Below are 144,179 nucleotides of genomic sequence, written 5' to 3' on the forward strand. Positions count from 1 at the left end.
GGCTGCAGATAATGGATGGATGGATGGATGGATGGTGAGTAAAAGTAGATAACACAAAAGAGAGAAAAAAAAATCTGTGAAAAAGGGTGCAGTACAGAGTCAGCCACCAGGGGGCAGGAGAGTATAAGTGCACATATCTTTGACCTACACACTGATTCAGTCACTTCCACACACTATCTCTCTCTCTGACTCACACACACCCTCACACTGACTCACACACTCACTTTCTCATGTACAGCACACCCTCCTCAACTACACACACACACACACACACACACACACAGAGGTATTAAAACAGAACATTACTATTCTCGCACTCAGATGAAGCATGATGCGTTTACTGGGTGAAGATGCAATTTAAAAACTAAATGCATTAAGAAAGGAAGAAGAGAACGAAAGAGAGACTTTCTATGAGCTGGACTTGATCTCTGCAAAGTCAGCACTTTTCCCACAGTATTACCAGCTGTGCTCTTGGATCTGGGCCTTGTGATTCCCAAATCTGCTTTTCCTCCATCATTTAGGTGCCAAGGATTTTATGCTCCTTTTTGAAAAATTGGCTGAAGCAATGCCACTGGGTAAAGAGCTGTATCCTTCCAAAAAGGTACTCACTTTAACTATATATCATAAAACAGGCTTTCATCAATCGCTTTATCTATAAATCTATCAAAACTGTGTGTAGATCTGAGTATTTATCCTGCTTTCTTTTTCGTCTCCGCTGGCCCCTGTTGATCGCAGGTGGATCCTAAATCACTGCTATCTGACTGCTTTGGAAACCTTCCCATCTTGACTTCCGTTTTTTGTTGATGTTTTAGGCCTCTGGCTACTCGACATCACTGGTGCGCTTCGTACGCGCTCATTTGCTAAAAAACAGTAAAATATGGATTCCAGTTTCCAGCCCAAAGCCACTTCCCGACTTGAGTCCGAAGCCAGGCACTCTGAAAGACTTTCTCTGTGTCTCTTTCAAACATCTGTTTGAGTTTTACTGCCATTCTCCGGGTTTTGGCCTCGCTTGCTGCTGAAACAGGAAGCTTGACGTCTCCCGTCTCTCTTCAGGTGCCACGTTAATGGGAAATTCCACACACTGTGGCGACTGGCCCATGTACTCTCATGGCTTGAGGGTCATAGATCTGGCAGTCCACCTGAGTGACCTGAATAACTGAATATTTCAGGGCAAATATATATATCTTGGTTTAGGCACAAAAGGATCAGTTATATCAAGGGCAAGTACATAGTAGACAAAAATGTCCCAGCTATAAGCAGCCATATTTAAAGGTGACATATTACAGCCCTTTCCCACAAGTTGACACAGTTCCCTGAGGTCTTAATGAGATGTCTAGGACATACTTTGGTCAAAAAAACTACAAGGATAAAGCAGCACAGCTCTCTTCTCATCCTGTCTAAACAGCCCTGTTCAAAACAGTCGATTTGAGGAACGGCCTGTTCCTTTAAATGATAATGAGACACTGCTCACCCCACCCCCGTCTTCCGCTGGCCAATCAGGTAGCACTTTCTTTCAGAATATTCATTCGCAAAGGCAGTTCTCAAGCCATGAGTTGAGATATTCAGATGAGGGGGCGGGGTTATTCTAATAAGCTCCCCTTGTGACATAGAAAGTGGAGCCAAATCTGAACGGCTTGTTGAAGGACATGTTTTCTGAAATAGGCAGCCCAAAAGAAACTGCCTGTGCGTCTTATTTCAGAGTTTGTAGGTTGGTAGGCTCCAGATATCATCAGGCTCATCATTTTTTTTCCCAGATGAAAGTTAGAAGTCAGGGCCATTAATCTGAGATAGAATTCAGCCCACATGACCAAGGTACACTAACATACAACAAAGGGACGAATAGTAGTAGTAGTAGTGCAAAAACCTCTCAATTGTTCAGGCTTTAGCTCAGATCCTTTGGGTTAATGCGTAGTTTCGGATTCTGATTCAGCCATTTTCCTCTGACCTCCCTTATCAACAAAACGTTTCCACCCACAGAACTGTCGCTCACTCAGTGTTTTTTGTTTTTCTCGCCATGCTGTGTAAACGCTAGAGATTGTTGTGTGTAAAAACGCACACCAGCACCATTTCGCACCGTTCAACTCTTGCATATGCACGACTCAGTTTATCTAATAAACATGAAAAAATATATCAAGAATGACGAGTATTTGTATACATGACATTAGTTTGAGTCACTGCTATATCGTATTTATCACTACGTTCACACTGCAGGCTGAAGTGACTCAAATCCGATTTTTTTGCCCATATGTGACCTGTATCCGATCTTTTATTGACAATATGAACGACACAGATCTGATTTTTTCAAATCCGACCCAGGCCGTTTGGATACGTGGTCCTAATTCTGATTCCTATCCGATCTTTTCATATGCAACTTCAGTCTGAACCACCAGGTCGCATTCATCCGACTTACACGTCATCAACAAGCCACAAACGTCACTATTCTGTGCTGAAGTAGGCGGCGGGTCTCTCAAAAAAAAGTTATAAAAACATGGCGCATGACACGTTCCTTTGAACGGGGGTTGCAGTCACTACCCCGCAGAACGCCTGAGCCAAAACCCTTGCCCTCTTCCTTCTCAACCTCCTCCTTAACATCAGGCTATTGTGCATGTTCTGGCTCTGTCGCAACAACAACTGCATCATCGCCAGGTACTCCATGCTGGCTACTGTCATACACAGGAAACTTTAGGTTACTTCCGTAAACACCGGCCATGCTCACTGCGTGTGACGTCGTCGTATCCTGCAATGCGCATGCGGAACACTTTTAGGTCGCTTTTTGTTCATACTGAGGATCACATACAAGTCGCATATATTTGTTAATGTGAACGACCTCACAAAAAAATTGGATTTCACAAAAAAATCGGAATTGAGCATTAAGCCTTGCAGTGTGAACGTAGCGCATGTCTCAGTAAGAAAGGTTGGAATTGGTGTCTGTTTCCATGAGTGTTTTTACACTTAAGAGCAAAAGCCTCTGGAATATGGGTGGGTAAATAAATAAATAAATAAATTGACTTCTATTTTACAGTTTATATGAAACAATTTATGATGTTTTTATTTTCAAAATTAAAAATAAGGGGCGGCACGGTGGTGTAGTGGTTAGCGCTGTCGCCTCACAGCAAGAAGGTCCTGGGTTTGAGCCCTGGGGCCGGCGAGGGCCTTTCTGTGCGGAGTTTGCATGTTCTCCCCGTGTCCGCGTGGGTTTCCTCCGGGTGCTCCGGTTTCCCCCACAGTCCAAAGACATGCAGGTTAGGTTAACTGGTGACTCTAAATTGACCGTAGGTGTGAATGTGAGTGTGAATGGTTGTCTGTGTCTATGTGTCAGCCCTGTGATGACCTGGCGACTTGTCCAGGGTGTACCCCGCCTTTCGCCCGTAGTCAGCTGGGATAGGCTCCAGCTTGCCTGCGACCCTGTAGAAGGATAAAGCGGCTAGAGATGATGAGATGATTAAAAATAAGGTATTTAAAACAAATAAGCAGGCACACCCTAGACCCGAACCCTAACATTCCGACCAATCCTCTCTACTCCCCAAAATAATTTTGACCAATCCTGTTCACGCCTACAGTTATTTTTTTTGTTTTACCTGTCTGTGATACACTCACTGGCTACTTTAATATGAACTTCTTGTTGATTCTAAGATTCCTGTTCTTGGCTGCAGGATTGGAACCCGATGTGTTCTTCTGCTGTTGCATGCTGAGATGCTTTTCTGCTCACCACGGTTGTAAAGAGTTGCTATGAGTTACTATATCCTTCCTGGCAAAAAAGCTCAAATCAGTCTGGCCATTTTCCTCTGACCTCTCTTATCAACAAGGCGTTTGTTTCCATCCACAGAACTGTCACTCACTCACTCAGTGTTTTTCGCACCGTTCTGTCAGTGTAAACTCCAGAGACTGTTGTGTGTGAAATCCCCAGGAGATCAGCAGTTTCTGAAATACTCAAACCAGTCCATCTGGCTCAAACCGACACCCATGCCACAGTGAAAGAAAGTCACACTTTGAGATCACAATTTTTCCCCATTCGGATGTTTGAACATTGTGAACATTAACCGAAGCTCTTGATTTGTATCTGCATGATTTCACGCATCGTGCTGCTGTCGAGGGATCGGCTGATTAGAGAACTGCATCAAACAGCAGGTGTTTGTTATGGGTGGTCCTAATAAAGTGGCTGGTGTGCGTATTTTCTAACTTAGGAAATAAAAATCGATGAATGAATAAATGAAGGTACTAAACCCTTCATACAGCACCGCCTGAGCACCAAAAACGCTCCCAGGTTAACAACTGGCCTTTTTTTTTTGTCCTGAGAGCTTCATATCTGATCACATGAAAGTAAAACCACCCACTCTTGCGGCTTTTTTTTTTGGTTGAGTCCCTTGGGATCCCAGTCCGGATGTATATCTCTAGTGGGTAGCATTGCCGTCTCACTGCTCCAGGGTCAGAGTTTCGATCCTGATCTTGGGTTACTGTCTGTGTTGAGTTTTATATGTTCTGCATCTGTGTGGTTTTCCTTCAGGGTGTCCGATTTCTTCCCACCTCCCAAAAATGTGTTGGAATATGGTGGACTTAAAATTCACAGACATTCGTTACTTCTTAAATGTGAACGATGTGGTCTGTGATCCTAAAATGTTTCCGATTTAAACGTCTTTTCATAAGTGGGAAAGCAGAATGTGAAAGCTTTCTAGTTTGGCAGGAGAATAATTATGGATTAGGTTTAAGCTTAAACAATAAGGTGTGCGGTTACGCATTATCAATTTAAGCAAGCCCAATTTAAGTTAGACACATGGCAGTGATTAAAAAGCCACAGTTAGACGTCTACTGAGTCACATCAGACTCCATGAAAAGTCAGCTATAATCAGCTGCCACGCTGACGATGCCGGCACATATTTAATCTTGTTGAAGCTTATTCATCTTCAGTCTAAATGGTAATTTGGTTTAGCAATAAACGTCAGGAATATTGGCTTTGCAGTTATAAGAGTTTGGTAAATGAACTCTGTAAAATAAGTAGACCACTAATGGTATTTGTGCAGAAAGTAGTTCATTAACTCTACACACACTTATTAGTTCTGACAGAAATCAGAAAATCCATTCATCACACCATATACGAAATTATATTATATAGAAACGAGTGTTTTACTGGGGATTACACCATACACATATTTCATACGAGCTACATCCGGGACATGGAGATTCAAAACTGTGGCTTGTGACAAAACCGATGAACTGTTGTTTTGATAAATTTAGGTACGTTTTGTTTGTGAATGTGTCTATATAATAAAAAGAAAAATCACAAGATATGAAGTTTATCTTCTCGTGTTGAAAAACTTGTATTTTTCATATGAAATACGTCACGGATCTGAGTGACATATTTAAATAATATTGGTTGGTGTTGAGTGGTGTATCAGATACAGTGGGGCAAAAAAGTATTTAGTCAGCCACCAATTGTGCAAGTTCTCCCACTTAAAAAAAAATGAAAGAGGCCTGTAATTTTCATGATAGGTACACTTCAACTATGAGAGACAGAATGGGGGGAAAGAATCCAGGAAATCACATTGTAGGATTTTTAATGAATTAATTGGTAAATTCCTCCGTAAAATAAGTATTTGGTCACCTACAAACAAGCAAGATTTCTGGCTCTCACAGACCTGTAACAACTTCTTTAAGAGGCTCCTCTGTCCTCCACTCGTTACCTGTATTAATGGCACCTGTTTGAACTCGTTATCAATATAAAAGACACCTGTCCACAACCTCAAACAGTCACACACCAAACTCCACTATGGCCAAGACCAAAGAGCTGTCAAAGGACACCAGAAACAAAATTGTAGACCTGCACCAGGCTGGGAAGACTGAATCTGCAATAGGTAAGCAGCTTGGTGTGAAGAAATCAACTGTGGGAGCAATTATTAGAAAATGGAAGACATACAAGACCACTGATAATCTCCCTCGATCTGGGGCTCCACGCAAGATCTCACCCCGTGGAGTCAAAATGATCACAAGAACGGTGAGCAAAAATCCCAGAACCACACGGGGGGACCTAGTGAATGATCTGCAGAGAGCTGGGACCAAAGTAACAAAGGCTACCATCAGTAACACACTACGCCGCCAGGGACTCAAATCCTGCAGTGCCAGCCATGTCCCCCTGCTTAAGCCAGTACATGTCCAGGCCCGTCTGAAGTTTGCTAGAGAGCATTTGGATGATCCAGAAGAGGATTGGGAGAATGTCATATGGTCAGATGAAACCAAAATAGAACTTTTTGGTAAAAACTCAACTTGTCGTGTTTGGAGGAGAAAGAATGCTGAGTTGCATCCAAAGAACACCATACCTACTGTGAAGCATGGGGGTGGAAACATCATGCTTTGGGGCTGTTTTTCTGCAAAGGGACCAGGACAACTGATCCGTGTAAAGGAAAGAATGAATGGGGCCATGTATCGTGAGATTTTGAGTGAAAACCTCCTTCCATCAGCAAGGGCATTGAAGATGAAACGTGGCTGGGTCTTTCAGCATGACAATGATCCCAAACACACCACCCGGGCAACGAAGGAGTGGCTTCGTAAGAAGCATTTCAAGGTCCTGGAGTGGCCTAGCCAGTCTCCAGATCTCAACCCCATAGAAAATCTTTGGAGGGAGTTGAAAGTCTGTGTTGCCCAGCGACAGCCCCAAAACATCACTGCTCTAGAGGAGATCTGCATGGAGGAATGGGCCAAAATACCAGCAACAGTGTGTGAAAACCTTGTGAAGACTTACAGAAAAATGTTTGACCTCTGTCATTGCCAACAAAGGGTATATAACAAAGTATTGAGATGAACTTTTGTTATTGACCAAATACTTATTTTCCACCATAATTCGCAAATAAATTCTTTAAAAATCAGACAATGTGATTTTCTGGATTTTTTTTCTCATTTTGTCTCTCATAGTTGAAGTGTACCTATGATGAAAATTACAGGCCTCTCTCATCTTTTTAAGTGGGAGAACTTGCACAATTGGTGACTGACTAAATACTTTTTTGCCCCACTGTATATTCCATTCACCTAGCATGATACTGAACGAGTCGAAGACGAGTGCGAAATGGAATATATCTGATATACCATGGACAAATAGCCAGCCTGTGTTATTACGATTATACATACACGCTCTCTTATCATCATTCTTGAAGGCCAACGCTAGCTTACCCGTGACCTGTGACTATCAAGAGCAAGTAGCACAGGCTAACGACCGAGAGACTAAGATTTCTGTCTCCAGACTCTTCTTCCATGCACACTCGCCACAGTATTTTTCACTCATACTTACAGTGGTGCTTGAAAGTTTGTGAACCCTTTAGAATTTTCTATATTTCTGCATAAATATGATCTACTGTAAAACATCATCAGATTTTCACACAAGTCCTAAAAGTAGATAAAGAGAACCCAGTTAAACAAATGAGACAAAAATATTATACTTGGTAATTTATTTATTGAGGAAAATGATCCAATATTACATATCCGTGAGTGGCAAAAGTATGTGAGCCTTTGCTTTCAGTATCTGGTGTGACCCCCTTGTGCAGCAATAACTGCAACTAAACGTTTCCGGTAACTGTTGAGTCCTGCACACCGGTTTGGAGAAATTTTAGCCCATTCCTCTCTACAGAACAGCTTCAACTCTGGGATGTTGGTGGGTTTCCTCATATGAACTGCTTGCTACAGGTCCTTCCACAACATTTCCATTGGATTAAGGTCAGGACTTTGACTTGGCCATTCCAAAACATTAACTTTATTCTTCTTTAACCATTCTTTGGTAGAACAACTTGTGTGCTTAGGGTCGTTGTCTTGCTGCATGACCCACCATCTCTTGAGATTCAGTTCATGGACAGATGTCCTGACATTTTCCTTTAGAATTCGCTGGTATAATTCAGAATTCATTGTTCCATCAATGATGGCAAGCCGTTCTGCCCCAGATGCAGCCAAACAGGCCCAAAACATGATACTACCACCACCATGTTTCACAGATGGGATAAGGTTCTTATGCTGGAATGCAGTGTTTTCCTTTCTCCAAACTAACACTTCTCATTTAAACCAAAAAGTTCTATTTTGGTCTCATCCATCCACAAAACATTTTTCCAATAGCCTTCTGGCTTGTCCATGTGATCTTTAGCAAACTCCAGATGAGCAGCAAAGTTCTTTTTAGAGAGCACTGACTTTTTCCTTGCAACACTGCCATGCACATCACTGTTGTTCAGTGTTCTCCTGATGGTGGACTCATGAACATTAACATTAGTCAATGTGAGAGGCCTTCAGTTGCTTAGAAGTTACCCTGGGGTCCTTTGTGACCTCGCTGACTATTACATGCCTTGCTCTTGGAGTGATCTTTGTTGGTCGACCACTCCTGGGGAGGGTAACAATGGTCTTGAATTTCCTCCATTTGTACACAATCTGTCTGACTGTGGATTGGTGGAGTCCAAACTCTTTAGAGATGGTTTTGTAAACTTTTCCAGCCTGATGAGCATCAACAACGCTTTTTCTCAGATCCTCAGAAATCTCCTTTGTTTGTGCCATGATACACTTCCACAAACATGTGTTGTGAGGATCAGACTTTGATAGAGCCCTGTTCTTTAAATAAAACAGGGTGCCCACTCACACCTGATTGTCATCCCATTGATTGAAAACACCTGACTCTAATTTCACCTTCAAATTAACTGCTAATCCTAGAGGTTCACATACTTTTGCCACTCACAGATATGTAATATTGGATCATTTTCCTCAATAAATAAATGACCAAGTATAATATTTTTGTCTCATTTGTTTAACTGGGTTCTCTTTATCTACTTTTAGGACTTGTGTGAAAATCTGATGATGTTTTAGGTCATATTTATGCAGAAATATAGAAAATTCTAAAGGGTTCACAAACTTTCAAGCACCACTGTAAGTATTCATTTCCCTCTGTAATTTACTGAGTTACTTTTAAAATCAAAATCAACAACTACACACAATGGAGTTTTCTCTCAAAATCTTCCATATTTAATGAAGCAAACCTGGTGGACATGTTTGTTTACAAATTGTTAGTTGCTCACTAGCGCTGAAGTTTTACATCTCTGATGTGTGACGTCATGTTGTCTTGACAACCATACGATATCATAAACCATATTCGACGCGCATTCTTCATTGGGTAGAGTGACGCAATACACGTAGGATAAGCGATATGCTAACAATATCGCATGCTACCAAACCAAATGAATGAAACCCGCGACAAGGGAATAGAACATGTGTTTTTATTCCATGGAAAAAGTGTCCTGTATGTACAATATTTCCCTCGGACGACGTCACTCCCAGTGTTTTCCCGCTGACTAGACAAAATAGCAAACCGGTTCAAAATTAAAATTCTTTTCATTAACTTTTTGTTGTGATGTGTCCATAAAGAGCATTGCACGGTGGTGTGAAGATATGAAGTTTATGTTGAAAATATTTTCACTCTTTCGCGTCGCTCACTTGTGATATATCCATTCACCACTCAAAGATGGCAAATGGGAACCAACATAGTCACTGGATGCTGGACTAGGTGAGCTCCATACTAGATCTAAAACATCCACTGAGTGGCGCAGGCCTCGAGTCCTACTCGGACCTCCTTGTGGTGTCACCTGGATTAAAATCAACAGGAGAGGACAACTGCGGGTACCTGGCACAATATAACCAGGTCGTTCCGGCCAGATGGGGCTCGTCAGCCATGGTAGGCAACCTGTCTAGGAAAAGGCCACTCTGATATAAAACCTACGAACCGAGGACCTCGCTGTCACTGTCCCAGCTTGCTAGGCCATGGCAGATGAATCCCGGGTGTAAAGGATGGGGCCAGTTTTGCGCACACTCTACTTCACCTACAAAACTCCATTGCGCAGGCTGAAGGATGCGTCCACGTCCACGACCACCAGCTCTCGCACCTGCCGATCCCGTATCAGCCTCGTCAGCCATGAACGTGCCTGCAGTCGACGTGGACCATCACCTTCTTAATCTTTGTTCACGAAGCCAAGCCAGAGAGAGACTCGAAGATAAACTTCATATCTTCGCGTAATCATGTAGCATCCATACAACACAAACCTACATAATAGTGCAATAATGTGGCATAGAAGAAAATATGGCAGAATAAACGAAGAGTCAATCGGTCTACACAGACACAGTCCTGTGTATTGAATAGTAATGGGAGTTACCTTGAGGAAAATCACACACTCAAGGTCTGATTCCTAGTTTCGGATGACTTGCTGAGCAAAAACACTGCTTTCGGAAAGAAAGTAATTACACAGCGTGTGGTGCGAGTTCGACTAACAGCGAGTACAAAATGGAAATCCGTAACCTCCATCTTTTTAATCGTGTCCAATGTACTAGCAGATTTTGCTACCAGAAAAAAACTTGTGGAATTGTATTCACTATTTGTAGCTTTAAATGCAAAAGGAACACGTAGAACATGCCTTCAGCCAACAAAGCTGTGCATGTTGAATGAGACGGTGATTTTTTCTCTGAAGGCTGTCTGTTCACACATAATACTAACTTCGCCAGGGGCTAATACTTTTAAGCTAGGTGACAGGCCAAGGCTGTTCAGACTTACCTGGGTGTGTGTGGGTATGTGTGACTCACCTGTGTGCGGAGGGAATCTGATCCAGAAAGACAAAGGGGCGGAGCATTGCCTGTGGGCCCCAGGTGCATTGTGGGGGCTGTTCACAGGGTGTCAGGAAGCAGCTCGCTCACACTTCTTTTCTATCTCTAGGTCCTTTTTGAACTACGATGCGTCACAATGAAGGGACACACAATTCATCCGCCAAGCATTTCTGTATACACGATACACCTCTGTCTCTCATAAGCACTTTGTACAGTATAAATAATGATAAAATTACAGTATTAAAGTTTACTGCAGGAACAAAAATCCAGGACTAAGATCTGTTTGTTTGTTTTTTTTAAATTTCATTAATTCATATTTACGGTTCATAAATCTCAGAACCATTGACGTTTTACACACCAGAACTTGTAGTACGGTATGTATAATAGTTTTCTTTTCTTTAAACTTCAGCTTAATTTGTATATTTAATATTTTCGTGTCAAGAATAAAACACTTGGGGAAATTCTGTTGCCACTCAGGAGGCCATTATTTTCCAATAAAAGCACATCCCAAAATACAGTGGACGTAAAAAGTGTACACACCCTGTTAAAATGATCGTTTTTTTTCCTCTCTCTCATTATCTCAAGCCGCTTTATCCTGTTCTACAGGGTCGCAGGCAAGCTGGAGCCTATCCCAGCTGACTACGGGCGAAAGGCGGGGTACACCCTGGACAAGTCGCCAGGTCATCACAGGGCTGACACATAGACACAGACAACCATTCACACTCACATTCACACCTACGCTCAATTTAGAGTCACCAGTTAACCTAACCTGCATGTCTTTGGACTGTGGGGGAAACCGGAGCACCCGAAGGAAACCCACGCGGACACGGGGAGAACATGCAAACTCCGCACAGAAAGGCCCTCGCCGGCCACGGGGCTCGAACCCAGGACCTTCTTGCTGTGAGGCGACAGCGCTAACCACTACACCACCGTGCCGCCCTGATCGTTTTTTCTGCTGTAAAAAAATGAGACCACGATAAATAATTTCAAAACTTTTCCCACCTTTAATGTGACCTATAACCTGTACAATTCAGTTGAAAAACAAAAAATAAAAAGCGTATAATAAGCTGGTTGGATAAGTGTGCACACCCTTAAACTAATACTTTGTTGAAGCACCTTCTGATTTAATTACAGCGTTCAGTCTTTTAGGGTCGGAGTCTATCAGCCTGCCACATCTAGACTTGGCAATATTTGCCCACTCTTCCTTGCAAAAGCGCTTCAAATCTGTCAGATTGCGAGGGCGTCTCTTGTGCACAGCCCTCTTCAGGGCACCCCACAGATTTTCAATTGGATTTAGGTCTGGGCTCTGGCTGGGCAGTTCCAAAACTTTTTTGGGGTCATTGTCGTGCTGAAAGATGAAATTCCTCTTCATCTTCAGCTTTCTAGCAGACACCTGAAGGTTTTGGGCCAAAATTGACTGGTATTTAAAACTGTTCATAATTCCCTCCACCTTGACTAAAGCCCCCGTTCCAGCTGAAGAAAAACAACCCCAAAACATGATGCTGCCACCACCATGCTTCACCGTGGGTATGGGGTTCTTTTGGTGATGTGCAGTGTTGCTTTTGCACCAAACATACCTTTTGGACTTGTGGCCAAAAAGTTCAACCTTGGTTTCATCAGACCATAACACATTTTCCCACATGCTTTTGGGAGACTTGATGTATTTTTTTGCAAAAATGTAGCCAGGCCTGGATGTTTTTCTTTGACCCTACCCCATAGTCCAGACATATGGAGAATACGGGAGATTACATGTAGTACACGACCAATACTTGCCAGAAATTCCTGCAGCTCCTTCAGTGTTGCTGTAGGCCTCGTCTTTTCACCAATTTTGGAGGGACGTCCAGTTCTCGGTAATGTCACTGTTGTCCCATATTTTCTCCACTTCTTGATGACTGTCTTCACTGTGCTCCATGGTATATCTAATGCTGTGGAAATGTTTTTGTACCCTTCTCCTGACTGATACCTTTCAACAATGAGATCCCTTTGATGCTTTGTAAGCTCTCTGTGAACCCTGGCTTTTGCTGGAGGATGCAACTGAGTAAATGTCTGAACTTTATTCGGGGTTAATCAGAGTCATTTTAGTTGATGGCAGGTGTGAACCCAAAAAGACTGAATGCTGTAATTAAATCAAAAGGTGCGTCAACAAAGCATTAGTTTAAGGGTGTGCACACTTACGCAACCAGCTTATTGTACGTTTTTTATTTTTTATATTTTTCAATTGAATTGTACACATCATCATCATCAGATTTTCCCACTTGACACGTGGATGGTCATGGGGCTTGCAACTTAATAAGATGGTTATATTTGTATAAGTTGCATTTTTGTCCATGCATGTTTTTATCAATTGTCTTTTTTCAATGTTCCATATTTTCTCCATTTTACCCCAATTTCGCCTTTTATCGAATAGGACCTGTTTAAGGAGGGAAGTATTGTCCATTCTACATAGATGACCAATATAGTGGAGATGTTGAATATGGCAAAATTCTTCAATTCGTTGGCTCTGGGTCATCTCATGGAGACGGGAGTTAGAGATTTTAAAGGCCCAGTCCACTTCTTCTATAGTAGGATCTGTGTTCTTCCTGGCAAACCCGCCAGCAACCATTTTCCTAAGAAAACTGTTCCAAATAACGTCCAGTCTCTTGGCCTCTGCTGATGAGAGTTGCCATGCTTGGACACTATATAGTAATCTGCTCCGTACGCACGCGTTTAATATCTTTATATGTGTAGAAAGATATATCTTGCAGTCCGTCAGAAATTGTTTCAGTTCATTCCATTTTTCAAAGGCCGAAGAATTGCTGGTGTTTGTTATCATGTGTCCAAGATAGCGAAATTGTCTTACGTTTTTCAGTGGAATCCCATCTACCATAATAAGGGTCTTCTGGTCTTTCAAACTCTCACTGACATGAAAAGCCATGGTCTCAGTTTTTTTGTATGACATACATAGGCCGTATCGCTTGAAAGTATTATTGTAGATCTCAAGTATTTCTTGAAGCTCACTTATGCTTTTGGAGAAAATATCATCATCAGCATATAGAAGTTCTGTAACTCTGATCGTGCCGTATGCCTTTCCAATATGTAGACCACGTGGAGACGCCTCGTTTGGTATAACAATCTATTTTTGCTCCAGACTCCGGAAACTTTTTAGAGATCTCATACTTAGTGCAACACATCACAAAGTCCATATAGATGTTAAACAGGCTAGGGCTTTCAAGTGCCCCTTGTCTACATCCGACAAATGTATCGAAGAAGTTCCCTGTGTTCTTAATGCAGGCTTTAGTACCTGTATATAAGGCTTTTAGGATTGATACAAGTTTGCAACACCTTAGGCGAATTTCAAGTACTAGGCAGCTTTGAGATCTATAAAGCATGCGAAAAGTGGTTTTCGTTCTTGTTCTAGTATGTGTCTGACAATGAAAATGGCATCACGTGTAGATCTATTTTTTCTAAATCCAAACTGTGTTGGCATTATGATGGCTTCATAGACTGTTCTTATTCTTTCCACAATGACCATAGAAACAAGCTTAGACAGAGTGGCAATGATGGATAGGCCACGGTAATTCTCTGCCAGGAGTCTCGATCCCTTCTTATAAAGGCATGTTATGGAAGATAACAACCATGTACAGGGAACTCTTGCATGATTCCAAATCATGCCCAGCAGTATAACCAAATATACTAAAAGCTTCTGGGAATTAGAGTATTTTACGTGTTCACCAGTGATTCCATCAGTCCCTTGGCATTTGCCATTTTTAAACACTGAAAGGCATTTCTTTACCTCGGCAGCTTCTGGTGCCTTTTCATCAGTTGAATTTAGGTCTTCTGGAGGCAAAATATGCTGGTATTCCTCGGGATGAAATAGTTCTGGTTGCATTTTGAAATCTCTCTTACCCAAGTGGTGGGTAAAGTGTTCCTCAAGCTTTTGGGGTTGGATCAGCTGCTGTTTTGACTGTTGAAGTGCTTTATAACTTTTAGCTAGTCTGAATTCTTCAGTATTCCTCTGTTCACTTGTATAGTTAACGCTGCCTGCTTTATCCCTAAAATAGGCATTTTTCAGTTTCATTTGGCATTTCCTTACTTGAGTGGAAAGCTCTTTTCTTTCAGTGGTATTAGATGACTTTCTTCTTTTTTCAAGAAGTTCAAGAAAAGCTTCATTTGCCCAGGGCTTATTTTCTGCCTTATTTTTTAATTTTGGGATCGTCACTTCTGATGCAGTAAGGATGGAGTTCACAACACTTTCCTCCAAGGCATCAATATCTTCAGGTGGTAGATGTTGCTTTAGAATTATATCAAGGTTTTCAGAGTAGATATTTCTCACTTCTTCTGAATCTCTGAGTGCTCTGATATTAATAAAGTCACAGGACTTGCCTGGCTTCTTGTTGAATATTTTTCTTTTCTTTTCTTCTTGGTTGGGAACAGGGCGTCCAAGACCACAACTCGGTGGTCTGATTCGAAAACATCGCTGGAGGCCGGATAAACGCGACAATTCTTTGCAGCTCTTTTGATGTACCAGTCACCGATAATGTAGTCAAGCCTTCTCAAGTATCCAAGATTTGATTTGAAGGACCATCGATGTTCAGCTGATTTTGTTGCAAATATGGTGTTCAAACAGTGGCGGCTGCTGGTTTTTAAAACAGGGGAAGCCCATTTTACGCATTCATCGTAAAACCTGTAGGCCGGATATCAAAGCATAGAAAGGTGTGCCCCATTAGCATAGTGAACTAGACAACCCTACCTAGTGGCAGAAAGTATTTTTGCTTGTACATTTCATGTTATAGTCTGGCTTGCCAGGCTAGTGCCTCATATACTTAATCAAAAATATCAAACATCCAAAAATCACTGGCTATTCAACGAAGAGCCTTGAACATCATACCCTGATATGCAACACAGAGTCTTTAACACAACACCCAGCTGTGCAACACATCCTTGAACATCTTCTGCAACACAGTCTGGAAATTCATAACCAGGTAGGCTATGCAACACACAGAACCTTGAATATTATACCCAGGTATAACCTATAACACAGAGCCCACCATTCTCTTAACATTACTGAAGAATATACACACTTCAGATTCATGAACATTATATGATGCACACTATTTATACACAAATTCTGCCCTCCGCTCCTTTTCCAGAAAATGGTCTGTGACCCTGTCATACTAGCTGGTTGTGCTTTCCAGAGACTTCACCAATTTCTGTTAGCAGCTAGCACTGCAGATCCCAATAAGGCTCAAGCTTGCCTACAACCAGATTGAACTACAAATGAAATAAACGAGTGAATTCGCGAATGATCAAACTGATAGAATGGATGAAAGTTAACGGAGCACAACGAGTAATATTTACATTTATTTACAGAGTAATGTACAGAGACATCAATGAGAAGAAACGTTTATATGAAAAGAAAGTCGGACAGCACTTTGGCACACGACTACACTTTCTCGACATCCGCTGGGAACTGACTGATCATACTTCCGTGTTCCTCGCCGACGCCGAAGTACAGAGCCCGCCCTCCTCATGTCTTTCAAACACTACCTCCAATAATCCTTCATCAGCCCGGCTTCTTGTCCCTCCCACTGTCTCGTTTAGTCCCAGAGAAGCCCGGCTTCCCTGGAAGTGACGATTTTGTCGATTTTAACCAATAACAACTAGCCGAAATTGGCTGTTCAGAGCCCTCTCATAGACTGCAACGGATACCCGGCTGCCAGCCATAGAGCCCATTGAAATAAGAAAGGTTACAGCCAGTGTTGCCAGATTGGGCGGTTTTAAGTGCATTTTGGCTGGAAAACGTCAGCAGTATCTGGCAATGCTGGTTACAGCCTGGCAGCAAAGGTGATTCTCGTAGCGAACTGCAAGTTCGTCAGACATCACTCAAATAAGTTACAGGATAGTTATGAACGTAAATACAATCTTGGGCATATATTATGTTATGCAAGTTATTGTTTTAATGAGAATTCAACGTCGTAGATGCCGCAGTTTGGGGAGAGAATTTTAGGGGAAGCTCGGCTTCCCTTGTTGTCTCTGAGAAATCGCCCGTGTTCAAAATATATAAATTGTTGGTCTCTGCGACTTCTATCAGTTTAGTTCCATTGAAGCTTGTTGGTACTTCATTATTTGGACCAATGCATTTCCAGTTTTCAGGCTGACAATCAGTACCGGGCGGCATGGTGGTGTAGTGGTTAGCGCTGTCGCCTCACAGCAAGAAGGTCCAGGTTCGAGCCCCGTGGCCGGCGAGGGCCTTTCTGTGCAGAGTTTGCATGTTCTCCCCGTGTCCACGTGGGTTTCCTCCGGGTGCTCCGGTTTCCCCCACAGTCCAAAGACATGCAGGTTAGGTTAACTGGTGACTCTAAATTGTCCGTAGGTGTGAATGTGAGTGTGAATGGTTGTCTGTGTCTATGTGTCAGCCCTGTGATGACCTGGCGACTTGTCCAGGGTGTACCCTGCCTTTCGCCCGTAGTCAGCTGGGATAGGCTCCAGCTTGCCTGCGACCCTGTAGAACAGGATAAAGTGGCTAGAGATAATGAGATGAGATGAGACAATCAGTACCTATAGTTGCATTGAAATCCCCACATACAAGGAGTTTAAAAGAGGGGTGCGATGTCTTAGCATTATTAACTACTTTAGACAAGGTATTGTAGAATACTTACTTAGTGGATGAGCTGTACTCTTCTGTTGGAGAGTAGCATGATATTATGGTGAGTTTAGTCCCATATAGGGAGACTCTAGCCAATAGCATTCTTCCTTCCACGTGGTGTTCTACGTCTATGAGTTTCACATGAAGGGCTATCACTATCGCTACGCCTGCCTGTGCCTTTTTCTTAAGCCCACTATAGATGACTTGCCAATCTTTCAAAACGTGATCTTTGAAAATGATTTCTCCCTGGCCTGAAAGGCGGACTTCCTGCATGCAGCATATGTCATGTTTTAAGGTTCGGCGAGTTTGCTCTCACATTTATTGAACCAACGTGGACATGATGGTAATTGTTGGATTTCATTTCGACTCCGATACTGTAGGACCGAGGTGGAACAGTGATCTTAATTGAGGTTATTAGTAAATGATTCTAGACAAATGGTAGTAAGACGTTCTAATAAATTGTATATACACTATACCATATATGTCTTAGCAAAAGGATAAAAGGACTTTCTACCTTTTTATTCAAAGCTCTATTTTCAAAAAATTGTACGCTTTTAACTAAGTTGAAAGAGGCTACTTCACAACCTAGCGCCAGTGACTCCGTTAGCTCACTCAGTCGCAAAACTGAGCTCCCCAGAGTGTACCTGTCCTAGTGACGGAGGTGGAGTATGGCTGGAGTGTCATTGGCGTTTAGACACGTTATAGGTCACATTAAAGGTGGGAAAAGTTTTGAAATTATTTATCGTGGTCTCTCTTTTTTTTTACATCAGAAAAACCGATCATTTTAACAGGGTGTGTACACTTTTTTTTTTTACATCCACTGTATTTTGTTCTCTTATACAACAATTCACCAATGTCAGTGCCAATGATGAGACAAATTTTTATCTGTTTATATTTATTGGAGAAGTTCATCCCTGTGTCCAAAATCACTCACTTGGTCACTACTCCCTACTCACTATATAGTGAGTTCATAAAAAAACAAAGACTTTCAGACACTACTCTGTCACGCCGTTATTTACGTCATTATTGCCACACAATTAAACGTGCCAGATCGCTAGCCGTGCTTTCTACCATAATGGCGTAATGTTTACGACGTTAAAAACAATTAAACAAAATTCAGAAATACTCAGCATATCATCAAAAGTCAAACGAAAACTAATGGCCCTTTTCCACTACCCTTTTTCAGCTCACTTCAGCCCGACACGGCTTGCGTTTCGACTACCAAAAAACAGCACGACTCGGCTCGCTTCAGCCCTGCTTAGCCCCTAAAACTCGCACCGTTTTGGAGTGGGGCTGAAGCGAGCCAAACCGAGCCGAGTGAGGCTGGGGGCGTGAGCAGACACTCCCCTGTGCACTGATTGGTGAGGAGGAGTGTCCTCACATGCCCACACACGCCCCGCGAGCACGCTGGGATCTGTAAACACCGCAAACCCGGAAGAAGAAGAATTACGAAAATTTCTGAAGCCTTATGCGCCTCGCCTCATCTATACGCTCTTGCCAGTATCTGTTGGCGTTGTCGGTGACAACAAGCCACAGCACCAAGACCAGCAACACTAACGACTCCATGTCCTCCATGTTTATTGTTTACTATTCGGGTTGTGAGACTACCGCTTAAAAGCTCACTGATGTCACTGTTTGCACTGCTTAACGACATCACGTGACGTCCACCCAATGTGTCCACCCACTTCCAGCCAGCACGGTTCAGCGTGGTTGTAGTCGAAATGCAACTCCAACAGCCCCGCTCAGCTCGACTCAGCCCGACTCAGCACGGCACGGCTCAGCTGCGTTTGTAGTGGAAAAGCGGCATTATTTACATTTATGCATAATATTCTCTCATTACTGCACTGGTTGCTCCTCTCAGTCATCTGCCTTTTTTTCCCTCTCTCAATGCAACAGCAATGCATGATGGTATACTGTATATTGCTTGGTTAGTGACCATCGGTTGTACACTACTTTTCATGATGTATTGTGGGATACTTTGAGTGCACTATATAGGGTGCAATAATTCTGACTATACATTCAGACAGCACTACAAAATGGCAACCTCTCTATATAATCCAGAGAGAGTGATTTTGGACACAGGGCAACTTTTATTTTATCTCTCACATTATATGATATTTATTTTGATGGTTCAGCTTGGGGCGGCACGGTGGTGTAGTGGTTAGCGCTGTCGCCTCACAGCAAGAAGGTCCTGAGTTCGAGCCCCGGGGCCGGCGAGGGCCTTTCTGTGTGGAGTTTGCATGTTGTCCGCGTGGGTTTCCTCCGGGTGCTCCGGTTTCCCCCACAGTCCAAAGACATGCAGGTTAGGTTAACTGGTAACTCTAAATTGACCATAGGTGTGAATGTGAGTGTGAATGGTTGTCTGTGTCTATGTGTCAGCCCTGTGATGACCTGGCGACTTGTCCAGGGTGTACCCCGCCTTTCGCCCGTAGTCAGCTGGGATAGGCTCCAGCTTGCCTGCGACCCTGTAGAACAGGATAAAGCGGCTAGAGATAATGAGACGAGATGGTTCAGCTCGATCAACTACCATTTACAGGCTGCTTCACAATCAGGGTATATTGTTGGGGTCCTCAACAGTCAAAGAAAAAAACCCAAAAACCTTGGATTTTTGTGTTTCTTTGCTACCAAAAATGACCTTATGAGATAGAAATGAACTGAGCAGAATTTCAGAGCTACAGGTTGTATACTGGGCGTGTTACTTGTAGTGCATTTCTAAAACTGACCACCCTAGTCCACAAGAGTAAGGGCTACAAAGTGAAAAACTGTTGAACTGTACATGATTTATGTGAAGGACAAATTTTCAAGTCCTGTCCAGCGATGTTTGTACACGGTGGTGACTGTAATAACAGCTGAAGTGGGGACCATAATCCTTGCGGTTTTCCAGAGAGGACGCTTTTTGATGGACTCACATTTCAACCACATGTGAAGCTCCGCTGCAAAAGTGTCTCAAATCTGTTTCAAGTCCGTTTTTTCTTTATTGTGCAACAAGAAAGTTGTCTGCTTTAAAAGAGAAATATTTTCTTAAAAAAATAATTGACAAGGGGATACAATTTTTTTTGTATGCAGTCTGATTCCTGTAGCCTGTAGGGTTCCCCCCCCCCCCTTTTTTTTTTAAACTCTTTGTATGTCCTATAGTTCCATGTGTGTTCCCTATGTTGTTTCAAAGTCTTGGTGTCTTCAGTATTGTTCTGCGGTGTAGAAAATGGTAATTAAAAACAAAACCCACACATAAAAATCACTGTACTTATACAAAATCATAGAAACACTATACATCCCTTAAGGATTTAATTTGCGCTTTTGAAAGTCTACCACTTCCCTTGGTTCATTGCGCAGCTTATGTTCATTCTTTGCTCATGCACTGCAGTCTTTGGTTATTGTCTTTTTGTTGTACTGTACAGCCAAAAACAAAACAATAAAAAAACCACAAACCCACATTTACCACCTCATCATATGGATAAAGGATCCCGTCGGAGGCATTTCGTTTACAAAAAAAAGTAACTTCCACTTTATCTTTCTATTGTGAACGAAAGTATAAAAAGTATACATCCCAAAGTAAAATCTAGTGCTAAAAAAAAATTTCATTCTTAATTTATTTCTCATCTCATTATCTCTAGCCGCTTTATCCTGTCCTCCAGGGTCGCAGGCAAGCTGGAGCCTATCCCAGCTGACTACGGGCGAAAGGCGGGGTACACCCTGGACAAGTCGCCAGGTCATCACAGGGCTGACACACAGACAACCATTCACACTCACGGTCAATTTAGAGTCACCAGTTAACCTAACCTGCATGTCTTTGGACTGTGGGGGAAACCGGAGCACCCGGAGGAAACCCACACAGACACGGGGAGAACATGCAAACTCCGCACAGAAAGGCCCTCGCCGGCCACGGGGCTCGAACCCGGACCTTCTTGCTGCGAGGCGAAAGCGCTAACCACTACACCACCGTGCCGCCTGAATTTATTTCTGAATAACTAAAGTAGAATTAAATGAAATGAGCACAAAGTCAAAACTGAGCCTACATTTGACTCATCTCATCTCATTATCTCTAGCCGCTTTATCCTGTTCTACAGGGTCGCAGGCAAGCTGGAGCCTATCCCAGCTGACTACGGGCGAAAGGCGGGGTACACCCTGGACAAGTCGCCAGGTCATCACAGGGCTGACACATAGACACAGACAACCATTCACACTCACATTCACACCTACGGTCAATTTAGAGTCACCAGTCAACCTAACCTGCATGTCTTTGGACTGTGGGGGAAACCGGAGCACCCGGAGGAAACCCACGCGGACACGGGGAGAACATGCAAACTCCGCACAGAAAGGCCCTCGCCGGCCACGGGGCTCGAACCCGGACCTTCTTGCTGTGAGGCAACAGCGCTAACCGCTACACCACCGTGCCGCCCCATTTGACTCATATTTATAAGAAATTAAGAGACATTACTGCTGTAGGCAGAGCTGGTGTGTCCCTGTAAAATAAGGGGGATATCTCAAGTTGTACGAGTAGATTTTGAAAAAACAGAGCATTTTTATTTTTTGCAAATTCGATAAATAACTTTATACAAAACGTCCGACAAAATCATTTCCACTTAGAATGTAAACAAACGGGTGAAATATCAGTAGCAATTGTGAAAAATGCTATAATTCTTGAAAAATAATTAAAAAAAAAAAAAAGATAGGTTCTTGATCTCAAATACTTTTATTCTTCATTTCACTGCTTTTTTTTTGTATTTAAGGTTTTGTTTTCGAGTAGAGTTTTTATTTCATCCTCAGTTGGTTCAGCAACACACTCCGCTATTTTGCTTTTCTCCACTCATGGTATATGAGCTGATATCCTAGAAGTAGAGTAGCCAATCATATCCATATCCAGTGAATGTGGATAGAATAAATATCTATATCTATATCTATATATATATATATATATATATATATATATACACACATACACACACACACAGGACCAAGTTGGTATTATTCACAAGGACAACTACGATTATGAAACAGCTCTTACATGGAAAAGGTTCGATTAAGAAAGTTTATTCCATTATAAACAGAGTCATATGGAACACTGTACACGGTTACACATCAATCATGCTGGAAAGTGGTAGGAAGCCGTATACGAGCTGCATGGGGATTAGTTTCTAAGGAAGAAGACACGTTTTTAGGTCTACACTCTCGGTCCTGATCACTTCACCAGACTCCGTCAACTACAATGTCAGCACTTTCAAACAGCATGTTCGCACCTCATTCCAAATTCCTTGTCCTGATTTACAAACCGGCCCTGTTCACTACATTACAAAAGGACCTGGAAATGTGTCCAGGCTTGAGTAGAAACCTATTCTCACGGTGTATCGGGGTCATTGTTATTGTCCTGGGTGTGGCTCACTCCTTTTCTTTCTAATTAACGATGTCTTAAGATTTACAACTCACTTTTCTCTCTCCTGAAGGAGAAGAATTAAAATGGAGGATGAGAGAGGCAGGAAATAAACAGTATCGGTCTCTGAGATTGACTGATGGGAGATGACCTTCGGATGACCTTGCTGTCTGTTCCACCCCAACGATCCCACCCGACACAAACCCCTCTCAAACACACACACACCGACCCTGAACAGATCAGAAACTCCTCGTGCCTTTTTTGTGTGTGTGTCTTTCAGACAAGTGCTGTGGCTCATCATGGCACTTTCTTACAAAAATAAATAATTCCAATGCGTTCGTGTGCTTTTTCCACACGTGATTATTAAAATGTCATTACATCACAGTGCGTCAATGTTATACCCTGGAATTTCACATTTTGAACTCGTGTGAATAATATCTGATGATAAAGTGAAAGTAAATGAAGCAAGCAATCACATGCAATAATTACAAATAATCACATGTGAAAGTGAACAAATCATCTGTAAAATCCACAATCGCGTGAAAATGGAGGTGTAAAAATGAATGTCAATATGAATAAATAATTGAAAAACATGTTAAAATAATCAAGTCATAAAAATACATATGAAATAAACAAATGGGAACTAAATTAACCAAGTTTAAAACCATCACATGAAATGCACGACACATTCATGAAGAAAAATCACGTCAAAATGAACAATTCAGGTAAAAATCATGTAAAGAAAAACTTTTAAAAAAAAAAAAGGGGGGGGGTTATACAGGGAGGAAAAAGCTACTATAGTATTTCCAATTAGTATAAATATGCAGGTGATTATAGAAAATTGCGTGTGCTGACTGGTCGAGATATTTGGACTATTATGGATATGATAATCACCTCGAGCAACTCGGCAAAATGGCAGCCAATCGCTTCATCACCGTAAATAGGGAAGAATTACACATTACGAAAGAAAATGCTGTTCCTGAAAGTACTAAAGATGCTACGAAGTTCTCTCTAAAACTATTCAAAAGTAAGGAGGAATTGAGATTTATTTTATCAATTTCAAAACAGGGGCGGCACAATGGTGTAGTGGTTAGCGCTGTCGCCTCACAGCAAGAAGGTCCGGGTTCGAGCCCCGTGGCCGGCGAGGGCCTTTCTGTGCGGAGTTTGCATGTTCTCCCCGTGTCCGCGTGGGTTTCCTCCGGGTGCTCCGGTTTCCCCCACAGTCCGAAGACATGCAGGTTAGGTTAACTGGTGACTCTAAATTGACCGTAGGTGTGAATGTGAGCATGAATGGTTGTCTGTGTCTGTGTGTCAGCCCTGTGATGACCTGGCGACTTGTCCAGGGTGTACCCCGCCTTTCGCCCGTAGTCAGCTGGGATAGGCTCCAGCTTGCCTGCGACCCTGTAGAACAGGATAAAGCGGCTAGAGATAATGAGATGAGAATTTCAAAACAAAAAAGTATTACGTGAGTCAGTATAGATGAGTGACACGAGTCCTTTATTACATTTACATGCTGCATTTGAAGTCTGAAATAAATTTATGATTTTTAAAAAAATAAAATAAACCACCTGCGTATTTATACTTAATTATCCGCCTTAGACTCAGTAAATAATAACCTCGACTTCATCTCAGTTATTCTTGTTAATTATTTTATCCACATTCACTGGATATGAGCAATTGTGTGTTCTGATTGGCTACTCTACTACTAGGCTATCAGTGTTTATCCTAGTGAGGAAAAAACACCATGACAGAGAGCATCAAGTATTTTATCAAATATTTAAAAGAAATGGAAATAGCTAAAAGAATATTAGTGGTTTTTTTTTTTTTTGCAGTCCGGTTTCCATCAAATCCTGCGCTCTGATTGGCTGGCGAGCAGGTCCGTATCCTACGATACAGACCCCAGTTACGGACCTCTGGCGACTCGCTCGTTCACAACAAACATAGTAGCAATTTGTCAACATTTATTTCTGCATTTCTCAGGAGAATAGCATTAATTTTACATCATGGACAGCGATAATGACAATCTTCACAGCGAAAGCAAGTTTTACTAACCTGATGAAGAAATAAAACATTTCAGGAGAAAGCTAAAAACCTGTAACTGTTGCTAACGCTGAGCAAAAACATGGCTGAATCCTGAAGGACTCAATTTTGTACAAATAGGAGATTACATAGGTGGCAAAATGTAGGGTTTTTTTTTTCCTGCCATGGAAGTGCACTTGTATACCAAGGAGGAAGCAATTTGCATTACAGCCGTGAATGAGGATTCAAAATGCCGGCTCACCTCAGCTTGGTTTTCCCTTTCGGGCGCTCTCGTTTTCTATTAGAATTTGGTAAAGAAAAAAATAAATATATTATTTACCAGCTTAAGGTCGGTCCGTATGGTGAAATACCGTAACCTCGGCCTTAAATACTGACCTTGGCCTAGAGGGACTCTGTCAGTACTTTCAAGACCTCGGTCATGGTATTTCACTATATGGACCTCCCAGCTAGTAAATAACATGTGTCTTTCCCTCCCAAAATATCTCCTGTTCTGCACTCCAGCCCAGTTGGTGGCAGTAATGCACCTTGAAGTTGGTTTGCCAGCCACCCCAAAAAAAAAAAACTAAAGAAAAACAAAATGGCAGGGCGTGTTGATGAACCAAACAAAACCTCTAAAAATACAAAATAAATTTTATATATACATTTTTTTCCTCCCCCCCAAGAATTATTATAGCATTTTTCACAAATTGCTACCGACATTTCACTGGTTTGTTTACATTCTAAGTGGAAATGATTTTGTCAGACATTTTGTGTAAGTTTTTATTTATCAAATTTGTAAAAAATTTAAATAAGAATGCTCCGTTTCTCAAAATCCAGTGAATGTGGATAAAGTAAAAGAGCTATTCCACTCAATCTCATCGTACATGGCTTATAGCCGACTCGGCGCTACACATCTCATCGGCTATCAGCTCATGTACTACTTGATTTCATGGAATAACTTAAAATCATACCATCACAACAAACCAAATATAAAATTAAAACCCATTCAGTCATCTTGTCCAATTGGCAGATCCTTTCTACCAAAATTAATAGAAGCCAATAGAATACAAGTTTAAAGCCTGAAACTGGTTACAAAATATCTAGAAATAGGTTTAATGTATATTCAATGTATTTCAATCTAACAGAAAATGGATAAATAGAGCATTATCTGTGGCATTTGTTTTTGCAGTGTACACGCGAAAATGTATCAAGAAACCATGTGACACCCTCGTTGATGTGATGTGACTTTTCACATGCAAGAATGATTTACTGTCGATGTTTAAAGCCATTCAACACGAAGCGGTTTGTTAAAGACAAATGTGACGGATCCTTCTGATTTCTTCCTGAAGAAATGATTTCTTCAACATAAACATGGTGGTTGGAAAGTATTTTCGCCACAACCGTTCTTCTCTACAGCATATAATGAGGAGCAAACCACTAACTGTAACTTTAGTCAAAATAAAGAAATGACACGTTTCCTAAAATGGCTGTGCATGGGAGAAATTAAAGTATGAACATACTCTTTACCGAAATAGACGCATTTGTTGCAGGGGATCTGTTGAAACTTTTCAATTGAAACCACAACGTTGTGCAACGTGAGGGGTTATTTTTGTGTAGTATTTTTATTTTTTTACTTAAAAAAACCCCCCAAATCTACAGCATTTCGAACAGGAAAACTTTGTAAAAGTCCAACAGTTACCTTTTAAAGGTGCCCTTCCACAAAAAACGTTTAATACTGGCTCTTTTTGAAATACCATAGTTCACTCCGAGTTGCATATGCATGCTGCATGTGAAAATGTAATTCTACTCCCATTCCCTGTATTAGCTTATGAAAGAAAATAGTCGGAAAAACGAGCAAATCTGAAAAAGCCCTACGAACTTGCGTCACTTCGAAAATTAGTATTCATGGCCTCGCCCACCTTAGCTTGCGACCGCCCACGGGAAGGAAGTTCAGATTTAAGCGCGAGGAGAGATAGCAGAGCCCATCTCGTCAGTAGCTAACGAAGAGGACCTAACAGCAAGTTGAAAACATGGCTGAACAAGTTCGTGCCTGTGTTATTTGTGGCAGTAACACATCAATGTTGCATTTCTTGCCCAAGATAGAAGAGCTGAAGAAGAAATGGTTGGAATTTATCTTTGGAACACCACCAGCGAAGTATAATGCAGCGTTAGTACTGTGTTCTGATCATTTCAACCACAGTGACTTTTCAAACTTCGGTGCCTTCAATAGTGGTTTTGCTTCGAGGTTGTTTTTAATACCTGGATCTGTACCATCAAGACGATCGACCGCCAGCTCACAAGCTGTAAGTAAAACATGAACTTTTTGTTCGAAGGTTTTTGTTACAAAATAGCATGTTCATATTCTCCATGTTAGCATGCATGACATGGTCACAAGCTAGGCAGGGATGAGAGTTTTCCACTTTTCGGCGGATTTCCGCTTTTTCTGAGTAAAAAAAAAAAAAAGACCTTTTTATATTATGCCAAATCCGTTGAGAATTGTTTTTTTTTTAAATTAATTTCGGGGGGTGGGGTATGTTCCTTCATGCTGTTCAAACTTTATTAACTCCAACGATGTTTACACATTATTTGTAAGTCGCCATCTTTAGTCTCGTTTAAATCTCGTTGAATGTGATGTAAAATTCGTGTTATCTACATTGTTATTGGTCAAAATGTCGATGTCGAGACCATAATAGCCAATCAAAACAGTTTTTACAAAGACACCCACATCCGCTTGTTCTGACCCACTGGAGGTAGCGTCACAGTGCTGTTAGCCAATCAGAGGTAACACGTTTACATGTCATGAATATTAATGAGTAAGAGCTGAAATCCTGTCGTTCTCCCGCCACCCACTCCTCCACCAAACTTGAACAGCCTGAAACAGGAGAACCACAGCATTTTTTTCACCAAAACCGGCTCTCAGGGCATTCATTCATACTAGAGACCACCGCACAATTAATGAAAAAAAACGATGCAATGAGACCTTTAATGATTGCCTGCCTCTGTTTATAGTCATGAACCAAAGTACTCAACTTCATTACTTTCGTCAGAGTACAGATCCCACTGGTCAAATGTTACTCCGATACAAGTGAAAGTTGTCCAGTCAAATTTTTACTCAAGTACTTGCTTTTAAAAATACTTAAGTATTATAAGTACATTTTCTGTCAACGCATTTTTGTATTATTGCCACACTTACAAAACCTAATGCCTCTGAAGCAACCGACTGGATTTACAAAATGAACGCATGCTGTGCCATCATGGTGGTTTAATGTTAAGCTAGCTAGTCAGTGAAACTCCACCTGACATGCTAGCAAACTCTTTTCAAACTCAAAATCATATTGGTTAGCTAAATTTACTAGAAAAGAAAGATTTCTACATTGTTTACTTGGCGAGATTATGCTAAAACACTTCTGAAAGCACTTCAGATAAGTTATTCACATTAGCATAACTCCGTGTTTACATGCTAACTGTGTCCAAGTTAACTAGCTGTGTGTTAACGTTAGCCGTGGACAAGGCGATGGCAACTTGGCGGGCAAATCCATAGAAAGTCATTTGACTAACCAGACTGCATAGCTATTGCAACATTATCGCGAGCTCTAAAAGCACGGACAACTTTGTTGCAACCTTTCTCTTGGAATAAAAATGTTTATATGCTTCAGTGTGCTTCTGCAGGTTGGACGGCGAGTTTTTGTAGGCCGTGATGTGGTTTGTTTTCGACAAAGCAAACATTTAAAAACAAAATGAATCTTTAATCCTTTCAGAAAACTGAAACATGGGTTCATGGGCCATGGGTGCCTGTGTTCCACCGAAGAACCGCCTCCTTCCATTCTGCAACCAACTGATCGTGTTCAAATAATGCTGATGAGAAATCACTGAACTTGATTTTATACAGTCTATAGACGTGACCCTAATGATTACTGATGGACTGACTCAGTGTCACCTGCGAAAAAACCAATCACGTTTTAGAAAAGAAAAATATCCACTTTCAAAGCTGCTTCATCGTCACGAGTAACAAGGACCTTGATAGAAATGGAGTGAAAAGTACGATATTTGTCTTTCAAATGTAGTGAAGTTAAAAAGTAAAAAAAAAAAAAACCCAGATACTCAATTGTACTTGCAGTACTCAAGTAAATGTACTTCGTTACTGTTCACCTCTGACTAAGGCTACATCCACACGACAACGGCAACAAGTTTTTTTTTTTTTTTTAATATCGCGTCCACATGGGCAACAGATCAGTAAAATACCAGGTTCATATGGCAACGCAACGCTTGCTGAAAACGATGCAATACACATGCCACACCTCTACGTGCGCTGTAAGACGGTCCCATCGGAGACACCAGAACAATTGAGGTATTTCACCCACGTGACCAAGTCACGTGACGTAGCCATTTTGGACGGCACGCTTAAGTCCTTCAGTGCAAAGCAGTATGAGATGTTGGAGACCTTTGCACATTTTAACAAGAAAGTAAGCTGTGATTCGTGTTAAATTGGATCTGTCTTATCACAAACACTGTACCCAGCCTTGGTATGGAGCCCTGTTTATTTCTGTGTCCCGTTTCTTTCTAGCCTCTTATTGCGTTTTATGTCTGATGTCTGCTACATGCAACCCTAGACAAATTAACACTGCCTTGTTTCACTGCTCAGATGGGTTAACAAACACTGACCCATTTACTTTTTGCTATACATTTTATCAAAATTGCGTTAACTGATAAACTAACCTGAAATGAAATGATCACTGCAAAGTCTGGAGTACTCTGTTGGCTCCCAATCCTGTCTCTTCACAGCTGCAATCCATTTGGCCCTCTTGTCTGGGTCAGTAGGAAACCGGTAGTGATGTGTCGGTCGCAAACAATCCGGTTCAAAGAGCCGGCTCTTTGAAGTGAACGACAGGAGCCGGCTCTTCGGTGGGAGCCAAGTTGGGGAGCCAAATTAGTTTTTTGTCCTTAGGTGCCTCAGAGAGAGAGACTTTCACAAAAAAAGTTGCTGTCCGATTGCGTCTTTGTGTTGTCTATTACCATTCAAAGGAAAAAAAGTAGCATGGTGTACGCCTACTTTTTTTTGGTTGGGGGGGTTGATGTCATTCACAGCTGCGAAAATACGAAAATTGGTGTAATGCTTAAAGCTGTGGAGCACAGGGGAGAGGAGTCTGTGAGGCACCTGAGGAGGGGAAAATCAGCTGTGTATTTTATATTGGTAATATAACAGTTTTGCATTATGTTTGTGAGAAAATAATTTATTAATTGGTAAGTAAGTTTTATTTCTATAGCTAGAACATTGTTACACTGCTATACTTTACAAAGGCTACAAAAACTAAAAAATAAAATGGAAAACATCCTATTGATAAAATATAAATAATAATGTAATTAACTAACTAGTTAATTGCAGCAATTAAATCAAAAATAAAGTCTCAGGAGCCGTTTGGGAGCCGAAAGAGCTGGCTCCTTATAGTAAGAAGAGCCAAAAGAGCCGGCTCCCGAAAAAGAGCCGAAATTCCCATCACTAGAAACCGGTAAAAGGAGCGTCCTGCACGCTGTCCCTGTCTGTTGTGGCAGCCCACAGCACAACAAGCAAACACCATGGTTATTTATAGAGTGCTTACTGACAAATGAATCTATTCTAGGTGTCTGTAACACGTTTTTTTTCAAGCTGGTTCTCCCTCTCTGTCTGCAGCGTTAGTGTGTAGCTTGACGTTCAAAATGGCGTACACCGGGGCGTCACGTGACCCTGTGACATCAGGTGAAATACCTCAATAGAAGTAGACGCATGCGCATAAACCCCTTCTTCTGTAGCATTAGCCACAAAGTTTTGATTATTAATCAGTAGCGTAAAACGAAAGACGCTGAAAGAGGAATGAATGGGGGTAGATGGAAGCTGGTACGCCAACATTCTGATATCCTCCAGAATTCTTTAATGGTCCGGAATAAATTGAATGCTACACGTTGATGGATTACTTTGTTCTTCTACGCCCTTTTTGAGGAATGTATTGTCGGACTTAAACCAACATCTGAAGAGGTGAGATGGCTCCTTTTTTTTCCCTATTTTTGCTGGCGGGATTGTTTTTGGAAAGCAGTGAAAATATTTTATAAGCACGTTTCATGAACCAAGTTATAGGATTTGTTGACAACTCGCATCGAGTTCGTTACACTTCTACCCGGCATGAAGCACTGACAGTCATGTGGTTGTGACATCATCGTAAACAAATCCGTTCTACTCATCCAGACGACTTCGCAACGGCGCCATTGCCAGATTTTTCCACTCTGGAACCCGTTCTCAAAAGATTTCGTTTTGGGGCACCCAAAACGCCGGTGCCGTGTGGACGCCAGGCCGAAACGATAAACAATTTTATCAGATTCACCTGAATCCGTTGCCGTGTGGACAGGGCCTAAGTAATACTCAATTTAAAAGTGATTGTTTCATGCGACACCTTTTAACTACTGACACCGATTCTGAACTGATGAGGCATCTGTTTTTAACTTGAAGTGGAAAATTAGTGCATACTTCGCTGTCCAGTCATCTTTAAAACATTGTTTCCTTTGCTGACTTTTTTTTTTTTAAACCAAGTTATGTTGTCGGTTCACTAATCAGATCAGAAAATGTAAAAGTAAAAAAAAAAAAAAATCTATGAAAGTCTGTGGATCTACTACAGAAGCTAAAGTGAGTCATTTGTTGAAAACTCAACTCGGATCATTTGATCTGCTGAAACACTTTGCCTGGGCTACACACAGACCATGGTCTAACCTCAGCTCATCTAATCGACATTACAGACTCCCCCCACATGATTAACATGTAATAATGCATTTCATCATGTTATTCCCTGAACTTGCACGTGATCTCAAGGAAACAAGACATCATGTGATTGATATCATGTGAAAAATGAGTCATACTCAACAAATAATTGGTGAAAAATAATTGAATCATGTGGAAAAAAATCTGATGAAAAATTAATGAATGAAGCACAGGAGGAAGTGAAAGAATGATTAAATGTGGCATGTAAAAATAAATTAATTGTGAAAAAAAAATCACATGGAAATAAATTAATTTGGAAATAAATGCGGGAGACAAAATTGCATGCAAAATGAAATAGGCCATGTTCTGTGTAAAAAAAAAATAAATGAATCATGTGAAAAATGAATCATGTAAAAATAGAAGAAAAAAATCATTTGGAAACAAAAATTGAGAGGAAAAAAAAAAAAGAATTGTACATGAAATTAAATGAAGCCTGCCCCCCCCAAAAAAAAAAAGTACATAAAAACAGATCAATCATTTTCATATGAATAATTTCTGTGTTATTAACACAGAACATAGCCTATTTAATTTCACATGCGATTTTTTTTGTCTCCTACATAACGTGAAATGAATCGTGAAAAATGAATGTAAATAAATTAATCTGGAAATAAAAGTAATTATTTGAGAGGAAAAAAAATGTGAAATTAAATGAAGCCTGTGTCAAAAAAAAAGATGAATCATTCATATGAATCATTTCTTATGTTTTTTTTACACAGAACATAGCCCATTTCATTTCACATGCAAATTTATTATGTGGGAGACAAAAAATTGCATGTGAAATGAAATGGTTTGTTCTGTGTTAATAGTAATAGCATGAAAAGAAATTATTCATCTGAAAATGATTAATCTGTTTTTATTTCTGGACACGGGCTTCATTTAATTTCATGTGTAATTGTTTGTTTTTCTCTCAAATTACTTTATTTCCAAATGATTCATTTATTTTTACTTGATTCATTTCTTTTCACATTATGATTATGTGAGAGACAAATCACAATGCGAAAAGAAATGAATCATGTGAAAAATAACCAAGTTATTTGGAAATAAAGTAATTATTTGAGAGAAAAACAAACGATTACACATGAAATTAAATGAAGCCCGTGTCCAGAAATAAAAACAGATTAATCATTTTCAGATGAATAATTTCTTTTCATGTTATTACTATTAACACAAACCATTTCATTCCACATACAATGTCTCCCACATAATAAATGTGAAAAGAAATGAATCGTGAAAAATTTACTATGTAAAATTAAACTAAATCTGGAAATAAAGTAATTTGAGAGAAAAATAATAATAACTGCACGTGAAATTAAATGAAGCCCATGTCCAAAAAAAAAAAAAAAAGCCACATGTAAAAAAATCATTCATGCATTCTGATCCCCTTCATGTAAAGTTCTTGTAACTTTTCTATAAAAGGATTCAGAGGCCAAATTTAAGCGACATGTTCACTTTATCTTCAAAGCACCTTTCTAAAGACCAGAGATATCCAAGAATAACCACACAAACACCACGAGGCCTTGAAGATGAGCTCTTTTAGCCAGAGAGATAACCGATCCTCCTCTGCTTGTTTAGATGTCTCGTCCCAAACCCGCTCAGCCTGGGGGGGGGGTTTGGGAGTGTGTGTGTGTGTGTGTGTGTGTCGGTTTTGCTGGTACAGTTTAGACTTCTGCTGCCAATGATAATGACAATGCATTTTCTATTTTTCCTGAAGGAAGGAGCCACCTCCTTGTGCCAGCAGTTCTCCCTCTCTCTCTCTTTCCCTCACACACACACACACCAATGCATATGCAAGACTAACTCTGACAGGCAGTGTGTCTTTGAGGTGAAGGGCAAATGCTCTGGCAGCTACAACCAGATGAGTGATGGAGAACGCATAGAGTGACACACACACTGGGAGGAGCTGCCAAATTAATCAGACCGGCTTGGGGAAATAAGAGGATTGGGCAATGAATCAGCCTTCAGGATCAAAGATGCACAAGATGATCATGTTTAAATGCCAAACAACTGAAAACCCAATTATTTTATACATCCCAGGACTATCCAAAGCTTCAAATATGTAAAAGGGAGGTTTTGATATCGAGAAAAAAAAAAAAAAAAAAAAGCATGACGTTATTCATTAGACACACGTCATGTCAAACCCTGAGAGCTGAACTAACACCTTGTGTTGACATCAAATCACTGAAGGACAGTTTGCTGACATGGAACATTTTATTTTGTTCTGTAGATTTCAGTCGCTGCTAGAAACAAACTTCTCGTACCAAGTTATGTTCATGATGTTATTGCATTTCTTTAATAAAGCATAAAGAGCAATATCAATGAGCGTGGTCTTTTATCATGAATTACACCAAGGAATGTATAGACGCTGAGAAACCCCCAACAGTGCTCAGTGCTCGCTGAAATGAAGTGCTCTCGATTAAAGATCACGTTCAACAGAACGTTAATCGTTAACATAAAACTCGGCACAATGAGTTCATTACAAACAGACCAGATGCTGTAGTTCCTCCCCTTAGTGTTTTCAGAGCAGTTTAATTAGCATCAATAAATCGACTGCTCATCAGCATGATGACCTACGCTAGATGTATTGTATGTTACAGGGCATCGGATTTTGGTACGAGAGCATTTTGACTGAGTAAATGAACACCGTAACGCCTCGGTCTTGCATAGTCGGAATCACTTCATGGTAGACGCCAGAAGATAATTTTGGGGTCAACCGGCACACGTTCTGGGCTCTTCCACTGGAATATGAGAGAGCCGGGGAGCTATCTGGACAACCAGAAGGGTGTGGCTTCCATCCCTGGAAAGTTTGGTCATGTTGAAAATTGGCGAGGGTCAAGTGCTAGATGAATTCATCCATCCATTGCAATCGTGAAGGCATCTGTAAGCATCCTTGATGCACACGAGCCTTACATGGGCTACCAGGGGTTACCATAGCATTCTGTCACAACCACTGACCTCAAAATGTTCATGGAACAACGTTCTGCAGAAAGTGAAAAGTTTCCCCAGGGGTCACGGCTTATTTTTTCGTCTTGCCGTGGGTATACACTGCCATCATTGACGCATGACCTTATGGCACTATAGGTCGCAGCTGCCATTGGTTTACTGGCGTCTTCCTTGGCTTCATTTGCATATTTACTCCACCCAAATTTATCACCTCCAAAATCTGCCACGGTAAGCCCCAGCCACAGTTTTCACGGCTCAAACAGTTACATGTGACTTTAGCGCAATAGTACTGGTATCGCCGCATCCCTAACCTCTACCTGAAGAGATTGATGCGGCAGCGCTTTAGTCTCTCAGCACCTCGTACATCCTGCTCAAACAGATCAGCTTCCAAAGCTTCACCTTCCTGCTAATACCATTTCATATCAACACCATCGTCTCACAGATTGCCAAGCTGTACATCTGCACAGCATTCTAGAACTGCAAGTCTAACGTTTGCACAAATGTCTCCACTAGTTTTACATCGGACAATGTTTATTTTTTTTTTTAAAAAGTGACCGAGAAAAATTCTGGCTCTTTTGTTTGAGGAGCGCCAAGCAACCCGATTATCATTTGTGTCCGAGACTGTTGAATTCTCTCTCTCCTATTAAAATCCACTGGCACATTGAGACATGGCAAATATTTCAACAACCATGTTTAATGTGTTTCAGGATGAAATGCAATAAAAGTAAAACTCATTTATCCAGTGCCCCCTCTTCCTCCTGTCAGACAGGATAACACCCTCAATATCCCATGCGTACATTCTACTCCGCTATTAGCCAGACTGTTGCTCTCCTCCACCTACCGTTTCTTTAACTATACAAACGTGTGTCTTTCAGAAGACAAAAACAGCCATTTAACATTCCAGGTTACCAAGGAATAACGGAACTCCGTTGAAGAGGATGGAGGAGGAAACAGCATCAGAAGTTTGAACCAAAGACTAGCTGCTTATAAAGGAAACCTATAACCTGAAACACATGACATGACATAGGTTTAAGCCCCAGGCCCACAACACTGATAACTACAACTACGCCTGAGTTTAGTTCCAGTCTGGAGCAGTCATCGCTTGATCCTGACACTCAGGGAAATAAATGCATGCAATTTAGGAATAGTCATGGAAGTTTTTTCCAAGTTGGAGCACATTATTCCAGGTCAAACCGTACAGCTTGGGCTTCAAAACAACCCATGCACACACTCCGACAGTTGATGCAATACAGATAGATCATGGATTACGGAAATATAATTTTAAAAAAAGGATACAAAATATGGGAGTGGTTACAGATTTTAATACAGATGCTAATAATTTACGGGTTGGTCACGGATGTTTCAGTATATTACAGACTGGTTACCGATTTCATACGGATGATGGATCACGGATTAAAAAAAAAAAAATTAAGAACTCTAAAACAAATATTTGGCCTGCCGAAGTTCATCATTAAAATACCTTACTTGCATTTATATGTTTACTTTATTATTAATTTACTATTGATATTTCATGGAAAATCGCATATCCGTGAATAAAAGATTCGTGCTTTGAATTATATGTTTTTTTTTTTTCCCGTGAATCCGTATTCCGTGACTTCATGATGCAACAAGGATGCACAAAGATGCCTGAGGGAAAATAGCATGTGCTCAGACAACAGCAGCACATGTAAACAATTACCTGATTGGTCAGATGTTTTATATCGGATCGGGTCCAGGGGGGAGAAAAAAAAAATTAAATAAAATAAAAAAGAAGCTCCCAATACAGATCAACCCAGGTCTGGGCTATAGGTATTATCGGTCTGATGTGAGCATCAACCACAAACTGCAGGGGACTGATTTACTTATTAGTTATTGGTATTGACCCATCCCACGTGACGTCACGACAAACACGGCCGCCATTTTGGACATGAACTACCAGTAGTCTACCACAGCCAACAACGAGGAACGACGGCGAAGCATCGAAAGGAATATAGCCATCAAAAGAAAGTTTTTACTTTCAGCAAGACTTCCATCATGCCATTATATTGTTGTGCACCTGGATGTAGTAACCATCAACACACAAGGCAAGATTTATCATTTTATCGGATCCCGAAAGATGCTGACCGACGGAGAAGATGGATAGCAGCCATTAACAGGAAAGACTGGCAGCCCTCGGCATACCAACGCTTGTGTAGTGACCACTTTGTTGGAGGTAAGACGAATAAAATTAGCCAGAAAAGGCATTACATTGCTGTTAACATTTTGTGGCGGCGAGTGTGTAACCAAATAGGTTAAAATAACCCATTGTAACCTCTTTGTTCTTCTGTAGTAGCTATTAGCTAACGACATTAGCTAACGTTGTGTTCCTTTGCTGTCGGTAGACTGTAGGACAGATCAGAGGTAATGTCCTACAAATAAGTGTTCAAAACAAGAGGAACATGTATTTGTCTCTTAAATCCAGGCCGTTCCCTGTAATCTGTAACAACGGTTGGAGAAAGTAATGGCAAATAGTGAGTGCACAAACCATAGAAGGTAAACTGTACACAGCGCCAGGGCAGTGTGATGGCATGTCTACTTTTAGATTGTGTTAGCTTATCAATGAACACACTCGTCACTCGACAAGTTTCACGTCTTTACGACGGATACTTAAATGTGTGTTAGGTATTATTGTTGCATAGGTATACAGATCATGTGGGCCGAAGTCAGGTAAAGATGAGGGCTTCGTGTACTTCCGAACGTCAGTGAACAATCCTGGTGGAAGCAGGTAAACGTCGTTCTCCAAGCCTGCTAACCTCAATTTTTGCAAATACCTCTCCCTCTGCTCACCCTGTAAATGCCCTACGTCGCTGGATAGTGAAGGTGTTTTCTGCATCTCGTTCCTTTTTCTTTTATGTTTTTCGTTTGTCGTCTTCCTCGCATTCAAACCGATTCGAACCGAAGTCCACTTCATGTCCAAAATGGCGGTCGCGTTTACGAAGGTCACGTGAGTGGGAAGGGTCAATAGTCGGACCGGGCCTTTACACTGAACGTTTGCGACGTGTTTAGGGTTTCTGGGACTAATTGATTGGTCTGTGGTGGACTAACCTCACAGGGGCACACTGCTATTGCTAGTTACAATGGAGTCCAAATGAGGAGCGCCGAGAGCCAGATAAAAAAAAAAAAAAAGTACTAAAGCCCTGCCGCATCGCTCTTTAGGTAGAGATGAAGTGAAGGTTTAAATCCTGTGTGAGCAGGTACTCGAGCAGCATCGTGGATCATGGAGGAACCTGTGAACGATGAAATACGTTTTACAAAACAAATGTCAAGTTAAATCACACGTTAATTACTGTATAAAGATTAACATACAAGCCATTCAAGGTAGATTGTTACCTCACAGGAATTTTTTTTTTTTTTACACCAAGACAACACTAGTAACCTCAACAAGCATCATTTTTATAATCCCCCTCAACCCACCACCCAACAATCCCACAGACAGCGACTCCATTTTATGACTATAGATTATATTATACAACCGGCATCCAATAAAAGCCCTTGTATTTTAACCTCACAAGAATAGGACACATTAAATTTAAAAGGGACTTGTTCAACCTTCAACCGAATCCTTACAAGCAAATAGATCAAGCCACGTTGGCAGCTTGCAGCAGCCGAGGCAGTAAAAGTAACCGGAGAACGAGGCAGGAGCGTGTCGTCAGGCTGAGATGCGTTTGTGCGTTGCTAAGGATGGAAGAAGCAGTGCATCAGTTGCTGGTAGCGAGCCAGTCATCACGAGGGAAAGTGGCCTCTGATTGATGGATCTGCAGAAGAACAGCAGCACAGTTATCCAACGTGCTATAAATAAGATGTTAACGGCTAGCAATGATCCCGGCCAAGAAGTGACTTTTACATTAACATATTTAATCACCGTGGCAGATTAAACAAAGACAGGATTGAAGCAGCCGCTTAAGTGTCCCTAATGTAATTTACTGTCGTAAACTCACCCCAGTAACGGATATTCATGCCGTTGTTTATGAAGTTTGTTCCAAATTTTAAAAGGGCCTTTGCTTTTTTTTTTTTTTAATGTAATCCTCAAGACCATTCCAAGGCTACCTTAATACAGAAGCAGCTCCTATACATTGGAGCAATTTCTACTAAAATAACCTCGCTACATAGCTTACATCATAAGAATGTAGCAAGTGCCTAAGCTACATTAGCTTACCGATTAGCTATGTACATTAACGTAAGCCGTTTCTTGGCCAACATCATCGCTAGCCGTTAATATCTTTTATAGCATGGTGAATAACTGTGCTATTCATACGCAGATCCATCAATCAGAGGATCGAAGCGGCCGCTTTAGTGTCCCTAATATAATTTACTGTTGTAAACTCACCCTGGTAACTGATATTTATGAGGATGTTTATGAAGTTCGTTCCAAACTTTGAAGGCTCTGATTCATTTTTCAATAGCTTTTTATTTAACATAATGCTTTTACAGTGACATAAGTGATCCGCGACTCCTTCCCCTTCAAGATGGGAATGGCGGCTTTTGCTTTTACACACAGTCAATCCATTACACGGAAGTCGAAACATGTTACAGTTCCCAAGGCACATCTTAAGTCGCAAATTTTTGGGGTGGATAGGGTGTGTTTTTTTTCCTTTTAAATAAACCTCAAGACCATTTATAAAAAAAAAAAGTAGTACCATTCTGAGGCCACTTTTAATACAGAAGTAACTGTTAACACATGGGAATGTTTTCTACTAAAATAGCCTACTTAAGCTGCGTAATTGTAGTCTTGAGGATGTAGTGAATGCCACTGAGAAGCTAGCAGCCCTGAGCTACATTAGCTTACCACCATTAAGAGTACACAACAAGAAAAAAAAACGTTTTTAAAAAAACTGGCCTGCTATCAATTCATAGAATATTAGCATTTTTTTTTTTTTTTAATACAGACAAATGCTTTGTCCCTTTCCAGAAATGCCCCTAAATGAACCACTGGACATCCAGATACAAAAAAAGCCACAAAATCAATTAATGCAATAAAGATAAAAGTATATGTAAATATATATATTCATATTTATAAATTTCTAACTGTATTTACAAGGAAGTCATTTGAACCAAATGACTTTACTACTGTAACAATCCATTTGTTAGAATACTTTTTGACTGTCCTGTAAATGAAGGACGCTTTCTGAAGGAATTGTCTCCCCAGGTGTGTGAGGGTGGTGAACAAATATCCTTGTTCGTTTGAAATGAAATATCCAATGCGTGTAACATTCAACATTTACGCCCCAATTCCTTTTTTTTTATTCCAGATGACGGACATGGACCCACTAACAAGAAAAAACAAACAAACAAAACAGAGTCTATCCATGTTGATGCTCCGATTTGTCCCAAGTGCCCTATAGAGTGGGTCTGTGAATGATTAGTTAATGCTTTGAAGGAAGTCTTAAAAATGAGCCACGTCCTAAACCGTCCTCATCCACTGTGTAGTGCACATTGTCTTTCAGCGTTATCTTCTACAGTCCACGAGTGAAGTCCAGCTTAGAAGAAGTGAAGAGTGCTCAGCGTTTTTTGAAGGCCACTACACGGTTAGGATTTGGGGGGAATTTTGGCAAGCAGGGTTCGTCAGCGCTGGGCTCGTGGGAAAACACAGAGTCCTCACCGGAGGAACAGGTGGAGCTGCGGGTGTCTGGAAAACTGGGAGAGTACTGGTCCAGACTGATTGACAGGTCCAGATATTCCTGGACAGAAAGAGCAGAAATGGTCCAATTAAAAAAAAAAAAAAGGAACTGAAGATAACTCAAACCACTCTTTACAACCGTGGTGAGCAGAAAAGCATCACCCAAGACCACATTTTATCAGCCTGCTTTCTTATTTGCCTGTCTGTCTGATGTGTGGCTGCAGTCAGGGTGGGAAAGGGACTAGAACTACTGTCATTTCTTTCTTCTTTCATTTGTTCGATGCTACAGCTGGATGGGGGAAGGCTGCATGTACAGAGCAGTGGATGTATCAATAATTCAACACTCAACTCTCACTTTTAATACAATTTAAGATTTTAAATGACAGAAAACGAACAGGTGATGGTACAGCAGTGAAGTCTCACCTGATTCGACGTCATCGAGAGAGTGCGATCCAGGTCTTCCACGAGCTGTTTGAAGGTAGGTCTCTGAGACGGCGCAGCATGCCAGCAGTCCCTCATCATCATGTATCTAAAGAGAGAATGACAGAAATGGAGAGGGAGTCAAAACACACAAATCTCCAAAGCAATAGAGGGCTACCGCATGACGTCACCGCGCCGCGAGATTTTGTTAGGCGCCATATTGGAAGACCAAGTACATGCACTCACAATATAAAACAAAGAACGAGCGAGAGTAAAGTGACATGATGGATGATAATTCGGGTTATGTGAGTACATTACCAGCTGCAGAAAGGGCACGGTATGTGGAGAAACTGGCTGTGATTGATGGGTTTGACCCATATGATAAAACTCGGGGCAAGGGAGAATGGAAACATAAGGAGGACCGGACACCAATTCTGCCATCTGTTTGCTACCCAGACATTGTAAACTATTTGTTGTTTACACCCAGTGCCTACACTGCTGATGACTTGAAAGCCTACAAAGGGCTACAGGCTTACAATTATGTTGTTAGTGGCTTGGTTCGTGATATTACAGCTGTTATTAAGAATAACCTACACATAGTTATAGCCAAGGTAATTTTGTTGATATCTTTTAATAATATATCTTTTCAGTTGAAAAATTAATACTTTTTGTTACTATTAAGGTATCCATAATTTAGGTTAATTTATCCAAATTATACATATGTATTTATGATATATGCCTACACAACTATGCTTTATTTATATAATAGCAGGGAGAGCAAGCCCCAAACCATCCTAAATTATTATTATTATTATTAAATTGTAGAAGTCTGGGAGGCTTGCTCCTCATACAGTTATCAACTTGAGGCCAATTTAGCATGTTTTAAATCTGAATTTCTTGCGTTTGCTTACCTCAAAGTGTCCGCAGATCATGCACAGACTTATCCATTATATCCACAGTTTTTTGCCAAGTCTCACACAGGTTTCTTTCAAGTCTACTGTTGGGCCAATAAATCATAAATAAAACAGCTCAGATTTGTTTGTTTAAGTCGTTTGCCACTCCACTTTATTCTGGTGGGTTCACATACCGCTGCCGTTATTATCCCCTAATCACGAGTTTGTTGGTCTTCCAAAATGGCGCAGGGTCTGTTTACTTCCGGTTTCAGGTGATGTCAGTGAAATCCCTCTATACTTCAACACATTTCAGTCATTATAAATATAAACTCTCACAGCTCGTGGGTGCATGTGGAGGGGCGGTCCATGCGGTGGCCCTCCTTCAGCAGTTTGAACAGCTCCTCGACAGGGACACCGGGATATGGAGAACCACCCAGAGTAAAGATCTCCCAGAGCAGTACCCCAAAAGACCACCTAGAGCAAAGAAAAGGAGACGGTACATCATTTTCACCATTATTCTGCTAGATAAGTGGTGCATACTGAATAGCAACAAAACTCCAAAGTGGTGTTTGACTTACACATCACTCTGGTGGGTGTAGATTCGGTCAAACAGCGCCTCTGGAGCCATCCACTTTACTGGCAAACGGCCCTGCAGTGAGCAAAAGCCAGTCATTTCTTCGAGCATGGATCAATAATGATAAAGTTTATTTCTGCATTCTGATTCAACTCATCAGCTGATTACAAAGTCAAGAGAAGTAAAAATTTGTAGTGGATTTGAAGCATATCCAGAGTATTAGGACTTGAGAACCAGTGCTGCAAGTAAGCCATTTTTCTACAAGAACAAATAGCAAATGTCTCGACAGTAACATGAGCGATTCTCATCTCATCTCATTATCTCTAGCCGCTTTATCCTTCTACAGGGTCGCAGGCAAGCTGGAGCCTATCCCAGCTGACTACGGGCGAAAGGCGGGGTACACCCTGGACAAGTCGCCAGGTCATCACAGGGCTGACACATAGACACAGACAACCATTCACACCTACGGTCAATTTAGAGTCACCAGTTAACCTAACCTGCATGTCTTTGGACTGTGGGGGAAACCGGAGCACCCAGAGGAAACCCACGCAGACACGGGGAGAACATGCAAACTCCACACAGAAAGGCCCTCGCCGGCCCCGGGGCTCGAACCCAGGACCTTCTTGCTGTGAGGCGACAGCGCTACCCACTACACCACCGTGCCGCCAACATGAGCGATTATCTGGGAAAATCCATCATGTGTTTCAATCTTGAGGCTGAATTCTGGCACACAGTCAAAAAAAAAAAAAAAGTGCTTTCTGCCTATAAAAATAAATTAACACTTCAACTTTAAGCCACCACAAATCTTTCCTCAAAACATGGAAGCGTTTTTATTTACTTTCTAAGCTTGCCTTGGCCATCCTCCTGAAAACATGTTGGGTGAAGAGGCAGTTTAACAAACCAGGATTAGCATCATCCTAAAGATGTCTAAAATCTTGCTAGTGCCATGTGATTTCCTCGCACAGTGAACATATCACTTTCCTCAAGTCCCTGGATAGCCAAAATGCAGGGGGGAAAAAAAAAAACCCCGTTTGGTCTGTAACTAGATACCAGCTATCAAAATATCTAGGATACGCAAACACAACAGCGGGAATGAAAATCATTAAATGCAATTTTCTCCCTTTTCAATTTTAGACTCTAGAATTTAGACTAAAATTGTGGGGGTGGGGGAGTGTTTGCCAGTCAAAACAAACCCTGCCTGGCAGCACTTTTTATACCGATATGTTGATCATGGTAATATTTCTCAATCAGCTGTCAGGTTATAGTCCTATGAAAATCCATGACCTTGAGTTTGACATTTCAAAGTCATTCAAGGTCAAAGGTCATGGCAGCAACTGAAAGCCCATATGGGACTTCTTATATGTTGATAATGGTAAATATCTGGTTATCATTAACCATTTTAAAGTTATAGCCCTTTGAAAACCCATGACCTTCAGTTTGACCTTTCAAGGTCACAGATCATGGTGGCAAATGAAAACCCATATGGCACTTCCTACAAGTTGATAATGGTAAAATATCTGTCTACCATCAACCGTTTTCAAGTTACACCCCTCTGAAAACCCGTGACCTTGAGTTTGGCCTTTCAAGGTCAAAGATCATGGTGCCAAATGAAAGGCCATATGGGAGTTCCTACAGGCTCATAATAGTAAAGATCTGTCTATTGGCAACCGTTTGAGTAAAATGGAAAATGTTATTTTGACCGAAAGGTTGACCTTTCCGGTGACCTTGACCCGATTACCCCCAAAATTTAATCAGGTAATCTACAGACCATTGCCCACCTACCCTGAAAATCTGAAGTCAAATTGGTGCAACCGTCTAGATGCTAGATTGTTAACAGACACACAAACAAACCACACTGATTACAATACCTTGCCCTGATCACTCCGTCGTGGGCAAGGTAAAAACAAAAACTGAAACATCTAAGGAGTAGTAGTTCATGGAGGAGATTGGGAAGCTAATGGACAGACTGGTTTAAGCAGAAAGGAAGGCTAATAACTCAAGCAACCACTCTTTACAACTATGGTGGGCAGAAAAGCATCTCAAAACACACAGCATGCCAAACTGTGTGGCAGCCCACTTTGGGTTCTACTCTTGTCAGCCAAGAAATGGAATCTGAAGCTATAGTACACACAGGCTTACTGAAACAGCTGATGATTATGTATGATACGGACAAAGCGTTTTACTGGGAAATACACCACTTGTATTTTTCATACGAGCTACATCTGGGAAATGGAAAACCAAAACTGACAAATCCCTAAATGTTACTTGTGAGGAAATCAATGAATTGGTTTGATAAATTTGGGTACTTTGTTTGTGAATGTGTCTATATAATAATAATAATAAAAAAAAAATCAAACGTTGGCTTGAAGATATGAAGTTTATCTTGTGTTGAAAAATTCACATTTTTCATATTTCACTCTGATGAGACCGTGTTTTCACACTGACTACCGTATTTTCTGGACTATAGAGCGCACCTGTATATAAAGCCGCATCCGCTCTATTTTTAAAAAAAAAAAAAAAAAAAGATATACAAGCCGCACCGGGCTATAAGCCGCAGATATCTATGTTGAAAAATTAGATATTTACTGCATGTACAGAACGATTTTGTACTGTAAATGTACATGTATGTACCTGAACAGATTCTTTCCGAACAGTGCCTTTTAACATGGCAGCAACTTTGTTGATTAAAATGGAACAGAACCAAGAGAAAATAACCGGTATTTATTTACCTTCATTTCTCCTGTGTTTGAAACCACAAGTCACTTTAATCATCTTCGCTGGATTTGAAAATAATTACCAGTTAGTAATTTGTCGTGCGTGTTCTATCTGCTAAAGATCTGCTAATTCTTCTTTGCATTGATTTTTCGTCTAATCTATCTTATTTTTGATTCTACTTCCGGTTAGAGCGCCCCTAGCGGTGGAAGAAAAATCCACAGAATAGCCGCACCTTTGTATAAGCCGCATGGTTCAAAACCTAGGAAAAAAGTAGCGGCTTATAGTCCAGAAAATACGGTAGATGCGTGTTGTCAAAATGGCAAACCAGTCCAAAATTAATTCTTTTGATTAACTTGCGTATTTTTTTTTTGTAGAGGTGTCCATATAATAAAGAACATTACATGGTGGTGCAAAGATATGAAGTCTATCTTCTCGTGTTGAAAATATTTTCATGCGTTCGCTTTGCTCACTCGTGAATATGTTCACCACTCGAAGATCAACACTCTTTGCACAACTGTGTATTATTCTATCCACATTCACTGGATATGAACGATCGCACGTTCTGATTTGCTACTCTAGTACTAAGCCGTCATATACCGCGAGTAGAGAAAAACAAATGGTGGAGCATCTTACTGAACCAACTGAGGACGAAATAAAAACTCTACTCAACAACCCCCCCCGCAAAAAAAAAAATATGGAATAAAAGTTTTTGATGGCAAGAACATCTTTATTTTCAAGAATTGTTGCTGCATTTTTCACAAATTGCTACTGTCATTTCGCCAGTTTGTTTACATTCTAAGCAGAATGTATTTCATCAGACGGTTTGTACAACGTTTTTACCGAATTTGCAAAAAATAAAAATGCTCCGTTTCTCAAAATCCAGTGAATGTTGATAGAAAACCATGATTCCACTCAATCTCGTCGTACATGGATTATAGCCAACTTGGTGCTGCGTGCCTCGTCGGCCATCAGCTCACGTATGACTCAATTTCATGGAATAACTCAATTCCCAGGCTTCCGCACATGGGCAGAATATGGAAAGTGCATGTTTGACTATGAATGCATGACTCACATTGGTGGTTTTCTTGTAGTAATCAATATGGTGGATGTCTCTGGCCAAGCCAAAGTCTGCTATCTTCATTACATTGTCCTCGGTCACAAGAACATTACGTGCCGCCAGGTCTCTGTGGATACACTGAAAACACACGCATACTAATATAATAGCGTAAGGACAGGAAAGAGAGGAGTTAATGGGACAGAGTTAATGGGACTTGTACCTTTTTGGATGCTAAGTACTCCATACCACGTGCCACCTGGTAGGCACAGGACACCAGGTCTTTGATGGACACTGTCTCAACAGGTACCTGGTCTGGGTTGTAGCAGTATTCCATACCAGGAGGCCGACGGGCCCTCAGGTACTCGCGCAGGTTCCCTTTTGAGGCATACTCTACAATCACGTAAAGAGGACCTAAAAAGAACATTTACACGTGAAAGTCTGAATTAGAAATATCTGACTCCATCAAAGCACATGGCTCAGGCTGATACGAGACTCAAGGCACCAATATCCTCTACATGGGTAAGAAGAGGGCACTATTTTAGAATCTACCATTGAGGATTTAATTATGAAGATAAACAAACCACATTACTCATGTAACAAGATGCATTCAAAGAAAATGGCAAAAATAAATAATCACAAGGTCCAGCTCAATTCAGTAAACAGACAATCCCCTCTTTGACGCATGCGGGGGTGAGTCACTCATCATTTGGATCATGAAATTAAAATGCCCGATAGAGCTCTCTTTCCATCTCTCTCACCATCTTGTGTACAGGCTCCCAGCAGGTTGATTATGTTTTTGTGCTTGCCAATTATTTTCATCATCTCCATTTCAGAGATAAGATCTGACAGATCCTTCTCTGTGGCATCAGCTGTAAAAAAAAAAAAAAAAAAAAAAAAAAAAAAAAAAAAAATTGTTAATGCTAGACTCTCTCATTTTAATGTGACTGGTCATGCAACATCAAATCTCAGAGGGACACACAATTTAGTAACACTGAGAGTTATGGACAAGATAATAAAAACAGATAATCAATTCTACCAGAGATGCCAACCTTGGCAACAAAAATCTTAGCAGTCCGAGCGGGGGGGGGGGGGGGGGGGGGATGTTACCACAAAAAGCAAAGTATACTTTGTGCCAAGAACACAGTCAGGGATGAGTCTCATGTGATGCTACTTATGCAGCTCCACCTTTTTTCTTACCAACTGAATAGACCACAGTACCATCTTCATGTTTTTTACTAGCTCACAAGACCAAGGACTGAATTCACAGGCCAGGGTTCACCAAGACTTCAGGTTTCTCCCATATCTTTGCCACAATGGGGTCAAGTTGGAACGTAAACTGGGGATGCAAGTGTCTCTTATTCTGTAGTATTTTCAAAAACTAGCTGTAGCACTCCTTTAGAACCATAAATTAATTGAATTCACACACAGCTCACAGAGGAGTACTATATTATGATGCCGCACAACAAAGATCCACATGAGCTGCACTGACTTTCGCCTTCCCAACTCTCCACTAAGCCTGTTGTATCAACGCCTTTGTAAAACCCCACCTCTCTTCCCCAGGGCATTGTGCCAACAGCAGGTCATCTGAACACGATGTGGTATAAAGCTAGCTGAAAGTGACTGGAATGAGATATTCTAATACATGAGGATTAGGGACGATATCCAAAAGTGGGAGGAGGACAAATTCCCCTAAACATCAATCCTCTCACAGCAGTTTATCAGTAGATGCCTTTACGCTGCCACCAATACAATTTCATTTGCAATGTACAGGGATGTCTTCAGCTCTGGATGCAGGAAGCAGTAACTAATGAGAGTGTCCTGAGGTCTGGCCATAATCAAGATAAAAATGTAAATAAGGCGGGGGGGGGGGGGGGGGGGTGTCTGGTATATTGCTTACATAGCAGGTATTCATTTAATTTAAAAAAAAAAAAAAAAAGCTCACATTTGAGCATCTTTACAGCCACTTTGGTAACACGGTTGGGTTTGTCTTTGTCCATCCCCAGAACCTCTCCCATAACCACTTGGCCGAAGCAGCCTTCACCCAAAGGCTTCCCCAGGACCAGTCTAAAAGATACACACACACACACACACGAGAGAGAGACCCAAGTTACATCATGCTCCAGTAATCATGCAATCTGAATTTTATTTGCTTGGATTTCTCATAAAACAGGATCAGGTCCCAGACAGAATATGCATCAGTTAGAGAGATCGCTAATCCTTCAGAGTAGTTCAAGTGCTAATTTCTAGACTCTGGGGTTTCTGTGATGTGAGAACCTGGTCTAGCAGCAGGCCCAACAGATGCAAGTTTTAAAAATCAGTCTAAGCAGAATTATTCTATCCACATTCACTGGATATGAGCAACCACGCGCTCTGATTGGCTACTCTACTACCAGGTTATCAGCTCATATAATGTGAGTAGAGAAAAACAAAATGGTGGAGCGTGTTGCTGAGCCAAACGAGGATGAAATAATTCTACTCGAAAACAACCCCCCCCCAAAAAGACAAAAAAAAAAGGAATAAAAATGATCGTAAGAGTATCCATTTTTTCAAGAATTATTGCATTTTTCACAAATTGCTACTGTCATTTTGCCAGTTTGTTTACATTCTAAGCAGAAATGATTGTCAGATGTTTTGTATAATTTATCAAATTTGCAAAAAATAAAAATGCTACATTTCTCAAAAACCAGTGACTGGATATAATAAAACAAACAGTTATTCCACTCACTTAATCTCATTGTACATGGCTTATAGACAACTTGGTGCTACGCGCCTCGTCAGCTATCAGCTCATGTACGACTCGACTTCGTGGAATAACAACTTCATTATATCAATTATACATTTCATCCATATTGGGGTACATTTTAGCCTTGGAGACTCTTGGACGAAGCAGAGCATACAGTTCAGTTGACTCCCCAAAGCAGTTTCATTGGGTGTATCTACTCCGAGCTCATCTACACACTGCTCAAATTTTATTCATGGTCACATTTTTGAAATACATTTTCTAAAGTCTAAACTAAAAATATTTATTTTTTAAAAAGCCTTTAGACTATTTGACGAGAATGATGGCATGTAACCGTAAGTGCTTGCATGTGTGCACGCGAGTTACTTGTCTCGAGGCAGCTCCCAGCGTGGGTCTTGAGGCAGTTCATATTCCGATACTCCAGACAGCATGGGGGAGCCACTTGAGGAGAGACGTGATGGTCTGACCAGCATCACCCCAGAGTGCATGGACGAGCTCGAGTCCACAGACACCTGCACAGAGAAACTTACACCTTACTCTCCATTCACTGGTACAGCAGACGGTGTGAACATGTTTGTGTGCATCTATATGTACGGGTTTTTTTTTTTTAAAAACACACTTCGCCCGGGACGGAGTCCACCAGGGGGGCAAGGTATTGTTTTGGTGGGGTTTCTGTGTTTTTGTTTTGTTAGCAACATTACGGAAAAATGACTGGACCAATCTTCATGAAACTTTCAGGATAGATGGGCATTGGTCTCAAATAGAACCTCCAACATTTTGAGGGTCATCCAGTCAAGGTCACCAAAAAGGTCGAAATCTCTCCCCCGATATCTTCCTTCATATTTATTATATTTACTTCAAACCAATTCCAAAGTGTTCATCTTTCAATTTTGCTTCCATTGATATGCTACATAATGGGGTCTCATTTTTCTTAGTAGTCGGGAGAGTCAAGTGTTGGGGGAGGGGTGGATGGGTGTAAAGGTCATTGCTAAAATTAGCATGTTTTAGATTATAACTCAAACAGAGAGAGATGTTTATCATCAACATATATAGGACAAACGTAGCGTCTAGACCAGGGGTGTCCAAACTGATCCATAAAGGGCCTTGTGGCTGCAGGTTTTCATTCCAGCCATGCAGCAGCACACCTGACTTGGCTCAATCAATCAACTGAACTGTCTTCACACAGTCAAATACCTGCAGCCACACCCACCCTTGATTAAAGGGTGGGTGTGTCAGTTGATTGAATGAGCTAAATCAGGTGTGCTGCCGCATGGCTGGAATGAAAACCTGCAGCCACACGGCCCTTTATGGATCAGTTTGGACACCCCTGGTCTAGACGGTTACACCGATTGACTTCAAATTTTCAGGGTAGGTGGGCAATGGTCTGTAGATTACCTGATTAAATTTTGGGGGTAATCGGGTCAAGGTGAACGTCAAGGTCAACCTTTCGGTCAAAATAATATTTTCCATTATAACTCAAAACCGGTTGCTGGTCGACAGATGTTTACTATTATGAGCAGATAGGAACTCCCACATGGCCTTTCATTTGGCACAATGATCTTTGACCTTGAAAGGTCAAGCTCAAGGTCATGGATTTTCAGAGGGCTGTAACTTAAATGGTTGATGGTAGACATCTTTACCATTATCAACTTCTAGAAAGTGCCATATGGGCTTTCATTTGGCACCATGACCTTTCACCTTGAAATGTCAAACTCAAGGTCATGGATTTTCATAGGACTATAACCTGACAGCTGATGATTGAGAAATATTACCATGATCAACATATCGGTATAAACGTATCACTCTTTTTGATGAAATAGCACAAATACGTTTTCTAAATAGCAGCTATAAACAAATATATGGACATTTACAGCACAGCCTTTTAAATTCTTAAATCTGATTAGTCAGATGGTGTTGATTAACGTTCTATAACAGCAGCTCTGACAGTAGTTCCTGCTGTAATTCAATGACGCTGATATATTGAGGATTTCTGTGAGATGTTTATTTAAGATTTATGGAAGAAGTCTCCACAGTCAGCACTTTGTCACAGTCAGTCAGTATTGGAAAAGCAGGTTCATTAATAAATAAAATATTGTAACATTGGTAGATTGTAGTATAAGAGGAATATAACAGTTCATGTGCCATTATTGTTAACCAATCAACTTCTGAGTGTTCGTGGGTTCCGGGTGTTTCGTCAGACTGCATCCGGTTCTTAATTACCTTCTTATTAGAGCACACAGTGTGTTTTATTCCTTACTTATTTCAACAGCACTGCAGCGGTCAGTCAGTCAGTCAGTCATGCAAGCATTCAATCATTTGGTTGCTAGAATATTTTTAAGATGTCCTTAATTTTCAAAAATTATGCAGAAATATAGTTTTCATTTTAAAAAAAAAAAAAAGGGGGGGTTCATGGGACATTATACACACACACAGGTGTTGCATAACATTTGTAATATAATTAAGTATATTGAGTATGTGTAAAGTAGATCAAACCCCCTATCTACTTTCTGTTACCTGTCTGCGCAGTGGGATGCTCTTGGCCAACTTGTGCACGGCCATCTGGCTGTTGAAGTCGCTCTTCTTGGCTGAGCTGTGCATCTTGACCAGCACAGCGATCACGATCATCACACAGATGAGAAAGAATCCTACGCAGTAGATCAGCACCTCCAGGTAGGTCTGGTTGGGCAGCGGGGTTGGGGGCAAGGCTGCTCAGGAGAGACGCGTCATGCACAGGTGGCACAAAAAAGGCGAGATAGTAAAACCCATGGGTGATGGGGGAGCAGGGAAGATGACATGCGCTTTATCCTTAAACATATCCTAATCACAATTTAACACGCACCGATCATGCCTTCACACATGCCCACCCAAAAAAAAAAAAAAAACACACACAAACAAATGTAGAGCAAACACTGACACATGGCACAGAGCACAAACTCCTATTGTAGTGCCATAATCACGTCTTTCAAGCATCAGGTTTCAGACTGCATTCTTCTGCTTATGTGCTGGGAGACAGAACGAAACTACTGCTTGTGACATTTGGCAGCCTTCACCCACTAAAACGTCCTGTATTATCAGTCACATAAGACTCGCAAGCTGCGACACAGGCAGTACATGACTTCGCTGAAGATGGCAGTTTGATTTAAAGTGAGCAGGCTCTCGTAAAATAAACTGCGTTCGTTTGCATGTGTTGGCTGAGTGGCTCTGTTCTAGCCCAGATGGTACATGTCAACAGTGCATAATTGGAGAGCTAGGTCATGGGGTAATGTTACAAGATAAATCTGAATGATAAAGCTGTTTCTTAATCTAAGGAAGCAATTTTCTCTCGAGTTGGATGCATGTACCAGGGGTGGGGGTGGGTACAACGAACAATAAAAGATTCATAGATGTGTTGTAGAAATGTATCTGGAATAATATTTTTTTTTGAACAAAATACATTAAATGACTTGTCAAATAGCAACTTGAAGGTTTTCTGAATGTACCTCGTCTGTATACACTTTTCTAAATCTAAGGAAAGCGTGTCCAAAAGAACAGTGACAAGAGACGTATGCAAAAGCACGGTTCATGCTGAACACCACCATACACACACTTTCCAAGAGGCCAGTGTTAACGCTCTGACAAGCAACTTGATAAACCAAAATCCACTCCAAGCCCTGGAGGGACTTGGTTTATCAAAGCAAACCCAAAGAGCATGCCAGGAATTCATTTCATTAGAAGAAATGAGCTCGGCAAAAGTGCACTCTTTGGAAGCCTTGTCAATTTTTTCGCCCAACACCGATGTTAATATGAAACAGATATATTAATTAGCGAAGTAAAGAAAAGCAAGAGTTAAAAAAGGAAAAAAAAAAAACGAATGCCCGCAGCCATGTCAAATCAGTACTTCAAGCCCACATGTCTACAATTTCCCTTAAATATGTTGATTAAACAGCTAAAACAACTTGCTGTAAACTAGATGCTTCAATTATAGTATTCAGTAAAAGATTAAAACAAGCCTCGTAAGTGGAGGTAATTAGGAACAGCATTCTACACAATTTTGTTGATTGTGAGGTGTTTGACTTGGCTCTCTCCTTCCATTTTAAGCAAGAGGGAAAAGAAAAGAAAAAAAGAGGTGGTTCACCTTCCTTCCATACATCATGAAGGAGTAGATGAACCACACAGAGGAAGTAGCTTCCACGCAGGACAGAATCTTTTCAGCCACAGCGACCACTAGGGATATTGACTAAAAGTTGTGGATTTAGCCAAATAATAAATAAAATATATATATATATATATATATATATATATATATATATATATATATATATATATATATATATATATATATATATATATATATATATATATAAAGTTTACTTTTGGTTGACCACATGGTAAAACCAACCCTGCATCTACACAAAATTTCATAATTACAGCCATACAGTAATCAGAATGCTCCAGAATAGCACTAGACCGGATGCAAACAAAATCACAGTAATTTATTGCATTGTGTCTTTAGCAGATTCTGTTTACAACACCAATGATGGCTTGTGGTTGTAGCCTGCCAATTGCAACAAATCCTGAATGCGTATTTAATTACAGGCCGTTATGGTGCGATTGGAGCGGCGTGGCTGAACGTGACCCTTTGTGCGAGAGGGAAAAACCGAAAAATAAGGCACCAAAAGAACCGTAGATACCTTCATAGACAGTCAACCATGCAGAGTGATGGGAATGGCCGATAGAGTTGCCAGCCAAGCACGTGTACACCCCAGCGTCCTCTAAAGACACATTCTTGAGCTGCAGCACCTCCATCTCCTTATCCGTGGTGTTGACGCCTGCCGTCTAAAGACAAGAATCAGAGGATGAGGCAGGAGAGCACCGGAAATAAACCCAGAGGAGACAGATGGAGAGAGAGAGAGATTTATGACATAGGAGAACATAAGAGGTTTTTTAAGCACCCAGAAGGAAAAAGATGGATTGATCATGGAAGATAAAAAGGTCCGCATGGCTATCAACCATTATTTAGAGAAGAATCAACGGCTGTTCTTGCAGCTCCAGCGATGACCCTGCTGATAAACTGATGATTAGATCTTTGGTTAGTAGAAGAGCACTCCACCTGCCAAGGAAACCCACACCTGGGGATGAGGAATCAATTGGAGGATGAGGGTGGCCATTCACCAACCTCACCGTCCTACAGTCCATCTCTACATGCACGAGATGGGCCACATGGAACTCTACCCAGCAGAGAAGGAACTCACAAAGAGCTGGACTAATGAAAAGACCGGTAGTGGCAAAATAAAACTGAAGAGAAAAGGAAAGAGGAGAAAGGTAAAATAGAAAAAAAAAAACCCGCTGAGAAAGAGACATGAAGCAAAGATACAGAGGTGTGCATCAGAACTGGGATCCTGTGGGAGCTAACAAAAAAGGTAGCAGGAGCGGTTTTACTGTCATGCTAGCAAATGTGAATACAAATCACACTGGACCAAAGAGAGACCACGTTCATTAACAAGAGCATACTGGATGCTTTACAGTGTTCACTCATTGATCCTTAATTGAGGATTTGCACGTGACGTCACGAGGTCACGTGATTTGTTTATCCGCCATTTTGGACGGCAAGGTCATGCATAGAACTTAGACGGACCTGTTCTAATTATCAAGTGTGTGGGAGTAGATCTTTCGAGAATGGTTATATCTTGTTCAGCATTTGGTTGTACCAATAGACAGGGCCAAAAGGAGGGCCTGTCATTTTATAGATTCCCCGCAGACGAGGAGAGACGCGCAAAATGGGTGTCCGCTGTGCGAAGAGAAAACTGGAACCCCAGTTCTACCAGCCGAATTTGTAGTGAACACTTCATATCAGGTAGGTGTAATCTTCTAATTCAATACTCCTAGTACATCTGTTAAGTTGATTTTTGGATTGAATGATAGCTGCATACTTAGAAATTAGACAGTCTCTAACGTTTAAAATGGCTATGCCTAGCCCTACTACCCTGGCCTCGTCTATGACAATGTTTTATCTTTTTGGCTCATATATGCCTTTGAAAGGCCAATCCATAGTAGGGATGGCAAAAACTAAAAAAAAATCTTGACCGACCACCGAGCCTCATTAGCCGGTTAAAGTCGGTTAACCTAGGAGTTTAAACAGGGATGCAAACAGCGGATGCCGTTTCACGGCTGAATCACGCAGATCCGATTTTTTTCTTTAGCGGGGCGTTGGAGTGTCTGAATAATTTCATCAGAGTAAATTCTGTATTAAAATTACTAAATAAGCGATAAAACGTCCTGCATAGTCTCTATGATAAACATCTTAATGCCACTTACCCGTGAGGTTATCAAGTAGACATTCTTCTTCGGTACCTTCCAGAGGTATAGTTGAGATATCCATCCCGCAACAAAATATTTATAAGCTTCCAGGCTCTTGTAAGCTTTGAGGGCTTTGCCAGTGTAACACAATTCACGATTAACGAGAAAATTGTAAATGTCGTGGTAGGCCAGATCGGGCAAATCGCCGGCACTGCAGCTCCGAATTTCCCTGAACAAGGATTGCGGCAAGTTGTACGGATCTGCAATCCCCAACCTGGAACACTTTTCCACGCAACGCTGCCTCACGTCACCTTCAAGATGCTGAACAAACTTAGACAAGTAATCGCGTGATGTAGATGGGGTATTTTCCGAATTTTCTTGGGGATTACTCCCTGGATCCATTACGCTCGCGCAAGGTAAACAATCCTGAAGCCGTCCAATATGGCGGAGTAAACATGGACGGGTCACGTGACTGCACATCCTCTATACTTTATTCTGGTTAACCTTGCTTCAGTTTAAAAATGACTTAACTGTTTATATTTTGGAAAATAGAACCAACTGAAAATGCCGTGAGCAAAGAAGGGGAGGGGTTCAATGAGTGACTGAGATTGGCCAATATTTTTGTAGGAGTGTGGTCAGGACTGGTCTGAATTCCATTTGGAGCATGGATGGCTGGTCAGAATTCCCATGGGACTGAGAAGGATTAGGCAGATTTCATATGAAAGCGAGAGCCATTGGTCTAGAATTCCTTCAGAAACCACCAGAACCTCCTAAGGGAATGCGAGATGGGTCAGAGTTTTGATTTGGTGGGCAGGATTGGACAGAACTCCTGGAGGAGTGGGTAGGATTGGCCAGAATTCCAATGGGATTGGGCAGGACCGGGCAGAATTTGTTCAGGAAAAGGCAGGACAGTCAGAACTCCTATGGGATCGGGCAAAATTCATTCAGGAAAAGGCAGGATTTGTCAGAATTCCTATGGATTGGGCAGGACTGGTCAAATTTCCTATGGGATTGGTCATAATTCCTTTGGGAAGCAAGTGGCATTGTTCAGAATTCAGGCAGGAGTGGGATTAAAAATGATCCCCTACACACCTCCAGACAGATAAAGGAGACAAGAAGAGAAAGAAAAGCATGAAAAGACTCAGACAAGTCAGTTAAGCTGCTGAGAGAAGGAAAAAAACGAAACCCCCCCCCCCCCAAAAAAAAAAAAACCAACCACACATGCCTGATAAAGGCGAAAACATGCCTGGTCTCTCAGCTCACTGGAAAAGGCTTTGAAGGCCAGGCAAGCGAAACTAATTTGACAGAGTAAGAAATGTACCCTTATTAGGAGGGCACAGGGTAATCGTGAGGTAGAGAGGAGAAAAGGAACGAGTCCAACGTGAAGGCTCAATCACTTCCAGTTGGCTCTGCTGGGTTTTTCCATGGCGTCAACAATAGTCCAGGGCACCAAGGGGGGGGGGGGGGGGGGGGGGGGGGAGAGCAGGAGGAGGAGAGAGGAGAGAGAGATGTCTTAGGGTTGTTTTCTAACTGCCTGTTCGCTTCTTTCTTTGTTTATCCATCTGTATTTCTGCTTTTTATCTCCCCAGGGCTCCTGTAAGTGGTGCGTTACCTGTGGAGGTGTGTTTAGTGACGGTGAGCCATGCTGACTGGTTGGCTTGGCCTATATAATTGGACACTTTACAAATATACTCCCCACTCTCCTCCTCCGTCACGTTGTACAGCGTCAGAACCTGTGTGTCCGAGCTGTTGACCCCAGAGTGCTGCGGAGGTCAAAAAGAGGTCAGAGGTCAAAGTGAGGTTGCCTAAGGGGACAGAGTACAGCTGACACGCCACGAGTTGCCATGGTGACTAAAAGGAGGATGCAAGGGCCATTTCCACTGGCAAAGTGAATGACTGTTTGCCAAGGACATGGTTTATGGGGGGAATTTTCACCTCACAAGGTTACTTGGCAAAAAGTGGCAATGGAAAGCAACAGGTCAAAACCAAAACACGTGACAGTAGCTTGCTGAGTAGTAAAGATATTCATGACTGGTTACTGAAGGCATTACTTAAGATAAATTCTGATTAAAAAAAGAAAAAATATATATGATAGTTGTATTTCACTATGACATAGCGATGCGATGCTATGCTACATTCATGGACACCTTTACTTTGCATTTTTATCTAAAAGCATGCTGTTACACTTTCTTCTAATATTAGACACGAGGACCAGGTTATGAAGAACCTTACTGCTGAAGTGTACAACATGGCTGATGGTTACCTTTAAGACTTTGACGTAGGGCAGACCATCTTCTCCCACTTTGCTGCCATTGACCTCAATGTGTTTGAGCCATTGGATGTGTGGCTGTGGGTCACTAAAGACTTTGCACTCGAACTCCACATCGCTACCCACCACTGCCGTACGATTAGCAGGCAGGCCGGCTTGGAGAATAGGCCTGTGAGGTGAACGCTCTGAAACATGCACACGAAAAGAGAAAAACTGAGACGCTGAACTCATTAGTAAGGCTGTGAATCTCCTTCCTCCCTACAACATGATACACATAATACTTCTCGGGCAACTTGAGAACTTTTGTGACTCGGTAGTTAAAGCTGGGCTGTGGGAGTGTAGGAGGAAACGACCACGAAGAATACTTCGCTAATTAAATTCCCTGCTATGTTTAGCCATACATTACACTAATTGCTTATCCTACGATGATAATCTACATAGTCTACTGGGACGCCATCATGCAAAAATGTCCAGACTGTAACTGTAGGGAGCTGAACAAAAGTTGCAGAGCACAGCTTGTGCTGAAGGAGGGGCAGCTAATGAAGCGCTGCGTCTGGAGCAACTTCGTGCCAGCATGGGATAAGGGCGCCTGTTTTCACTCTCGCTGAGCACGGTGGCGCCGCGGATTAGTCTCGAAGCACAACCCGGGTGCTTATAGAAATGTCACCAAATTATAAGGGAAGGGGCGTGCGAGGGATTTCGAATGTTTGCATGCGTGTCTGTCTGTACGTGAGGTTTTATTCGTGATCCCACTTGAACACAAGTCTGCACTGGGCTGTGGCTTTGATTTATTAACCGCTTGCTGTGTGTCTAAAATATCTGTAGCATCGTACTAATTTATTCCAAATGCTCTGACTTCATCGTGCGACCGCATTTCCAGCTTTCGCACACACAGTCGGCTTAATAAACACTTTCCAGTGCCTCATCAATAAAGAAGTGCCTGTTCTTGACACCTACATGGCGTTTGCACCAGTACATCCATTTACTTCAGTACAACAGTCTTCCCCATTAATGGTATTGAGCCAACATAAAATTACCCACATTTGCATTTGATTAAAGCCAGTTAATGTAATGTGTACATTCTCAACCATTTCTTTGGAACCGCTTTATAATTTCGCTGCAGCTTTAAATGGACAAGTGGTTCAGGGATTTAAAGCTGTGCACAGGATTTAACAAGATTAAACAAGTCCAGTAGAACAAGAGCATAATTACAAACACATTGTGAGTACTTACTTGCTGCAGGATTAATTATGTAACCCCCCCCCCAAAAAAAAGGAAAAGAAAGCATGTAAGCTCACCAACGACGTCCAGCTGATAGGTATGGTTGATACTGCCGTACTTATTTTCCACCACGCAGGTGTAGTTGCCTTTGTCTGAAGGCACCACTGCGTCCATTATGATCACCCACAAGCTCTCTCGCACCTGTGTGTTAAGAAAGCCATTTATTTCTTCTCGGTCACAGCTTATTATTTGCAACTTTAATCTCCGTGCACAATTTAAGACGTTCACAGACACCGAGACAAAAGGAAAAAAAAGAAAGAAAAAAAAAAACCTTTGCATATCCTTGTGTGCGTCATTTATATTCAAGGTTTCAAAACCATGACCAAATCCAGAACAATTTCAAATCTCGACTTGAAAGGAAGAGAGATTTAACACCAGGGTTTCCAGGACGGTTGTTTTCACATTACTAGAAATCAGCAGCAGAGATACCGCAAATGATACAACATGACAAACGGACAGGAACAACCCAAATATGTTTAACAGGATGATATTTGGCAGTAGACTTTACAGTCAGTGCAACATCGCATGTGTAAACTACACTACAGCGAAAAACGAGTTCCACAGACACAGAACCATATTCAAACCCAAGGAAGCATTTATTTCAGATATCGTTACAGCACATACACCCATTGGCCACTTTAATGGGAACACCTGTATCCCTGCTCATTCATGCAATCATCCAAATCAACAAATCATGTGGCACCAGCACAATGCAAGCAGGTCAGGAGCTTCAGGTAATGTTCATATCAAACATCAAAATGGAGGGGGGAGGGAAAAAAAAACAAACAAACAAAAAAAACCCCACCACTTTCAGTGACTGACCATAACATGGTTGGTTGGGCCAGACAAACTGGTTTGCTCATTTCAAAAACGACTGATCTGCCGGTATTTTCACGCACAACAGTCTCTAGAGTTTACATAGAATCCTGCAAAATAATAATAATAAAAAATGAAAAATAAAAATATCCCCCCACATCCAGTGAGCAGCAGTTGAGAGCGAAACACCTTCTTGATGATGGTCTGACCTGATCAGAAGGCAACTTCAACTCAAAACCACTAGTGAGCTTAAAAGCATCCCAAAGGACACAAAACATGGCAGAACCTGGTCTTCTGCCTCAAGGGTTGATGTGGGATGCTTTTCTGATCACCACGTTTGTAAAGAATGAGTTACTGTGGACTTCCTTTCAGCTCAAAACCAGTGCACATGCCACATGACTGACTGACCAACTGCATTATTGAGCAGGGCTAGAGTTATTTATTAAAAAGTGGCCGGCGAGTGTATAACGTCTTAATCGTTCTACTAGCCAGCGATCAGATCTGCAGACCGAAAGAGAGTTTATGACTTTCTGTTCTCGTTACCGAGTTCTTATTAGGGAGAAGGACAAAGGGTGATTTGGAGGGTTCTGTTTAAATGGGAGTTATAGCTGTTCCAGCTGCAGGCTCCCAGATGTGGTCTACTACACAAACACACGCACACATGGTCTGCCTAACTTCCTCTCAACATATGCTTAATGTAATTGGACAATGAAGCTGGACTCTTGTTAAAACCAGAAGGGAAAAAAAAAAAAAAGGGAGGAAACTGGGAGAAAGGGGGTGGGGGTTTCTTCATAAAAGCCGACTGCCCCTGAACTCAAATGTCTTCAAAGCTGGATGTACACATGGTTGTGGTTGCAAGAGATGAAAACGTCTGCACACATCTATTATGGTATATGCTGCAGTTGTACATAAATACGTGCGTCAACATCAAGGAGTGTGTGAGAGAAGTTGAGCATTTCTCTGTACGTGTGTGAGCGAGAGATGGACTGTGGCAGGCTGAAACACTCTCCAGATGGTAAAGTGTGTATGGTGTGGGGCTGAGCGAGAGAGGAGGAAGAGGCCTAATGCCTCCCAGCTGGGGAACACCTCAATGAGAAACACAGGCACGCCAAGTCGCTATAATGCAGCACCACCGTCAAGCCAGGCTTCTGATCGGTCTAAACAGAGCAGCAGCCACCGTAAATGTTCCTGATTAAAACGAGAGCCGTTCTCGCTCCAACTCTACCCAGTGGAAAACATGACTAATGTCTGACTGACTATTTTATATGCGACTTTAATAAAACTGTGTGGGTTCTTTGTTGTTCGTTCAATATTGTGGCTTTTAATACTAAACAGTGAAATGGTGCAATTTTCAGGGACATTTCAGAGTTGTCCTTTACACTGAATTACGGGTCACGCCAAAAAAGAAATAAACTTCAGTTTATTTCTCAACACAACCCGATTCTGTAGCATTTGTGCTCAGGAGGCTACTGCAGAGAATAAAGCGCCACCATTCTTCCTTATTTACAGTGACCAGTGAGCATAGGCGTCGTACCACACAACCTCACACACACGCATGAGTGAAATCTAAGAGTGAATTTTAAGACTTGTAGTAGAAAGGAACAAATGTGTCCTAAAAACAGATGATGCAGTGAATAATAAATGCCAGAAAAAGAAGAGTGAGTCATGGCTGGTGATTCAGTGCACATCAAGAGCTGTTCTTATCTTCCAATTTCACTTTTGTGATTTCCTTCTGCTACTGGTAGAAGACCAGTAGACTTGCTTTTAACTTTGAGACACGCCAAGTTTTAGGCACACTAATATGATCACACTTACGATAAAGATTACTTGCTACAGAACTTAAGAGTTTCCTAAACGTATATAAACATTCCTCTGCCTCAAAGAGAAATGTCCTTAATGAAATGTATAAGCAGTAATTATAATAAAGAAATTAGAAAATGAGCCCAAGAGCAGACAAATTAACCCCTTGGCAAGCGGCGGCAACAAAAATAAATAAATTTTTTAAAAAAAGGGGTAATTTTGGAAAGTTTAATACCCAAAAAATTATTACAGACCACGATTACAAAAGAAAAATCAGTCCTTAAAGTGATTAACCAGGAAATTTTGAAATTACAGAGTTATGAAATGGCCTCATTATACAACCCCGATTCCAAAAAAGTTGGGACAAAGTACAAATTGTAAATAAAAACAGAATGCAATGATGTGGAAGTTTCAAAATTCCATATTTTATTCAGAATAGAACACAGATGACATATCAAATGTTTAAACTGAGAAAATGTATCATTTAAAGAGAAAAATTAGGTGATTTTAAATTTCATGACAAAAAAGTTGGGACAAGGCCATGTTTCCCACTGTGAGACATCCCCTTTTCTCTTTACAAGAGTCTGTAAACGTCTGGGGACTGAGGAGACAAGTTGCTCAAGTTTAGGGATAGGAATGTTAACCCATTCTTGACTATTGTAGGATTCTAGTTGCTCAACTGTCTTAGGTCTTTTTTGTCATATCTTCTGTTTTATGATGCGCCAAATGTTTTCTATGGGTGAAAGATCTGGACTGCAGGCTGGCCAGTTCAGTACCCGGACCCTTCTTCTACGCAGCCATGATGCTGTAATTGATGCAGTATGTGGTTTGGCATTGTCATGTTGGAAAATGCAAGGTCTTCCCTGAAAGAGACGTCGTCTGGATGGGAGCATATGTTGCTCTAGAACCTGGATATACCTTTCAGCATTGATGGTGTCTTTCCAGATGTGTAAGCTGCCCATGCCACACGCACTAATGCAACCCCATACCATCAGAGATGCAGGCTTCTGAACTGAGCGCTGATGATAACTTGGGTCGTCCTTCTCCTCTTTAGTCCGAATGACACGGCGTCCCTGATTTCCATAAAGAACTTCAAATTTTGATTCGTCTGACCACAGAACAGTTTTCCAATTTGCCACAGTCCATTTTAAATGAGCCTTGGCCCAGAGAAGACGTCTGCGCTTCTGGATCATGTTTAGATATAGCTTCTCCTTTGAACTATAGAGTTTTAGCTGGCAACGGCGGATGGCACGGTGAATTGTGTTCACAGATAATGTTCTCTGGAAATATTCCTGAGCCCATTTTGTGATTTCCAATACAGAAGCATGCCTGTATGTCATGCAGTGCCGTCTAAGGGCCCGAAGATCACGGGCACCCAGTATGGTTTTCCGGCCTTGACCCTTACGCACAGAGATTCTTCCAGATTCTCTGAATCTTTTGATGATATTATGCACTGTAGATGATGATATGTTCAAACTCTTTGCAATTTTACACTGTCGAACTCCTTTCTGATATTGCTCCACTATTTGTCGGCGCAGAATTAGGGGGATTGGTGATCCTCTTCCCATCTTTACTTCTGAGAGCCGCTGCCACTCCAAGATGCTCTTTTTATACCCAGTCATGTTAATGACCTATTGCCAATTGACCTAATGAGTTGCAATTTGGTCCTCCAGCTGTTCCTTTTTTGTACCTTTAGCTTTTCCAGCCTCTTATTGCCCCTGTCCCAACTTTTTTGAGATGTGTTGCTGTCATGAAATTTCAAAATGTCTCACTTTCGACATTTGATATGTTGTCTATGTTCTATTGTGAATACAATATCAGTTTTTGAGATTTGTAAATTATTGCATTCTGTTTTTATTTACAATTTGTACTTTGTCCCAACTTTTTTGGAATCGGGGTTGTACATTAATACAAGATGGTCAAGACAAAAAATTAAGCTGACTTTTTTTTAAAAACCTAGAAGTTGTAACATCAGTCCATCGGGCCATTTCTCTGGATGCAGCCAGATACCTGGATGTATTAGGAGACAAAAACAAGGTTGGCGCTGAGCGACGTAGGATTCTGCACGCCTTCCTCATTCTGTCCTGGATCCAAGATGTTTGGCCGAGTGGCTTCATCAAGTAAAGCGAGAAAACTTTACTCCAAATTGTACAGCAAGCGTTTTACAGAAGATTGTTTTGTGGAGGACTTGTACGAGGGGGAAGGGAAGGGGGAAAAAAAAAATCACTGGGAAGAAGTGAGACACGAGGCAGAAACTACAACTGAAGCCAGACGCAACCCTAACTGTTTTTCACCACAAAACACTGACACCATACCATGCCACACATCAAACAAATGGAAGATAAGCAGGTAAATTTTTTTTTTTTTTTTAAGCGAGCCTGCCTTTCAATTTAATAAAATCAGTGAAATTTATCAGGCAACATATCAGGCCATTCTGTGGCTGGGAAGTTATTTAATTTGAGGGGATTCCCGAGCAAATAACGTGCATGAGATCGCTCGCTTCATGCAGTCAAGCAGACAGAGGAAGTCCGTGTGCGCATGAGCAGGTTTACCTTTGACCGTGCACTGATAGTTCCATCATTCTGTCGCTAAACGAACAGCTGATCATACCGAGGTGCTCGCTCACCACCGATATTTATTAGTTTGGTCCTGCATTTCCTTTCCTTGGCAACAATGTCTTTTCCTCCCTTTCCGTTACTGTAGTCAGTCTTTCACGTTTCATTCGCACACTCACGTCCTCCGTTTTTCTTTCCCATCTCAAATTTGTATCCCACAATGCCTTGCGCAAACGGGGAAAGCCCACCATGTGATGCATGACGTAGTGTTTTGGATTGGGTCATGGTGAAGCAGGAAAAAATAGCGGAGAATTTAGGGCCAACATGGCCTCAAATTCATTAATTGTTCCATTAAAAAAAAAAAAACTAATACAATTGGAAGTCTGTGATTCAAATTCAGTAGCTCAGTCCACTAAACAAAAATAATCGTGTGTCGGGGAAAATTCTTTTTATAACCTACACTTAAAATCTGAAAGGCAGTCTACCTTTAAATAAACAGGCAATAAACAGTGCCACTACTTTATTTTGATTCCTGTTCTAATCCTGCATTGCCATCATTTTTGTGGAGGAATGCAAACAAATTGACCTAGAAGTCATGCTGGACCACAATATTATACTATAGTCTAGTACAGCGTGCACTTGTACACCTCCGCTGTGCTTGCGGAAAATGACATCACACACGATGGAGTTGTGGCTGCCTCTCTGACCAAAAAAAAAAAAAAAAAGTCCCATCTACTTTCATCACTTTACTGGTTATATCATGAAGAACAAATTCAACATGCAGCTTTCTCTCTTTTTTTTATATAAAGGACGGACATAAAGACTGACTTTTAGCTCAATTTGTTTATTTGAGAGATATTTACTTTAAGAGTCCACTTTGTCTTCAATGCAAGCAGGTGAATGAAAGAAATATAGCCAAGCCTATTGTTGTCCAAGTGCAGAGTAAACCTGAAGCTTCCAGGTCAGACATGTTACAGAGGTCTGCCCTGAAGCCCTGCATATTAAAAAAAAATAAATAAATAAAAGAAAAACCTCATTGTGTGTGGGGACAGGTGTTACCTTTCAACCAGCACTGGTGCGCAACTTCAACTTTAAAATAAAAACATTCACAGATACACTTTCAGATGATTTTAAAGACGAATTTGACATGATGACACCAATGTTCTCACCTTAAATCCTCCTATTCGCTGGTCCTTCTTAAACTCCTTGCCGTTCTTCAGCCACTTGAGCGTGGGTGTCGGGTTACCGATGGCTGGGCAGCGGAATCGGACAGTCCTGCTGGCTGGAACTGCGTGGAGCTTCTTCTCCATCTTATCAGGCTGAGCCCACTCTGGAGCCCTTGCTGAAAAATGAAAAAGCGGCGAGTTATGAAGACGTGAAACCAAAAGAAAACTTTACAGCCACCTGAGGCATATTCAGTGTAGTCATACATCACACTTTGGAATGTGCCGTTTTGGAAGAATAATCAAAAATCAATCAACGACAAGGTGAGGGGATGAAGCCGAGCTACCACTTCAAAGTTGATTATTTGCGAATAACAATGTGTTTTACTATCTGACCAATCAGAAGAGAGAACTCTACAGTGGGGTGGAATGGATAGTAAGGCTACACCCACACGACAATGGCAACGAGATTTTATTTTTAAAAAAAATATCGCGTCCACATGGGCAATGGATCAGTAAAATATCAGGTCCATATGGCAACGCAACGCTTGCTGAAAACGATGCAATACACATGCCACACCTCTAGGGGCGCTGTAAGACGGTCCCATCGGAGACACCAGAACAATAGAAGTAGACGCATGCGCATAAACCCCTTCTTCTACCCGGTGTGAAGCACTGTCAGGAACAAACACAACAAGAAGATGGCTGCGACTACGCGAGGAAATCATGCCTTCTGTGTGTACAAATTAGTTTTATATAACTTAACCCTTTGGTGACTGACCCCTTGAAAATGGTTCCTCCAGGAACGATGACGTTTCAGTTGTCAAGACAACGGAAAAACTAAAATACAAGAGCATTTGTTTTGTGCACAAGAGCATTGTGACGTATCTTTCTGTTTTTGTATTTTAGTTTTTCCGTTGTCTTGACAACTGAAACGTCATCGTTCCTGGAGGAACCATTTTCAAGGGGTCAGTCACCAAAGGGTTAATTTTCTTATTGTGTGTGAACATTTTGAAAAGCATTTTTATATAATTTATATAACTTTTTATATTGTGTGTGAACATTTTGAAAAGCAGTCTTATCCAATAAAAAAAAAAAAAGAAATTCAAGAAATGGTTCAGTTACTTGTTTATTTAAAAGAAAAGCTGTATACAAAAGTGAATGCAATGCAGTGGTTCATACAAAACAGCGAGAGTGCTGCTTGTTCTAGTCATGTGGTTGTGACGTCATCGTAAACAAATCCGTTCTACTCATCCAGACGACTTCGCAACGGCGCCGTTGCCAGATTTTTCCACTCTGGAACCCGTTCTCAAAAAATATCGTTTTGGGGCACCCAAAACGCCGGTGCCGTGTGGACGCCAGGCCAAAACGATAAACAATTTTATCAGATTCACCTGAATCCGTTGCCATGTGGACAGGGCCTAAATTCAATATAGTCAATATACAAACCAATAGCCAATATATTCTCTCTAGCAGTAACAGCACAGGATGCAAGATGTCTAACGATCATCCCTCAGCACATTAAGACTAATCCACCAAATGGAAGGAAATCCTATCAACCCATAGCTCGAGCCTAAAGTGCATTCCACAGAACTGCTATAGCAGTTGAGGTGAAATGTCCTACTGGAGTACTTCAGGACGACTAAAAGGACCAGTCCACAAGTTTCCACAATTACACCATTACTTGCCTGAGTGAAAAATACTTCATGCGAAGAGCTTTGCAAACGGTGTAGATGCATGTCCCAGGCTCACTAAATCAGCTTGAGTTCATTCGTATTACAGTGTAGATATTTATGAGTCTACAGAGATAACAGGTACACTCACGCAATAGCTCTTGGCTGTTAGAGAATAACTTCTGGCTGCTGGACTGCTTCGTTTCTTCTGAAGAAGACTCATCATCGTCATCATCTTCAGATGAAGTCAGAGCATCTAAGAGAAGGAGAGAAAAAAAAAAAAAAAACTCAGCAAATGAGGTACCACAATCTGGCTGTTTTTTCTTTTATCTGGAAAACTTACATGTGATATTGACGTTAAAATATTCTGTGTGGTTGCCTGCAGGGCCTCGGGCGAAGCAGCCATAAAGGCCCGAGTCGGTTAGTTCCACTCTCTCGATCTCCAGCTGAGCGCTGCGTAGATGAGTGTGTTCCCCATCAGCGAGGGGAATTTGGTCCTTGGTCCAACTCACCTCCTGTGGCTCGTCTTTACTCCTACACTCTAGCTCCAGCTTCTCTCCCTCGTACAGGGTGTACACAGTGGTTTCCAACAGGGCAACTGCACACCCACCACACAAGTCGAAAGATAAAATGGTCAAGTTCGAGGACAGGCTAAAAAGTCAGCGTGACAGGAAAACTATTCCCTAATTGTCACTTTAGGGCCAAACAGTTCTGAACAAATCACTGTGATGGAATTTTCACACGAGTATGAGTTCAAGCCACTTGGGTCATTTTTTAAGCCAAGTTAGCTAGATGTAAAAATTTCACAAACTCCTGCCAATGGACGCACGACAATCATACGAAAGTACATTCTGTTTATTGGCATAGGAGACACGAGTGTGTAATCCACTAATCAGCTACTGTTGTAAAACGTTATATTAACTTTAGCAAACAAGACAACTATCAAATGCAAATAAAATCTTGCTGGCCAGAACTACACAAAACAACTGTTTTTGGCAGCCCTGCACAGCACCACCTTTCCTTGCACTTTTCTTTCTTTCCGTTTATCACATACACTAAGTACTGACAGGCTACAAGATTTTAAGGAAAAGTCCATCTCTTTCTAAGAAAGAACAACAATTAGGTGATTTGAGGTTTTGCTTCCACTAGTTTGTCTTATACATGTGACCCTCCATTACAAAACCAGTCAGACACGATTTTGAGATACATTGTGTGGGCTAAAATAGTCAAATCTTAGATTTTGGCATAATATTGGAGTACAATATCTAGACTTTCATGTTTTGAAAAAGCCTTTTGCAGAAATTCTTAGCTACTAACCTTTAAAGCATGCTTTTATTGAGATGTATTTAAATCCTGGTAGAAATTTGTTAAAAAAAAAAAAATTGAGAAAACCCCTTCATATCTGGTATGAAAACACAGTGGAGATTTCTCACTCACTACATTCAGTATTCATTTTGGCACAAGTTCAACAAGTAGCCAATGAAATAAACAGACTCGTCTTTGTGTAAACAAAATCTGTATGACAGGATTTAATCTCCTTGTTGCTATGTATGATCTCCAAGAAGGCAGGCTTCTGATTGGTTGCACTGCTCCTCTGCATACACACTTCACAACACAGTCCATTTCCTGTAAGAACTATGGCGGGAGAAACCGCAAAGCTCTAAAATCCATCCATTATCTGTAACCGCTTATCCTGTGCAGGGTCATGGGCAAGCTGGAGCCTCTCTCAGCTGACTATGGCTACGTTTACATTACGTCGAATCAGCGGATCATCAGATTAACGTTCTTAAAACGATTCGCGTTTACACTAAAACCGTTAGCCGTGCACACAGCAACGCGGATACGCTCGGCTCCGCAGGCATCCTGCGCTCCAAATCACTCCGCCCTGAACAGCGAGTGCCCTCTGGAGGGTGCGCACTCCGGCCCTGCGCAGCTCACACAGCGCGCGAGTGAAGTGCACAAGCCACGATTTGGGACTGAGCCGCTGTGTGTGTGATCCCAGCGCATATCACTTACCACTTGCAAGTGGAAGGATGGCAAGCCTAAAGACAATCATAACTACACAATGGGCAGTATTTGCATCAGTATTTGCAGTATTTTCATACTTTTATACTCTTTAATGAAAGGTGATACAAGGCAGAAGTCCGCGCTGTTTTTCAGCAGTCGCGTCACATGACCAACGCCAGCGAATCAGGAAGGTGGATGTCACAGTGACGTTGTCCAATGAGACGCCAGCTAGAGCTCAGCACAGCGTATCCGCGTATTTTGAATGTTTACACAGCACCGGAGCTGACACGATCTGGATTGAATACGTGGACGCTGGCGGATTCCCGTTTCCAGGCGGTTTAATGTAAACGGACAGTGCATCCGTGAAGAAAATGAGACAGATACGGTCTAGTGTAAACGTAGCCTATGGGTGAGAGAAGTTGCCAGATCATCGCAGGGCTGACACACAGACAACCAACCATTCACACTCACATTCACACCTACGGTCAATTTAGGTGGTGTTTACATTAGACCGTATCCGTCTCGTTTTCGTCGCGGATGCACTGTCCATGCACATTAAAACGCCGGGAAACGACTCCACAGGCGGAACAACTTGAATCCGCCAGGGCCCACGTATTCAACCCAGTTCGTATCTGATCCGGTGCTGTGTAAACATTGAGGAACGAGGAAACGCTGTGCTGAGCTCTAGCCGACGTCGCCATTGGACAACGTCACTGTGACATCCACCTTCCTGATTCGCTGGTGTTGGGATCACACACAGTGCGCTTCACTCTCGCTCTCTGTGAGCTGCGCAGGGCCGGAGCGCGCACCCTCCAGAGGGCACTCGCTGTTCAGGGCGGAGTGATTTGGAGCGCAGGAGGAAGCGCTGAGCCGCACTGAGGTTTATTTACACATTTCAACTTATTTATCTCTTTCAGGCGCTTAAACTCAGTGAGAACATGATCATCACAGCCAGGTGTGTTTATCTGCTGGAGAAGGTGTTCGCTTGCCATCCTTCCACTTGCAAGTGGTGAGTGACTTGCGCATGCCCGATATGCACTGGGATCATGTGACGTGCCGTCTAATTAGTCATGTGATTAGCGTATCCGTGTATTGGTGTTGCTGTGTGCATGCGAATCGTGTATTGGCGTTGCTGTGTGCACGCGAATCGTTTTAAAAACGTTAATCTGATGAGCCGCTGATACGGTCTAATGTAAACACCACCTTAGAGCCACCAATTAGCCTAACCTGCATGTCTTTGGACTGTGGGGGAAACCAGAGCACCCGGACGAAACCGATGCAGACACTGGTGCCCCTTTTCCACCAAAGCAGTTCCAGGGCTGGTTCGGGGCCAGTGCTTAGTTTGGAACCGGGTTTTCTGTTTCCACTGACAAAGAACTGGCTCTGGGGCCAGAAAAAACGGTTCCAGGCCAGCACCAACTCTCTGCTGGGCAGAGGAAAGAACCGCTTACGTCAGCAGGGGGGGAGGGAGGAGTTGTTAAGACCAACAACAATAAGACCGCGAAAGATCGCCATTTTTAAGCCACGAGAGGCAGCAGCTGTACAAATGCGAAGTCATCCATTATTATTATTGTTGTTGCTGCTTCTTCCGTGTTGTTTTTGCTTCGATATTCGCGCCAAGGTTTATGCAAGCGTAGCGATTTAACTGACGTATACAGCGACGTAACTGACGTGGCTTCCCTTAGCACCGCGAGCTATGGAAAAGCAAACTGGTTCTCAGCTGGCTCGCAAATTGAAGGAGTTGTGAACCAGCACCAGCACTGGCCCCGAACCAGCCCTGGAACTGATTTGGTGGAAAAGGGGTATGGGAGAACATGCAAACTCCACACAGAAAGCCCCCCCCCCCGTCAACCACTGGGCTTGAACCCAGAACCTTCTTGCTGTGAGGCGACAGTGCTACCCACTACACCACCGTGCCGCCCTAAATCATTAGGATTAAAAGTTGAGATTTAGTCATGGATGTCTTCACACAACCCTGGGAAGAGGGTATTACAAGTGATCTCAACATCAACGAAGATGAATTCAAGGTTGACTGACAGCTCCGCCCCCCAAAAAAAAGCTGATTTTGAGCTCATCATAAACAATTCTACATGCTGCGAATTTGTTGTTGATGCCGTTGAAGTTAACCAAGCCAAGAAGGCGGCTTCAAAATTTCAGGGCAGTCCCATTTTTATACATCTTGTCGGCGGTTACCATGGAAGGGGCATCAAACATGATGGGAATCACCATAAAATGTTAGTCTTACAGAAGCCTAACATTACACTGTTGCGTTTATATGCACTTGGTGGACAATGCACAGCACTGAAGGCACAAAATAGTAAGGAACCATAAACCAGGACAAGAAGCTTCTGTCCCATTCAATTCCAAGACTGACAAAGACCTGACATGTAGTTAATGTGTACAGACAGATAGGCCTTTTTCATGCCCTTTTATTTTTAAATTGAAAAGCATGGGTCGTCATGCTGAATGCCTACATCAGCTGCACATGATGGACTAGAGTACGTTTAATTAAACATACCCAATATCTTATTATATTGATTTCCTACAGCTCAATTAACTCATTTTTTCCACCCCCAGCTGCACATGCCAGATCAGGCTTCATGGAAAACCATACCATAATTTTTTTTTTTGTTTTTGTATCCAAAGAAATGATCCAGGTGATCATCTAGTCAACAGTATCTCTACAAAACACATCAAGTGCTTGTTCCTGAGCCCTACAAGGACATAACATGCCCTAAAGCTGATGTGCTGCCTCCAGATGGGTCAGAGGATGAAGAGATACAAGTGCAGGTAGATAAAAGACGGACAGAGTCGAAGTAATTGATTTTGGCAAGGATGTACGTGTTCGCAGAAGTGGGAAGACCATGTGCGCACCCCAAATTTCATTTTTAATACTTTTTTTTTTTTTAAATACGTGTTGCAAAGATGCTTATGTAGTAAACTTTACAAGCACATTTCTAGGTCAAAGCTGACTACTTCAAATGTCCATATCTCAGTGATCAACTGGTCAAATATCTTCATCTATGCATCATTGGAAAGCTTTTTTTTTTAATGGCCTTTCATGAAAACACAACTCAATTTTGAAATATGTACCCATATGATTGGTTTTGTACTGTAAGGTCATATACACACACAAGAAATGTCCAGAGTGTCTTTTCTCCTTTTTCATAATAAATTTTTCCTCCAATAATCACCACCATCTTGTGCATTTTGTATTAATGTGCATGTATATGGAATTCTCAAGATGACAAGTTGATCTAAAACAGGGTTTGGAGATCAACGTCAATGTACTGATAATCATTGCTACCTCTACTCTAAAGGAAATCTAATACATTTTTTTTTTTGGTTCTCCACATCTTCCCAACCTCTCATCAAACCCCAAACTGTTGAGTTTCCTGCCTCCAGAACGTCAGCCTGCTAAAGACTTTACTCAAAGCTCTGATCCCGCACAATCAAATCTCAGCTTGAATTAGTCAACGGCCAATTGTCAGGTCAATCATAAGCAGGAGCCCAAATTGAATTTTGGGCTGGAAGTGTGTGAGGAGGGGATTATCATGGCCACCTGAGCCCCTGTTGCTTCTAATGGCAAGAGGAAGGAAGAGGACTGAGATTTTCTGCTTTTCATGTGGATGGTAAACACAACGCTGATCTTCCAACTGGTTAGCTCGACAATCTGCCTTCTGGGGGTGTGGTTGGTCAGGCAAACGGTTCTTGCTGGGGTACCTGGCAGGAGGTCTTCTGGTTCGATGCTCCTTATAAAAGTCGAGCTTGTAAAATAGAGTCACATGCTAATTGTTCCTGCTTGAATCACAATAGACCAAGGTGAGATTTCAGAACAGAACGAATGCCAAATGGTTTTGTATTGAAATGCTAATTTTAATACTTTTTTTTTCTTTAATTCAGTTGTGGTGCCTTCAGGTTTTCTGTATGTAGGTAATGAATTAAAAAAAAAAAAAAAAAAGGGCTCGGGCTTGCATCGAGACTTAACATTACTTCAAAATACAAAGCAACGCAAACTAGGTTAATAGGATAGTCATGATGAAAGAGTTGCAGAGCTTGAAATGTTGCCGAGCTTGTACTTTTTCAACATGTGTCAGGTTGAGTCCGATGAAAGAGGACGTCACGCCTACAAATCCAGAATTCCCTACTGGCTAGTGACAATACAGCCGTCCTGCCCCCTCAGTCAGTACTATTAATGCTGCAAACAAAGCATGCAAAGGGTGAGTGCAAGCAAAGCAAAGCAAAGCAGACAGACAGAAAGAGCGAGAGAAAAGTCTGGAGGCCTGTAGCAGCAGGTTCTCAGGCAAAGTAACCATGGTGACCCCAGTAAGGCCCAGTTAAGGTATTTCCTGCTTGTTGAACAGACTACTAATCCTGACAGGAACAGAAGGGTTATGGGGGCTCAACTTCACCCTGGAAAAACACCAAAGACGGACAAAAAACAGAGATGGTCAGGAACTGGAGCTGAATAACAGATAAAGATTATGTCGTGCTGACTTTGTAACTCGTAGCCCTTTTTTTTTTTTTTTTAAATGTTCCTTCCATCCCTCTTTCCTTTTAATTACCCATTTTACTCCCTCCCTTCAGTTGATAAGCCTCTGTCAACATTCATGCTATTACTTCAGGTCACAGGGAGGCCATAAAAGAGTTGCTGTAAAAAGCTGTGTCACTTTGAAGTGCTGCACAAGTCAGCAACTGTGGTTTAGTTCTCCATTTTGCCTCCCTACACACACACCAAATGCCTGCAGCCACAAATTCCTCTCACCATACACATTTCCATCACAGTGCCACAATGAGCATCTCACATCTGACCTCTTTATTAGGGTCAATTGCCAAGCGCTCAAGAAATGCCCCACAGCATCATCATTAGCTGTGTGCGCGCAATAACCGAAGTCGCACAAACCCTCGCAAGACAGATTTTCGTATTCGCCCATCCTGACAGAGACACACGGGCATTTAATTGAGTCAGGAAACCGTACAGCCGACTGCTGACCTCTGCTCCAAATCGACACAAATTAACCCATACGAGCAGGCGGCCGACTAAGTGGGTGTTAACGGATACGCTTCCTTCCTGGGTATCAACACAAATATAATAAAGCAAGAAACAAAACAATATGAAACAAGGTAATATTGGACAAGCGTCAGAGGACAGATGCTGTCAACTTTACTATACCAATTAAACCAATAAAGGAAAGGAGATTGGATAAACTCGCTGCGCTGCTCACTCTGCGGTTTCGACAATTACTGTGTCCTGAATCCAAGCTCTAAAAATAACAGAATACTGCACTGTCACGGAAAAGGCGACTTTTTTTTTTTAAATAAAAGATTCTTCTCTTCTCTATCAAAAGCTGAAACCTTTCCAAGCTGCACATCATCTCCCTGACTTAGGTGATCCTTCAGATTCCACGATGGGATTAAGTCGGATCAAAGACCATACGTTCAGGGTGAGGGAGAGAGAGGAAAAAAAAAAAAAAAAAAAAAAAGCTCAGTAGGAGCGGGCGCTGTCCTCATTCCCACTTCTAGCATCTTCAACTGACCGACTCGCGTGCATAATATTTATTTTTAAAAAAAATAATTAAAAAAAGGGGGATATCCAGTCACAACAGGAAGGTTTTCCTTGTATTTTTTGTAAATGAGCAAAAACTGATGCACCAGCTGGATCGGAGAGCCCTCGGCATTCGATTGGTGTCCAAATAGGAAGCAATAGAACAAAGAAAACGAGCAGTGGGATTTCCTTTAGGAAGCTGCACTTGTGGTTGAATGACGGCGGGAGGAAAACAGGACTGGACACATGTTAAAATGAGGCAGAGAGGTCTCTTGAACCCAGTGATGGACTGGGCCAGATTAAGTACTGGTTTACAAAGTAAGGGTAGTATCTCACTGGGCTGCGACAGCCTGCAACTAGTAGTTGGAGACACAACAATTGCGACAAAATGTGAATTTTCACTTGGAATCACACTGTCAAGTCAAGTTTATTTATAAAGCACTTTAAAATACAACAGAGGCAGCTGACCAAAGTGCTGGACAAGCAGGTAAAAAGACTTGAGGACACCATAAAACACAAAGACAACGTAACTTGAGGACACCATACACACAGAGAGATGACAACATGACCATGACAACTAAGGACCAATAATACAAGTCAGTGCAATCCTAAAACAAAAATCATGTAATAAAATTGATATTTGCATATTTTAATCGCAATTGTCTCTCCAACTAGTCACAGGCTGTCGCAGCCCAGTGAGATACACTCGCACTTCCTGTTGCACGGAAACTGACTTGAGAAGGGTTCGTGACGGCTTTGCGACACCAGCGACGCATTTGCGGCTATTTCGAAAGAAACTGTCTCGCACAAATTTTTTGAACATATTAAAAATTCCAGCGATGAAAGAGCGACACTTTGTGACTCATGCGGGGAAATTGAGAAGCCCCGCGAATGTTTCAAGACATTTTTGAAACTCTCGCGAATGACGTTCGCAATGTGGCGCAAGCTGTCGCAGCCCAGTGAGATACCGGCTTAAGGGTGTGAATCGCCCTCTTAGAGGATACGATACAAAAAGTTCAATTCACTACTGATTCGAAGCATGTCTGATCCAAAATGAGTCGGTTCCATTAAACAGAATTAAACCAGCATCGATGTGTTATAGTTCTGACTGCATACAAGACTGATGAAACAAATTTTGAATCAGATTTTTTTTTTCACCGTCCTCAATAGCACGTCATGAAAGAAGAATCAAAGCATATGAATTTCATTAGCAAATCTAAAATCATCTCTACAGGTCTCTTCTCATCGTGAGGCAATAAGCAAATGGGGGAGAGTGCTCGCCCAGCCCCCGCTCACACACCGCTCTCACGTGGTCCTCCATCAAGCCATAGATGCTAATGACATTTGTTCACAATGGCTGTAGTTCTACAAACAATCACAACCCGAGCACGCACCAGCACACACACACACCAGAGTGAAAAGGGGAGTGGGGGTGAGATCAGCCTGTCCCGCTGAATCACACCTATTGTTCCCCCAGTCTCCACCCGTCCCCATCTCCACAGAGGTTGAGCAAGTGTGTGTATGAGAGAGAGAGAGAGAGAGAGAGAGAGAGAGAGAGAGAGAGAAGGATAACTCCAAATAAAGGGAGAATAGTGGAAAGGAATGTAAGCAGGTCACTATGCACAAATATGGATGAGCCACACACAAAACGTTCCACACATCACTGCCAAAACAGGCATCAGTTCACCATGCTGCACGGCAACCTTCAACTAATTAAGTGCTTTCCTTCCAAATACCTTATTTATTAATAATTTTTTTTATGTCCAGGGGCCAATCAGCCTTTAATAAGCTATGACCTGTTGCTCCAAAGATATTCATGCTGCATTCAACTTCACTCGAAAGACAGCGCTTGGAATCCTACGGTTTTCAACCGCCGCACATTTTGAATTACAAAGTAAGGGAAAAACATGGACGTCTCCATGAAAGCACGGCTCCTGAACTAGCAACAAGTTTGCAAGCGGATGTTAGTGATAAGTGCTTGCTTTAAACGCAGGGCTGGGCAATGTTGTGACAATATATTGACATGATGATAAATTACAATAAATATAATGGACTTTGGGCGGCACGGTGGTGTAGTGGTTAGCGCTGTCGCCTCACAGCAAGAAGGTCCTGGGTTCGAGCCCCGGGGCCGGCGAGGGCCTTTCTGTGCGGAGTTTGCATGTTCTCCCCGTGTCCGCGTGGGTTTCCTCCGGGCGCTCCGGTTTCCCCCACAGTCCAAAGACATGCAGGTTAGGTTAACTGGTGACTCTAAATTGACCGTAGGTGTGAATGTGAGTGTGAATGGTTGTCTGTGTCTATGTGTCAGCCCTGTGATGACCTGGCGACTTGTCCAGGGTGTACCCCGCCTTTCGCCCATAGTCAGCTGGGATAGGCTCCAGCTTGCCTGCGACCCTGTAGAAGGATAAAGCGGCTAGAGATAATGAGATGAGATAATGGACTTTTTGGTGCGATTTCTTTAAATAATTATAAACTCACTGGAAGCAGCTGGAAAAACAAAGAAAAATTGATATTTTTTTCTTTGTTTCCTCATTTCCCCCCTCTGGATTTGTTTTACATTCATTGTTTTGCTATTTTTTTTTTTTAATAAATATGAATGCTGGGGGGAGTTGGGGGGGGTTCCATAAAAATCAATTAATAGTGCAGCCATTAAACAATTAAATTGTATTGTCAAATATGAAGTTCTCAAAGCAACAAAGTGTATCGTTAGTGTTACAGTTTTAACCAACTAATTAATGTCCGCTAGGTAACTAACTTTAAATTTAAAGATGAACACCGACCTTAAATCAAATTTAACTCAATCATTGCAGTCTGTTTTACACAAGCACTGCTGCTTGCAGGTATTGGGGTGTGGAGTGCTTTCACGCACTAGTAAATACTTCTAATGTTTTTCTCATCTCATTATCTCTAGCCGCTTTATCCTGTTCTACAGGGTCGCAGGCAAGCTGGAGCCTATCCCAGCTGACTACGGGCGAAAGGCGGGGTACACCCTGGACAAGTCGCCAGGTCATCACAGGGCTGACACATAGACACAGACAACCATTCACACTCTCATTCACACCTATGGTCAATTTAGAGTCACCAGTTAACCTAACCTGCATGTCTTTGGACTGTGGGGGAAACCGGAGCACCCGGAGGAAACCCACGCAGACACGGGGAGAACATGCAAACTCCGCACAGAAAGGCCCTCGCCGGCCACGGACCTCGAACCTGGACCTTCTTGCTGTGAGGCAACAGCGCTAACCACTACACCACCGTACCGCCCTCCTGCTTCTTAGGAGACTCAACCCCGAGGTTGAGATCTGATAAGTGGCACCTTACCGATTGCTGACTGTGTGAGCAGCCATGTTGATCTAGCGTCATGTGTTAAAACAGGGATGAACACCCCTTCCTAACTTTCAGTGTAGTAATACCAAGCTGAGTTGCGTTCATTTTTGTTTCATTTTCCCCCCTCTCGTCAGAGGTCGGAAATTCAGATTTGAACGGTGCAATAATCAAATTAGGAAAAGGAGCAAAACTTGTGTCAAAGCACACATCTCATTACTATTTCACAATTCTACTGTTCTTCCTTCAGGAAACTCAGTTTAAACTAGCATCGACAAAATTATGCCCGGAATACCTTGTACAGGAATGTTGGAAGGGAGTCGAGAACAAAAACGTGGATGTTCTGGGATGTTTAGGAAACACTGACTTGCGCTTTAAAGCTTGTTGGCCTACCACACATACAATAAACAGATTGCAACTGTTGAAAAGCTACGATTTATTACCTTTATCAAAACAAAAATGCAGTCTAGTCATTGGTTCAAATCACTGTTGCCACAATGGAAGCGCAAACATGCCATAAGCCCAGCAGCGACTAATCCTTCCACTCTTCTCTGCTTGACCTTTGATTGACCCCCCAAGTCTCAGAAGGAGCAATAGGAGACAGATCCTCAGCATGGCTCTGTGCTGTTGAGATGCAGTGAGGCCCTGTGTACATTCACTGCACTGCAAGGTTTACGCAAAGTGACTATGAATCCTTCATGTGCACACGGACACCAAACATCCTCTCCAAATGTAAACACTTTCATATAAGCACAAGATTCAACATCAAATTAAAAAAAGAAATCCAATTAAACTTAAATGATTCTTGTAAATTCAAAGCAGGAAGTGAATTCTTTGAATATGGACATGATGAAAGGAATAAATGGCTTTTCTGGATATTTTCAAAACAGAAAACCCAAAAGGAAATGAAACGCACAGCCTGCTAGGATTACAACTTGCTGATTGCTTTAAGATGGTATTTGAGCGGCACTTGCTGAGGTCCCAAGTGTTTGGTTTCGTTTGTTTTTTCCTGGGGAGGAGGTGGACAAACCGCACAAATGCCGGCGCGTCAGGCTACTTGTCGACAGCTGAAACTATCATTCACTCCACAGGAAACGAGTGTGTGTGTGTGTGTGGGGGGAGAGGAGCGGGAAGAGACTGCCATTTACCGTGACGAGAGGAAGAAGGGAGGAAAAGGGGCAGAAGGCCCCCCGAGCACGCCTGACCATTTGGTGATGGAGTGGCAGAGAAGGTTAACTTCTTTCTCTCTTCCACTCCTCCTTCCTCCTGTCATTTTTGAATCCGTGAAGGTGCTACTCATGCCCCTTTTCCACCAAAGCAGTTCCAGGGCTGGTTCGGGGCCAGTGCTTAGTTTGGAACCAGGTTTTCTGTTTCCACTGACAAAGAACTGGCTCTGGGGCCAGAAAAACTGGTTCCAGGCTAGCACCAACTCTCTGCTGGGCCAGAGGAAAAAATCGCTTACGTCAGCGCAGGGGGGGAGGAGTTGTTAAGACTAACAAGACCGCGAAAGATCGCCATTTTTAAGCGACGAGAAGCAGCAGCTGTACAAACTTGAAGTCATCCATTATTATTATTATTATTATTGTTGCTGCTGCTTTTTCCGTGTTTTTGCTTCGATATTCGCACCAAGGTTTATGCAAACGTAGTGACGTAACTGACGTATACAGCGACGTAACTGACGTGGCTTCCCTTAGCACCGTGAGCTATGGAAAAGCAAACTGGTTCTCAGCTGGCTCGCAAGTTGAACGAGTTGTGAACCAGCACCGGCCCTGAACCAGCCCTGGAACTGATTTGGTGGAAAAGGGGTATCAGTGTGCCTCTTAGACAAGATGCCATAAACACGCAAGAACCTCGCTCAATTTTTTTTTTTTTTGGTTGACTGACCCAGCATCAACTCTACCTTGACTTCCTGAAATGTCCTCCGTGTGTTTAGATCAGACCTGGGCATTTTCCGGCCCGCGGGCCGCATCCGGCCCTTTGGTTCATTCTGACCGGCCCGCGTAAGGTTAATTAGAAATTACAAAACGTATTTCCTAATTTTACCTCATGCATGGACTGAATGTGCATTGCTTTTATTTTGAAGTTGTGTTCAACAAAAACGCAACGCGCGTGACATGAACATGACATGAAATCCCACGAAACCTAATCCCGCGATAACTACTTCCGTAATTTGTCCAGACCAACCACAAACTTGTACGTCATCCTTCAAACGGTCCAGCCAATCACATAGTGTGACGTCACCAGCAGGCGCCGGAGCCCGAGCCGATCTGTAGATCTGATACCTACACCGAATGGACTGATGATCATCTGTCAGCTGTGCTTCGCATCTCCACCTCAGACATTCAACCTGACTTTGATGCACTCGTTAAAGACCAGAGACTAGATTTCTCTCACTGAACAAATAAAAAACACCAAATGAGGTGATTAGACTACAAATGTGGACATCATTATTATAATATGATGTATCTTGCTTGATATTTGGAGTAGAAAGACAATATTTTAATGTCTTTGTGTTTTGGGGTGAATGTGACTGAAAAAAAAAAACGGTACAAACGTTCACATTTTGTTAACCATTGTTTTGGGAAATTTGATTGAATAAATGACATTTTTGTAAGGCAACCTCGTTTTTTCCATACTCTTACCAGTCTTAGCAGCTTGTAAAAACTGATATTTATTGCTTTATATAAAGAAATACAATTAATATTATGCAGAATTTAGTTCAGCCTTATGGTCCGGCCCTCCACAAAATTTTCTGTTTCTCATGTGGCCCTATGGAAAAAATAATTGCCCACCCCTGGTTTAGATGATATATCTAGGCCTTGCTTATTCATATAGCAGAGTGAAAACTGGGCTCTCTTTCCCAGAAAGATGATCTCCACTGTGGAATACCACCACAGGGTGGAGTGCTCGCTGTCTCCTCTCCTCCTTTAAAATAAAATAAAAAAAATTGCAGTAATTTATAGCTTTCTTGGTAGTCGAGTCTTCCCTTGACAACATTATACCTTTTCATTACAAAAGGAGTATAGAGACACAAAAAGGCGAGGGGGAAGAGATATTTTTGCGCACCTGGAGGCTAGAGATGGCAACAACTACACGCCCCAGTATACTGGCTCACTCCCAAACCTGGTTTATTTAAAGCCAGACAGAAGAGGTAGTGAGACGGTCAGACAGATAGATAGAGTTAGACACAGAGAGAAATACAGCACTTCTATCATAATATGGTAATAGTAACGTGTGGTGTTTGTCTTGCCCCAGGCCACACTGGTTTTCCCAAACAGAAGTGCAAAGGTGGAGCACGTTTAAACCTGCGAGCGAGACAGCAGCACTCAGCACCATGGAATGTTGCCAAGAGACACATTTTTCAGGATTTCATTTCATGGTGTGTGCTCACTCTTCTCTCCCCCCCCCCCCCCCCCCTTTCTCTCCTCTAGCACCATCTGTGAGTGAAGTTTGGTGCTTAAGGGTTCCACACAAGTCTTCATACTTTGTTTTGGAAAAGCACAAACACAAGAATCATGCTCTTTGTACCAGTGAATGAATACTACACATGAATTTCTGCAAGTAGGGTTATTTGACTCGCTAGTACACGAATTATGCTCTTCGAACTTGAAAATGACACGAACTTGCATCGGCGACTTTCTAACACACAAATTACGCTCTAAGCCTAAACAGATTACTCGATACGAACTTCAACTACTGGCTCACGATGGACAAATTATGCAATTTGAACCTGAAAAAGAGTACTAGATGTGAACAAGTTCGTGGCTTCCTATTTGACTCGCGAACAAATTATGCTCTTTGAACTTAAAAGTCATAACCTAATAGTTAGAGAATCAACTTTAGGACCAAAAGGTTGCCGGTTCAATTCCTTTGACTAGCAGGACTGGCTGAAGTGCCCTTGAGCAAGGCACCTAACCCCCAACTGCTCCCCAGGTTGCTCTGGGTACGTCGGACACCACTCTGGATAAGAGCGTCTGCTACATGCCTGTAATGTAATGTAATGTAATGAAAATGCATACTGGGTGTGAACTTCCATTGGTGACCCTTCATTTGATTTGCTAGCACATGATTCTTTGAACCCAAAAGCATTAGATATGAACTTCCACTAGTGGCTCACTATTCAAATGACTATATGAAATCACTTATTTGTAGCTCTTGAAACCTAAAAACTGTATTAGATGTGAATTTCTTCTTCTGACTCGCTATTCATCATTCTACGACTTCCTAAAACAGGAATTAGGCTGTTGGAAGCCAAGAGTATTAGATGTGAAGTTCTAATCATGGCTTGCTATTCGACAGACATTCTACCCGTGTCCAAAATCGCTCCCTACTCACTATATAGTGGGGATGCCATTTTGTAGTGCTGTCCAAAACCTTAGTGAGGATTATTTACATCCTATATAGTGCATTCAAAGTATCCCACAATGCATCATGAAAAGTAGTGTACAACGATGATCACTAACCAAAGCAATATATCCCATCATGCATTCCGGTCGCGCTGAAAGAAATCAAATTAAAAGTCTTAAATTTGATTTCATAAAAGGCAGTGGCAAAGAAGAAAGTATTCAGCCTTGATTTAAAAGAACTGAAAGATGCAGGTAATTTGTATTGATTAAGGTGGGAAATACACTCAGTATAATATGCATCACAAAAATACATGCGTGTATTTATTTTGAAAACCCACCAGCTGACTGATCTGGCACATTTTAATTGTGCGACAGTAATGACGTAAATGCCAGTATGACAGACTAGTATCTGAAAGCGTTTTTGTTTTGTTTTTTCATTTTACCAAGGAGCTCGCTATATAGTCCTCTATATAGTAATTCCCTATATAGGGAGTAGTGAATGAGTGAGCGATTTCAGACAAAGGGTATGTGCATGACTGCTTTTTTACAGCCAGCTAGAAAGCCAGATTACTAACCACAACTTGGCAGTTTGCTGAAAATGCACCAATCTTGTAAAGACTTTTCCCAAAGTGGCCGAAACATGTCGGAAATCCATAGCTTAGTTCTGCCAACCATTCTGAAAACCTTCCAAACCAAAAGTTTAAATAAGGCTTTAGTCTGTCATTTCGACTTTAGCGTGGTCATTTACTTCAACTGCTCGTTTGACTGTGGATAGCTTCAGCGAAGAACAGCAAAAGTTGCAAGAACACTAAGCAAACGTGACAAAAGTAGAGCATGTGTATAGGAGGTTAAGAAAAAGTTTCTCACCTTGCTCCGGGCTGGCCGGCCTGGTGTGGCCCTGCAGAGGGTGGGTTAGAAGAACCGAGAACAGCAGCAGCATGACCTTCATTGTGTTCATCATGCTCCTCTACAGTAGAGCTCGTTGCCTGGTGCAGCTCTCCATGCACACAGCTAGGACATCAGGTCTAACACGTACACAACACACAAAACACATAATTACACACCACCTATAGGAGAACTGTATTTTAACTCAAGCAGCTCAATGGCAGACAAGTCATTTTTTTTTTAATGTACTCCATGAGTGAAAAAGAAAAGTCCCTCTGCCTGCACAAATATCCACTTTGCCAGCTTCTCAGACCGGGCCAGAAGCCAAGAAAACAACAAGCCTCGAATTCCAGTAAAATCCAAAACCGCTCTTTCGGAAACAGTGATGTTGCTTTGACTGTGCAGTGGAGAACTTCATGCAGAGCAGAGTGACTGAGCATTTACAACATGATAAAACTAGCGTCTCACCTTCACTCTGGCAAAAACAAACTCTTGCTGCGCCGCTATAGAACAGCACGTCCCTAAAAACCACTCAAGGATTCCAGCCTTGCTTGTTTGCACTCTGATTCGCTGACATTAACGCGATAAGAAAGAGATCCGGATATTTTTCTAATTAAAATCTTTCACTTGCCGCCACTGCGGAACCTGAAGGTTTTTTTTTTTTAAATCTAAAGTTAAAACAAAAGTAGGCTGCATTTTAAGTAAGGAGTGAAAGACTTGGGGACAGGTTGTTATTGGAAAATGATCAACAGCACAGAGCAGAGTTACTGTGGCACAGTGGTTAGCACTGTTCTGGGTTCGAGCCCAGCCTTTCTGTGTGGAGTTTGCACATTCTCCTCGTGTCTGCGTGAGTTTCCTCCACTGTCCAAAGACATGTGGTTAGGTTAACATGGGGCGACTTTAGGCTGAGGTGCCCTTGAGCGAGGCACCTGACCCCCAACTGTTCCCCGGGCACTGTTAGCATGGCTGCCCACTGCTCTGGGTACGCGTGTGTGCTCAGTGTTCACGGCTTCAGATGGGTTAAATGCAGAGAGGAATTTCACAAGTGTATGCATGATGAATAACGCTCTTCTTCTGAAGCTGGTGATTTGGAAAACAGCAGCACGCCTTGAAGTGTTTTCAATTTGTCAAAGATCACAGCAAACTACTGTTATTATAATTATCCATTTATAGTTACATTTAATGTTGTGGAATTTCCCTTGAAACAAGTTAGTTCCTCTTATCACATACATTTTTACAGCTGCTATAAAAAGTCTTGCCCCCTCTAGCCTCTCTTTTTCTCTCTCCATCATGATGTGACATGGAATTTGTAAAGCACCAACTTCTCGGTCCTGAAGACTTTTGTCAGAAAACTTATAGGAACAAAGCTCCGAAACTTCAGATTCCTTCCACAAATGAGTGTCTTGCAGAAAACTTCGCTGTAACAATAATACCCACATTACACAAAACATCAGCAATAGACCCCTTTCACATGACGTCACCGCGCCGCGATTTTTTGTTAGGCGCCATATTGGAAGACCAAGTACATGCACTCACAATATAAAACAAAAGTACGAGCGAGAGTAAAAGTGACATGATGGATGATAATTCTGGTTATGTGAGTACATTACCAGCTGCAGAAAGGGCACGGTATGTGGAGAAACTGGCTGTGATTGATGGGTTTGACCCATATGATAAGACTCGGGGCAAGGGAGAATGGAAACATAAGGAGGACTGGACACCAATTCTGCCATCTGTTTGCTACCCAGACATTGTAAACTATTTGTTGTTTACACCCAGTGCCTACACTTAGTGCTTGAACTATGCAGATATTTTTGGGGGGCCCCTTTTTTTCCCTTGGGGGTGTGTGTTTGCGCTGGTCTCGGAGCGCGGATCTCCAAACACGAGAAGCCTATCTTACGCACATATCACGTGGACTCCACACACGCATCGCGTCTGAAGTCATAACTCATCAGGGGAAATCGTGTCCGCATTGGCATGTTCAAAAAACAACCTCGCGTCAACAATGATACCACACGCAAGAGAAAAAAAAAAGTCAGGCTACTCAACAACCAACCTGGCAGCAGCGAGCAAGCCCCAAACCATCCTAAATTATCTCATCTCATCTTATTATCTCTAGCCGCTTTATCCTGTTCTACAGGGTCGCAGGCGAGCTGGAGCCCATCCCAGCTGACTACAGGCGAAAGGCGGGGTACACCCTGGACAAGTCGCCAGGTCATCACAGGGCTGACACATAGACACAGACAACCATCCACACTCACATTCACACCTACGGTCAATTTAGAGTCACCAGTTAACCTAACCTGCATGTCTTTGGACTGTGGGGGAAACCGGAGCACCCGGAAGAAACCCACGCGGACACGGGGAGAACATGCAAACTCTGCACAGAAAGGCCCTCGCCGGCCACAGGGCTCGAACCCGGACCTTCTTGCTGTGAGGCGACAACGCTAACCACTACACCACCGTGCCGCCCCATCCTAAATTATTATTATTATTAAATTGTAGAAGTCTGGGAGGCTTGCTCCTCATACAGTTATCAACTTGGGGCCACTTTAGCATGTTTTAAATCTGAATTTCTTGCGTTTGCTTACCTCAAAGTGTCCACAGATCATGCACAGACTTATCCATTATATCCACAGTTTTTTGCCAAGTCTCACACAGGTTTCTTTCAAGTCTACTGTTGGGCCAATAAATCATAAATAAAACAGCTCAGATTTGTTTGTTTAAGTCGTTTGCCACTCCGCTTTATTCTGGTGGGTTCACATACCGCTGCCGTTATTATCCCCTTATCACGAGTTTGTTGGTCTTCCAAAATGGCGCAGGGTCTGTTTACTTCCGGTTTCGGGTGACGTCAGTGAAAGGGGTCTATACAAGTCCCGGTGAATTAGCTGTTACTATAGAAACGATAATGTACTACAACGCGCATGTATTGAAACTATTCCAGAGCTGACAGACAAGTAATCAACACCTTCCAACCAATCAGAACAGAGTATTTTATATATGTTACAAGTTAAAGCAACAGTACCACTTCACATTCCACTATGATCAGTGATGGGAATAACGGCGTTACAAATAAACGGCGTTACTAACGGCGTTACTTTTTTTAGTAACGAGTAATCTAACTAATTACTTTTTACATCGTTATAACGCCGTTCCCGTTACTTACAATAAAATACTATGCGTTACTTTATTAAAGCCGTTCTCATCTGGCACGCTGCTCGCTCAGCCTTTCTTTCTTCTGCTTTAGTGTGGGGTAGGGAGACGCGAGACAACGGCACAGTAAGCCAATCAGAGTAGATTTGGACAACATACGTAGGTAGGCTCCGCCTACTGCACTACTGCGCACACTTTCAATCAGAAGACACAGCGATGGCGAGCGGTCAGCCCAGCACTGCGCTTTCACATTGGAAATACAGCCATTACTTTTCATTACTTGAAATAAAAGGCAAGAGTGTTTACGTGCAATGCACATTATGTCGAGGAACAAAGCATTTGTCCTCGTCAGTGGCCAGTAATTAGTAACAATTTTAATAACTACAAAAATATATTACATTTGATAGATGTCTTATCTCACATTGTCCCACAAAAATATTAATATAGTGTAGATAACATTACTAATTGGTTCTGTTAAGTGTCCATTTCAGTCATTAAACACATTTAACATTCACTTTTATTATGATTACACTAATTTAATTTGATTTTTTTTTTGAGGGGGAACAAAATGTAACGGAATAATTACTTTCTCTGGTAATTAGTTACTTTTATGACAAAGTAACTCCGTTAGTAACTCAGTTACTTTTTGGGAAAAGTAACTAGTAACTATAATTACTTTTTGAAAGTAACGTGCCCAACACTGACTATGATAGATTTAAATAATAAATAATAAACCTCAAAAGCACTTTGTCTGAAGGAGGGAGAAAAGATGAACATTCCAGTGGATATATCAGACTACAATTTCCCATGAGCTGACTGAAAACAATGGAGAGCCCTAAGACAGACAGACAAAGACATCCATGCTAGAGCACATCTCATGCCCGCATGAACCCATCACACCATTTGTCCTATTGATTGCCGGAGCTCATTCACCAAATGTTCCACACTCTTATACAAACACGATTAGTTTAGAGGAAGGAACGGGGAGGGGTTGATTGGTTCTGTGCGAAGAACTGATCGCACTTTCAGGCAGCTGAAAATCTCATGGTGCCCTTTAAGCAATGCCAAGTTACTCTCGATACAAAAACTCCAATTTTGTATGCGGTAAAAGTCGTTTGTCTGTTAATCACTGCCTTGGACTTTATGCAAATCCCCCCCGGGGCCAGGCATTTCGTCACCTTTCCAGCTGCTCTTCACCAGGACAGTGAACAAATGCTACAACTGCAGAAGAATGAAGGAAAAATATTGGCACCCTGCTGGGATTGCCAATGTTCCCCCTGTGAGACTGAGGGTCAAACAACTGAACGCAGGAACCTGGAGAGGAGGAGACCGGGTGGAGGGATGGTCCCTACAGGAAAATGTGTGTGTAAATCAGAAGACTGAGCTTCCTTTCCAGCAGCTCTTGTCCACTGCCAGATACTCGGAAGTGAGAAGAGTTTATGGCCAGTCACGTTCGCACCATCTCAGCCAAATACACACACATGATGGACAAGCAGTAGTTTAACATTCAAGTCTGATGCGTGTTGAAAAATGTGTGTATGTAAATATCATCTTCTGTTCCTGAAGTTTAACTTCAGATAGACTCGCTTCCCCCCCCCAAAAAAAAAGGATTCTCTCTGTGCTTCAAAACAGACCAAAGGCTCAAAAATGCAGACATAAATATTTAAAACTACACACGAGCCTCTCAAAGCTTTCAGACCTAAATATTTACAAAGTGTGCAGCTATACGCTGATTAGACAGAGAACCTAATCATTCTACACAAGCAAAAAGACAACCTGACAGGAATGTAGCAAAGAAAACAGCAGAGAAAATAGAACAAACAGCGCTGAAAGCACTGTAGCTTCCCCCCCAGAAACCTGTTGGTTATTTCTCATTTCTTTACTTGGACAGTTCCCATACACTCCCTTATCTTGGAACACATTTGTACCTTCTAATATAGTGGCAACAATTATTCAACTATCTCATATTTCAAAAATGTTGCTGAGTTCTTGGCCACCATGCGTAGAAAACTGAAAGAAAAAAAAAAAGATCTAAACAAACGCAGCTCGAGTTTCCTGGTACCCCGTGTAAACAAACAAGTGGCAACTCACGCAAGCTGTGGAACAGACCTAGCCATTCATTAAAGCACATGCTGAAGCAGGAGTGGAGCGGAAGAGTGAAAAGCAGAGTGGTTGGACCCCTAATTAAACGGAGCCCAGGATGTTGTCTCGCTGTGATCGGCAGAGGGGAACGGGGCCAAGGCGCACACACCCTCATTATCGCTGCCTGCTAGCCGAGCGGAACGTTTTCCAAAGTGTCCGGCAGCAGTAAAGTCGAGGCGACTGCGCTTGTGGTGTAACGCTGGAAATGTTTTCGACTTTCGCTTTCCTTCCATCTCGTGCCCCTGTGCATAACTGCTGTGCTTGAAAAGCAACGTGTACTATTCAAATAAGTTATTCTGCCACATCTGTATCTGGGTGCATCGCAGCACTGAGCACACTGACATGCATTTCATTTGTTTAATATCCAAACTTCAGGTTCAGCCCAGAGGCCACACAAAGTGTCAGCTATTTATGTGCTGGTGGGGAGGAGGGTTAAAAAAAAAAAAAAAAAAAAAAAAAAAAGGCAAGCTCCAGGACTGTTCTGGAAGGTGGACATATTTTTAAAAGGTTGCTGGCTGCTGCTTTTTCAGGCAGCTCCAGAAATTAGAGGGTGGCTCGTTCCTGTCCCACACTACCACACACTCAGTTGTGCAGTTCCACCCATAAGAATATCCGGTGGGAATACTGCTTTCATCCTCACAACGTCAGAGTAGAAGATCTTGACCGATACAGCCATGGGCTACATGCACCAAGTGGCACGATTCCAGTCAGTTAGTCCAACACCACACAACAGCTGATCATACTCGGAGGAAAGTGCGAACATTAAAAGAACAGTGACTTCAACCAGCTAGTACAGCAAACGCTAGAAAAGGAGGTCCTTCCCACCCAGAGAGAAATGCGATCTTGGACTCCCAGCCAAATCCTAACCTTAGGTTCCCGATAATAAGCAACAAATTGCTTGCATCACTGGTAGTTTTTCTTCATTACATATTCTTCCTCAGAGAAAAGCTCAATTCCCCCCCACCAAACTGCTCCTCCTGCTGCATCACATGGCAGTGTAACACACTTGGAGGAAAGATTCTACAGATACTACAAGCTCACAGACACCTACGAATGACTTGTGTTTGCTGTGATTGATAGTGGACAGAGTGCAAGTACGCCATCCCTATGCAACAAGCATGGGTAAATTTTGCTCCACTGCCACCAGGCCACTTAGACTACGTTCAGACTGCACCCTGAAACGACCCATATCCGATTTTTTTGCCCATATGCGACCTGTATCCGATTTGTTATTGACAATCTGAACAACACAGATCTGATTTTTTTCACATGCGACCCAGGCCGCTTGGATATGTGGTCCTAATTCCGATGCATATCCGTTATTTTCACATGCGACTGCAGTCTGACCGGACAGGTCGCATTCATGCAACCTACACATCATTAACAAGAGACAAACGTCACTATTCTGCATTGGCTAATCCCGCCTCTTTGGTGGAAACTTGAAGAGTGCGCTTTTTTTTTGTTTACGTATTACGTAGATGTGCTTATTACGTGTCAATTTGCGCATGCGGGACACTTTTGGGTCGTTTTCCGTTCATATTGGAGATCGCATACAAGTCTCATATAATTGGTAATGTGAACGGCCTAACAAAAAAATCGGATTTCACAACAAATCGGATATGGGTCGTTTCAGGTTGCAGTCTGAACGTAGTGTTAATCTCCTGACAATAGGGCAAATGCTTTTCTGTTGCACCACTCGGAAGCCTCTATTGAAGTATTTCACCCACGTGACATTTTGGATGTCACGGCTCGAATCAGTTTGAATGCGAGGAAGGCGACAAACGAAAAACATAAAAGAAAAAGGAGCGAGATGCAGAAAACACCTTCACTATCCAGCGACGTAGGGCATTTACAGGGCGAGCAGAGGGAGAGGTATTTGCAAAAATTGAGGTTAGCAGGCTTAGAGAACGACGTTTACCTGCTTCCACCAGGATTGTTCACTGACGTACGGAAGTACACGAAGCCCTCGTCTTTACCTGACTTCGGCCCACATGATCTGTATACCTATGTCGTTAAAAACCCATCGCCATACACAGGTATTGATCTGAAAGCGTACGAGTTTGGATACCTACAAATATTTTGTGTCAGGCTGGGTAACATGCCTACATCAGCGGGTCGTCCCTGGAGCCGGTGGTCGCCCTCTTATTACAGCTAAGGTTTGTTCACATTTTCATTTACTTTCGGTCCTCAGGATAAACAAAATGTCATTGAAATAACTTCTTAGTCTGTTGAGACATGGCCCGTTATAAATTTGCCGTTACCAGGCAATGACCAAGAACTGTATTATTAGGGTCGGTGTAGTTGTAGCAGTGTATAAGCAACTAGCTGTTAGCACTAGCTAATGTCAACAACATCATAGCTGGTATGTTACTGTAGCAATGTTTACGTTCAGTCATTTGGATTACTGTTAAAACCTTTCAGTCTCAAGTTTTTCCTTTACTGGATTTACTAGTTTACTGAGCTAGCGCGCGCCAGCCAGCCTGCCGGCCGGCCGGCGCGTGCTAGCAAGCCTGCCGGCCGGCGCACTAGCTCAGTATACTAGTAAATCCAGTAAAGGAAAAACTTAAGACTGAAAGGTTTTAACAGTCATCCGAATGACTGAACGTAAACATTGCTACAGTAACATACCAGCTACTGTTGTTGACATTAGCTAGCTTGACGTTCAAAATGGCGGACACCGGGGCGTCACGTGACCCTGTGACGTCAGGTGAAATACCTCAATAGATTCTCTCCAGTAAGGGCCGATACTGGACGGGCTGATACTATCCATTGGATTAGCAAAGCAAGCTAACAGTACTAGTTATGTATACTCCCCAGGAGCATCAGTGATCTCTGGCACTTCCTTCAAAGCTTTATTTTTTTCTATCTAAGGTCTTTCTACACATTTTTGTGCATCAAACAATAAATGTGAACTAAATACAGGTTAGATCTTAATTTTGGAGTAGGAAACTGAAGAGACATTGGACCAGTCCAATTAGGAACATCAGGAACCACTCGCAACGTAATCAGATTTCTAACTACATGGCATATCCAATTTGCACAGAATTGTGAACGCCCAAATAAAATGCCACGCTGTCACGATCACGGACCCCTGAATTAGAACAGATTTATAGGATTACCTTCTTCCAGTAACTCTTAGAGGTGTTCAGGAATGGACAGCGTTTAGGGGATGTATAGTATCGTGCTATTTCACATTCATTACCTCACATAAACCCACCGCGCATTGGCTGAGTGCGCCCAGACTAAACCCAACTATTAACCATGTGCTGTACAAGGATCTGTGCTAATCACTGAACCACTATCCCTATAAATCCCCTTTATCTGTCAGTCTCTCTCCCTCCTTGCTCTGGCTGATGCACATGTCTCCAATTGCTTTTGGAGGAAAATGCTGCTGTTCAAGCAAGACCTTGTTCCTTAGAACAACTCAGGAGGACAAATTCTTCCTCCAAATAAACGACCCACGGTCTAGCTGTCTGGTGAGTTTCGCAGAAAGCCCTATAACTGATTAACAGACGTCTACCGCCAGTTCCTCTACAATAAACAAGCTGCTATATGTGAGAGAATGCGACTTTATATAAATAAAGTTGCAGGGAAGCTAAACATTGATCTTACAAGAAAGCAATCAAATGTTAAAAAGTATGAGGAACAGCTACATACTTCACCAAAACGTTTCCCAACTATGTGTAAAGCTTGTATAAGGCTGATGTTACTCATTCTGCACTTGAACAAATCTAAACATCACTTCATTCCGTGAAAAACACTCGTGGGCGTGCGGTTAAAGGAAAACCACAATGTTTATTTTTTTCCAATCACTGCATGTCCAGAAGTATTAACCCTCTGATAAGAATTTGCTTTAAATAAATTCAAGTAAAGAATGGCACTTCATACTTTTTATCCGTTTATAGTTACATTCAACGTTGTGGAATAAACCGTCTTTCCTTCACCAGCTTCTCTTTTATCCTTGATTAGTTTTCAAAAGAGAAAACTTCATCCATTGGTAGCTACTGCATCCCACAGCAAGTGCACGAATGAGAAAATTAATTCGAGGATGGCGCACTAGAGAAAACCTTTATTCCTGGATTAAAAAGTGTCCCACTACGTAGCTGATCGTCTTTGAAAACAAGACAAGCCAATCAAAAATGAAGTTAGCTCGACTCGATTAAGAGTTTACAAGAAGCTAGAGTGAAACCAACTCTAATCTGAGCTACAGTTGTCGTCAAAATGCACGTCGTGGCGAGTACAACCGTGCTGCAAGACGAGCTGCTATGCCGTCTGAAATCCACCCTCCAGCTGAATATCTGCTATGAATGCAAACAAAGAAGGTGGCCATGATTGATAGCATTTAATTATATACACCGCCGCTGTCCTAATTCTTCTTTGAAAAGACAGTGCAGCTAGACTTCTCAATAAGCCTTTCCAGGTCAAGAGCACAGTTTCACTGCACTGCCTCTGAACTTCTGACCTGCTTTGAAGGTGCCGCCGAAGAAACATTGACCAAATCCTGTAGGACCAGCTAGTGCAGCAATCTGCCCTCCAATTTCACTAATTGATGTAATTATGGCCTTAAACGGCTGTGTTTTTACAAGGTTAGCGCCAGTTCTCCATTTCAAAAGGTCAAGGGGGAAAAATATATATTTATTTATTTTGCCAAAAGAACTGAATACCATTAAAATACAAGATATTAAAATCTAATGGAGAGGAAAAGGGAAAAAAAAAAAAAAAAAAAACACCTTTGGCAACTATACTGGACTCTAGTGGTTCTTCATGGTTAACTGGTCAGTGTACATTAGTTTTATACTTAAGCGCATGCTGTCATTGGAAAATAATCAACAATAAGTTTTAAAAGGAATGTTTTCCTCCTTTTCAAGCACAACAACTTGCCAATAATCATCACTCATGACATCATACTTTTAATTTATAACTACGTTTCAAGTTGTGAAACTCTGCAAAACAAGTTAGTTCAGAGTATCACGTTCATTATCATAGCTAATAATCAAACATTCGCTTGACACTCCTCTCTCAAGGTTAAGAAGGAAGTGGCTATTCTTAAGACGAGTTGTAAGAATAAGATTTTCCCTATTCTTACGACATGAGCGCAAGTTCCAGTAGCGCATGTGCAAAGCGCTATCAACAGATGGAAAAAATGGCTGAAGAAATAAGCAGCTCGGCACAAGAGAAGGCTGCGTGGTGTAAAGTCAACCTGTTATGTCTTATTAAAAAAAAAAATTTTAAATGTCATTATGAAAAATACTGACGTTAGGCACCAAAATAAAATGGATAAGGAATTTTTTTTTCCCTTATGTAGTTGCCATGTACCTTTACAGTGTAGGGCCACTGAAGTAGCAAATAACTTCTATTTTATTTGCCTATTTTTATTGAAACGGGTAATTGTCATATACATACGATGGCTAACGATAAATTTTTTTTACGCCCAATGCCGCAAGTATAATTCTTACGACGAGGTGCAAGAATGGCCATAACTTACCAGAGTTATGGCAACTCGGCCATAACTCTGGTAAAATGCAACTGAATTGAATGCAATTGCAATACGTGTATTACCAACATATCACAAAAGAATCCTGTCAAGTTTTGTGAAATTCCTCCAAAAATTGAGAGGAGTTGATTTCAGAAGGTGAGTACCCTTCCCAGGATGGACAGACAGACATCGCCATGACAATCCCCCTTCAGGCCTTTTGGCCAGCGGGGGATTTAAAAAAAATTATTATTTTTTTAATTAAAAGACAGCTTGCTATACAGAGTTGCAGAGAAACCTCTTGAAGACTTTCATGTGGCGGAAAACCTGCTGTTATAAAGCTCTGACGCTGGAGACTCCTTCCATAAATGTTTGGCTTAAATCTCTCCTCGCAAAAAACTTCACTTTTCAAACTAAATGTAGGTTGGCTAAGTTCTGAGTAGGGAACTGAAGAGACATTGGACCGGTCCAATAAAGATCAGGACCCACTCACAACTTAATCAGGACTTGTCACTGTACGGCATCATATCCAATTTGCACAGAATCACGAACACACAAATAAAATGTCATGCTGTCACTATCACGGACCTCCGAATTAGTGAACAGATTTATAGGATTACCTTCTTCCAGTGACTCTTAGAAGACACCCTAAGCAAGACCTTGTTCCTTAGAACATCTCAGGACAAATTCTTCCTCCAAGTCATCTCAGGACAAGTGCATTAATATAATCAGAATATGAATTACAGTCGGAACTCCTGCCAAAAGTTTCTGCTACAGAAAATAAAATCAACACCTTCCGCCCAATCCGAACCGAGAGTTCGACAGTACTGCGGTATGAAATGCTAATAGCGACATTTTGACGCACTCTGCTTTTCAGTCCTGCTTTGCATTAGATTCCAATCAAGTCTGCACATGCTGTCGAGGGCATTCAAGCTGCTTTGCTTCCCAGGCATGAGGTGGAAATTGACCATGAACGCTTTTACTGCGAATTTCAATGGACACTCACTGGCAGCCAAAGTTTTTCAGGATGCTGAATTGGAAATGGGGGAAGGGGAGAGGAGGGTGAACGTGTGTGTGCTGTAGTGAGGGGGTATGTGTGGGTACATATGGCCGTTTAAAATTGCAGAGCCTTCAACAGAACAAACCAAGATGAACGCAAATGAATTACAGGTTGGATTCTGTGACATGTGGAAGTGTACAAGTCTCTGCAGGCCTTCAAAGAAACACAGAGGTGTCTCTGTAGCGGTCATGAATAAAACCACAGACGAGAAGTTCCCAGAAATACAAACCAGTCCAGTTTGACGACGTTTAGTTGGTCTGTCCATATTGTATATAAATTCAACCCGGGTGTTAAAAGAGCTCTAATTATCTGGATGGGGATATCACTATCTGTCAACATGCAGTCTAAACAGGAAAGCTGTGAAACGCCAATTAAATACAAATTCACGCCATGATTGACGGCTACATTCACACTACAGACCTAAACAGTTTTTCAATCACAACCTTGCCCATTTTTTTTTTTTAGGAAATGATCCACTGAAGACAAAATGGACACATTCCTATAATAAATAAACACAGAGAGAGAGAGAGAGAGAGAGAGAGAGAAAGAAACTATAAAACTCTCACATAAACAGCATGAATGCCACAATGGAGATCATCATCATGTGCAACTTGTTACTAATTTTGTCAACTACCATGAAAAATCCTAACCTGCGTCACTCTATAAATGAAATCAAGCTGAAATGATGCACAATGGTTTGAACATGGAAACAATCTGACTTAATAAAATAAAAAAAAAAGTGCTCCAAATGTTTTTGGCCCAACTTATTTTAAAATAAGTTAAAAAACATTTGAAGCTGATGCAACATGACAGTCAAATATATGGACCTTTACATACATGTTTTTCCATAAGTACAGTACTGTGCAAACCGCATGTCTTGGGCATGTGCAAAGAAATGCTGTCCAGCAAACATGCCTTCAAAAATAGAGAGAAAAGTAAACAGTAATAAATGAAGCTGGGTCAATATTTGGTCCGAGATGACCCTTTGCTTTAGAAAAAATTAGCAGTCTCGGGTACAATGAGGGAGTTTTATAAGGAAATGAGCTGCAGGTTTTCTTGAGCATCCTGCAGAAACAGCCAGGTTTGTTTTTTTCCCCTCTCTTCTGGACACTGTCACACTTGCATTTTCATTTTTGCACCAAAACCAAGCAGCTTTTTACTCTCTCATGTAACAGACTGCTTTATTTACTGCAACATTTCATTTTGTACTAGAAAATGAATATTTGGAAAACTAAGAGAAAGAGAGCCTACACACACACAAATTATAAAATAAGAGAAGTCCAAGCTGTAGCACCATTTCCTTTTGAGAAAAAAAAAAAAAAAAAAAAGAGGTAAACTTCTCTCCATAGCACAAAGAATATCAAAAATAAAGAGAACAGTAATAAATGAAGCTGGGTCAACATTTGGTCCAAGACAACCCTTTGCTTTAGAAAAAATTAGAAGTCTCGGGTACAATGAGGGCAGATTTATAAGGAAATGAGCTGTAGGTTTTCCTGAGCATCCTGCAGAAACAGCCAGGTTTGGTTTGTTTGTGTGACACTAGTTTGTCACACTTGCATTTTCATTTTTGCACCAAAACCAAGCAGCTTTTTACTCTCTCATGTAACAGGACTGCTTTATTTACTGACATACAAACCTTTTTCTGCAACATTTCATTTTGTACTAGAAAACTAATATTTGGAAAAGAGAGAGAGAGAGAGAGAGAGAGAGAGACACACACACACACAGACACACACGAGGTAAAAATGATAAAATATGAAAAGTCGCACCATTTCCTTTTCAGTTCAAGAAAAATGTAAACTTCTCTCTATAGCACAAAGAATAATATGACTGAAGTAAACACAAACAGCAGCCAGGTCCACACGTTTTTTTTTTTTTAACTCCACAAAAACACCACCTGAAAGTTAATTAACTCACACTCAGACTAATTTACCTCTCAAAATTAACTTAAAAGTAACTAAAATACATTAAAAAAAACATAAGAAAACGTGTTTAATTAGTTTAAAGATGTAGCCTGAAGTTGCTCCTCACCTTTCCCTCTGAGGTAATCTTTCTTCTCTGGTGTTGAAGATAATGAAGAAGAAGAAAAAAAAGCTACAAGATTTACTACTTGGGCCTATTTCTGTATTACCTTTTTGTTCTCTATTCGGGTTTAAGGATTAAAAAAAAAAAAAAGCGTGTTTGTGTTCTCGGTTGGTAAAGAAGACGCTCTGAGGCTGGGAGAGAAGGACGGAAAGAAAGGAGGAGAAGGAGAAGAAGAAGAAGGAAAAAAAAATATCTGAGCTCAAATCCAAGCGTGTACAAGTTTGGATTGAGAAGCTTTCCGACCAGAAGAAGACGAAGAAGTGGTACCGCCAGGTTACAGGCTACCTTTCCACTGCTGAGACAGAATTCCACCAGTGCTTCTTTTTTTCCCCCTTCCTCCTTTCTTTTCTTCTCTTCGAAGGCAAGGAGGGGAGAGACAAGGAGGAGGAAAAGAAGAAAAAACTTTTACCGCTTCTGTGATCCTCAATCCGATTCAAAGTATCCAGTTAAAACTACAAAGCAGAAAGAACCCCAAAGTTGTAGTGCTGCTCTTTTTCTTTTCCTTTTCCGTGTTCGGAGAGACTGAGAAAGCGAAAACCTCTCACGTTCGCATCCCGAGGTGATATTCCCCCCCTCTTTACTTTCCTCCCTCCTGTCCTGTCCGTGTTCTTCCCCCACCGCGGTGTGAAGCGCCAAAAAAAAAAAGAGGCAAAGAAGGAAGGAAGGTAGGAGGAGATTCCAAAGTCGCGCGTGCGGCTCCGCTACAATGAAGCGCTGGAAGAAGCGCGCGCGCACGACAGAACGAACAAACATATGCGCGTGCATGCGCGCTTTTTGCACGGCTTTGATTTAGAACCCTCTTCCCCTCCCCCTCCCTTCTCTTCTCTTCTCTTCTCAGCACCTCAGTGAGCGCTTCTCCACCGGCTCCGGAGGTGCATTGTGGGATTGTAGTTTTCAGTCTCTCTGAGGTCTCATTGTGCAGTTCAGCATCCCATTGTCTCATCTCATCTCATCTCATCTCATCTCATCATCTGTAGCCGCTTTATCCTGTTCTACAGGGTCGCAGGCAAGCTGGAGCCTATCCCAGCTGACTACGGGCGAAAGGCGGGGTACACCCTGGACAAGTCGCCAGGTCATCACAGGGCTGACACATAGACACAGACAACCATTCACACTCACATTCACACCTACGCTCAATTTAGAGTCACCAGTTAACCTAACCTGCATGTCTTTGGACTGTGGGGGAAACTGGAGCACCCGGAGGAAACCCACGCGGACAACATGCAAACTCTGCACAGAAAGGCCCTCGCCAGCCACGGGACTCAAACCCGGACCTTCTTGCTGTGAGACGACAGCGCTAACCACTACACCACCGTGCCGCCCATTGCAGAGCATTTTTTAAAGGTCCCATGGCATGGTGGTTTGTTGATGCTTTAAACGGGCTCGTGGAGGCTTCCGGATGTTATATCCACAGCCTTTCTCGAAATGAACCCTCGGCACGTAAATATAGCCTCCTGGGAGAAAGCCCCATTTCAGCGCTTTTCCCAGTGCGTCGTTTTGCTAATGAGAAGCAGGAGGCGGGGAAGGGTAGAGGGTGGGGGCGGGCCATGGGGGGAGGGGGAGGGGCTTGACCAAGCTGCACCCACACACATACTCGCTGCTATCAGCGCCTGTAGCCACGCTGCTAAGACAAAACCCCGTTCTCCCTCGGACTCCTTTCGTAAACTCAACGTGACACAGAGAGTGAGAGTGTTCGGAGTGGTAGTTTACGAACGTATAATACCCTAGGCTTGAACACACACTCCATAACCAAAGAGGATAGAAGCAGCAACTACAGCAACATAGCGCTTATCCAACAGAAGACATGCATTGCGGAACAATAGTCAAACATAAGCTCATAAGTTACAGTCAATTTCCAGACTAAACTCAGTTTAACAGAGCATGCTGCATGCTTTTTGGTTTTGTAGCACAGAGTACCTGGCTAACTGCAGGAAGTGGTTAGCTGCACAGCTAATGTAGCCATTGCTAGGCTCACACACCAATTTTAAAACACGGCAAAACGACCAGTTATACACTTACTTGTTCAGTGTTTGTTGCTGATGCGGCAGGGATGCTTGGTACGGACCCAGGCTTCAGTGACAGTTGATGTGCAAAACCTGCCCTGTACTGTCCCAAGTTGTGGAAACATTCCTCAGGAAAATGCTTCCGACAAACATACACCGTCTTAGGTAGACTCGACGGCGTATTATTGAAGTAAATAAAATTAAGCCACTGCGTCTTCAGGGGCTCTCCCGTCGGCAGTAAAAACAGACTCTTTTCTGTGTTGCCACATCCATGTACAGCGCAACTTCCATGTTTCGCTCGCTTTGGTGATGCCATGTTGTTGTGTCCTCTATGGTCTCCTCACTACAACTGGGCGGGGCAATCCATACAGTGGGTGGGAATCCAGAGGGGGGGCGTGGGGATCATCTCCCTTGCTGACGTAGTAAAGGGAAGAGCTTATCAACGCACCGTTTTGACGCGCCATTCTCAAATGTTGGGCATAGTTTGGTTTACACATTATGAAATTTCTAGCCACTGGGGTGACTTAAGAAGGTCAGAGGAACTCATTTTAATGTTAAAAAACCTCAGAAAGTGAAAATTTCATGCCATGGGACCTTTAAGGATTTTCCACTAGGAGACCAACTGGTCTGTGCAATACAATCACAGGCCCCAGAGTCCATGCGGCTGCACCGCTGCGGCATATTCTGTGATGCAAAGTGGTTCACCAATCACCATACAGACAAACAAACTACAGTGACTACACAGCTATCAAGAGCAATTACCAAGCACAAATGTTATGTCAAAGACACTCAAAGTTACACAGTAATGACATCGGATTCCGACATCAGCCATCTCAGTAACCAAATTTTAGTTTTGTTTTTCTTAACCAACATGATCTTGTGTGTATATCTTATAACATAGATCTTCGTTTTCCTTGTTAAATGTATACTTACATGGTACTTGGTTAATTAATTGCAACTGATTGAACCAAATGATAAGACATAACTTGGTTTAAAATTTGGTCTCCCAGTGAAGCTGGTTTGGCATTGACTAGGAGACCAAATCTGGCCACTGGGAGACCATTTGGATTGAGAAGCTTTCCGACCAGAAGAAGAAATGGTACCGCCAGGTTACAGGCTACCTTGTAAAGGTACCAAAGGCTACCAAACTTGTACACGCTACCAAACTTGTACATGCTCAAAGTATCCAGTTAAAACTACAAAGCAGAAAGAACCCCAAAGTTGTAGTGCTGCTCTTTTTCTTTTCCTTTTCCGTGTTCGGAGAGACTGAGAAAGCTTTTGAGACCAGTCTCCCAGTAACTATGTTAAAAAATGCTCTGCCTGCATGTCTTTGGACTGTTGGGGAAACTGGAACACCTGGGGAAAACCTACACGGGGAGAACATGCAAACTCTACACAGAAAGGCCCTCGCCGGCTGCTGGGCTCAAACCCAGGACCTTCTTGTTGTGAGGCGACAGTGGTAACCACGACACCACTGTGCAGTTCAGCAATCAATGAATATAGGTAACCAGTAGTGGCTTAGGGTGGCACGGTGGTATAGTGGTTAGCACTGTCGTCTCACAGCAAGAAGGTTCTGGGTTTGAGCCCGGTGGCCAGTGAGGGCCTTTCTGTGTGGAGTTTGCATGTTCTCCCCATGTCTGCATGGGTTTCCTCTGGTTTCCCCCACATTCCAAAGGTTAGGTTAACTGGTGGCTCTAAATTGATCGTAGGTGTGAATGGTTGTCCGTGTCTATGTGTCAGCCCTGCGATGACCTGGCAACTTGTCCAGTGTGTGCCCCACCTTTTGCCTGTAGTCAGCTGGGATAGGCTCCAGCTTGCCTGTGACCCTGTAGAACAGGATAAGCGGCTACAGATAATGGATGGATGGATGATTTAAAAACCTATCTCCCCATCCCCTCTCTTCTCCTCTCCTCTCGTCTCCTCTCAGCATCTCAGTGAGCACTTCTCCACCAGCTCCGGAGGTGCATTGTGGGATTGTAGTTTTCAGTTTCTCTGAGGTCGCATTGTGCAGTTCAGCAATCAATGAATATAGGTTCACATACCATAGTGGGTTAGGGTGGCATGATGGGTAACACTGTCATCTCACAGCAAGAAGGTTCTGGGTTTGAGCCCAGTGGCCGACGGGAGCCTTTCTGTGTGGAGTTCTGTGTGGATGTTCTCCCCGTGTCTGTGTGGGTTTCCTCTGGTTTCCCCCACAGTCCAAAGACATGTGGTTAGGTTAACCGGCTACTCTAAATTGTCCATAGGTGGGTGTGAATAGTTGTTTCACTACATACAGTCGTGGGTTAGGGTGGCACAGTGGTGTAGTGGTTAGCACTGTCGCCTCACAGCAAGAAGGTTTTGGGTTCGAGCCCAGCAGCTGGAGGGGGCCTTTCTGTGTGGAGTTTGCATGTTTTCACCGTGTCTGCGTAGGTTTCCTCCAGGTGCTCCGGTTTCTCCCACAGTTCAGAGACATGCAGGTTAGGTTAACATGGGGCAGCCTTGGGCTGAAGTACCCTTGAGCAAGGTACCTAACACCTGACTGCTCCCCGGGCGCTGTAGTATGGCTGCACATTGCTCTGGGTGTGTGCGTGTGTGTGTTCACTGCTTCAGATGGGTTAAATGCAGAGGATGAATCTCACTGTGCTTGAAGTGTGGATGTGACAAATAAAGGTTTCTTCTTCTTCACAAGTCACTATGCTCCAATTACAACCCCAGTTCCAAAAAAGTTGGGACAAAGTACAAATTGTAAATAAAAACGGAATGCAATAATTTGCAAATCTCAAAAACTGATGTTGTATTCACAATAGAACATAGACAACATATCAAATGTAGAAAGTGAGACATTTTGAAATTTCATGCCAAATATTGGCTCATTTGAAATTTCATGACAGCAACACATCTCAAAAAAGTTGGGACAGGGGCAATAAGAGGCTGGAAAAGTTAAAGGTACAAAAAAGGAACAGCTGGAGGACCAAATTGCAACTCATTAGGTCAATTGGCAATAGGTCATTAACATGACTGGGTATAAAAAGAGCATCTTGGCGTGGCAGCGGCTCTCAGAAGTAAAGATGGGCAGAGGATCACCAATCCCCCTAATTCTGTGCCGACAAATAGTGGAGCAATATCAGAAAGGAGTTCGACAGTGTAAAATTGCAAAGAGTTTGAACACATCATCATCTACAGTGCATAATATCATCAAAAGATTCAGAGAATCTGGAAGAATCTTTGTGCGTAAGGGTCAAGGCCGGAAAACCATACTGGGTGCCCGTGATCTTCGGGCCCTTAGACGGCACTGCATCACATACAGGCATGGTTCTGTATTGGAAATCACAAAATGGGCTCAGGAATATTTCCAGAGAACATTATCTGTGAACACAATTCACCGTGCCATCCGCCGTTGCCAGCTAAAACTCTATAGTTCAAAGGAGAAGCTGTATCTAAACATGATCCAGAAGCGCAGACGTCTTCTCTGGGCCAAGGCTCATTTAAAATGGACTGTGGCAAAGTGGAAAACTGTTCTGTGGTCAGACGAATCAAAATTTGAAGTTCTTTATGGAAATCAGGGACGCCGTGTCATTCGGACTAAAGAGGAGAAGGACGACCCAAGTTGTTATCAGCGCTCAGTTCAGAACCTTGCATCTCTGATGGTATGGGGTTGCATGTGGCATGGGCAGCTTACACATCTGGAAAGACACCATCGATGCTGAAAGGTATATCCAGGTTCTAGAGCAACATATGCTCCCATCCAGATGACGTCTCTTTCAGGGAAGACCTTGCATTTTCCAACATGACAATGCCAAACCACATACTGCATCAATTACAGCATCATGGCTGCGTAGAAGAAGGGTCCGGGTACTGAACTGGCCAGCCTGCAGTCCAGATCTTTCACCCATAGAAAACATTTGGTGCATCATAAAACGGAAGATACGACAAAAAAGACCTAAGACAGTTGAGCAACTAGAATCCTACATTAGACAAGAATGGGTTAACATTCCTATCCCTAAACTTGAGCAACTTGTCTCCTCAGTCCCCAGACGTTTACAGACTGTTGTAAAGAGAAAAGGGGATGTCTCACAGTGGGAAACATGGCCTTGTCCCAACTTTGTTGAGATGTGTTGTTGTCATGAAATTTAAAATCACCTAATTTTCCTCTTTAAATGATACATTTTCTCAGTTTAAACATTTGATATGTCATCTATGTTCTATTCTGAATAAAATATGGAATTTTGAAACTTCCACATCATTGCATTCCGTTTTTATTTAAAATTTGTACTTTGTCCCAACTTTTTTGGAATCGGGGTTGTAATATGTTATGGCATGTGGATCAATAGGGTCCACATGGACCCCGACCTGGCAACAGTACTGGACAAGGGAGAAGAAGCTGATGATGATGATGATGATGATGATACAGTACTGGGTTAAATCCCTAACACTGACCTTACACATGCACATGACAGTTTTGAGAACGTTCGAGTTGTCACTCATATAACTCATATTAGCTGGCTAGATTGTAGTTAGTGCGACTTCTTGTTGTCTGCTTTTGTCACTGTGCTTCAGTCCAAAGTGTTGCATGATGTTTGATGTTCATGATAGTAGAAGAGGACAAATAGTTGCTTAGGCCAGTGACTGTAAAAGTATGCTTAAAGTACAGTTAGGTCCATAAATATTTGTACAGAGACAACATTTTTCTAATTTTGGTTCTGTACATTACCACAATGAATTTTGAACAAAACAATTCAGATGCAGTTGAAGTTCAGACTTTCAACTTTAATTCAGTGGGTTGAACAAAATGATTGCATAAAAATGTGAGGAACTAAAGCATTTTTTAAACACAATCCCTTCATTTCAGGGGTTCAAAAGTAATTGGACAAATTAAATAATTGTAAATAAAATGTTAATTTCTAATACTTGGTTGAAAACCCTTTGTTGGCAATGACTGCCTGAAGTCTTGAACTCATGTACATCATCAGACGCTGTGTTTCCTCCTTTTTAATGCTCTGCCAGGCCTTTACTGCAGCGGTTTTCAGTTGCTGTTTGTTTGTGGGTCTTTCTGTCTGAAGTTTAGTCTTTAACAAGTGAAATGCATGCTCAATTGGGTTGAGATCAGGTGACTGACTTGGCCATTCAAGAATATTCCACTTCTTTGCTTTAATAAACTCCTGGGTTGCTTTGGCTTTATGTTTTGGGTCATTGTCCATCTATATTATGAAACGCCGACCAATCAGTTTGGCTGCATTTGGCTGGATTTGAGCACACAGTATGTCTCTGAATACCTCAGAATTCATCCGGCTGCTTCTGTCCTGTGTCACATCATCAATAAACACTAGTGACCCAGTGCCACTGGCAGCCATGCATGCCCAAGCCATCACACTGCATCCGCCGTGTTTTACAGATGATGTGGTATGCTTTGGATCATGAGCTGTACCACGCCTTCGCCATACTTTTTTCTTTCCATCATTCTGGTAGAGGTTGATCTTGGTTTCATCTGTCCAAAGAATATTCTTCCAGAACTGTGCTGGCTTGTTTAGATGTTTTTTTTAGCAAAGTCCAATCTAGCCTTTTTATTCTTGAGGCTTATGAGTGGCTTGCACCGTGCAGTGAACCCTTTGTATTTACTTTCATGCAGTCTTCTCTTTATGGTAGATTTGGATATTGATACACCTACCTCCTGGAGAGTGTTGTTCACTTGGTTGGCTGTTGTGAAGGGGTTTCTCTTCACCATGGAAATTATTCTGCGATCATCCACTACTGTTGTCTTCTGTGAGTGTCCAGGTCTTTTTGCATTGATGAGTTCACCAGTGCTTTCTTTCTTTCTCAGGATGTACCAAACTGTAGATATTGCCACTCCTAATATTGTAGCAATTTCTCGGATGGGTTTTTTCTGTTTTCGCAGCTTAAGGATGGCTTGTTTCACCTGCATGGAGAGCTCCTTTGACCGCATGTTTTCTTCACAGTAAAATCTTCCAAATGCAAGCACTACACCTCAAATCAACTCCAGGCCTTTTATCTGCTTAATTGAGAATGACATAACGAAGGAATTGCGCACACCTGCCCATGAAATATCCTTTGAGTCAATAGTCCAATTACTTTTGATCCCTTTAAAAACAGGGTGGCACCTGTTAAGGAGCTGAAACTCCTAAACCCTTCATCCAATTTTAATGAGGATACCCTCAAATGAAAGCTGAAAGTCTGGACTTTATGTCCATGTCCATTACATAACTATAACTTGAATATGTTTCAGTAAACAGGTAAAAAAACCAAAATTTGTGTCAGTGTCCAAATATATATGGACCTAACTATAGCTTTTCATGAGCTTTACGTGCTCAGACAGAGCAAACAAACAACATGGGGTCAAAGAAGCGGCCATTTTTTTCCATTTCACATGCCGAAGGTGTATGCTGAAGTGGGAAGTTATGTTATTACAACTCAGAAAATACAGATACAAATCAAACAAACGTGTTTTGTTTTTTCTGGAAAGCTTGTTAGAAAGGGCAGCACAGTGGTGTAGTGGTTAGCACTGTCGCCTCACAGCAAGAAGGTCCTGGAGTCTAGCCCAGTGACCAGGGAGAGCCTTTCTGTGTGGAGTTCGCATGTTCTCCCTGTGTCTGCATGGGTTTCCTCCGGGTGCTCCGGTTTCCCCCACAGTCCAAAGACATGCAGGTTAGGCTAATTGGTGGCTCTAAATTGACCGTAGGTGTGAATGTGAGTGTGAATGGTTGTTTGTCTCTGTGTCAGCCCTGTGATAACCTGGCAGCTTGTCCAGGGTGTACACCGCCTCTCGCCCATAGTCATCTGAGATAGGCTCCAGCTTGTCTGCAACCCTGTAGGCCAGGATAAGTGGCTACAGATAATGGATGGATTGTTAGAAAGGTTCACTGTCTAAGATTCAAAAAAGTCACTCAAACACAAAGTTTTTATTTTTCATACAGCAGAAACCAGCAAGTCCTTAGTAACTGCCTAGTCAGGGTTGTTGTTGTTGTTCTTCTTCGTCCCATAGCCATCAAGGGCTGTCAGGGACCAGTGATGGCATTTTAACAGTCCATCATTGGTGTGTCTGGGGCATTTAAATTTGGTAGAGCCCATCCCTCTCCAAGCTTGATCAATGAACAATTTAGAATTAGCTTAAAGGAGATATGCAGAACCTTTATTTTAAAATACATTTCTGAATGGATAGTATCTCCATCCTTGGCTCTTGTATGCTGCATAATTGGGAATTTAAAAAATATATTTTTGAGAGTTAAAATCGCCCGCAAAGTTGGCATTCAAGCTGCCCCACTGAGCCAGCCAGCCCTGAGTGTGTGATGTCACTGCGGTAACCGGTTTTAAAGCTGAGGCCTTTGACAGCTATAGACCAAAGCCAGACTTGGCAGGCGAGAGTGGGTACAATGGCCTCTTCGTTCAGATTTATTGGAGATTCTTCGGATTCCTCAGATAGTAATACTGTAGATTGGTAATAAAGATTACTGTAGAGGTAATAAAGATACTATTGTTGTTTTGTGTTGATTAGCATGTTTCAGTATTACTGCTGCTGTATTTGTAGCTATCCTGTGAGATTTGTGTCATCCTATGTCCTCCTGTTGGTGGCTTTTAGACAAATGTTAAAGCAACAAACTTCTGAACTTCATCATCAGCCAACTTTGGTTGCAATAGTATAGGGAACCCTAATGGTTAGAGAAGCAGCTTTGGGACCAAAAGGTTGCTGGTTTGATTCCCTGGACCAGCAGGAATGGGTGAAGTGCCCTTAAGAAAAGCACCTAACCCCTAACTGTTTCCCAGGCTGCCCACTGCTGTGGGTGTGTCAGGGTCCTGTTGTACGTCGCTCTGGTTAAGAGCGTCTGCTAAATGCCTGTAATGTAAATTGGCGGATGGTGAGTACGTCACATTGTGCGTTCTAAGACTGACGATCTCAAAGACTTCTTATGTGATTTTTGTCTGCGAAAGCAAAATTGGGCCAAAAAAACCCCCCTCACACTGTGAAGCTGGCTTAAGCCTCTATAAACACAGTAGTTGCTTTTGATTCCAGTTTTCCTTGGGTACAAGTTTGACGTTGCACAAATGTAAAATCTGTTTATCACTCTGAGCCATTGGGAAAAAACCAAACATCTTTTAATGCCAAAGAGACACAAAGCTGTTGATCTGCACAAGTCAGGTAATGAATTAAAAAAAATAATGATAAGCATGGGCATTTTGAGTACAGACAAACACGAACAGTATATACTCTGATAAACTGAACAGAACCCACATGCATAAAACCTAAGAATAGCTTAAACTTAGAAGCTTAAAATCGACCAGTGATTCCAAACTTGTTAGATATTTACAGGAAGAGGGTCAAGTTAACAAAGCCGGGTCAGATTTCCAGCCCCATTTTTGTTTCAGACACCAATCAAACTTGGCTTGATCTCAAACATGGATGTAATTTACAATCGTAGGCTGAACCATCAAGAAGCTTTAATCATTTGTTGCTATCCAATTTGGTAAAAAATGTCATCTCATCTCATTATCTCTAGCCACTTTATCCTGTCCTACAGGGTCGCAGGCAAGCTGGAGCCTATCCCAGATGACTACGGGCGAAAGGCGGGGTACACCCTGGACAAGTCGTCAGGTCATCACAGGGCTGACACATAGACACAGACAACCATTCACACTCACATTCACACCTACGCTCAATTTAGAGTCACCAGTTAACCTAACCTGCATGTCTTTGGACTGTGGGGGAAACCGGAGCACCCGGAGGAAACCCATGCGGACACGGGGAGAACATGCAAACTCCGCACAGAAAGGCCCTCGCCGGCCACGGGGCTCGAACCCGGACCTTCTTGCTGTGAGGCAACAGCGCTAACCACTACACCACTGTGCCGCCTTGGTAAAAAATAAAAAGGAAAAAAAACCTATTACTAATTTGGGAAGCTTGTTATTTAAGGTAGACTGACTTTCAGATTTTTCAAGTGTAGGCCATAAAAAGAATTTCCCTGACACCCAATTATTTTTGTTTAGCGGACTGAAAACTACTGAATTCAAATCACAGACTTCCAATTTTATTATTATTTTTTCAAAAATAGAACAATTAATGAATTTAGGGCCACGTGGCCCTAAATTCTCCACTATTTTTTTCCTGCTTCACCATGACCCACATCAAGATACTACATCATGGTGGGCTTTCCCCGTTCACGCAAGGCATTGTGGGATACCGGTACAAATTTGAAACAGGAGAGAAAAATGGAGGACGTGAGTGTGCGAATGATACGTGAAAGACCGGCTACAGTAACGGAAAGCGAGAAGAAAAGACGTTATGTTATATACGAAGGAAAGGAAACACAGGACCAAACTAATAAATATCGGCGGTCAGCGAGCACCTCGGTGTGATCAGCTGTTCATTTAGTGACAGAATGATGGAACTGTCAGTGCATGGTCAAAGGTAAACCTGCACATGCGCACACGGACTTCCTCTGTCTGCCTGACTGCATGAAGCGATTTCATGCACATTATTTGCTTGGAAATCCCCTCAAATTAAATAACTTCCCAGCCACAGAATGGTCTGGGGTTGTGTGTTTTTTTTTTTTAGATATTACAGAAATAAATATCACAGTGACCAAATTTCAGAGGGAACTAAATTTCACCGATTTTATGAAATTGAAAGCTTGTCTACTTTTAACTAGCATACACAAGTTTTTTAAGCATTTTACCTCTATGTCTGAGAATCTCAATTAATATGGACAGCATGGTAAAGGTTTATCCTGAAAATGTATTCAGACAGACTTAGTTTTGTAATCACCAAACTGTAATGCCTTTATCTAATCCCTGGGTTTGTGAGTATCTTGAAATGATGGCAGAGTTTTTCAGCAGCACTTCCAACATGCTGTCGTTTGTCCTTGGATCAGATGTTTGGTTTGCCAAAAGCCAAATGGGTGCAGAATATTTGCCAGTAGAGTTCCAAGCTGCATATTGTCATTAGGAAATGGAAGTAAGATGACCTTACGAACATACACGAGTGGGAGGAATGTGTTCTCGTAATTTAAAGATACGGACATTTTAAATAAGATGCCGTGCTGATGATGGTTACGTTGAAATTGATGCTATTTGTTGCCCTGATTCCTTTTCAGATGAACAAAGCTATTCTGTGTGTGTGTATGAATTTTACACATCTCTCGTAGCTCAGTTTGTGTTCACATCATAAAAGTACAAACAGCTATTAAACCTATACTCCAAACAGTCCAAACAGCCTTTGAACAAATTGCAAATCCTGCCCCATGTTAATAATGGATTTGGGAATTTTCTATCAAACAAATGGCATGTTTAATGCTAAAAACATTCTTATAACAAGTCATTAAACAGCAAATTTGAAGCCCACTCACAAGATAAATAGGGTCATGGAAAAACAAGTTGTTTTTCTCACTCAAACATTATTTGTTTTCCACTCTTTTCATGACGTCTCGCTTTTCCGGGTTGGCACACTCAATCCAATTAAACCTCAGTTGACATCCATTTACCTCCCGACAACACCGTAAAACCAGAAAGAAGCAAGCTGCCATATGAGCTGTGTAAGACTTTACTCACACCTTAAAACCCTTCGGGGCTTGTGTTCTCCGAAACAGAAAGTCAAAGATTTCCTGTCAAGACACTCAATTATTTAAACCTTATTGTTCCCTAGAGAAGGAAACAATCGTAACTTTTCTTTTTAAAGCCGCTCAAACCATATTGTGATCACACACATGTCAACAGCACCCCCGTTAACACGTGACCAGATGCTTGACAGGCCCAAAACGTGCGTTTTCTAAGAAGAGGAAGTAGTTCCGACAGCGTATTATGTCGAATGGCAGAGCCTTGGAATAAATCTAACTAATTGTCCATTAGCCAGAGTCTGAATCTTTAGACAAGCAAGCAGGCAGGCCAGAAAGGGTCTCACTGACCCACTAAAGGGGGCTTATCGCCAAATACAGGCGTGAATAGAAGTGGCAATGAGGTGTGAACCAGCCTCAGAGAGACTAATAGGGGACAGGCTGGAAAACAGGAGAGATGGATGAGGTTAGAGAAATGGAAAACTGAGGCTTGGGTTGTTTAGAAGGTAAATTTAAACTTGACTGGATAGTTTAAAGCAACACTTTAGTTTAATTTGGCACATGAACACCTCAGCGAAGCCAGATTTAGTCATCTCTTTGGATCAAAGTGAATCGTCTGGGTTGCGCTGTCATTTCTAATCCTGTCATGCCGAAGATCACACGAAAGTATTCTGACTCTGAACAGTCTCATCTGGTAAACATATTAGCCTGTGATTTGTGTGATCTATGAAGCCATTGTAAATTTCTGAAGTTCGGCTCTCTGATGTTCATCTTTGATAGTGTGTATGAAGCAGCAAGCATTACACACAGTGCTGGATGTCACACAGTGATGATTAGTGAGCTCTCTTTTAAATGCTGCCTTGACTCCATGTCATTCACAGCTTTTGAAAACGGTTTCAATAAGCTGTAATTTGCTTCGGGACCAGGTTAAGTTCAGATACGTATTTCTCAGAAAATATACAGTGGTGCTTGAAAGTTTGTGAACCCTTTAGAAGTTTCTGTATTTCTGCATAAATATGACCTAAAACAACATCAGATTTTCACACAAGTCCTAAAAGTAGATAAAGAGAACCCAGTTAAACAAATGAGACAAAAATATTATACTTGGTCATTTATTTATTGAGGAAAATGATCCAATATTACATATCTGTGAGTGGCAAAAGTATGTGAACCTCTAGGATTAGCAGTTAATTTGAAGGTGAAATTAGAGTCAGGTGTTTTCAATCAATGGGATGACAATCAGGTGTGAGCGGGCACCCTGTTTTATTTAAAGAACAGGGATCTATCAAAGTCTGATCTTCACAACACATGTTTGTGGAAGTGTATCATGGCACGAACAAAGGAGATTTCTGAGGACCTCAGAAAAAGCGTTGTTGATGCTCATCAGACTGGAAAAGGTTACAAAACCATCTCTAAAGAGTTTGGACTCTACCAAGCCACAGTCAGACAGATTGTGTACAAATGGAGGAAATTCAAGACCATTGTTACCCTCCCCAGGAGTGGTCGACCAACAAAGATCACTCCAAGAGCAAGGCGTGTAATAGTCGGCGAGGTCACAAAGGACCCCAGGGTAACCTCTAAGCAACTGAAGGCCTCTCTTACATTGGCTAATGTTAATGTTCATGAGTCCACCATCAGGAGAACACTGAACAACAATGGTGTGCATGGCAGGGTTGCAAGGAGAAAGCCACTGCTCTCCAAAAAGAACATTACTGCTCATCTGCAGTTTGCTAAAGATCATGTGGACAAGCCAGAAGGCTATTGGAAAAATGTTTTGTGCATGGATGAGACCAAAATAGAACTTTTTGGTTTAAATGAGCAGTATTATGTTTGGAGAAAGGAAAACACTGCATTCCAGCATAAGAACCTTATCCCATCTGTGAAACATGGTGGTGGTAGTATCATGGTTTGGGCCTGTTTTGCTGCATCTGGGCCAGGACAGCTTGCCATCATTGATGGAACAATGAATTCTGAATTATACCAGCGAATTCTAAAGGAAAATGTCAGGACATCTGTCCATGAACTGAATTTCAAGAGAAGGTGGGTCATGCAGCAAGACAGCGACCCTAAGCACACAAGTCGTTCTACCAAAGAATGGTTAAAGAAGAATAAACTTAATGTTTTGGAATGGCCAAGTCAAAGTCCTGACTTTAATCCAATGGAAATGTTGTGAAAGGACCTGAAGCGAGCAGTTCATGTGAGGAAACCCACCAACATCCCAGAGTTGAAGCTGTTCTGTACGGAGGAACGGGCTAAAATTCCTCCAAGCCAGTGTGCAATACTGATCAACAGTTACTGGAAACGTTTAGCTGCAGTTATTGCTGCACAAGGGGGTCACACCAGATACTGAAAGCAAAGGTTCACATACTTTTTCCACTCACAGATATGTAATATTGTATCATGTTCCTCAATAAATAAATGACCAAGTAGAATATTTTTGTCTCATTTGTTTAACTGGGTTCTCTTTATCTACTTTTAGGACTTGTGTGAAAATCTGATGATGTTTTAGGTCATATTTATGCAGAAATATAGAAAATTCTAAAGGGTTCACAAACTTTCAAGACAGATCAAGCTGAAATTTGGTGGACTGCATCATTGTGCTCATCTATAAACGGCTTTCCAGTTATGACTGGGTTACTTATATACATAGCCAGCATTGGCTACAATCATGAAATTTGAGCAGTATATTCATCAACATTCATGGGATATGAGCAATCACGCACTCTGATTGGCTACTTTACTACTAGGCTCCCAGCTCATATACTGTGAGTAGAGAAAAACAAATGGCGGCTTGCATCTAGTCAGATATATCACTTTGTTATCAAGTATTTAAAATAAACAGAAATAGCTAAAAGAAATATGTTATTTACCAGCTGGGAGGTCTGTATCGTGAAATACGGTGACCGAGGTCTTGAAAGTACTGAGTGAGGCACTCTGGGCTGAGGTCAGTATTCAAGGCCAAGGTCACGGTATTTCACCATACGGACCGACCTTAAGCTGGTAAATCTCATCTCATCTCATTATCTCTAGCCGCTTTATCCTTCTACAGGGTCGCAGGCAAGCTGGAGCCTATCCCAGCTGACTACGGGCGAAAGGCGGGGTACACCCTGGACAAGTCGCCAGGTCATCGCAGGGCTGACACATAGACAGACAACCATTCACACTCACATTCACACCTATGGTCAATTTAGAGTCACCAGTTAACCTAACCTGCATGTCTTTGGACTGTGGGGGAAACCGGAGCACCCGGAGGAAACCCACGCGGACACGGGGAGAACATGCAAACTCCACACAGAAAGGCCCTCGCCGGCCCCGGGGCTCGAACCCAGGACCTTCTTGCTGTGAGGCGACAGCGCTAACCACTACACCACCGTGCCGCCTAAGCTGGTAAATAATATATATTTTTTTTTCTTTACCAAATTGTAACAGAAAACAAGAGCACCCGAAAGGGAAAACCGAGCCGAGCTGAGCTGCCATTTTGAATCCTCATTCACGGCTGTAATGCAAATTGCTTCCTTCTTGGTATACAAGTGCACTTCCATGGCTGGGAAAAAACTACATTTTGCCACCTCTGTAGTCCCCTATTTATACAAAATTGAGTCATTCAGGATTCAGCCATGTTTTTGCTCGGCGTTAGCAACAGTTCCAGGTTTTAGCTTTCTCCTGAAATGTTTTCTTTTTATTTTGTCTTCATCAGGGCAGTAAAACTCGCTTTCGCTGTGAAGACTGTCGTTATCGCTATCCATGATGTAAAATTAATGCTATTCTCCTGAGAAATGCAAAAATAAATGTTGACCAAAATTGCTACGATGTTTGTTGTTGTTGTGAACGAGCGAGTCGCCAGAGGTCCGTAACCGGGGTCCGTATTGTAGGATACAGACCCGCTTGCCAGCCAATCAGAGCGCAGGATTTGATGGAAACCGACCGTGAAAAAATTATATATATATATATATATATATATATATATATATATATATATATATATATATATTTTTTTTTTTTTTTTTCCCTCCCAATATAGCCTGTTCCACACTCCAGCCCAGTTGGTTTTCCTACCACCAAAAAACCTTAAAGAAGAAGAAGAAAATGGCGGAGCATGTTGCTGAATCAACCCTGAACGAAATAAAAACTCTACTTGAAAACAAAACCTCAGGAAATACAAAAAAAAGCAACAAAATATGGAATGCAAGTATTTCATGGTAAGAACATATCTTTTTTATTTTTTCAAAGAATTATTATCATCGCATTTTTCACAAATTGCTACTGTCATTTTGCCGGTTTGTTTCCATTCTAAGTGGAAATGATTTTGTCGGACGTTTTGTACAAAGTTGTTATGTATCGAATTTGCAAAAAAAAAAAAAAAATGCCCTGTTTCTCAAAATCCAGTGAATGTGGATAGAATAAAACAGTTATTCCACTCAAGCTCATCGTACATGGGTTATAGCTGACTCGGTGCTATGCGCCTCATTGGCTATCAGCTCATGTACGACTCGATTTCATGGAATAACTGTTAAATAAACTCTTCATGTAAATTGGCGAGAACTGAACAATGGGCTAGATATTGGTAGTGGGTGCAATGCCGTAGATTACTACTTAGGGCTTTATGTATAACTTTACTTTGCTGTATTTTTAGAGTTTGGTTTTAAAGAGCTCAGTTACAAACAAAAGTGCTGTCGAGGAAAGAGAAAGACAGGTCTTATTTTGAATGCCAAGTAGTTCAGAATATTTTAACTCTTCCTCCTGGAGGGGACTATTTTTTGCCTCATCTCTAGCTGAAAATGCTTAAAACACTGAATTGATATTAGCTAATCGAATGATATCCGAAAGATCACTGCTTATGGCTATATTTTGTACTGATATACAGTATTATGAGGTTTTGATAAACAGTATGGTGCTATTTAAGGGCTGTTACATGAAATATGAGTCAGAATGCATAAATCTGAAGTCTTTGCTGTTTTTTTATGTACTACAAAGGGACAGAAGACAAAACTACTTCTTGTACTCCATCATTTAAAGGAACATCTGATTATTTACATTCACGTTTCATGTCTGCAGTCGCCAGTTGCTTTGGTATCCCAACCCACGTTCTAAGATAAAGACAGTGTTCGACAACCTGTGGGAGAATTGAATTTGTTCCACAACACTTCACAGATCGATCAAGTGTATTGATCTGTACATGGTCAGTGTAAAAGCAAAAGCTTGTCTCAACTCATTTTCGAGTCTCAGCTCTGCTGTAATGACACTGCGAAGGAATCAAAGAGCTTTCCAAGGTCAAACCAATGAATTTTTGCAGTGTTCATTTGAATATATGGGTGCGTTAATTTGTAGTGTCATTTAATGCAGGCAACAGGTCACATTATGTTCACTTTAATTTGATTAAATTTTATTTGTATACATTTTAACAATTGACATTGGCATAAAGCAGCTTTACAGAAATCTGGATGTAGATTTAGATCCATAAAGACCAAGCTAGAGGCGACAAATTGCCTGAAACTACATGAGGAAGAAACCTTGAGAGGAATGAAGATTCAGAAGGGAACCCATCCTTTTCTGTGTGACACCAGATAGTTGGATTGTAAATTATTAAACCATACAAGTGTAAAAGAGTAAAGACAAACCATACTGTGTTGAAAGGCTGTTCAGTGGAAGCAGTAATGTTAGAGAAGTACACTTTCAGAAAATAAAGTACATTATTCTGTCCACATTCACTGGATATGAGCAATCTTGCACTCTGATTGGCTGGTCTACTACGAGGCTATCAGCTCATATACTGTGAGTAGAGAAAAGCGAAATGGTGGAGCGTTTCGCTGAACCAACCAAGGACGAAATTTTTGTACATACTTGTTTGATACAAGACTTCAGCTGCTCAAAAGTCTGTGGTTGCCATTGTCTGATTCTCCTCTTCATGATGCCACATACATTCTCAATAGGAGACAGATCCGGACTGGCAGCAGACCAGTCAAGCACATGCACTCTGTGTCTACGAAGCCATGCTGTTGTAGCCCATGCAGAATGAGGCCTGGCATTGTCCTGCTCAAATAAGCACGAACTTCCCGGGAAGCGATGTCGCCTTGATGAATATATCTCTCTAAAATTCCAATATATGTTCCTTTATTCTATCTACATTCACTGGATATGAGCAATCACATGCTCTGATTGGCTAATCTACTACTAGGATATCAGCTCATATACCATGAGTAGAGAAAAACAGAATTGTTGCTGAACCAACCGAGGACGAAATAAAAACTCTACTTGATAACAAAACCCCCAAAAATGCAAAAAAAAAAAAAAAAAGCAACAAAATATGGAACAAAAGTATTTGATGGTAAGAATGTATCTTTTTTATTTTTCAAGGATTATTATTATTACAGTATTTTTCAAAATTGCTCCTGTCATTTCGTCGATTTGTTTACATTCTAAGCAGAAATTATTTTTTCAGACATTTTGTATAAAGTTTTTATTTATCAAATTTGCAAAAAATAAAAATGAAAATACTCTGTTTCTCAAAATCCAGTGAATGTGGATAGAATAAAACAATTATTTCATTCAATCTCGTCGTACATGGCTTATAGCCGACTCGGTGCTACGCACCTCGTTGGCTATCAGCTCATGTATGACTCAATTTTGTGGAATAACTGTTAATTATTTGTACCTTTAGCGGTACAATGGCTTGTCACCTGGTCAGGACCCTCTAAGGTACTTATTTGTACCCTTTATATTCTGCTTGGGAACATACAGGTATATGTACCTTTTTGGCCCTAAAAAGGTACACATCGTTACTTTGAGGGCTAATAATGAGCCATAGGGGGTACATTAGTGTAGACTATGCCTTGGGGGACAAAAATGGATTCCTCCTGTACCCCTATTTCTAACAGTATAAGCATCATTTCTACCTCTGTCTCTGTGCTGTGAATCACAGACCTAATGATCTAATGTCGTTGTTGTATAACTAGAGTAGTATAACATCCTGAATGAGTTTCTGCTTTGTCATCCAGGGTCACACTTCAGTATTTATGTGACTCATCAGTAGGAAATGACTGGCTTGTCTTGTAAACCCTGGAAGCAACACTCAGTCCATTGATAAAGTTAATTTCTGTGTCTCCAAATGAACTCTGAAAACTCTAAATCTTGCAATCATGAGACATACACAAGACTATAATTTGTCAGTGCGCGTGTGTGTGTGTAATAGGATGGGTGTGGGTTGGGGTAGATTATGTGTGGAATCTGATCATGTGTGTTTATGTATGACTTTAATCATTTTCAGAGAAGATTCAAAGCCAAATCACTGCCCCTCGCTGTGAGTCATCTGCCTTAGCTTTGGTCTCTGGTCAAACATTTCAAAGAGGACATTCTTTTGGGATGAGTAAATTACTATGTTGGTCCTGATTTAGTGACTTGATGATAGAAAGTGAATGAAGACATGGCCACTGTGAGAGTGTTAAGCCAGATGTTAAGCCAAGACAAAACAAGCCATGCAGTGTGCTGGTCTATAGTAAATAATTACACTCGACCAGCACATGGAGGACAATGGGGGAAGGTAATACAAAGCTCACACCAGGTGTGTGTGCATGGACGAATGACCAGGACCATGGGGGTGCCATGTCAACAATAATGAGAGTGTTCTGGGTGGCACGGTAAAGCAAAGGGGAATGTTCTGGAAGGAAACAAAGACATGAGCACAAGGAGGTCTTTACAAACTGCTCTGGAGGGGGCTGTTAATGAGAGTTATACCCTAGAACTGTTGATTTCTCAAATCTGATTGGTTAAATGGTGTTGATTAAATAAGCAATATCACACAAGTGGGAGTGCTGTTGTACTGAATATCAGCACAGCTTGCCATGTGCACTTGATAACACTGCTGGAGCAACCATTTTGAATTACAAAGTGGAATTTTATCTGTCCCAGTGCTGTTATTAGGGTTGTAGTCAAGACCACCTAAACCAAGACCAAGTCATGACCAAGACCAGAGTGTACAGAGACTGAGACAAGACCAAGATTTTGAGCGGTTGAGACAAAGTCAAGACCAAGACCAAGGCAGGGCGAGACTGAGGCAAGACCAGAACTAGACCAATGTGTGTGAAGGGAGGTGGGGGAGGGGTGGCAAACATTAACAGTAACCAAAATTTCGAATTAGCAATGAGTCATGTTATTGGTTGCATTTGAAGCAGGAAGTTTTACATCCAATCACAGTAAGGATACTAACAAATAAATCAGACAACACATGTAATTTTGTGAAATCCCCAAGGTTGTGGTCTTGACCGGTCTTGAAATAAAATCCAAAGTCCGAGACCAAGACAAGACAGTAAAAATGTAGTCGATTCCAAGACGAGACCGAGACCTTCAAAAAGTAGTCTTGAGATCAAGACCGGTCTCAAGTACTACAACACTAGCCTTTATTCTAAATATCAACAGTCTTGGAATGCCACATGACCAGTCGGGGTGGGTTTCCCAAAAGCCTCTTAATGCTAAGAGCATCTTAACTGGGAGAGAGAGTGCTCATTGTGCTGCTCGCGCTACCATTTAACGATGATCTTTGTGCTATGATGCTTTTGGGAAACTCAGGCCAGATTAGTGGACCAGACCAAACTGTTGTATAATGTTCTATAACAGCAACTCTGACAGTAGTTCCAAATGTAGTTCGAAACACAGGTTTATGTTAATGGGCTCATTTTAATATGTTAGCGTTCCACATAATCTGAGGCTAATAATAAATAGATTTTAAAGTGTCGATGTTTAATAAAGAAAAACATACACTTGCTGCTCACTTTATTTGGAACAACTGTACACACACATTCCTGCAATTCTCCAATCAGCCAATCATGTGCCAGCGGTGCAATGCATAAAATCATTAGAAGCAGGTCAGTCCATGTTCACGATAAACATCAGAATGGGGAAGAAATGTAATCCTAGTGACTTGGACCATGGCAGGGGCCATGGTTGCTCAAAAAACTAAGGCTCTGGGTTACTGATTGGAAGGCCATGGGTTTGAGCCCCAGCACGACCAAGCTGCCATTGTTGGGCTCTTGGGCAACTATAGCAGACACGGACTCTCTGAAATCAAACTGGTATTTTTTTCCAATCACACGCTCAAAAAACAACAACACCTAAACAGAAGACTTTCTGTTATTGAATGAGTATATAAATGTCAGTTATCTGACTAATGACTATCTACTCCAACTGACCTACCTACATATCCTAGGAGCTTAGTGTTTAGAGTACACCCTATGATGTCCTCCTCTGGGGTAGTGGCTAGACTTTGTGTTTATGCTGGTCTAGAATGGAGAAATAAGGCACCTCCTTCCCTCTACTAGCTTGGATGGACACCTTGAGCAAGTGTTAGCACACTCAGGCCGCCCTTGGCTGGGGTTACAGCCTGGGTCACTACACCTGATTTGGCAGTTCTGGCGGCAGTTCCGGCAACTTAAGACCTCAACGGCAGAACAGGCAGTGGATGGGTATCACTCCTCTACTGGCTGCAAAGGCAGATGAAAGCCGCGGCACTTGGGGACCCCCAATCGTCTTGGGTTTCCTTGCCATTGGATACAAGCCTCCATTTGCCAAGTAATGTCTCCCCACTTTAATAGAGTCCACATTTGTCATGATGTCCTCAGACCATACATCATCATCTTCTTCTCCCTTGTCCAGCACTGTTCCCAGATCGGGGTCCATGTGGACCCTATTCATCCACATATCATATTAATTGGAGTGTAGTTTTACACCGGATGCCCTTCCTGCCACAACCCTCTCATTTCAGGGCTTGGGAAACAACCATTCACACCTATAGACAATTTACAGTAGCCAGTTAGCCTAACTGCATGTCTTTGGACTGTGGGGGAAACCAGAGCACCCGGAAGAAACCTGGGCATGCAAACTCGACACAGAAAGGCCCCCGCCAGCCACTGGGCTTGAACCTAGGATCTTCTTGCTGTGAGGTGATGGTGCTAACCACTACACCACTGTGCCACCACACCACACCCTACAACAGATCCATCCATTATCTGTAACCGAATCCTGTGCAGGGTCGCGGGCAAGCTGGAGCCTATCCCAGCTGACTATGGGCGAGAGGCGGGGTACACCCTGGACAAGTTGCCAGATCATCGCGGGGCTGACACATAGACACAGACAACCATTCACACTTATATTCACACCTACGGTCAATTTATAGTCACCAATTAGCCTAACTTGCATGTCTTTGGACTTTGGGGGAAACTGGAGCACCCGGAGGAAATCCACGCAGACATGGGGAGAACATGCAAACTCCACACAGAAAGGCCCCTGTCGGCCACTGGACTGGGGCGACAGTGCTAACCACTACATCACCATGCCGCCACACCACACCCTACAACAGATAGATGTTAATAACATCTGCTATTATAATAATTGAAAATACTATATATAAATATCTGATACCTGCTTACACTATATAAGAGAGAATATATTTTGTAATATCTTTTTTAAAAACCTTCCTTCTTGTTGCATAAGCTAAGATGGACATCATTGCCTTTTCACTGGTGAACACCTGTCACGAAACAACCGTGTGACTATCAGCATTTCTTTACCACATTTTCTTTCTTTCTTTTTTTTTTAAATTGGTCTGTTGACTTTACTTTGCCTCATAATACCACCAGCTGGAGAGATACCTTTTCATTTTCAGAGTGAGGACATTCTCCGGATGCTTATCTGTGGCAAGGGAAAGAAGGGAAAAGCCACATGCTGTCAGCAGCACAAACAGGCAGGCTCATAACGCCTCTCACGAACAATGCGGCTGCGGGACTGCAATTTGCATGCCGATTTTCATACTTTGCTTTTGTGGCTAACTGCTCGCTTTCTCCCTCTGCTCCCAGTAGAACAATGCAAGTGGGCATCAGGGGGATTTGGCTGGGATCTTACTCTCACTTTCTTTTTATTTAATATTAGAATGGGTTGGCTCAGAGTGCCATACTTTTGGTGATTAATTCCTGTGGATAAGGATCTTCTAACTTCTGCTAGCCAAGTTTCATCTACTGCCAAGCTAATCACTTCCGTCTTATCAAATCTTGGTGGGGTTTTCCACTGTGTGCCACCGGTCACATGCTGATTGAGAGATTTTATTAATTTAAACTGAAATATTTCCAGGACAGCAGATAGCATTGTCAGCTCATAGCTCCAAGTTCCTCGAATACTTTGAACAGGTTCAAAGTAACCTGAGCTCAGGTTACCATCAGTGTAGGGGTTTCGTGGCTTTTTTCCAATGGATTTCCTCCATGTTCTCCAGTTTCTTCGCACTTCCAAAAATATCTCAACCTCCACTCTTCTGGAAAGCTTTCCACCAAATTTTGGATCGTGGCTGTGGGGATTTGTGCTCATTCTTTCACAAGAACTTTAGTGGGGAACACATGTTAGCTGAGGAGGCCTTGGGTGCAGTTGACGTTCCAGTTCAATCCAAAGGTGTTTAGTGGGGTGGGTTGAGTTCAGGGCTCTGTTCAGGCTCCTCAGATATCTGCCAATAGAACAAAACTATTTCACGCTTGAAATTTGTAAAGAAATTTCTAGAAAGAGATTTAATAATCACATATTTGGTTCACTGTAATTTTATAAGAGGAAATACCAGATAAATTTGATTATATTCAAGATATTTTCACTTGGTAAACTTGGTAAGATATCATCTTTTGGCATGCTGGGACATTCCAGATCCACTGTGACCATGACCAAGATAAAAGGATAAAAAATACCATGGTCATGCACATTTGCATATTTCATTTTAGATTTAAAAAATAGTAATTTTTGTATACTAATAACTCACAATGTTAAATATTGTTATCTTTTAATGACTAGAACTTCATATTCAGTCAGTTAGTATTGATTTACATTCAGTCATCATCATTCATAGTTTTTGGTCAATAAGACCATTTTCTTTAACCTCTGCCAACTTTGTTGGAGGAGGTTATGTTTTCACCTCCGTTTGTTTGTCTGTTCTTGACAAAACTCAAAAAGTAGTGAACAGATTTTGATGAAATTTGGAGGAAAGGTGAACCATGGGCCAAGGAACAGTTGATTAGATTTTGATGTAAATCCGGATATGTGTGTGGATCTTGTGGGTTGGCTCTAATTTGTGGCATGCACTTTGGCATCCTTCTAGTTACTTATGTTAATGAGGAATGCTACAGTCATATTTGGGAAATATTGTGTTTTCATAAATGAATAATTAAAGAGTGATTTCTTGACTGAAGTAATAACTTTATTTTTTTTAAATCAACATTGAATCTGTGTTAACCCATCTCAGCTAATTTCATTCTTAACTAGAAGGGCACTCGGTAGAGCGCGTACCTTCCTCAAGCCACATATTTGGATTTGCATCAAAATCTAATCAATTGTTCCATGGCCTTTGGCCTACCTTTCCTCAAAATCCGTTCACTACTTTTTGAGTTACATTGGGAACAGGCAAACAACAAACAAATGGAGGCGAAAATGTAACCTAGGTATTCGGTAATATACAGCTTATTACCGAATACAGTCTTGTACAGGTTGTATTTTGCTCTTAAATAAGTAACTGGGTTGATTTTTTTTTTTAATTAACAAATTGTCAGTAAACCCGCTGAACTTGTCCAAACTACAAACATGGACACCATGGAGTACACTTCCCACAACTCACAGCACCCTTGGTCTCCCGACTATTGAGATCAGCTGTCACTCATTATTCCAATTAGTCCCCCTGCCTATATAAACCTCTCACTCACTCCACTTCAATGCGAAGTATCGTTCTGCCTTCTACAGTTCATAACAAGCCTTGTTATTTTCTGACTGACTCTCGTTCTTCTGAGTCTTGCTTCCCTGTTTTCTGTTTACACTCTTTGTCTATTCCCTTTAACGCTGTTTGCCGATTGCCTGACCCTCGCTAGTTCTACGACTCTGATTCTTGTCTCACGTTTTGGCTCTGACACTGTCTACTCCTCATTGCTCTTCTGCGATTACATCCGTAAGTGCCTGCACCATGACAGGATACTTTGCCACCATGGATGTAGCGGAAGAAGTGAAGTGAACTGCTCTCAGCGCCCAAGAATGCTTATTAGGAGAGCATCAGCAGATGCTAGCCGACCTCAACACCAGAATGTCCCAGCTAGCAACTGTGATGTCACAGGCCCTCATAGTCAAGTCAAGTTTATTTCTATAGCACTTTTAACAATAGACATTGTCGCAAAGCAGCTTTACAGAATTTGAATGACTTTAAACATGAGCTAATTTTATCCCTAATCTATCCATAATGAGCAAGCCTGTGGCGACAGTGGCAAGTAAAAACTCTGTAACTCAGGACACGTTATGCATTTTTCATGAGTCATCTCCGAGCCTGTCAGGGTTTCCCAAGGCAGACAGGTCCTAGGTGACAGGCCAGACCAAGAGCAGTTCACCAAAACCCTTATGGAGAAACAACCAAGGACCATGACGTCGTCCGGTATGGCGCAGCCGGAGCCCCACCCTGGAGCCAAGCCCGGGGTTGGGGCTCGTATGCGAGTGCTTGGTGGCCGGGGCTTTGCTCATGGGGCCCGGCCGGGCTCAGCCCGAAGAGGTGACATGGGCCCGACCTCCTGTGGGTTCACCACCCACAGAGGTGGCAGTAGGGGACTGGTGCAGTGTGGATTGGGTGGCAGTCGAAGGCAGGGGCCTCGACGACCTGATCCCCGGACACAGCGGCTAGTTGTTGGGACATGGAATGTCACTTCACTGGGGGGGGGAAGAGCTTGAGCTTGTGCGGGAGGTTGAGAGGTACCGGCTAGAGATAGTCGGGCTCACCTCCATGCACAGCTTGGGCTCTGGAACCCAGCTCCTCGAGAGGGGCTGGACTCTCCACTTCTCTGGAGTCGCCCATGGTGAGCGGCGGCGGGCTGGTGTGGGCTTGCTTATAGCTCCCCAGCTCAGCCGCCATGTGTTGGAGTTTACCCCAGTGAACGAGAGGGTCGCCTCTCTGCGCCTTCGGATTGGGGAGAGGGCTCTTGCTGTTGTTTGTGCCTATGGGCCGAATAGCAGTGTAGAGTATCTGGCTTCTTGGAGTCCCTGGGAGAGGTACTGAGGGGTGCTCAGACTGGGGATTCCATTGTGCTACTGGGGGACTTCAATGCTCATGTGGGTGACGACAGTGACACCTGGAGGGGTGTGGTTGGGAGGAACGGCCTCCCCGATCTGAACCCGAGTGGTGTTTTGTTATTGGACTTCTGTGCTAGTCACGGTTTGTCCATAACGAACCCCATGTTTGAGCATAGGGGTGTCCATAAGTACATGTGGCACCAGGACACCTTAGGTCGGAGGTCGATGATAGACTTTGTTGTCGTTTCATCTGATCTCCGGCCCTATGTCTTGGACACTCAGGTGAAGAGAGGGGCTGAGCTGTCAACTGATCACCACCTGGTGGTGAGTTGGATCCGCTGGCAGAGGAGGAAGCTGGACAGACCTGGCAGGCCCAAACGTATGGTGAGGGTCTGCTGGGAACGTCTGGCCGAGCATTCTGTTGGGGAGGTCTTTAACTCCCACCTCCGGGAGAGCTTTTCCCAGCTTCCGAGGGAGACGGGGGACATTGAGTCTGAGTGGACCATGTTCTCTACCTCCATTGTGGACGCAGCTGTTCGGAGCTGTGGCCGCAAGGTCTCCGGTGCCTGTTGTGGCGGCAATCCCCGAACCTGGTGGTGGACACCAGAAGTAAGGGATGCCGTCAAGCTGAAGAAGGAGTCCTATTGGGCCATGTTGACCTCCGGGACTCCTGAGGCAGCTGACAGGTATCGGCAGGCCAGGCGTGCTGCAGCTCGGGCAGTTGTGGAGGCAAAAACTCAGAACTGGGAGGAGTTTGGGGAGGCCATGGAGAAGGACTATCGGTCGGCCTCGAAGAAATTCTGGCAAACCATCTGGCGCCTCAGGAGGGGGAAGCAGTACTCTGCTAACACTGTTTACAGTGCGGGTGGGGAGCTGTTGACCTCGACTGGGGACATTGTCGGGCAGTGGAAGGAATACTTTGAGGATTTCCTCAATCCCACTGTCATGTCTTCCATTGAGGAGACTGAGGCTGATGACTCAGAGGTGGACTCGTCCATTACCCAAGCCGAAGTCACCGAGGTGGTTTGCAAGCTCCTCAGTGGCAAGGCACCGGGGGTGGATGAGATCCGCCCTGAGTATCTCAAGTCTCTGGATGTTGTGGGGCTGTCTTGGTTGACACGCCTCTGCAACATCACATGGCGGTTGGGGACAGTGCCTCTGGAGTGGCAGACTGGGGTGGTGGTACCTCTTTTTAAGAAAGGGGACCGGAGAGTGTGCTCCAATTATAGGGGAATCACACTTCTCAGCCTCCCAGGGAAGGTTTACTCCAGGGTACTGGAGAGGAGAATCCGACCGATAGTCAAACCTCGGATCCAGGAGGAACAATGCGGTTTTCGTCCTGGTCGCGGAACACTGGACCAGCTCTATACCCTTCATAGGGTGCTCGAGGGTTCATGGGAGTTTGCCCAACCAGTCCACATGTGCTTTGTGGATCTGGAGAAGGCATTCGACCGTGTCCCCCATGGTATTCTGTGGGGGGTGCTTCGGGAGTATGGGGTTCGGGGCTCTTTGCTAAGGGCTGTCCGGTCCCTGTACGAACGGAGCAAGAATCTGGTTCGCATTGCTGGCAGTAAGTCAGACCTGTTCCCAGTGCATGTTGGACTCCGGCAGGGCTGCCCTTTGTCACCGGTTCTGTTCATAATTTTTATGGACAGAATTTCTAGGCGCAGCCAGGGGCCGGAAGGAATCCTGTTTGGGAACCACAGGATTTCATCTCTGCTTTTTGCGGATGATGTTGTCCTGTTGGCTTCTTTAAACCAGGACCTCCAGCATGCACTGGGGCGGTTTGCAGTCGAGTGTGAAGCAGCTGGGATTAGAATCAGCACCTCCAAGTCCGAGGCCATGGTTCTCGACCGGAAAAGGGTGGCTTGCCCTCTTCAGGTTGGTGGAGAAGTCCTGCCTCAAGTGGAGGAGTTTAAGTATCTCGGGATCTTGTTCACGAGTGAGGGAAGGATGGAGCGTGAGATTGACAGGCGGATCGGTGCAGCCTCCGCAGTGATGTGGTCGCTTTACCGGTCCGTCGTGGTGAAGAAGGAGCTGAGCCAAAAGGCGAAGCTCTCAATTTACCAGTCGATCTACGTTCCGACTCTCACCTATGGTCATGAGCTTTGGGTAATGACCGAAAGAACAAGATCGCGGATACAAGCGGCCGAAATGAGTTTCCTTCGCAGGGTGGCTGGGCGCTCCCTTAGAGATAGGGTGAGAAGCACAGTCACTCGGGAGGAGCTCGGAGTAGAGCCACTGCTCCTCCACATCGAGAGGAATCAGCTGAGGTGGCTCGGGCATCTTTTTCGGATGCCTCCTGGACACCTCCCTGGGGAGGTGTTCCAGGCATGTCCCCCCGGGAGGAGGCCCAGGGGAAGACCCAGGACACGCTGGAGGGACTATGTCTCTCGGCTGGCCTGGGAACGCCTTGGTGTTCTTCCCGAGGAGCTGGCCGAGGTGTCTGGGGAAAGGGAAGTTTGGGCTTCCATGCTTAGACTGCTGCCTCCATGACCCGGTCCCGGATAAAGTGGAAGAAGATGAGATGAGACATCTCCGAGCCCAGCGCTACAACTTCCAGCTCCGGAGAAGTTCGCCGGAGATCCGCTTGCCTGTAAAGGCTTCCTTCTCCAATGCTCCATGTATTTCATGGCTCTACCTAGCATATCTGATGAGCACAAGATTGCCAAATTTCTCTCCTTCCTTACAGGAAAAGCGCTGCAATGGGCCAGCGCGGTTTGGAGTAAGGGCGGTGAGCCCACAAAATCTTATGAACAATTTCTCACTCTGTTCAAAAGAGTTTTTGACCACAAACCTGAGGAGATTGAAGTAGGTGAAAGTTTACTCACCATATCACAGGGCTCCAAAAGCATGGCTGAGGATGCTCTGAAATTCAGAACACTGGTGGCCGCTAGCGGATGGAATGATCCCGTGCTGAAGGCCATATTTCCCTAAGGTTTTCGCCTTTAAATTCTGAGTGAACTCACCTGCCGTGATGAACAACTCATGCTCGATTCTTTCATTGACCTTGTGATTCGCCTTGGCAATCTCTTGGCTCATTGACCCTCTCTACTGGAGAGTATTAAACTGAAGCCTATTTCGGAGGAAAGTTCTGCCATGGACGTCTCACGCGCTCGGTTAACTCGTTCTGAATGTGCCAGAAGAAGAAAAGAGGGCCTATGCTTCTACTGCGGTAGCCCTGAACATCAGCTTAATAGCTGTCCCATTCGTCCTCCTCACTCATCTCCTAAGGAAGGTCCTCCACGCAACGTAAGTCCTATAAGAAGGTTAAATTCCAAATCATTCAAGGTTCCTGTTCTTTTAAAGTTGCCTACTTCTACCCATATCCTCTCTGCTTTCATTGATTCAGGGGCAGAGGGGAACTTCGTCAGCAACTCAATTGTGCAGAAGTTCAACTTGCCAACAACACTGCTGCACAGTGTGCTCAGCATTTGGACCATCGATGGAGGACCAATAGGGGATGGTTTTGTCACTCTATGCACAGCTCCTTTCTGTATCCAAGTGGGTGCAATTCACTCAGAACTAATTTCACTCTGTGTCACTACCACCGTAAGTCATGATCTTATCCTTGGCTACCCTTGGCTCCAGCTTCACGACCCTCTCATCTCATGGCAGAACAAGGACATTCTACAGTGGTCTCCTGTGTGCTTTCAGGGCTGCATTACTTGACCTCAAGTCACTCTCGCATCTACCTCTGTGGAGAGCCCCCAGCCTGACACCCTTGACAACATTCCCAAATGTTATCTGGACCTCAAGGAGGTTTTCAGCAAAGGAAAGGCCTATGGTCTACTGGCTCATAGACCATATGACTGCGCTATTGACCTCCTGCCAGGGATGTCACCACCTCGGGGATGTATATACCCTCTGTCTCAGAAAGAACAAGCAGCTATGGAGGAGTACATTCAGGAGGCTCTCAAGCAAGGTTACATCCGCCCTTCTAGGTCTCCAGCCTTGGCCGGGGTCTTCGCCCATGTATTGACTACAGGGGATTGAACCAGGTGTCAGTGAAGTACCCTTATTTACTTCCTCTGGTTCCCACAGCTCTGGAACAACTTTGATCAGCAAAGATCTTCTCAAAAGTAGATCTATGCAGTGCGTACAATCTTATCGGGATCAAGAAAGGAGATGAATGGAAAACTGCATTCAGCACCACTGCCAGTCACTTCGAGTACTGGGTAACGCCGTATGCTTCTATGCATATGCAGCAGAAAACTTCCTTATTAGACATTCACATCAGCGCCCGACGTGTGATGTCATGTTATCTTGACAATCATGCAATATCGTAAACCGTATTCAATGCTCATTCTCCATTGGGTAGAGTAATGTGATACACGTAGGATAAGTCATATGCTAACAATATTGCATGCTATCAAACCATACAATATCATTAACAATAAAGAAAAAAGAATGGGAGAGCTTTTCTTCTTCTCATGATCTCCAGGAAATTTGATGACGCAGCTTCCAGTGGAACATGTGGAATATTCCATAAATTTCATCGGAGTTCATAGACTAAGGCCGAATCCCATTTCACCCCTTGGACCAACCCCTTGGCCCTTCCCCTCCATTTTGCGCGTTCACATGAAGGGGTAGGGGTATCCCAATCCCAGTTAACGCGGAGGGGTAGGGGAAGGGGTAGGGCTTCTGTACCCCTCCAAACGGAGATTTTCCTGGAGCTGACTCCGAACGAAGGGGTTTGAGTGATTTCCCACAATGCCATGCGGATTTCAGCGAGATTTCATGCGGATTTCAGAAAGATGGCGGTTCCCGCGGCGAAAGATTGTCATAAATGTATTTTCTCCATTATTTACGTGTTTTAAGTTGTTATCCAGAGGAAACACGCCGCTTGATTCGCTTTCGAGCTGAGAATGAGCAGCGATTTCTGAAATCCAATCTGCTGCTAAAAAGCTTTGGGAGTGAGTATTGTTTTCGGTTGCTTGACTGCGTACATTTTGTTCTGTTATTCTCGCTTTTATTGTTTACATGAGTGTTCTGACACCTCATTCTGTCGGATGTGGTGCACGAAGCGCCAAAGATATCCCATTCAGTGGTGTTAGTTAACAAATCACACCCTGCCAGCAGAGATTTCTGGTTCTGCCTCTGGCTCTGACTGTAGCGGCTGGTCGCAGCCAATGACGCATTTGGTCGCGTTTTGCTAACGTAAACGCTGACGGAGGTACACGATGACGTATGCGATCGTTGAAGGGCTATCTCAATACGTAGGGGTTGAATTTCAAGCCCTATCCCTTGTAGCTCAGTTTCAAGGGGAAGGGCCAAGGGGAAGGGGTAGGGGTAGGGGTAGAAATTAGAATTGGGATTGGGCCAAAATATATTCAAAGACTAAAATGTACATTTTCCATAATGTGTAATATATGGCACATGGAAATGAGTGTTTTCAACATGAGATCTTAAATGGATTCACATATGAATGCACAAATAAGATTTCATGAAGTGTTTTAATGATTAGATTGTAAGGCAAAGTGTCGTCGTAGTGGATAGGGACATGGGTTGTTGTGATGGACACTTTACCTTTGTTTAAAATGTCTCTTACCTTTACTCTATACATATTGTGTTTGTAATGTAAGGCACCGTTCCACAATCACGGAATCACCCTAGAGACAGTTCTTGACATTGACTCAGACTTTTAAAAGCTGCTCTGTATTTCAAATGCAGGTGATAATTTGTGGGATTATAGTCATACAAGCTTGGGCAGGCCCCGTAATATCCTATCTTCCTAACAGCTCTGGGTGTGGGCCACTGTCTCTGAGTTTAGCAGCAGGAAAATGATAGGGGGGGACTTTATACCATAGCCCCAGGTAGACGCTTTCAAAAGCGTTTGCAGAAATGAAAAGCTTGAAATATTTTCTTTGACATCGGCTTTATATCCTTCATCGGAAACAGTCAACAAACTGAATTGCCGAGTGAACTTTGTCACGTGTAAGAAGGTCAGATGAATTAATTTATCATTGTGTAGCTTCGAAGGAAGAATGCGACAAACATTATCAGAGCATGTATTTCAAGTTTTGTGTGAACGCAATAATTTTGCCCTAGTGTTTCCATTAGGAATATGGTGCTCTCTATAATTATTGGCACCCTTTGTAAAGATTAGTAAAAAGGGTTCAAAAAAAATCCACCTTTTGGTGAAGTCGCTTCATCTCACACTGAAAAAATGAGAAAAATCCAACCTTTAGTTGATTTTTTTCAGAGATAAACAAATCCCTCATCAAGAAATTATTATTTTCAACAAAAACATATGTACCACTATTACTGGCACCCATGTATTTAATGCTTTGTATAACCTCCCTTTGCCAGTAAAACAACACTGAATTTCTTCTATAACACTTTATAAGGTTGGAGATATAGAGCAGGGCATCTGAGCCCATTCCTCTTTACACAATCTCTCCAGATCATCCAGGGTCCTCGGCTCTCTCTTGTGCTCTCTCTCTCTCTCTCTCTCTCTCTCTCTCTCCTCTTCAGCTCACCCCACAGGTTTTCACTGGGGTTCAGCTCAGGGGACTGAGATAGCCAGGGCAGAAACTTGATTCTGTGCTCAGTGAATCATCTTTGTGTTGATTTGGACATATGCTTCGGATCATTGTCCTGCTGGAAGATCCAATGACGACCCAGTTTTAGTTTCCTGGCAGAGGAGCCAGATTCTGATTTAAAATGTCCTGGCGTCTCATGGACTCCATGATGCCATGTACCCTAACAAGGTTTCCAGGGCCTTTGGAGGAAAAACAGCCCCAAAACATCACAGAACTTCCACCATATATTATAGCTGGGATTGGGTTCTTTTTATTATAGCCATCCTTCTTTTAACACCAAACCCACCTGAGTGTTTATTGCGAAAAAAAAATCCATTTTTGTTTCATCAGACCAGAGAACACGGTTCCAGTCAAAGTTGTAGTAGCGTTTTGCAAACTTCAGGTGCTTATGTTTGTGGTAAACTGACAAAAAAGGCGCTTTTTTAAATTTATCTAGAAGTTTTCTCTATTTTCTATTCTCTGTTTATCCTGTAATGATGCTGCTGGAATTTTAATTTCCCTGAGGGAACCTGCCCAAAGGGATCAATAAAGTTCTATCTAATCTAATCTTTTGATGGCAAACCTTCTGAATAATCTATTTGCATGAAGGCGGTGCCTGATGGAGGTTTTGGAGACTTGGAAACCCCAAGGTTTTACTTTTTCTTGTAATTCACCAACAATGATCCTTGGGGATTTTTTTTTTTTTTTGCCTCTCTTACCCTCCTCCTCACTGTACATGGAGACAAAATAAACTTGGGTCCTCTTCCAGGTGAGTTTGTACCAGTTCCAGTTGGTGTTATTATTATTATTATTATTATTGCCCTAACAGTAGAAATGAACATTTTCATCTGAGTAGCTATTTTTTTTTATAAACATTCCCTGACTTATGAATGTCAACACACTTCTCCCTCATTTGGGTTGTGTGTTCTTTTATCTTTCCCATGCTGATAGATGACAAAGGGAATTTAATTCACCCATCATTGTGCAGTTTTGCTCTGTGACATCCTTTCTGTGATTCACAGTATTGCTATACTTTACTAAAATATCAGCAAGTCCTCTCACACACACCAAATTCAACTAGTAGCACGAAATTTGTGAAAATAATGCAGAAGGGAAAAAGGAGTCCTATGAATGGAATTTCCCATCAAGAAAAGTTCAGAAGAACAGTTTTATTTTTAGTAATGATGTAATGCTTTGTAGCAAAGCCTTGTATAGTTATAGACTATGAATAAGTTTCAACCTTTTCTTACTTCATAAGTGATCTCAAGGTGTTGATGTTAACACATCCTAAACTGACAAAACAACGAGCTGCTATGTGCAGATTTAGATCAGACCGCTCTGGGCAGAAAAAGCTTCGCTCTGATAATTACTCCCAGACTATTGTATGGCATTTCACAAACAACATGCTAACTACTTCAAGACACTGGCAGACATCACAAGCTAAGTTCACAGCAGAAAACAGATTTTTTAAAAATAAGATTTGTATGTTCTTTTTTATGTTTCTTTGTAATTTGACAAGATATTTTGAAGGACAGAGTTTTATTTCAGTTGTGTCCCCAAATCACCATCGTTAAAAAGAGTGTAACTTAACATGGTAGCGTTTCCAGTCTTTGTGTTGCTAATAGAGCAGAGAAACTGCTGAAACCAAGTGTGTGGAGAGTTTATTAAATCATAAGACATTTTTTTAACAAATATACAGTCAGCTCTGCTGGCTCTTTTGACCGCTCTACTGGCATACGACGTAACAGATATGCGTCTCCCACGAGTCCACTATTACGCCAATGCCATTGGGGGACGTGAGTACGGAAGAGGGCAGCCTACTCACCCACAGCCTGGGGTTAGTAGCCCGTGGTCATGGATTCTTATACCCGCTACAGATCCTACTCAAGAGATAAAGAGCAGCGGCTAGACACGCTTGTTGAAAGAGATAGTCTGATGAATCCGGGGTCTCCAATTGTCACTTGCGACATGGATCACAATGGAATGGATGCAGTCAGCTCTGAAATTATTGCCACGTTCTGGGAGAAATCCATCCATCCATTATCTGTAGCCACTTATCCTGTCCTACAGGGTTGCAGGCAAGCTGGAGCCTATCCAAGCTGGCTATGGGCGAGAGGCGGGGTACACCCTGGACAAGTCGCCAGGTTATCGCAGGGCTGACACACAACCATTCATACTCACATTCACACCTACAGTCAATTTAGAGTCACCAATTAACCTAACCTGCATGTCTTTGGACTGTGGGGGAAACCGGAGCACTCAGAGGAAACCCACGCAGACACGGGGAGAACATGCAAACTTCACACAGAAAGGCCCTCGTTGACTGCTGGGCTCGAACCCAGGACCTTCTTGCTGTGAGGCGACTGTGCTAACCACCATGCCGCCCCTGGGAGAAATTCATTGTTCAAAAAACAAGAGTTCATCTTTAACATACAGTGGTATTGATTTATTTTCTAACAGAAATTGTTCTTATAACTACTTTCTTTAGTCATTGTGAAAAAGTTTTTTTTCTTATCTTATATTAGTCAGTAAACAAGAACGAGCTCATGTTGATTTTAATTATTTGTATTAAATAATACACTCACCGGACACTTTAATAGGAATTTGTTCTTGATCCTAAGATTCCTGTTTTGTTGCATGCTGAGATGCTTTTCTGCTCACCATGGTTGTAAAGAGTTGCTATGAGTTACTATATCCTTCCTGGCAGCTCGAACCAATCTGTCCATTTTCCTCTGACCTCTCTTATCAACAAGACGTTTGTTTCCACCCACAGAACTATCGCTCACTCAGTGTTTTTTTGTTTTTTTTGCACCATTCTGTGCAAAGACTGTTGTGCGTGGAAACCCCAGGAGATCAGCAGTTTCTGAAATATTCAAACCATTTCTTTCCATCTGGCTCAAACCAGCACCCATGCCACAGTGAAAGCCACACTTTGAGATCACAATTTTCCCCGTTCTGATGTTTGAACATTTGTGAACATTAACTGAAGCTCTTGATTTGTATCTGCATGATTTCACGCATTGTGCTGCTGCCAAGGGATCGGCTGATAAGATAATTGCAAAGAACAGCAGGTGGTTGTTATGGGTGTTCCTAATAAAGTGGCCAGTGAGTGTATATTTTCCATAGCAAAGTAAGAAAATGTACAAAGCACATACAATTTTCCATGCAAACAATTGGATTAAATATTTAATCCCTTCTGCCTTTTTTTTTGACATATGGTATATTAGGGCGGCACGGTGGTGTAGTGGTTAGCGCTGTCGCCTCACAGCAAGAAGGTCCTGGGTTCGAGCCCCAGGGCCGGCGAGGGCCTTTCTGTGTGGAGTTTGCATGTTCTCCCCGTGTCCGCGTGGGTTTCCTCCGGGTGCTCCGGTTTCCCCCACAGTCCAAAGACATGCAGGTTAGGTTAACTGGTGACTCTAAATTGACCGTAGGTGTGAATGTGAGTGTGAATGGTTGTCTGTGTCTATGTGTCAGCCCTGTGATGACCTGGCGACTTGTCCAGGGTGTACCCCGCCTTTCGCCCGTAGTCAGCTGGGACAGGCTCCAGCTTGCCTGCGACCCTGTAGAAGGATAAAGTGGCTAGAGATAATGAGATGAGATGAGATGGTATATTAGTAAAGAACCAAGTCACAGAGTTTTTTAAAAATGACCCTTTCTGAGCATCTTTTTCTCAGAGCTAGTGTACTACTTGTCCTAAAGCTTCTCGACTGACTACTGTCATGATTCACATGATCATATTACATGTTAAATGTATTTCGGATCATTTCTGATCAAAAATAAGTCATAAAATCTGAAGATAATAATAATAATAATAATAATAATAATAATAACTAGATTTTAATTACAAAATCGTCTGTTTTGTAGCATGTGAGGAACAAATGGTTGTTTAATGTATTATAAACTTGTTAAATAATTTTCTATTGGCGACAATGTACATGAGCTCAGGGTATAAAAAACAGCAATGATTTGTTGTTATTTATATGGCAAAGTAAATTGTATCATTGTTATGGTGAACGTTTATGTAAGGACACTCTTATGTGCCATTTATGCAAGGAGTCTCTAGTGTCAGCACTTTTTAACAGTAAGCATGTTTTTTCCACCAGGGGAAAATCCTCAAGACAGGTGAGACAGACTGTGGTTTCTCAGGAACATGACAAGCTGCTTTTTTTGTCTTATTAAATTCAAAAGTGAACAACAGAGGTTGGTGAGGGAGCCACTGATTATGGGTGTTATAATGTAAGTAATAACGGGAACTAACTTGTCTTGCAGACATTCTGCAACATGAAACATAATTAGAAATGATAATAATCAGTAAATCGCTATGATATAAGAGGAATAACATGCTCTATGATGTGCTGTTATAGAAAAACAAGGCTTTAATGGCTCTGTGCTTCACGTTCTACTTTGTACTTAGTGTTCTTTGACTACATGTTTACCATTTATTCTCATTTCTGTTCTACTAATCATGTGACATGTAGGAAGTGGATGAAACAACTATTAGAAGTTTAGCCTTTTTTAAAAGAAAGGGGAAAAAATCCAGGCTTAGCAAACCTAGGAGATCCCAGAGATCCCAAAACTCTTGTTTGCAGAAACAAACCCAGACAGGCATGAGTGTGTTGTCTCAAAATGACTATCATTAGTGGTTTCCTCAATTAAATTCGACGTATCATGTTGAGAAAGGCAGAGATTTATGTTGGCATTAGAAAGGAGAAGACAGTGAGTTGGATGAAGAGGAAGATCTCTTTCTCATGCAGCTCTGTCGAGCTGTAATATAAGTAGGGGTTAAAAAAAGGGGTTAAGTGGTACCCTTTGTCACTGGCACAGAAAGTGTGTACTAATGATTTTAAATTCGAGTGTTTTCCTTTTTTCATCTTGGCGAACAAAGAAATCTACGTAAGCACAATTATGGATGTGGGTGAAGTAGACCTGATTAATACATTTTCTCAGGGAGAAATCACATCTTTTATGTAAACTAAAAACAATGACAGCTATCAGTAAATTACGACACCTCTTGCTAAAAACAAACAAACAAACAAACAAACAAACAAACAAACAAACCTCTGAAATCATAGCTACCAAGAGAGTAACTTTGAAAATAATCCTGAAACCTGAGCTAGCAAGACAGTAACTTTGAAAATAATCTAAATAAAGTCCTAATCTCTGAGATATTAGCTAGCATTATAAAATTCCGAAAATATTCTAGCTAGGTCCTAATCTCTGAGACATTAGCTAGCAAGATAGTAACTCTGAAAATAATCTAGCTAAAGTCCTAATCTCTGAGACATTAGCTAGCATTATATAAACTATGAAAATAACCTAAGTCCTAGACTCTGAGGCATTAGCTAGCAAGACAGTAACTCTGAAAATCTAGCTAAGGTCCTAATCTCTGAGACATTAGCTAGCATTATATAAACTATGAAAATAGTCTAGCTAGGTCCTAATCTCCCAGACATTAGCTAGAAAGATAGCAACTTTGAAAATAATCTAGCTAAAGTCCTAATCTCTGCGGCATTAGCTAGCAGGATAGTAACTTTGAAAATAATCTAGCTAAAGTCTTAATCTCTGAGACATAACTCATGGTTTCAGAGATATCTCATGCTAGCGCATGAGATATCTCTGAAACCATGAGTTAGCATGCATGCTAATAGTCAGCTGTTTATAGCAGTTACAAACGTGTTAGAAAGAATACACAACATACCTACTAGCACTCATGCTAACTTCATATGATCATGCTAGATAACTTTTAAAAATTAAGGATATAGTTTTATCGTTTGCTGACATCTCTTGGTTCTGTGGCATTCTTGGTTCTCTAGATTGCGCTTTGGTTTGAGTTATTGCCAGTAAATTCACACACCTTTTGCTGAAGATTCAAGGAATGTCAGCAAACAATACATCCAACCACATCTATGGCTTCAATCTATGAAATGCTAGCTAGCGGGAAGATTAATACAAACCAGCATGTTTGCTAATAGCTTGCTGTCATAATAAAAACTAGTTGGAAAAAGGTTACACAGTGTAACTAAGAATGTTTGAACAAAGTGTATTAGGTCATGTATCTCCTTTTTAAGACTAGAAGGAGAATCACATGGAAGTTATGAATGTTGTATACAGTCCTGTGCAAAAGTCTTAGGCACATGTCTATGAAGATTCTCAGTCAACCAGGTCATAGTAAACTGTGGGTGGTAAAAGAGAGCAACTGGACTTGCTTGAAGTTTCTTGAAGACGTTTCACCTGTCATCCGAAAAGCTTCTTCAGTTCTGTCTGACTAATAGGGAGTATCAGGTATTTATCCTCTCATGGATGAAAAGCAACAAAGGACACTCATTTCAGGATCGCAACGTACGCATTTTAGCCAGAGAGGATCATTGGTATGAGCGAAGAGTTAAAGAAGCCATTTTTGTCAACCTGGAACGGCCATCACTGAACAGAGGTGGTGGTCTAAGACACCATTTATCAGCCACCTACAATACAGTCCTTGGCACACTTCCCAGACAACTGAATGCACAACAAAACCCAGCTGTTTTCAGTGACTCACAGGAGGACAGAGAGAACCAGCAACCACTGATCACCCCAACGACTCTCTGGCCGTTCACACCCAGCCCCCAGTGACCCACACCAACAGGATGACTCAACGTCACTTTAGGTTTGCTTTTCATCCACGAGAGGATAAATACCTGATACTCCAGATACTACAGAACTGAAGAAGCCTTTCGGATGAGAGGCGAAACTTCTTAGGCACATGTAAAGAAATGCAGTAGACCAAAAAATGGCTTAAAAATAATGAAATGAAATGTTTCAACATTAAAAAATACTATAAAAAGTAATCAGTAAGCCATAATAAATGAAACAAAGTCAATATTTGGTGTGAGACAGCCCTTTGCTTTAAAAAAAAAAAAAGTAGTCTCAGGTCCAATGATAGATTAGATTAGATAGAACTTTATTGATCCCTTTGGGAAGGTTCCCTCAGGGAAATAAAAAAAAATGAGTGCAGTTTTATGCAGAAATGAGCTGTAGGTTTTACTGAGCATCTTACAGAACCAGCCACAGTTCTTCTGGACACTTTGACTGTCTCACTCGCTTCTTCATTTTGCACCGAAACCCAGCAGCCTTCATTATGTTTTCTTTTTTAATCTGAAAAGTGCTCTCTTGTGATGTAATATGCTGCTCGGATACAAACTTTTTTTTCTGTAACATTTAATTTTGTGCTGGAAAATGAACGAATGTTTGGAACTCTAAAATGTTTTTGTACTGACTCGATAATGTAGAAGTCATAAAATAGAAATCTATAACAAAGTTAGAATGAAAAAAAGGGTACACAGACTTTTGTACAGTATTTTGTGTGTGTGTGTGTGTGTGTGTGTGTGTGTGTGTGTGTGTGTGTGTGTGTGTGTGAGAGAGAGAGAGAGAGAGAGAGAGAGAGAGAGCAACCAATTATATGTAAATAAAATAACAATAAAGCAAACACGAATTTTATTCAGATGAAGCAAAATAAGTCACCTTATAACTTTCTAAATAAATAAATAGACAGTATTGTTTCCTGCTGTATTTTTTAAAATAATATTTTTAGGAATACGATGACACACAACACACATAAGAAAATCAAATGCAGTAAATTTCTTCTTTCTCTCAGATTTTGTCAGTTACACAACAATGTGAGGTTTTATATTCATAATCCTTTCTCATGCCAAAGTACTCATCTTCTTTTCTTAAGTATGCACGTCTAAAACCAACCCAAGAATGTGGGCAAGGCCAATCTAAACCTATGTGTGAACATGACTCCTGTCCAACAGTTCTATTCCCTGCCACATGTATATGCTAAGTAGCCTAGAGTAGCCTGTACATTATACAATACCAATCAAAAGTTTGTACACCCGTAATCTACTCATTCATAGGTATTTCTGTATTTGGACTATTTTCTACATTGTACAATGGCGCTTGAAAGTTTGTGAACCCTTTAGAATTTTCTATATTTCTGCATAAATATGACCTAAACCATCATCAGATTTTCACACAAGTCCTAAAAGTAGATAAAGAGAACCCAGTTAAACAAACGAGACAAAAATATTATACTTGCTCATTTATTTATTGAGGAAAATGATCCAATATTACATATCTGTGAGTGGCAAAAGTATGTGAACCTTTGCTTTCAGTATCTGGTGTGACCCCCTTGTGCAGCAATAACTGCAGCTAAACGTTTCCGGTAACTGTTGATCAGTCCTGCACACCAGCTTGGAGGAATTTTAGCCCATTCCTCCGTACAGAACAGCTTCAACTCTGGGATGCTGGTGGGTTTCCTCACATGAACTGCTCACTTCAGGTCCTTCCACAACATTTCGATTGGATTAAGGTCAGGACTTTGACTTGGCCATTCCAAAACATTAACTTTATTCTTCTTTAACCATTCTTTGGTAGAACGACTTGTGTGCTTAGGGTTGTTGTCTTGCTGCATGACCCACCTTCTCTTGAGATTCAGTTCATGGACAGATGTCCTGACATTTTCTTTTAGAATTTGCTGGTATAATTCAGAATTCATTGTTCCATCCATCAGGACAAGCCGTCCTGGCCCAGATGCAGCAAAACAGGCCCAAACCATGATACTACCACCACCATGTTTCACAGATGGGATAAGGTTCTTATGCTGGAATGCAGTGTTTTCCTTTCTCCAAACACAACGCTTCTCATTTAAACCAAAAAGTTCTATTTTGGTCTCATCCGTCCACAAAACATTTTTCCAATAGTCTTCTGGCTTGTCCACGTGATCTTTAGCAAACTGCAGACGAGCAGCAATGTTCTTTTTGGAGAGCATTGGCTTTCTCCTTGCAACCCTGCCATGCACACCATTGTTGTTCAGTGTTCTCCTGATGGTGGACTCATGAACATTAACATTAGCCAATGTGAGAGAGGCCTTCAGTTGCTTACAAGTTACCCTGGGGTCCTTTGTGACCTCGCCAACTATTACACGCCTTGCTCTTGGAGTGATTTTTGTTGGTCGACCACTCCTGGGGAGGGTAACAATGGTCTTGAATTTCCTCCATTTGTGCACAATCTGTCTGACTATGGATTGGTGGAGTCCAAACTCTTTAGAGATGGTTTTGTAACCTTTTCCAGCCTGATGAGCATCAACAATGCTTTTTCTGAGGTCCTCAGAAATCTCCTTTGTTCGTGCCATGATACACTTCCACAAACATGTGTTGTGAAGATCAGACTTTGATAGATCCTTGTTCTTTAAATAAAACAGGGTGTCCACTCACACCTCATTGTCATCCCATTGATTGAAAACACCTGACTCTAATTTCACCTTCAAATTAACTGCTAATCCTAGAGGTTCACATACTTTTGCCACTCACAGATACAGTGGGGCAAAAAAGTATTTAGTCAGCCACCAATTGTGCAAGTTCTCCCACTTAAAAAGATGAGAGAGGCCTGTAATTTTCATCATAGGTATACCTCAACTATGAGAGACAAAATGGTGGAAAGAATCCAGGAAATCACATTGTAGGATTTTTTAATGAATTAATTGGTAAATTCCTCGGTAAAATAAGTATTTGGTCACCTACAAACAAGCAAGATTTCTGGCTCTCACAGACCTGTAACTTCTTCTTTAAGAGGCTCCTCTGTCCTCCATTCATTACCTGTATTAATGGCACCTGTTTGAACCCGTTATCAGTATAAAAGACACCTGTCCACAACCTCAAACAGTCACACTCCAAACTCCACTATGGCCAAGACCAAAGAGCTGTCAAAGGACACCAGAAACAAAATTGTAGACCTGCACCAGGCTGGGAAGACTGAATCTGCAATAGGTAAGCAGCTTGGTGTGAAGAAATCAACTGTGGGAGCAATTATTAGAAAATGGAAGACATACAAGACCACTGATAATCTCCCTCGATCTGGGGCTCCACGCAAGATCTCACCCCATGGGGTCAAAATGATCACAAGAACGGTGAGCAAAAATCCCAGAAGCACACGGGGGGACCTAGTGAATGACCTGCAGAGAGCTGGGACCAAAGTAACAAAGGCTACCATCAGTAACACACTACGCTGCCAGGGACTCAAATCCTGCAGTGCCAGACATGTCCCCCTGCTTAAGCCAGTACATGTCCAGGCCCGTCTGAAGTTTGCTAGAGACCATTTGGATGATCCAGAAGAGGATTGGGAGAATGTCATATGGTCAGATGAAACCAAAATAGAACTTTTTGGTAAAAACTCAACTTGTCGTCTTTGGAGGAGAAAGAATGCTGAGTTGCATCCAAAGAACACCATACCTACTGTGAAGCATGGGGGTGGAAACATCATGCTTTGGGGCTGTTTTTCTGCAAAGGGACCAGGACAACTGATCCATGTAAAAGAAAGAATGCATGAGGCCATGTATCGTGAGATTTTGAGTGAAAACCTCCTTCCAATGCAAGGGCATTGAAGATGAAATGTGGCTGGGTCTTTCAGCATGACAATGATCCCAAACACACCGCCCGGGCAATGAAGGAGTGGCTTCGTAAGAAGCATTTCAAGGTCCTGGAGTGGCCTAGCCAGTCTCCAGATCTCAACCCCATAGAAAATCTTTGGAGGGAGTTGAAAGTCCGTGTTGCCCAGCGACAGCCCCAAAACATCACTGCTCTAGCGGAGATCTGCATGGAGGAATGGGCCAAAATACCAGCAACAGTGCATGAAAACCTTGTGAAGACTTACAGAAAACGTTTGACCTCTGTCATTGCCAACAAAGGGTATATAGCAAAGTATTGAGATGAACTTTTGTTATTGACCAAATACTTATTTTCCACCATAATTTGCAAATAAATTCTTTAAAAATCAGACAATGTGATTTTCTGGATTCTTTCCCCCCATTCTGTCTCTCATAGTTGAAGTGTACCTATGATGAAAATTACAGGCCTCTCTCATCTTTTTAAGTGGGAGAACTTGCACAATTGGTGACTGACTAAATACTTTCTTGCCCCACTGTACTGTATGTAATATTGGATCATTTTCTTCAATAAATAAATGACCAAGTATAACATTTTTATCTCGTTTGTTTAACTGGGTTCTCTTTATCTACTTTTAGGACTTGCGTGAAAATCTGATGTTTTAGGTCATATTTATGCAGAAATGTAGAAAATTCTAAAGGGTTCACAAACTTTCAAGCACCACTGTTGAACAATACTGAAGACATCCAAACTATGAAATAATAGTTTTATGGAATTGTGGTAAACAAAAAAGCATTAAAAACAAAAAACATTTTTCATATTTTAGATTCTTCACTTTTAAGAAATTAAGGACAGTTTTATCGTTTGCTGACATCTCTTGGTTCTGTGGCATTCTTGGTTCTCGAAATTGCTCTTTGATTGGGGATATTGTCAGTAAATTAGCACACCTTTTGCCGAAGACCCAAGAAATGTCAGCAAACAATACATCCAACCACACCTATGGCTTCAATCCATGAAATGTGAGCTAGCAGGAAGATTAATACAAACTAGCATGTTGGCACACTATTGGCATGAGCTTAACCAGCTTCATGAGGTCATCACCTGGAATGCTTTTCAATTAACAGGTGTGCTTCGGCAAAAGGTAATTAGTGGCCAAGTTTCTTGCCTTCGTAATGCATTTGAGATCAAACAGTAAATAGTAAATAATAAAAATACAGTAAATAGTCCTATTCAACACCACAACTGTCGTAATCCATATTATGTCAAGAATCAAACAACTAAGTAAAGAGAAACGACATCCATCATTACTTTAAGACATGAAAAAGTGTCTTTTAATAACAATAAAGAATTTAATTGAATTAGAAGTGTGTCCAAACTTTTGACTGCTACTGTGTTACTTGTAGCATCCTAAAATGTACCAGGAGTACCATATACACTACCGTTCAAAAGTTTGGGGTCACTTTGAAATGTCCTTATTTTTGAAAGAAAAGCACTGTTCTTTTCAATGAAGATCACTTTAAACTAATCAGAAATACACTCTATACATTGCTAATGTGGTAAATGACTATTCTAGCTGCAAATGTCTGGTTTTTGGTGCAATATCTCCATAGGTGTATAGAGGCCCATTTCCAGCAACTATCACTCCAGTGTTCTAATGGTACAATGTGTTTGCTCATTGCCTCAGAAGGCTAATGGATGATTAGAAAACCCTTGTACAATCATGTTAGCACAGCTGAAAACAGTTTAGCTCTTTAGAGAAGCTATAAAACTGACCTTCCTTTGAGCAGATTGAGTTTCTGGAGCATCACATTTGTGGGGTCGATTAAATGCTCAAAATGGCCAGAAAAATGTTTTGACTATATTTTCTATTCATTTTACAACTTATGGTGGTAAATAAAAGTGTGACTTTTCATGGAAAACACAAAATTGTCTGGGTGACCCCAAACTTTTGAACGGTAGTGTAGCTGTTGTTTTTTTTTTTTTTTTGTCTTGTCTGATTTCTTTCATTCCCTTGTATTTGTTTTTTTCCTTTCATGTCTCAGAATTACGTGAGAGTTTCTGAATTTCATGAGGTAGTTCGTATATTTCTGCCTAATATACTAATGTGTGAATGTGTCACTCCGGTGCATTCCTGACACGTCTAAACAGGTCCAAAGGACACATTATGATCGACAGCCACTAAATAACAGCGCCATGCCTCGGCCCGGTTTCAATACTGCTTTCAACACGCTCTTGTCAGCTCACCCTCATGACTTGGAAGTGCATCACCTCTGTCATTCCTGCAGCTGCTTTTAAACAGGCAGAGAGTGTGACCGGGGCAGATTTTTATTTAAAGTCATAGGTGAGTTAAGTGACAAACCTTGTCTTGTATGTTGGTGAGGTTGACACTCTCATTCACACATCGGGCCAATTTAACCAGTCAACCTGTTAACATGTTTTTAATAGATGGAAGGAAATCCTGGTGGCAACACTACCTGCTGCACCATAGTACCGCTCAAAAGTATTATAGCATATACATACAGTACTGTGCAAAAGTCTTCGGCACATGTAAAGAAATGCTGTAGACCAAAAATGGCTGAAACATCATGAAACGAAATGTTTCAACATTAAAAAAAATACTATAAATAGTAATCAGTAAGCCATAATAAATGAAACAAAGTCAATATTTGGTGTGAGATGACACTTTGCTTTAAAAAAAAAAAGTCTCAGGTACAATGAGTGCAGTTTGATAAAGAAATGAGCTGTAGGTTTTACTGAGCTTCTTGCAGAACCGGCCACAGTTCTTCTGGACACTTTGACTGTCACACTCGCTTCTTCATTTTGCACCAAAACCCAGCAGCCTTCATTATGTTTTATTTTTTCATCTGAAAAGTGCTATCTTGTAATGTCATATGCTGCTCAGATACTAACATTTTTTGAAACATTTAATTTTGTGCTAGAAAATTAACATTTGGAACTCTAAAATGTTTTTGTGCTGACTCGATAATCCATCCTTCCATTATCCGTAGCTGCTTATCTTGTTCAGGGTCATGGGCAAGCTGGAGTCTGTCCCAGCTGACTATGGGCGAGAGGCGGGGTACACCCTGGACAAGTCGCCAAATCATTGCAGGGCTGACACAGAGACAAACAACAATTCACACTCACATTCACACCTACGGTCAATTTAGAACCACCAATTAGCCTAACCTGCATGTCTTTGGACTGTGGAGGAAACCGGAGCACCCGGAGGAAACCCACGCAGACATGGGAAGAACATGCAAACTCCACACATAAAGACCCCCCATCAGCCATTGGGCTCAAACCCAGAACCTTCTTGCTGTGAGGCGACAGTGCGAACCACTATACTACCATGCTGCCCTCGATAATGTAGAACTCATAAAATAGAAATCTATAACAAAGTTTGTATGAAAATACAACATATATGTTTGTCACCTTGCAACTCTAGAGTCTCTAGTTTCCTATCTGTGTTGAGGTTGTCCATGTGGGTTTCCTCCATCTTTCCAAAAACATGCTGGTAGTTGGATACACTAAAATAGTCCTAGATATAAAGAGTTCATTATGGGATGTGTTGAGACAAACCAACATTTGTTCCAAGGTGTCTTCTTTCCTTGTGATAGACTCTGGACCAGGCCTGACCAGGAGGAGGGTATTGAAGATACAGTATGTAAATCCAGAATATTTCTTTCTCCTGCTTCTTTGTCACCTATTTTAGTACAACCCTTTAAAAAAAGAAAGAAAGGACTCCCATCAGGATGCTTCCTGAAGCCTGCAGTCATTTAGCAAACTGCCGGAGATCATAATACGTATAATGACCTGCTTATTATGGTGAAGGGGAAATGGTGAGTTCAAGTGAGTGAAGGTTTAAAGAAGGAAAAAAAAAGTATTGAGGCTTAATGTAAACTTACAGCACTTTTCCACCAAACATTACACTATGGCCTGGTAACAAACACAACCCAGGACTATACCTATCCTGGCTAAGTTTCCATTCACTCATTGGAGATTACTCATAATGGGCAAGGGTTGTTAAAATACTAGTTGAAATTCAAAAAAGCTATTTTTGGAATGAAACGAGGCATATCTCATTTGACATTAAAATACATGTGGTGCTGTGCTCCCTCTGAGAGTGAACCTCAGTGCACAAGACACAACAAGTCTGTTTCAGTGCCTGTGCACACACCCAAACCAATAATCAATCTGCAGAGGAAGTAGAAATCAAGAAAACATTCACATAATGATGGTGCAATCATCCAAACAGTGAAGTCTTCCAAACCTTGAGGGAAAATAAAGAGAGTGAGGCTATAATACCTGTCATTTTGGAGGATTTGGTGTTTTGTTGTTGGGTTTTACAGTAACCACTAGGCACTTAAAATTTTTGCCATTTGTCTGGTTTAG

At 42.0% G+C, this 144,179-nt stretch overlaps 1 protein-coding gene across 2 annotated transcripts; it reads right to left on the reverse strand.

The window, feature by feature from the left end:
- Positions 1 to 38,768: 38,768 nt before the first annotated feature.
- On the reverse strand, positions 38,769 to 96,968 carry fgfr1a (fibroblast growth factor receptor 1a). Of its 2 annotated transcripts, none has more exons than XM_060931337.1 (18): positions 96,193 to 96,968; positions 82,316 to 82,473; positions 66,573 to 66,827; positions 66,381 to 66,485; positions 64,563 to 64,735; positions 58,240 to 58,363; positions 56,936 to 57,126; positions 53,067 to 53,211; positions 50,911 to 51,101; positions 48,763 to 48,908; positions 47,599 to 47,720; positions 46,415 to 46,525; positions 45,877 to 46,067; positions 45,672 to 45,794; positions 41,889 to 41,959; positions 41,647 to 41,784; positions 40,421 to 40,526; positions 38,769 to 40,058 (listed from the first exon to the last, which is right to left on the reverse strand). In XM_060931337.1, the coding sequence occupies exons 2-18, from the start codon at positions 82,407 to 82,409 to the stop codon at positions 39,879 to 39,881; spliced, it is 2,466 nt and encodes an 821-aa protein (XP_060787320.1). In that variant the 5' UTR covers positions 82,410 to 82,473; positions 96,193 to 96,968; the 3' UTR covers positions 38,769 to 39,878. The 2 variants fall into 2 exon arrangements, with proteins under 2 accessions (XP_060787320.1, XP_060787319.1); XM_060931336.1 differs by lacking the exon at positions 53,067 to 53,211 and adding an exon at positions 56,285 to 56,435.
- Positions 96,969 to 144,179: the final 47,211 nt, after the last annotated feature.

Source organism: Neoarius graeffei, chromosome 10 (genome assembly GCF_027579695.1).
Source record: "Neoarius graeffei isolate fNeoGra1 chromosome 10, fNeoGra1.pri, whole genome shotgun sequence".
NCBI classification, from domain to species: domain Eukaryota; kingdom Metazoa; phylum Chordata; class Actinopteri; order Siluriformes; family Ariidae; genus Neoarius; species Neoarius graeffei.

Excerpts from the sequence above, each read along its gene's own strand:
- fgfr1a (XM_060931336.1), bottom strand. The coding sequence starts at position 82,409 with ATGATGAACACAATGAAGGTCATGCTGCTGCTGTTCTCGGTTCTTCTA. Across the intron at positions 41,960-45,671 it reads ACTACAAGAAAACCACCAAT|GGCCGTTTGCCAGTAAAGTG; the intron begins GTGAGTCATGCA and ends TGCTCACTGCAG. Across the intron at positions 41,785-41,888 it reads TACACCCACCAGAGTGATGT|GTGGTCTTTTGGGGTACTGC; the intron begins GTAAGTCAAACA and ends TCTTTGCTCTAG.